Here is a 117,297-nt window from a genome sequence, read left to right as displayed (position 1 = left end):
AAATGACTGGAGAGGTTTTTTTTTAAAGGAGTAGTTTCAAACAACTTGAAAAGGCTTCCTAACCTGGGGCCTGCGAGATACCTTCAAATGCCATAATTTCAACTCAAGAGTGCCCTGCAGTCTCTTAATATGTGATGGAGTTTGGTTCAGATCTTCTCAGCGATAAACCCACAGCTCAAATGGCGAAGGAAGGGAGTGAAAGATTTCTTGAGCTAATGAAGAGGCAAGAGAAAACTCTATGCGTGCCCAAAGGAACTCTTATTGTATGAATGCTACTCCTAGCAGTCAAGCCGCCCTGCTATCGAACCGAGCGCTTCAGTTTAGTTTAATTCTCCCCCGTCTCTTCGCCACCTACTCCCTTCTTCCCGTCCACACCCCTTGGAAGCTCGGCCCTCCTTCTCTTCCTTACGCGCCCGAAGGGGCGGACCCGGTAGCTGCAGCACCTGGGCCAGGTGAGCGAGCTATAGAGCAGAGCGAGGGTGGGAGCCCGGTCGAAGAGCGGTAAGTCTTGGCGGAGTGGGTGGAAGCACGGCGGAGAAGCCCCGTTCGCTCTAGGCTCCTCTCTGCAATCCAAATAGCACCTCCACCCCTGAACTGCTGGGGCTTCGGCTCGCGGGAGCCTTTTCTCCCCGCCTGTTTTCACTCGCGCCCCTTTCCCGCCCACGTGTGCTCGCCTTACGCTCTTCTCCCCTCGCCGGCGGTCACGCTTTCGCCTTCCTAGCTGTGCCCCCTTGCCAAGTGCCTCGCTTTTCCCCCTCTCTCGTTCGTTTTGCGCCTGAGTAGCTTCTCTCGCCCTGAGTCTTCCGGAGACTGAAGTCGCGTCTCCCCAAAGTTCCTGCCACAAAGGCTTCCTATATTGCCCCTCTGCGTTTTGGGTTTGTTGGAAAATCCGAGAAGAGCGTTTTTTTCTAAAAGAGGCCTTTGCCTGGGGGCATTAAAGCGAGTTCTTGCTCGGAGTTCACTCTGGGCTTGTCCGACACTTGTCGATCGTTTACTTCTGCAAGTAAACAGCCTCGAATGTTTCACAGCAGCGGAGAGCGGGCACGGTTGTGGCCTGGCGCTGATACTAGCGCGTTTCCTCAGAAGTCACTTAGTGAATTCGGTTCAGAGGGCAGGGCAAGGCTGTAGAGAAGACCTTCCGTAGTCTTAACACTCAGGATGATTGCATTACATGGAAAGTTATTCCTTATCTGCAGTCAGATGTTATCCAAGTTTCCTGTTCAGCACTGTCTACCTGGGGTATTTGCTACACTGATTGGATTTGCATAACTTATAACCCCTTCTCCCAGCATCCCTTCCCATGCCAGAATTTGAATGGGAGAATATAAAAACCTTCTCTAATTTGCAAATTATCTACATATTGTGATTTAGCAGTGGATTAAACATCTTAAGTCACTTGTGTACATTGGGCATAGTGAAATGAAGAAGTATCTAAGGTGTATCTTCAGCCCTAGTACCCACCAGAGAAGTTGGAATACATAGGAGTATTGTGACACATTGGAGGCCATCTGCTTGGGCAAGACTGATCCAGTGTATTCATTAAAATTGCGGCGTAGAAGAGTCCCAATCTCAACCAAGTTGATGTACAATTATATTTAAGCAAACCTTAGTATGAAATGCGGGTTGAGTAAATACATGATGATGATGATGACGACTATGCCTTAAGTACACAAACCAGTTTTAAATATGAGATCAAATCTTTGGAACAGATCCTACACAGCAATACAAAAGCTGTAACCTTTTATATTTTGGGCATCTTTCTAGAATAGCATCACTACAGTTGGTAGTGTTTTACTAGTCTAGTTTGGATATCTGAAATTAAAAGCTGAAAGTAACATGTATGTAGAACTATTTTTTCAAAAAAATACATTATTATACGGCATATGTATATATGTGTGTGTATGTAATGCATAGAGGTGCAGACCACTATTGCCCAGATGAATTCATACATAACATTATATATCAACAAAGGCTTGTGGGTTTGTTGTTTTTGCTGTCCTTGTGAACAAGAAAAATTAGCTTGCAGTTGTCTTCTCTCACAAATCATCTACCTTAGTAGTATCCTAAGGTAGCTGATACCTTAACTGCAACTTCATGCCTGCTGCTTCAAGCATTGTCTCTCTATCAAGGAGAAAAGCAGTAGTAAGTCTATTGGTATTTTGTTGCCTCCGTCTATTTGTAAATATTTCCATTTTAATGTTTATATAATGCAGTTTAAAATGGTGCTAGAATGAGATTTGAGCCTGAGGACTAAGAATAGGAAATCTGAGTATGTTACATTACAGTTTGACCAATACTATTATATATCTATTGCTGTTTGAAAGTCTACCTGGGTAACTTTCAGTTCTTCTGTGAAGCGGTACTGTAAAGGCAGCACATTTTGTTACTAATATTGCTTGTTTTTTCTGGGATCAGTCATAGAAATGATATCAGAGCAATTGTGATGCAAGACGTGGGATTCGTACCTAGGTTTTCCTAATTTGGTTGTGCCTGTACTCGGCTGCAAAGTCAAGCGCCTGTCTTCTTTTGCACATTTGTCTGTTGTACTTCCTTTGTTCTTTTGAGGAAGTTTTCTTTTTAATTTAAAGGACAGAGCTAGGGACTAGTTTTCATTTCAAGATAAATGCACAATTACAAATTACGTTTCAATGGAATAATAGAAATTCTCTTTTAATATTAAAACTGTATAATAATTTTTACAGGAAGTGAAATATAGTCTCATATTAAATGAAGGGAATTATCAATGTTAACAGGAGTTCAACATTTATTTCAGTTCTGATTATCAGTACTCCTTAGTGTCCTCCATTAGGTTTCTCTAATGTTGCCTATATTTTTAAAAGATGGTTATTTCAGGTATTTGTTTCTTTTATCCAGTTCTTATTGCTTCACATGCTGAAATCTGTATATAAAACTGAGAATAACTATGTGTATGGCCATGACATGTTTGTTGACTGTGCCTAAACTTTTCCAGTTTTGCTTTAATAAAACAAGGCTATAGTCAGAAGCCGTGAATAGCTGGAAATGCATAGGTTTTATTTCCTTCACCCATATTTTCTTGCTCTCCCTAACTTGTTTCTTCCAGTTGGTGCCTTCGTCCCATCTACCCACGGTTATGTGCCTGTCTGCCAATTTATAATGTCATTCTTGACATAGGAATTGATCGTTCAAACCTCTACTGTGGCCTAGACTAAGCACACCTATATTCTAAAAGCTGACTTGTAAACCGTAGTTGTTGAATGATCCATAATGACTAAAATGAAGTACTCCATTGTGACTTAGCACAGTGTGAAAGCACAGCAATATAAGATGGCTGAATCACAAGAACAATATATGAAAGACTATTTCAAATGCCTGACTTCATTTAAACACAAACTCCCTCAGAAAAGAAGAAAAATATTATGAGAAACAGCAGTAATAAACTAGTTTTCTCTGAATGTTTTTTGACATAGGAAAAAGTATCTCTGGTCTATAACCTGGAGTGGTACATGTTGCTCGACTACATCATTGCACTGTCTTATGCTTATGGGAAGAAGACCACATCATTGATATACCTATGATTTCATAATATGCTATGGTGTCTTCAATATATCTTAATTATTGCAAACTGTCTTGCTGTGGATGGCAGCACTTAGCTGACCTTTCCTAATCTTGAAAAAGCTAAGCAGAGTCAGACAAGTTTAGTATTTGGCCAGAGACCACCAAGAAACTCCAGGTTAGACTGGGAAGTTAAAAAAAAACAAAACAAAAACCTCTCAGAAGAAGGCATACCACATCTTTACTGCTGCCAAAAAACTACATGGAGGTGTCATGGTCCATTAGAAGTCAGAGGAGACTTTACCTTAAGTTTCTGTGGAAACTAAATAAAGAAGCAAGCGGGCATGTGCAACGCAGTCATTGTGTGAAGAATTGTATGTCTAAATTATGGACTGAGGTACATGTTGTATTATTCTGCAGGGTTTTTGCTTTTAAAAGCAAAGGTTAAAAGTGTTTTGTGCAAATCCCACTCCTTTACTAGATAGCTGTACCCCATTGCTCACTTTTACACTATTTGGTTCTTAACCAAAATGCTCTCAACTTCCCCAGAAACTTCCAATAAACTCAACATATGTACAAATGCACTTGGATTGTTATTCATAGATTAAAAGAAATATTCATAGGAAGAAAACAAGACTGATGGGTCTTCCCACAAAAAAGAAAGAAAGGTTAATCGTGATTCAGAAACTTCAAATGCTTTCTATGCAGCTTTAAACAGGGCAAAACTCAGCCCCATCTCTCTTCAGCAATTTTGGCTGGTTTTTACATTCCTTATTTCAAAGTAAAGGGGAAAAGAAGTCCTTAATTTATGTTAGATTAGCTGTATGATTTGTTTTTTAGATTAAGTGCACAGAAGTATTGCTATATTATTATTGGCTTATGGAACAGCCATAGAGTAGCATTCTTCAACCTGACAAACTCCAGGTATATGTTGGACCAGAAATCCTAAGTAAGCATGGCTGTGTTGGCCCCTAATAACTGTTGTCCAACAGTTCTTTAGAACACTAAGGGAAAAGAATACTGGAAAAATATAGTAGCCGAAGCATTTCTATTTGCTATTTTGGTCATTTTATTTATATTGTAAGGTTCTGATAACAGGCATAGTAAAGCCTGTTTCTTAAAGCCTATTTCAAGGTCCAGGCCGTTTATAGCAGAAACTGTAAAAAATCTGCTTCTGGAAGGCAGATTCCAATTGAATATTAAGAAAATATTTGTAACAATAAGAACGGTTTGGCAGTGGAACTGATTACTCAGAGAAGTAGTGGACTCCTTTTCTCTAGAAGTAGTTAAACAGAATTTGGATAGCATTTGTAGCAATGCCTTAATTTGGATTCTTGCACAGAACAGGAAGTTGGATCTGACTGCCTAAGAGATCCCTTCCAACTTGGTGACTCTGATCTTTTGTTATATTAGACTAACAAAGACCTGCCAAAAGATGACTTCTGCCCAAAGTTATTGGAAGCCATTTGCAGCAGTGATACCCACAGATTTGGGTTAAATTGGAACAGGGAATAGACTTACAGAAAGAAATTGTGTGCATAAATATATAATCTTGCTCTGCCTGTAGATCACTAGATATGATCCACAACTATTCTGATTGGATGCATTTTTCCTTTGGCTTTCTGTGTATTTTATTTACACTCTGTGTAATTACCTTTTGCATTGTTTGGTATTGTAACAAGCTTTGTTCCCTGCTGCTTTCACCTTGTGATGCTTATGCCAATGTATATAAGTTATCAGATGATGTATAAGAACAAAAACAGTCCAATTTCAATATAGCATTTAATTTCCATGATGGCCAAACAAATGCCTTGGAAACCTACAAGTGGGATATGGAGTGCACTAGTACTCTCCTGCTTAAATTCCCCAACAGTTGATATTCAGAATTATACTGCCTTTGAATTCAAATGCTATATAGCTAGCATGATTACTAGCTCCTGATAGTCTGATGAAATGATCCATGAAAAAATATAATTCCTGTTGCAGCAAAAGCAAGTTTGGTATCCTTAATGTGACAATCTCTGGTTGTGTTCTTCGAGAAGGAAAAGAGAATACAGTACGTGCTTGTCTATGGATGCAGTGTTTTGTAGTTTCTTCTGTAGCTGTTTCTGCAGTCTGGTTATCTGCAATGTTTGAGGATTTGTATTTGTTGCCTCTGTAGGATTTATGATCATTTTTTTTTCATACCAATGGTTCTGCTGTCTTGGGACAATGGGAACATATTTGGAGGGTTCCAGATTGGAATAGGATGTTGCAAGATAGTGATCTCATATTAAACAAAAGAAAATGAAAGACTTTTATATCATTCTTTAATATAAATCAGCAAATACATAAACTGAATCTAATAGAGAGAGAGAGAGTGAGAGTATAATAATACATTTCAGTCCAAGAATGTCTTTGTTGGAAAATATGTCAAAGAAAAAAAAAGATGTATTATAAAACCATAATGCTGAAATCAGGAGTTCCCTTAACAAATGTATGACCTGAAAAATAGACAAGCAAGCTTTTTACAAAAAGGAAAACAAAATACATAATATGAGATTTCCAAGTAGATATGGTGTGGATATTGGCAAGGAAGCACTCAGTCCCAAAAGGAATTCTAGTTATGGAAGTCTAGTGTAACAACAACAAAGCAGCAACAAATATGTGCAGAGTGTGCCAAATTCACAAAAAAATAAATAGATTTTGTCAATCTTGCACTGTGTCTAATTTTTTAAAAAGGAAAAATAAAAATCATAAAACAGAAGATCTCATGTCCTTCATAAATGCATTCCAATAGCAGACAGGCTTATTTGTCTTTAATACTGTGCTGAATATACCATTGATGCTGTTACCACCAAATATTATGTGCTAAATTAGTCCAGTATCTGGTAAACCTGCATCAAATCACTCTCTAAACAATTAAAGCTTCCTTTACTATCAGTACTGTTGTGAAGAAGCCCTGTTCCTTAAAACTGTAACAATCTTACTCAGTGACAGCATTCACATATCCTAGGAAGTCACAACTGTCAAGCTTATGTTTCCTGCTAGAAGGAACAACTGAACAAGCTATTATGGTCTTTCCTTGTTTTGCTTACTATGAACCAAGATCTCTAGCTTATCTCTCCTAAATAACCAATGGATTGGAAGCCAAGAGCAAAGTATGGCTTCTGACTGATTTTTGGAACAAGAATAAGTTAGAATTTCAGATCTCAGATTCACTGTTACTGACCAGAAAAGCAGTTAAGAAGTGGGCACCAGCAAACTTTATGTAGAGAAAGTCAAGATTCTTTCAGGTAATTCCATACATCCCATTGGCTGCTGTTTCTAGATGGTCTGCTTTTTTCATCACATTCTAGATATCAGGCTACTAAATCTTTAATCTTGTAGATGTATCTGAATTACAACTCTTAGAAGCCCTAGCCAGTGCTCTGATATCTAGCAATGAGGATGTGCAACTTCTCAGCAAACACAGTCAGTTCTGTTGGTTAAAGTAAATTGTCCTAAGTTGCAGTGAAGAAACTTGGTACACTGATATATTTGGGGAAGGGGGGAGACTTTAATATGTATTCCAATGTTTAGATTTGATCTTAGAATCATAGTGTTGGAAGTTCCCCTTAAGGTGACCTAATCCAAATCTCTATTCAATGTAGGATCCGTTAGAGCAGTATTTCACCTCAACAACTTTAAGATGCTGGAATTCTGGAAGTTGAAGTCTACACATCTTGAGGTTGCTGAGGTTGAGAAGCACTGCACTAGAGCATCTATGACAGATGACCACTATCCTCTGTTTGAAGGAGAACTCAACATGCACCAGCCTGTTCCACTAGCTGACAGCTTGTTCAGTCAGGAAGTCCTCCCGATGACTAGCCTGAACCTTCTTTTTGTAGTTTTGTCGATTCTGATCCTGCTGTCTGGAGTCCAATGCAGCCGTTATGTGACCAGCTATTTGAAGACTGCTATCATATCCTTTAGTCATATTTTCTAAAGACTAAATATACTCAGATCCTTATACATATGGTTCCTCATACAGCATTGCTTCCAGATCCTTCACCACCTTGGTAGCCCTCTTCTGTTGTTGTTCTTGTTGTTCAGTCGTTAAGTTGTGTCCGACTCTTCGTGACCCCATAAACCATATTGCGCCAGGCCTTCCTGTCCTTCACTGCCTCCCTGAGTTTGCTCAATTTCATGCTCATTGCTTCAGTGATGCTATCTAACCATCTCATCCTCTGCCGTCCTCTTCTCCTTTTTGCCTTCAATCTTTCCCACCATCAGGGTCTTTTCCAAAGAGTCCTCTCTTCGCATTAGGTGACCAAAGTATCTGAGCTTGAGCTTCATTATCAGTCCTTCCAATAAGCAATCAGGCTTGATTTCCTTTAAGATTCCTCTTCTGAATTTGATTTAAATTATCATTGTCCTTTGTGGTGCCCAGAACTGGACCAAATACTCTAAAAGGGGTCTCACCAAGATGGAATAGAATTGAACAATTATCCCATGATTTGGACTCTATGCTTCTGTTAATGCATTGCAAGATATTAATTGGCTTTTTAGATGCTGCATCATACTGCTGACTCATGTTTAACCTTTGACTGACCCCCAGATCCATTTCACATGTACTACTACAAAGTATGGTCTCCTCTATAGCCTCTATTCATCTCTTACATTTTTCCTATCCAAATGCAGAACTTTGAATTTTTCCCTGTTAAATTCCATCTTACTTAGGTCAGCTTATGGCTCACGTTTGTCTAGATCTTTTTTTTAATCTCCTCTTTTTCATCTAAAATATTAGACAATCCTCACAGTTTTAGGTTTCCTCTGAACTCTCTAATCTAAGTCATACATGAAAATGTTGTACAACACACAACCTAGCCATGGAACATTCCACTCAGAACTCCCTTCCAGGCTGAAGTGGAGCCATTAATGAGTACATTCAGTCAGCTGTGTGTCTATCTAAATATAATATCATCTAGTCTACATTTTACCTTTTTATTAAAGAGAATATTGTAAGGTACTCTCTTGAATGTTTTGCTGAGGTCCAGGTATGTCTATGATATTCTCTTTCATCTACTGGTTACTGTTATTCACTTTGATCTATTAGTTATTCTTTCAAAGAAGGAAACAAGATTAGTTTGGCACAATTTGCTTGCAACAAACCTGTGCTGGTTCCTTTTAATTCTAGTCTAAGTGCTCACATACATACTTCTGTTCAAAGGCTTTGCCTAGTATATCTGTCATGGTGACCGGTCTGCAGTTTCCTAGTTCTTTTTCCTTTCCCTTTTTGAAGGTGAGGATGACATTTTCTCTCCTCCAGTCTTCTGAGACCAAACTACTCCTCCAAGAGTTCTCAAAGATTACTGAGAATGGTTCTGTGATCACCTCTTCTAGTTCCTTTGGTACCTTGGGATCTAGTGTATCTGGCTCTGGAAATGTAAATTTGTTTAAATTAGCTGAATTCTCTCTTAATCCTCTGTTTTTCCTAAACAGCAGTTCCCTTCTTTTCCCAGCGGAATAACCATGGTCAGCTGGGGTTCCTTTCTGAGAGAAGTTAGATGCAAAATATGATTTAAGAGATTCTGTCTTCTCACCAATCACCCATTGCTGTTTCACTGTTTTCTCCTTTTTAATAATAATTTTATTAAAAATTACAAATACAACAATACAAACTAATACAAATTTTAAAAATAAAAGAAAAAATAGGTGCAGAAGACAAAAAAGAAAAATAGAAAAGAAAGAAAAAAATAAGAATATTGTAAAGAAAAAAAAGAGAAATACATAAAGAAATGACTTCCCCTGCATCACAATAAGTATAAACAATTTTAGTAACTTACCATCTTCTCTTAAAATACAACAAAAAAATCTCCCAGGTCACTCTTTTGGTTTGTTATTTGTATATCTCTTTTAATTACTAAGACATCAGCTGGTTTCATTTGTATATTCAGCGTAGTATCTTTTTCCATATCATTCTTGTAGCCTGTCATTTTTAAATCCACTTTCAGATCATTCTCAATCTTGTCAGGTAAAACTTGTTCCTCTTCCATAACTTCTTTTAAACACAGTCTATCTATAGAGGCAGACACTCTTAAAATTAACTTCTGGATCCGTTGTTCAAAAACATCCTTCAATATGTCCAATGTTAAAATATTTTGCTTCATTCTGTATCTGTAAGTCAAATTTAAGTGTTCTTTTCCTTTAATTGTAATCTTTAATTCCTTCTAGTTCCCTCTAGTGTCCAGTTTTTAAAGTCTTATTATTTTCTTTTAAAAACAATTCAGACAAAAGCATTTTCCCATGGGAAGGATTCTTATAATTAATTCCAAAATCTTAGTTCAAATTTATCTGAATGCTTAGTCCATTTGTAACTTTCTAAAATCAAAATTTCAGTCACCCTTTTGCTCTTTATTGAAAAAAAATTAAGTCCTTAAACTTGTATTTAAAACTTCTTTTACTAACGATTGAAGGAAACTCATCTGGTGCTGAAAAACCTGTCGAACCAAAGGTTCCTAATAGCTGAAAAGCAGTTAACAAGCAATTCCAAAAGGGAAGAGTCACTTTGTGTGAGATGAGCAGCTATATAAATATTGATTGATTGATTGATTGATAAATAAATAAATAAATAAATAAAGTATGTGAACTCAGTGTCTTTTTAAAGGCACTGACTGCTGTTTCAGCAGATGGCTATACCTCATCTCCCAGAGCTCTAAACCTGCCAGGGACCACTGTCTTGTGGTCTCCTTGCGAGGATCAACTGTCTGGAGCACTTGTGGGTGATCTCAAGTCCTCTCCTTGTCTGGAGAGGAATTATGAAGAGCTGGTCTACTCACTGGCTTTTCATTCTGCCGTGGTTGTTGGCTCCGCTTTTCATGGAGCTGTCTTCAGTCTGCCATTTCTGGCCTAGAAGTCCACTATTTTCTCCTTACAATTACTGTCTTTAGCTTTCCTTTCATTTCTAAAATACCCAAATAACTCCTTTCTGTTATTTTTGGTATCTTTTACAAGCCTCAGTTCATTCTGAGCTTTACATTTTTTGACAAAGTTCCTATAGTTTTTGGAGATTATCTTGTATTCTTCGATTATGTTATATTTATTTATTTATCAAATTTGTATAGCCATCCATCTCACAAGTGTGACTCTGGGTGGCTCACAACAATTAAAAAAAAACAGTAATATAAACTATAAAACACCACCACATATAGCTATACTAAAACCACTATTAAAATGCAACAAAACATAAAACATAATCACAGACAGGTGAGTACAAACCATACATTCCATTTAATATAACCCATTGCCAAGGCTCACCACTGCTGCTGGATCCCCAGAAACGAAGACACAGCCAAGTCTTCAGGCCCTTCCTAAAAGCCAAAAGGGTGGGAGCCAATCTAGATTCTGGCAAATGATATTCAGAGGGTGGGAAATGTTCCCCTCTTTCCATTTCTTATACATGCCCCTTTACTTCATTGTAAAGTATACTGTGTATAACTTAATCTAGTTTGTACAGTTGTTTTACCTGTGTTGCAGTTGGTAGTTTCAGTATACTGAAAAAAGTTGAGTTGGTCTCTCTGTTTTGACCTTCAAAGAAATTAGGTCAGTCGATAGAACAGTTGGTTACAAGGGAATCAGAGCAACTTGATTGCAATCACAATTGGTTTCTATTGCTTTATTCTTTAGAAAATGAGAATTCCTGCAAACTCTTCATACTTTGTTTGCTGTGTGTATTTTATCCTTCTAGATAATGGCATCACATCCACGCAGAGTTCGTCTGAAACCCTGGCTAGTAGCTCAGGTAGACAGTGGTATGTATCCAGGTCTTGTTTGGCTTAACAGGGATGCAAAGAGATTTCAGATTCCTTGGAAGCATGCAACTCGACATAGTCCTCAGCATGAAGAGGAGAATACCATTTTTAAGGTAACTGAAAGACAGAGTTCTGCACTTGAGAGCTAGTATGCTATATGATAGAATGAGATTTGAGTTTGCTGTCTTGTAGCACCTTTGTTTTAATTAAGATCACTACTGTATTTCTCCCCACCAATACTGTACTGAATTTGAATTAGACTGCAGTTCTTGAGTCCAATAAATGGATCCCTTTCAAGTGATTTTAGTTATAACAACTGCTTTAAATTTGGACTTGATGGTCATTATGGTCAGGCATATATTGGCATATTGGATCATGAATGTAGTTGTTTTTTGAAGAACTGTGGTCCTGCAAAGTGAAGATATATTACCATAAAGGTGTGGTCAAATACGTATGTGATTTGTACTTGCTGTCCTGTGCCTTTCATCATGCCCTTCTAAAACTGATGCAGCAATCAAGCTTTCTTTCTGTTAAAAGTTATGTCATTTAAGCCACATTCTTCATGTCCTGACAACTAAGTATCCCATCCTAGCCCTATCTGCCCTTCAATATCATAGCATTTCATTAATCACAATAAATGCTTTATTAACATTTTAGAGGAAAGGGGCAGGAAAACATTGCCTAGCTGTTTTTTGCCTTACACAAATGCATATACTATATGTATACAATTTGAAGAGAAACCAGAGTATGCACATAGTATATAATATCTCAGAAGTCTCAGTTTTGGTTTTCTGAATAAAATGGTTGGTATGTTCAGAGATGCAACTTGATGTATAGGCATCTTGCATTGTTTTCATAAGCAGAATCACATTCTGAACCTGAAATCCTAGGAAGAGAAGCATGCATGTAGTACAAAGGGATAAACTTCACTATGGAGACAAATAAGGGGCAAGGCACAATATATTCAAATGGGGTTTCAAGTAATCAGTAGATCAAAATCCCTTCCAATCATTGCTTGCCTTATCTGTGTACTTTGTGCTACAGCAGAACTAATTTTCCTGGTGTGTTGTGGCTTTCCTTCTGAGAAGTTTCAGATTCAAGGCTTAATTATCTACTTGTCAACTCTTCACCTCTTATGTTTTGAGTTCTGTCACTTGCCACTAGAATTCTTTATCTTACGCAGCAATCCAATGCACACTTCCTTTGGAGCTAGCCTCACTGAACTCTGCTGGATTTTCTCCTCAACATTTTGCTGAGGATGATATTCACCTGGATTTTAAAAATTTTGTAGACTTGTTCTCATGAAGTAAATTTGTGCAATGTATGCTATTTGTATAATATGTATATTACTGTATAATATGGAAGGTTTTTCATGCAGCCATTTCTAATGACTTTATAAAGAGAAATAATCTGAGAATAAAGGCATTTGTTAATGGGTTTTTTGTTTGTTTGGTGTAGGGTTTTTTTTTTAATTCAAGAAGGTACATGTGTGAATTAATTTTATCTAGATAAGCTTGGAACTCAATCCCACATTAAAAAAGGAAATTGTAACACTGCATTGATTTGTTTTAACACAGTCAGGTGTCCTGTTAGAAGTAGTTTATCAAGAAAGAAAATCTCTAATGTTTTTAAGAGGTCTGTGTCTGTTAGAAAGGTGAAAGGCAGCAATTACCTATTGCAGAAAATATTTATTGCCTAGATATATGTTATAGATGAGAGTTTGTTTGGCAGTGCAATTCAACAGAAGCTGGCATAATGACAACACTTAACTGAGCATGATGTACTTTGCTCCAGGCGTGGGCTGTGGAAACAGGAAAGTATCAAGAAGGGGTTGATGATCCTGACCCCGCAAAATGGAAAGCCCAACTCCGGTGTGCTCTCAACAAAAGCCGTGAATTCAAGCTTATATACGATGGCACCAAAGAGGTGCCAATGAATCCAATTAAAATTTATGAAGTATGTGACATCCCACCATCCCTGACGCCAATCATTAATCCTGGTGAGACACAGAGAAACTCTTCTGTTTAAGGAAACATGTAGCTGATCCTTTTACCTTCAATTGTCTTGCTGTCAGTGAGATCTTCTGAGTTACTAATGTTTAAATGAATAACTATATTGAACAAGCATATCAATTTATCTTTCATGTTATTTAATTGTACTACTTAAGAATCTATTCTACATGCTTATGAATTTACAACACATATGGTACAGTCTAAATTGCTCAGCTTCCTTTTTTAAGCCAAAATCAAATAAAGACTTTGAAGTTCAGGTACATCCTGGCAAGGATCCAAAGTAAGACAGAAAAGGACAGGAGGTCTAGTTTTTCATGCATCTTTCATGTTTGTCTATGTGCTTCCTTTCTCTTCATTTTGAACTGAAGCAAGGGCACCATTAAGAAAACATTTTAAAATGCCCCTATCCCTGACAAAAATGCTTCACTGGGTGGCATTCATTAGGAATTTTGGTTGCACATTTCCTATTTGCTAGACAGGGCTTTGTCAGCACATGCTCGGAAGAAATGTTCTTGGGTTAGTTGTTGAATTTGGAGGGCCAATAGATATTGGAGGAAGCAAACTTTCTTCTCCACCATGTACTTTCTAGCACACTAGCTGTATAGTTCAGTGAGACAGATTATGGTATTCTCATTTAATTGCCCATGTTCTAGAACTGCTTTATGCCACCAGAACCTTCCAAACCCAAGCTGAGAAGCAAAAATGAATCTTGGATTTCACAGGATCTCCCAAGTTTGGAAACCAGAGTATTGAGCATAAGAATGGCAAAGAATGAATTATTCTGCAACACTCTCATGGGTCTCCTAAACAGAATTCTATTTTTTTCTGTTTTGTTAAAAAAAAAAAAATAGGGAGTTTCATAAGAAATTTCATTTCTAATTTTCCAATTCCTGCATTTTTCCAGGTTCTACTGGTTCAGTTCCATGGGATGAGAAGGATAATGACCTTGATGATGAAGATGAAGATGAATTAAATGAGTCTCAGCATGTAGCAATACAGGACAGCTTTCCATTTCTTAATATCAATGGTTAGTAGATGTATTCTGACCTATGGTTAATGAAAGTGAATTGAAATTTATGTTTTAAAACACTGTTTTCTTTTTGTTAATGTTGCACTAAGCAGCATTTTGACAAATGCTTTCTGAAAACTTTTTATCTTTAGATGCAACTAAATTAGCAAGCAACATGCTACAGAGATCAGTAAAGCATATACCTTACATTTAGCATAAACGGTGCATGCTGGTCTCCTGGTAAATATTCTTACCCTGCTTTTTGTGTGTGATATTTAATAATAAATGCAGGTAGCTATATATACTTATTGAGATACTTTCTGCGTTTCTGCAGACACTAAATCTGGAATTCAGATTCTTAATTATTGACTTGAGATCTTCATACATGTGTGACACAATCCTGCTTCTGTGTGCTTCATGTCTGTCTGATGTAAGACGAGTCAGGTTTTAAAACAAAGGGCACTCCCTTGCTCTTGAGAACGTATTTTAATTGGGTTCCTGAGGATTATGATGCTGACACTTTGGAATTAACGAAAGGGTGGAATAATTTATGGCAACAGTATCTGGACAATCACTAGATGGCAACAGATACTGCAAAATCTAACCGTTTGCTGCTATCTGCTGGTTGTCAAGATATTCTATAACCCTAGATAAGTGTATGCGTTCCACATTGCATCCAGCACTGCTATTTGAAACAGGATAAGAAGTCTAGGCCACAGTAGGATGTCTCCATGGTGGCATACTGTCCCTCCCACATACACCACTGTATACTCTATTAGAAGAAAGTAAATTCCCACAGCATAGCAGGAACAGACACACCTTCCTGGCAAGGCAATGTGAAACATCTTTAAAAGCCTTGGAATTCCCTGGAGCTAGGTTCAGGTTTTTCAGGTTTTAACTGCATCACTGTTACAGCAAATATCCCTGCCTTAATTTTCCAGGCTTAGAGCTTGTTTAAAATTATATTTTGACGATGCTATGTATTTAAAATGTTTTTCTAATCTACAAGTGACATTTTTATTTTATTTTTTCATACACTTTTCATCTAATGCTTTCTTTTCTCTTTTGATCTAACAAAAGGACTGCTTGCCTTTTGTCCCCATAAAGTTGCCATCTTTATGGCTTAGGAGGTGGTTTCCTTTGGTAAATTTGCAAAGGACGTGTCAAACTATCTTCTTTTTCCTATGTACTCTTCAGGAGACATTTTAAGTCAAGTTGAGAAATGGCTGAAGTGCAGGAATGATGTTGCAGAAAATGAAGGGTGCTGATTAATCCACTAATTACATGTGTAAAGTATCTCAAATATTTTGTAAACAAAATAAATGAAACATGAGCCTCACAGACTATTTTGTACTTCTAGAGGGGTTTATTGTCGCCTATAATATGTAGAATTCCATGTAGAGTTACTTCAGAATAAGAAAGCTATTCTTATTAAACAAAGGAGTGTTGTTCTATGTCTCAAAAATATATATCGCTACAATTTTTTTCATGCAGCAAATGTTTAAGAATTAGCCAGATCCATAGGAATCATTTCTGTTTTTTCCAGTGTTCTTGTTTCTGAGATTGCTACCATTTTAGAGAAAAATCCTAACCCAAGGATATTTCATTGATTCAGAATTTTACTCTCCAGTCCAGCCAACTTTGACACTTTTGTTTTATTAACTAACTGGAGAGAAAGGAAGGGGTGCTGATGTTCCCTGTGCAATTAAAGAAAATTTCTAGACACCCACAATCCATTTGTTAGAATTATGTGGACATCTCCATGAACTATGATTGCTCCTACCTTTTAACATGAAGCTGCACCATTTCCCTGATAGAATAGAAATTCTTTAAAGCTATGAAATATAATTTTGACTCTTTAAATGAAGGGGGGAAACCTTAATTCTGCTGAGGACACATTATACCAGGATAATTTTCTGGAGGGCACATGTTGGGGGTGGGGGCCAAAGCAAAAAATAGGTGGAGGCATCCTGAATCTGATACCCTCTTCTGTCTCCCCCAAGCTGCAGGAAAGGGACAAATGGCTTGTACCAGGAATTTAAATTGATTGTTTTGCATAGGGGATTTTAAATTATAGTTTCATGAAGCCTGGGGCTGCAAATAGTTTATCTTGATTTATTTATAATTTATTTATATCATTTATATAGCTATCCATCTCACACAAGTGTCTTTGGGCAGCTTACAAGATTAGAAACAAACAAACCCACCCTGAAAACATAACCCCCCAAGCATCCAAGAATAAACTATTAACTATTAACCACCCATAGTAGCAAAGCTCATCTCCACTCTGACCAAAATGCCTGGTCTGACCCAGCCAGACTTTGCGAAACAAGGTTGGGGGGATGCTGTTCTACAGGGCAGGTGCCACCACTGTAAAGGCACAACTTTGGGCTCCAAAAAGATGACAGCATTTAATAGAAGGAACCTGGAGCATGCCCTCTCTACTAGATCTGGTAGGGTGGGCAGAAACACTAGGAGAAAGGTAGTCTCACAAGTAACCTGGCCCTATGCCATAGAAGGCTTTATAGATAATGACCAGCACCTTGAATTGCACCTGGAAGCCTATCGGGAGCCAGTGCAGCTCGTGAAGCAGTGGGGTTACATGGGTGTAATAAGAAACTGCCTGTATAGCTACATTCTGGACCAGCTGCAGCTTCTGAGTGCTCTTCAAAGACAACCCTAGGTACAGTAATGCAAACAGGAGGTGACTAAGGCATGAGGCACCATGAGCAGTCCAGGAATAGGCACAACTGGTGCACAAGATGAACCTGTGCAAAATCTGCCTGGCCACACTTTCCACCTGCTGTTTGAGAAGGAGCAAAAGTCCGGGACGACTCCCAAACTGTGCACCAACTCTGTCTGAAGAAGTGTGCCCCCATGCAGAGTTAAAGATGGAAACACCAGAATCAGAGCCTTAAAACTCACAGCAACTCTGTTTTGCCAAGGTTGAGCCGAAGCCTGTTCTCCCCCATCCAAACCCTTACAGCTTCCAGGCGCTGGGAAAGGACCTTGGCAGCATCAAGTCATGGCCCAGGGAGGGGATGTACAACTTGGTATTATCAGCATACTGATGAATCCCCACCTCATGCTGACAGATGACCTTACCCAACAGGTTCATGTAGATGTTAAATAGGAGTGGAGAAAGGGTAGAGCCCTGAGGCATCCCACAAAGCAGCTCCATAGCTACGCTGATTGTGAAGATATTGTTGTGTTTAGCTCTAGAACTACCATCTTTCACCTGGCTGAGAATTCTGGGAATTATAGGCCAAAACTGTTGGATTGCATTAATATCCCTTATTAGGTCTTATTAGAAGAAAAGATTACAGGCTTTCAATTTAGATTATCAGGATGGATGAAAGGTGAGGTAAAATTCTAATAGTACAAAATTAAATACTGATTTACATAAGGCAGTCTAATGAAACCTCCTCTGATACGAAAATGATTGAATCTCTCTATAGACGTAACTTCTTAAAATGTTAGGAAGCATTGGGGATTACATAATTACGTTGCATTTATTTTGCTTAGATTCCCCAATGGCTCCCGCTAGTGTGGAGACCTGTAGCCCTGAAGCTGTGTGGCCAAAGAATGAACCTGAAGATATAGAGATGCCAATGCCTCCTGCACTGCCAGCTCTACAGCATGATATATATAGCTCTCCTGAACTCTGGATTAGCTCTCTTCCTAGTAAGTCTTTTTGGTGCAGGTGGCACTAGAATAAATAGATAAGAAATGATGCATTGAGTCTCTGCCTCTAATAAATAAGCTGCATATCTGAGAAACTTGCTGAACAAATACCAATGTTTTTCTGCAGTTATTATTCTTCACTTTGGTTTGTGCAAGGAACATTCTATGTTAAAAAATATATTTATTGGCATCAGCTGGTAAAAGAAACCTAGTTGAAAACTGTTGACTTTGGGTTAACAATGTTTGGGGTAGCTTGTCATTAATTAATTAATTAATTAATTAGGTAGCCATTGTGTATATCAAGTGATATGTTTGTTGCTACACTGTGTGCACAATTATTAGGCAAGTTGTATTTTTGAGGATGGATTTCATTATTGAACAACTACAGTGCTCTCGGTCAATCCAAAATGTTAATAAACTTCAAACCTGAATATTTAAGAAAGTAAAAGTGAGGTTTTGGCTTTCTTAGGAGCATATCTATGTGTGCACAATTATTGGGCAACTATTAGTGTGCAGAATTATTATGCAACTAAATGAAAAACAAAAATTCCCCCATCTCACTCGTTTATTTTCATCTGTTAAAGTGAGAATCATAAATAACTCAAAATTTACAAATAAACATTTATGACATTTCAGACAAAAAATCAGTGACCAATATAGCCACCCTTCTTTGCTATAACAGTCATAAGCCTTCCATTCATGGAGTCTGTCAGTTTCTTGATCTGTTGACAATCAACTTTTTGTGCAGCAGCAACCACAGCCTCCCAGACACTGTTCAGAGAGGTGTACTGTTTTCCTTCACCGTAAATCTCCCGTTTGAGAAGGGCCCACAAGTTCTCAATAGGGTTTAGGTCAGGTGAGGAAGGGGGCCATGTCATTATTCTTCCATCTTTGAGGCCTTTACTGGCTAGCCACGCAGTGGAGTACTTCGATGCATGCAATGGAGCATTGTCCTGCATAAACATCGTGGTCTTCATGAAAGATCCAGACTTTTTCCTGTACCGCTGCTTGAAGAAAGTGTCTTCTAAAAACTGGCAGTAGGTTTGGGAGTTGATTTTGAGTCCATCTTCAACCCAAAAAGGTCCAACTAGCTCATCTGTAATAATACCAGCCCATGCCAGTACCCCACCTCCACCTTGCTGGTGCCTGCGTTGAAGTGGAGCTCTGTGCCCGTTACTGATCCAGCCACGGGCCCATCCATCTGGTCTGTCAAGAATCACTCTCATCTCATCAGTCCATAAAACCTTTGAAAAATCTGTCTTCAGATTTTTCTTGGCCCAGTCTTGCCATTTCAACTTATGTGTCTTGTTCAGTGGTGGTCGAGTTTCAGCCTTCCTTACCTTGGCCATGTCTCTGAGCACTGAACACCTTGTACTTCTGGGCACTCCAGGTAGGTTGTAGTTCTGGAATATGACAGCCTTGGAGAATAATGGGTTCCTGGTAGCTTCGTGTTTGATTCTTCTCAAATCTTTGGCAGTTAATTTGTGTCTTTTTTTCTCAACACGTTTCTTGCGACCCTGTTGACTATTTGCAACAAAATGTTTGATGGTTCTGTGGTCACGCCCCAATATCTTAGCAATTTCAAGAGTGCTGCATCCCTCTGAAAGACTTTTTACAATTTTTGACTTTTCAGAGTCAGTTAAATCTCTTTTTTGGCCCATTTTGCCTGAGGAAAAGAAGCTGCCTAATAATTATGCACACCTTGATATAGGGTGTTGATCTCCTTAGGCCACACCCTCCCTCATTACACAAATACCCATCACCTGATATGCTTATATTCAATAAGCATTCAGGTTTATACAGCTTGGAGGTGGAAAATATGCATAAAAATGATGATATGGTCAAAATACTCACTTGCCTAATAATTGTGCACAGTGTATTGCTAAGTACTGGGTTCATGTAACAGCAAGTCTTTCTACAGTAACTTGTCATTATTTTACAATCAACCTGACTCCATGACTGGTCCGTTGGTTTCTCTGCAAATTATATCGCTGCTTTGCAAATAGTTGTAGTTCTGCCCTATTTTGTGTTGATTTTATTCAGCTAGATATGGTACACTGCAATTATAGCTTCTATTGCACTGCCTGATATATTAATAATATATTCTTCTTAATCAAGTGACAGATCTTGAAATCAAATTTGAGTATCGAGGCAAGGAGTTTGGACAGACAATGACTGTGAGCAACCCCCAAGGCTGCAGACTTTTCTATGGAGAATTGGGTCCTATGCCAGATCAAGAAGAACTCTTTGGTCCTATTAATTTGGAGCAAGTCAAGTTTCCAGGGCCTGAACCGATCACAAATGAAAAGCAAAAGCTCTTCACCAGTCGACTGCTTGATGTAATGGACAGAGGGCTAATACTAGAAGTCAGTGGCCATGCTATTTATGCTATCAGGCTTTGCCAGTGCAAAGTATATTGGTCTGGGCCATGTGCACCTTCCTCCACCACACCAAACTTAATTGAAAGACAGAAGAGAGTTAAGCTGTTTTGTTTAGAAACATTTCTAAGTGGTGAGTAGCTCTAGTGTCTTTGGATCACCATCACTGGATAACTAACGGTACTGTTTGTTTTAACTTTGTAATCTTTGTATATTTTGTCTTAGATCTTTAGCCTTTTTGGATTAATACCATACAGCTAGCTCAGCTAGGGCTGTATCCCTGTTAGCATTATAATGTAGATATAGCTATTGTTGTAGTTAGTACCTGCTGGATCTACAGTGTGTACCTTATGTTTTCTGTATACCAGAGAATGTGAATGGATTTGTATCCAATGTATTGTTGTACTCCATTGAAGCAAATGCTTCTACCTGTTTTCTTCTTTTTGGCCCAGATGGGTCTCTGATATCACTATTCATTCTGTACATCTTCATGTTGTTGAAAGTTGTGAGTGAAATGGTATGAGCAGTTACCTGCTCTATTATAGTTCATTATTGCATTGATCTGGTTTTAAAGGATAACTGAAAGCAAATGCCATTTGGATCAATTGATACAAGGGGAAGGAGAGGGTAGGAAAATTCTGGACAAACAAATATGGGTTTGAAATAATAGCGATTATTTGTGAAAAACTGTCATTTCTAAATGCATGTGTATCTTACTGGACATTATTCTTTGACCATAATAATGTAATTTATTATACATTGCTTCTCTCTTTCCATGTTCTTCCTCTAAATTTAGAGTTAATTGCCCATCAGAAAGGACAGATTGGTAAACAACCACCATACGAGATCTACTTTTGTTTTGGAGAAGAATGGCCAGATGGAAAATCAAAAGAGAGAAAGCTGATTGTTGTTCAGGTAAGAGAACAATGAGTTGCAAAAATATGCTACTAGTCCTTAGTATGAGAATGCAGTTGCATCTCTGATAGAATAGGTCTCCAGCTAGAATATATAAAATCTGTTTCATGGGTTCTTTTGAATATAAGCAGATAAAGTGTGTAGGGACCCAGAGCTGCAGGTCCTCCAGTCCACACCTTCCATCTCTTTATTTTCAGGTCTTGTACTGAGCAAGATCTTAAGGAGAGACTGTATTTTACCATGAATGTAATGACAGCCCCCTCTTAAACCTTCTTTAATACAAGTAAGTCTGAGAATAAAGGTCAGGATCCACCTTTCTTTTTCGTCTAGTACAGTGAGGCTACTGATGTTCTGAATTAAGGAAGGGTAATGGACTGAATGTGCATTACCAATAAAATGAGACTGAAATGGAAACACTGATTTTGGGAGACATATTTTTCCCATTTACTAGTGGTAGCAGTCTACTTGAAGAATCAGGTTTCTAGCTTGTGGTTTCTTTTGATCCATCAACATCATTACAGGCAGAGTAAAGACTCAGAACTCTTTATCTTTGATACCAGTTCTTACTCAGTTTGAGCAGAATTAGCCTTGTAACAAATTTTCCAACAATTCCTACAAAAGACTAACAATATGCTAAAAGTAATTAAAAGTGACAACAACCTACATAATCAGTGACTAGCTATTAACTAATTACCAAAAGAATAAGTCTATTTTTACCTGTCTACAAATGACGATCGGGGAAGGACTCTGTTGACACATTGTGCTAAGCCATAATGTGATTTGTTTTCTATATTGCAAAACATAGCTAAGAAAGTTATGTGAATCTGATGATTGTGGCTTATTCAACTGTGAATCTGGCCACAGAGTCTACCAGGGTAGAGAGCATTCTACAGCTCTAGAGTCCCATAGAAATGACTAGTGCAACTTTATTTCCATGAAAAACAGAAAGAGCTTTTTATTCCCTTTTAGCATCTATCTGATATTATTGCTACTGCTCTTGCTACTATGCAAAGCACCTTTGCCTTGCTGTGTTAGCACTGAATCTGTCTGAGCAGGCATGGCTTAAGCATGAAGCATAGTGTGGACTATGTGAATTGAAGACTTGGGTTTGCATTAATAAGTTAATGCAAATCAATCAGTGTATCCCAGTGTCCTGGAAACAGTTGTTTTGAAATAGCTAATGATATAGCATGTTGGTGCATCTGTTCCAGCTATGGCTACTCTCCATTGCTGCAGTGAAGCAAAGAGTTGCATTCTGTTTTACTGGTGACATAATCTAGAGTAGCTGATAATTGTTTGGTGGAGGACTATTTTTCTTTCTCCATTTCAGTGCTGGATAGGATGCTGATAGTTGCTGCAGTTTTTTTCTGTCTTTGTCCTAAAGGGTTTTCATGGCGTTCATCTCAAGGAAGCAAGCAATGTAAACTCTAAATGTATACTTCTAACTTTGTGAACCACTGAGGGTCCTTCCAGATTGTGGTGGTGTATAAATGTGATCAATCAACAATACGTTTCTTAATAGTCTTCTCCAGTTTGAACATTTGGCTTTTTCTAGGTTTCCAGATGAACCTCCAGGAATTGATCATTTTATCTAGATTACCATGGATTTTATTTTCAAACAGGTCATTCCAGTTGTAGCTCGGATGATCTATGAAATGTTCTCTGGTGACTTCACCCGTTCCTTTGACAGTGGCAGTGTACGACTACAGATCTCTATCCCTGATATCAAGGACAACATTGTTGCGCAGCTGAAGCAACTCTACCGTCTATTGCAGAATCAGCAAGAAGGCTGGCCAGTCCAGCCACCAAATATGCAAATGACCCCACCCCTCACAGCACAGTGATGACCAAGTCTTGGCTAACCAAATAACTGGATTCTTTAGTTGTAGATTGAAATTAATGGAAATAAGAACACTTTTAAATATCTCTTGAATATGTGACATTTAAATGAGGAATATTGATATGTAATATATTTACTTAATTAAAAGTATTTTAAATACTTTTGCAAAAGTTGATCTAGTTAAGTACATGTAGACAAGCATATTTCTCTAGAAATGTTTTTACTTTTATTAATGTAAATATATAAAGAGATTTAAATTTTGCCTTGCTTGCATGTAATGCTATAGTGTTCTTTTTTAAAAAATGAGTTTGTCTTTAAGAGGAATGCTTAAAAGCAGAGCCAATGACCATGGCAGAATGAAGAACCAGCAAGAAGACCAGCTAATCATAATTCCTTTCTGGACAAGGAGAGGACTTGAGATCACCCACAAGTGCTTCAGACAGTTTCTCCTTACAAGGAGACTGCAAGACAACAGCTAGAGCTCTGGGAGACGAGGGAATGCCATCTTTGCTCAAACTTGGTCAGCGCCTTTATGGACACTGTGTTCGCATACTTCCTTTTCTAATACTTTAGGAAATTGCTTGTTAACTGCTTTTCAGCTGTTAGGAACCTTTGGATCAACAAGTCTGAAAACACCGGGTGAGTCGTCTTCTTTCCTTAGCAAAAGAAGTTTGAAATACAAATTTAAGGACTTAACCCCCCTCCTTTTTTTTTTTTATGAACAGCAAAAGGGTGACTAGAATGTTGATTTTTGAGTTACAAACAGACTAAGGGTCCAGATGGATTTGAAATAAGATTTTGAAATTAATTACAAGAATCCTTCCTCTGGGAAAATGTTGATTTGAATTCTTTTAAAAAAAATGATAGGATGGGACTTTGAAGGTTGGAGACTAGAGGGAACTGGAAGGATCTAAAGATTACAATGAAAGGAGAAGAACACTTAAATTTGACTTACTAATATAGAATGGAACAAAATACTTTAACATTGGACATATTGAAGGGTGTTTGTGAACAAATTAACCCATAAGTTAATTTTAAGAGTGTCTGCCTCTATAGATAGACTATTTTTAAAAGATGTTATGGAAGAGGAACAAGTTTTATCAGACAAGACAGAGACTGATCTGAAAGTGGATTGAAAAATGATAGGCTACAAGAATGATTTGGAAAAAGATGCTACGCTGGATATATAAATGAAACAGATTAAGATTAAGAAACTGATGTCTTAATAATTAAAAGAGATATACAAATAACAAACCAAAAGAATGACCTGGATAACTTTCCTGTATTGGATTTACAAAAGAGACTTGCTAAAGTTTTGAAGAATTCTGTGAGAAGGGGCAAAGAAAAAATGAAAAGAAATCAAGTCCAGGGACATTATTTGAAAGGGTTAGAGATCAAGATTGTTAAAAGTAAAAGGAAGGAATATAAAGTTGGTTTATTTGATCAAGGTTAAAATAGATACGTTATCTCTGGTAACCCTTAATGGACTTTTGCTGACATCAGGACTGAAATGACGAAGCTTTAAGGATTTGTTTATATATGATATGAGAAGAAGAGGGTATTTGTTGTTGTTGTATTTTAAGAGAAGATGGTAAATTACTAAAATTGTTTATACTTGTGATGAAGGGGGAAATCATTTCTTTATATATTTCTTTCCTTTCCTATATTATTTTTTTCCTTGTCTATTTTTTTCTCTTTGTTTCCTTTTCTGCAGTTTCTATTTTTTCTTTTTATTCTTTTATTTTTTTAGTTTGTATTAGTTTTTGTCTTTTTAATTGTAATGTTTAATAAAATTAGTATAAAAACAGGAAGGCTTACTTCACTCCTGCTTTATTCTTAGAGTGTTTTTATAACAGAGTTTAAATGCTATTTCATGATATGATTTTTTAAATTTACTCCTGCTGCTGCTACATGTGAAGTATGTAACTACTACAAACTAAATTTGTTTCAAAATAGTGACTTGATAGCAGATTTTATTCTATCAAGTATTGTTTGTTGGTTTATTCTTTCTACAGAGATGAAAAATAGCATGAGTTTTAAGCTGAAAAGCATAGGGTTTTTTTTTTTTTTTAATTAAAATGACTTTAAAACCAGTTGAGAGAGATATCAAAGATTTATTAAGTTGGGTAAAATAGAAGCCCTTTTCATGTTTTTCTGTGTTGAATGCTGTAGCCCAATGTACAGGCTGTCTCTTGTGCCGTGTTAAAAAATTGTACAAATGCAGTTGCCAGAAGATACAAGAGAGTTCTCTGTGGGAAGTCTTTTTTTTTTTTTTTTTTTAAACCATGAATGTTGCCAAAATGTGAATCCATGAAATGAATATTGTTACAAAGCTAATTCAGTCACCTGTAAGTATGGCAATTTTAAAATGGTAATTTGTAGTTTTATTCTGGACAACTTATGATGGAAAATATGTTTTCATATAGCACATCACATTGTGTTATCTTAGCATCATATATCTCTATGTTTTTGATAGGTAGAAGTTACATATAACTGAATTGTACCTACTTTTCATTCCTATCAACTGGCATTCTATTTTCTACTAAGTGTTTGATTTGGAACTTCTTGATTTGAAAATCATTTGTGTATTAAAAATGTTTTCATAACTGCCTTTCCTACAATAAATGGAATAGTTGGAATAGAATTATGTTTAAATTTGTTGTCTTACTACATGGCCTTGTAAAAATGACCTACTTTTCACAAGAACATTACTTTAGTGACAGTTTATATGTATGTTTTCATGATACCTACTTCCAACTTCATAAAGATAGTTTGTGAATGCTGCGAGTGAAAACCAATTATAGAGAGATCAAGTGAACTACCATCATGAGCTTACCAGACCATTATCTTTCACCTGTCCTGTTCACTAAATAGTGTAGATATTAGGGCTAACAGCTCCAGGCTGTAAAGATCCAGACAACCATTAGATGGTAGACAAAAATTAAATAGTTTTTCTGTACTTGTTTCCTGCTATCTAGTGAGTTTCTGGATTTTTCCAACCCAGATCTAGTAGCTATAATAGTTGTGAAGCCAAATCTTCAAAATTCTCCTGTATAATTGCTTACTGCTGGACATATCATGTGCTGCTTTTAAGTGTGGCAGAATAATGGCTTAGATTTTCTCCTGCTAGCCTTTTTTTCCCTTGGAGAACCCTGTAGTTATATTAAGTGATAGATAAGAGAGCTAATGGTAGGTTATGAGAAACAAAATCTGATAAAACTGTTGCTAGCGGTTTAAATATGTGCATCTTACAAGTGACAGATGTGTAGTTGGGCTCAGATTTACACCCATGGCTGTATGGCACCCAGTTCTTTCCCCGGCCAGAGGTCAGTCAAATGTATACAAGGGCATCTGTTTGGGGCAGCAGTCTTTTCTCCCTAGATAATCTACCACCACTTTTGAGATGAGAGGGGATTTCACTTCTACGGAGTAAAACAGGAGAGCCCTTTATCTTTTATAAATTCATGTCTGAGGTTTTTATTTGTTATGGTTAGGCCTCACTCATATATGGTTCTTTAAGGGCCTAATAAAAACATGAATTGTAGGGAGGAAGTTAACATGATATAGGAGAAGGGTGTTTTTATGACAACAGAAGCCATGCTTTTTTCAGTGGCAGTTGTGAAGTTGGGAAACCTAGAACACCAAAAGAGCGGGGGGGGGGGATTTCTTTGAAATTAAGGATTTGGGGACAGTTACAAAGAGCACAGGTTGGAGAACCACTCCTAGATGACTAAAGACTGGCTCCCTGAAGCAATGATCAGCAAGCAGAAACTTCCATATTTGGACCATATAATGCAAAAAACAAAACAAAACAAACCATACTCAGCAAGGTTGAGGAAGCTAGAAGAATGGGAAGACAACAGGTAAGGTAGATAACTTGAAATTAAGAAATGCTTAGAATGGCCTTGAAAGAGCTGCAGGATATTACTGGGTTTGGTCAAGGCGGCAGACATGTTGTCCAAACAATAGCGCCTGTTTCACCCAGCAATATGGCATGAATAAGACCACTCCCAGCTTTGGCAAAAATCCCTAAATTCCCAATTCAGGACATGTATTAAAGAATCCAGCAGGGAGGAATCTGAAATGGTTAATTGCAGTTTAAAATATTCACTGAAAAGAAATCCAGCGTGGCATAAAGGTTAAGTTGTTGGACTAACTCTAGTCCACCTTCAACCACAGATGCTGGATGTTTTTCCCTGGTGGGCAAGTACTCCGCATTATTGTCATAGAACAGGGCTCAACAGTGAAGGCAGCTGATCCTGTACTCTCAATATCCTTTGGTTTCAAGAACTAGAGGAAAACACTGTGATATGCCTAGGAGCCCAAAGGCCACCACAACAGTGGATGGGAAACTCCACTGTTCATAAGTCACTAGTGTGGAACCAAATCACAAGACTTTCCTTTTTTGTTTCTTCTTTGTAATTTTTATTAAAGGTTTTCACATAAGTAAAAAATAGACATGAAATTCTATAGATTGAACTTAAGAAAGAGAAATAAAAGTAGAAAAGACATACAGAGAAGCAACTTCCGATTTTTTTTTTATAGCAGTTACAAATTCATTCTCCCTTCTGTCTTTAAAGTTACAACATGGTTCTCTTCTTCCCATATTCAACCCTTTTTAGTCAGCGAAACCATAAATCGCCAATTCAAGACTTTTCAAGCCTCAGAGCAGAGGGTGGGGAGCCAGGGAACGGTAGGAGGGACACAAGTGACAAGAAGAGGCAAAAGGATGATTGACAAAATGGCATGAGACTTTGAGTCGGGCGGGGTTTGCCTCACGATGCCACCGCGTGCGTGTCATCATCTTGACACAATCACAGTTGGCTGCGGACACCTATGCTACTGCGGCCCTTGTGGAGCCCGCGGCGGCTATTCCGGGGTAATGTTCAACTCAGCGCGATGCAGATGTTAGATCCAGTTGGGGACGAAATCTGCTGCTCCCTTCCCTCCCCCCAATCTCAGTGAGCTCGGCAAATCTTAGCAGGAAACGCTTGATCGCCAGCCTCGCTCTTTGCGCCCACCATCCGCTCCTGTCGTCTCTTTGTCTCTTTAAGGCCCGGCTGTTGGCGATGAGAGCCAGCCTTTTCCCTCCTGTTTCTAGCTCTACGTTTGTCGCCTTGGCTCAGGATATCGGAAGCGGAAATGTAGTTCACTCGTGATTGGAAGCGAATTGGCTTGTTTCGGCATGTGATCCCTTCATGAGGGAGAGAGGGGCGTTGGAAGCAGGTCGGCTTGCTAACGTCCCCTCGCGACGTCCCCTCAGTGCCTGCGGCTCTGACCTACAACCCATTCGGGTTGAAGTCAGAGCATCTGTTTGCAGAGCACAAATGCAAAACGTATTGCTGAACACAGCCAAGGAAGTAGGACATTACGAACAGGTTACGTTTGTGAGTTTGCTTTTTCCAGACTGTAAAACAAAACTGATCTTTAAGCAGACCGACCATTAAGAAATATGCATACAAGAACCATTATTTAGATGGCGGTCTGGGTCTTTGAATCTGGCTTTTACGTCCAGGGTGAGTGATAAGGAGAAGTGGAGGAAATCTAAGAGTTCTCTTCTACTCGTACGTTAAAAACAACGGAGCATCTTGTGGCACTTACTTCAAGACTCGGGGCTGGGTTCTGCTGCATGAGCTTTGCGGATCAGAGCCTGCTCTCAGTGGAAGGCCAGCACTGGAAACATGAAGTGGGGCCAGATGGCTAACAAATCCAGCGGATAGAGTCACTCACCGCGTCGGCATGCAGGAGACTCAACTGGAGTTAATGTGGTTGAGCAGCCGATCCTTTGCAAATGGTGAGGTGTACCACTCCTAAGCAAAGTGGGTCTTTTGTTCTTTAAATATATTTTATTAGCGGTTTTGCTTGGATCTTCTGATCCCATTTTGTATTAACAGTATCCCCACCACAGCCTCTCTTATTTCTGTACTGTGGGCTATGTCTCATGGAACACTCACTCTCTCTGTGCCTTGTGATTTGTATATTTTAATTTTTAATAATCTTTTAATTTTTAATGATTTTATCATTATATAAAGACACACACACACATATATATATCTTTCTTTATATACTTGTGGTTTTGATTGTTGTACACTGCCCAGAGTCACTTCTTGTGAGATGGGTGGCCACATAAATTGGATGGATGGATGACAAGTTAGGATAACAGTAAAATGATCTCTGGAAAGAGAGGAAGGCAAGAAAGAAAGAAAGCAACTTAAAGAAGTGTTTAAATCCATCACCTGTATACAGGCACTGGGTCTACTTTTGTTATTTCAGATTGCTTTTGGCTTTATCATGTACAGTGGGGCAAAAAAGTATTTAGTCAGCCACCAATTGTGCAAGTTCTCCCACTTAAAAAGATGAGAGAGGCCTGTAATTTTCATCATAGGTATACCTCAACTATGAGAGACAAAATGGGGAAAAAAATCCAGAAAATCACATTGTCTGATTTTTAAAGAATTTATTTGCAAATCATGGTGGAAAATAAGTATTTGGTCAATATCAAAAGTTCATCTCAATACTTTGTTGGCAATGACAGACATCAAACGTTTTCTGTAAGTCTTCACAAGGTTTTCACACACTGTTGCTGGTATTTTGGCCCATTCCTCCATGCAGATCTCCTCTAGAGCAGTGATGTTCTGGGGCTGTCGCTGGGCAACACAGACTTTCAACTCCCTCCAAAGGTTTTCCATGGGGTTGAGATCTGGAGACTGGCTAGGCCACTCCAGGACCTTGAAATGCTTCTTACGAAGCCACTCCTTCGTTGCCCGAACGGTGTGTTTGGGATCATTGTCATGCTGAAAGACCCTGCCACAATTCATCTTCAATGCCCTTGCTGATGGAAGGAGGTGTTCACTCAAAATCTCACGATACATGGCCCCATTCATTCTTTCCTTTACACGGATCAGTCGTCCTGGTCCCTTTGCAGAAAAACAGCCCCAAAGCATGATGTTTCCACCCCCATGCTTCACAGTAGGTATGGTGTTCTTTGGATGCAACTCAGCATTCTCTCTCCTCCAAACACGACAAGTTGAGTTTAGACCAAAATGTTCATCTGACCATATGACATTCTCCCAATCCTCTTCTGGATCATCCAAATGCTCTCTAGCAAACTTCAGACGGGCCTGGACATGTACTGGCTTAAGCAGGGGGACACATCTGGCACTGCAGGATTTGAGTCCCTGGCGGCATAGTGTGTTACTGATGGTAGCCTTTGTTACTTTGGTCCCAGCTCTCTGCAGGTCATTCACTAGGTCCCCCCGTGTGGTTCTGGGATTTTTGCTCACCGTTCTTGTGATCATTTTGACCCCACGGGGTGAGATCTTGCATGGAGCCCCAGATCGAGGGAGATTATCAGTGGTCTTGTATGTCTTCCATTTTCTAATTATTGCTCCCACAGTTGATTTCTTCACACCAAGCTGCTTGCCTATTGCAGATTCAGTCTTCCCAGCCTGGTGCAGGTCTACAATTTTGTTTCTGGTGTCCTTCGACAGCTCTTTGATCTTGGCCATAGTGGAGTTTGGAGTGTGACTGTTTGAGGTTGTGGACAGGTGTCTTTTATACTGATAACAAGGTCAAACAGGTGCCATTACTACAGGTAACGAGTGGAGGACAGAGGAGCCTCTTAAAGAAGTAGTTACAGATCTGTGAGAGCCAGACATCTTGCTTGTTTGTAGGTGACCAAATACTTATTTTCCACTATGATTTGCAAATACATTCTTTAAAAATCAGACAATGTGATTTTCTGGATTTTTTTTTCTCATTTTGTCTCTCATAGTTGAGGTATACCTATGATGAAAATTACAGGCCTCTCTCATCTTTTTAAGTGGGAGAACTTGCACAATTGGTGGCTGACTAAATATTTGTTTGCCCCACTGTATACTCATATAGCATTTGATTAATATGTGTGTTATGACTAGGTGAATGAACAATCAAAATAATTGTCTTCAATATAGACATGTGATCTAGAAGGTTTTCTATACAAGTAAGTAATCACTCTGCTTGGCAGTAATCAGGTGATAAGCATGCATGTGTAAATTGGCCCAAGAACATGCCTGGAACATTTTTTTGTACAATCTGTAAGCATTGCTTGTGTCAGGAAAGTTTAATTCCTACTCTGCTTCATCCCATTCTGCAATCTGTCACAGAATCCTTTATCATTTTTACGCTAGTCTATGACCGTAATAAAGATTTGATTTATCAGTTGACGTGTGTGTGTGTGCGCATGTAGAAAAGATTCTGTCTTATTTAAAAGATGCAGAATTGGTCTTGACAGAAAATAAGCTTTTTGGGCATTGGACTATCTTTTCTATCAGAGCCCTTTTTAACTAGTGAATTATCCCAATGCATTGATTCATTTAAAGCACACAAATTAAATATTCTAAATTATTTCAACCAAAGTTAATGTGAGCACATCATGACCTGTGTTAAAAATGATACTTCTGTTCACCAAAATATATCACATATCCTGGAGTTGAAGAATAGCATTTACTAAGAACTCTCCTTCTCTTCATTTTCAAATCTGGATGGAAGAACTTTATATTAAAAGTGCATGAAAAATAAAACTGAGAAATCAAAGAATGAAAGTTAAGTTAAATGTATACTAACCTAGTGGTAGCTTTAAAGAACAAGGAGCCAGCAAACTATCCAAAGTGCTTTTTCATGGCTGCTACTAGAATTTATTGATAATAATGCTGTTACAAGGGGCTGGACAGAAAATTATCATCATCCAAGTAATGGAATGGGACGTGAGATATGGAAGATATCCTAAAGTAAAAATGATGACTAAAGTTACTGATAACTAATTGGTAGGGTTTTGTTTTGTTTTTTTGTATTCTCAGTTATTTTTGACTACTATAATATATACACATTAGAATCACTTCTGACTTAGGAATCACTGATTTTATTCTGTATTTTTTGTCTAGCCTAAGCTTTTCAGAAACAGTTATTCCTCCTGCAAATGTGAGAAACCAGTGATCCTCTCAGTATTTCTGGAGTACAACTTTTCATGTAGTTCATGATAACAGAGGCTGGGAATTATTGATCAGCAACATCTGAATGGGCACAGATCCCTTACTCCTGATTTACTCTTTCCATCAAGAGCAAATAAATAAAATTGGACTTTTTTATAGTCTACATTTTAGCCAAATCAGTGGTACGCATAATGGTGTTACATAGTTAATAAATATTAACTGTATGAACTGTTATGCATAAGGTTTTTTTTAAAAAATTTTTTTTATCTGCACTCAGTCGTTACCAACTCTGCAGTGACTGCTTGGACGAGTCCTTGCCGTTTTCAAGGCAATTGTTTCAGAAGTGGTTTGCCAGAGCCTCCTTCCTAGGGCAGAGCCCAGCTGGCGAGCGCAGGAGGCAGGGTTTCTGTTGCTTCGCGCCCTTTTCCGCGCTTACCGGCAACTGCTCCCGACTCCTTTTTGCAAGGCGCCGCCAGCATTTTTCCTCCCACTGGAGTGAGAGTCCCCATTTATCTACTCACGTGAGTTTTCGAACTGTTGGGTTGACAGGAACTGGGGAGGGAACAGGAGCTCACCCTGTTAACGCGAAGGCTGGACTCGAACCGCTGAAGCATCGACCATTTCTGGCCGGCAACTTTCAGCATCATTAAGCCGCTGCGCCACCGCATCCCATGCATAAGGTTTGCCTAATACTATTTAGTTATATAGGAATATGTGAGAAAATTTATAACCTAAACAATGCAGACAAAGACCAACAGACCAATAATTGTCTTAGTGTAAGTTGAGAGGGAGAGCCAGTTTGGTGTAGAGGCTAGAAACTGGGAGGCCGTGAATTCTAGTCCCGCCTTGGGCAGCTGGGCAACCTTGGGCCAGTCATAGCCTCTCAGCCCTAGGAAGCAAGCAATGGCAAACCACATCCGAAATCTTGCCAAGAAAAGTGCAGGGACTTGTCCAGGAGTCAACAATAACTCGAAGGCACAAATAAATAAAAATAAATAAGTTGAGAGGAGAAAGCTGATAAAACAATCACTTAGCTGTCCGGACAGCATTCCAGCACCTAGTGTATTCTCCCCTCTCCAGTCCTTGAACAGAAAAGCAACTTCATTAACTCTTATATGCTGCATATTTACAATAACCAGCCTATTTTATTATTTTTGCTGTTGCAAGTCTAATCATTGGTTTACTGTGAAAATAATAAAAATAAAAGTCCTCTTAACTTCTCTAATTTGAGTGAAGTATCACCTGTACATGAGATATGAAGCTTACTGCCTGCTGCATTAGATTTATCCAGACTCCACTAAGGACTGAGTATTCATTCTCTTTTCTGAACTTGATACTTACAATTCTATGTCACATTCTTGTTTCAGGATGGATTACATATACATGAAACTTTCTGTTGCTCCTTTCCCTCATTAAATATCTTACATCATCTTTTTTATTATTTATTTCAGTTTAACTCACTGAATCATTTATAAAAATGAAACTGCATTTGATGCTTTTGTTACATCAGCATGAATTGATGTTTTATTATTTCCTAGGGCCTGGCTGAAGGAGCACATGTCTAAAGCCAGCGGACAATTAAATGATTCAGGAGTTCTTTCAGCTAATTTGGTCTTGGGCTATGAATGGCAGAGCAATTGGCACAACTACTCATTAAGGCAGCTCGACATCATCTTAGAACTGGGAAGAAGAAAGGATTATCATCTTCAACCTCCTTGAATGTAGCTGGGGAGGTACTGGCAGTAGCTGCTGGCTTGAAACCAGCTTTTCTGTATGATTACAATTCTGCTGGGACTTCTCAGATCCTGGACTATGTTCAACATCTTCAGACTATCCTTCAACTTAGATGTCAGCTACATGTTCTGAATATTGCCGAAAATGTTCTAATAATCAACTTGGGACTGATGTGTCTGTGTTTGGAGTCAATCCTGCTTAGCAATAATGTCACTTTCATTGATATTTCTGCTTCTAGACCATGTCCTACCTTTTGTAACCCAGAAAATGTGAGCCTCATAAAAAGCCATCTGTCAGAGATACTGAATCACATTAAAGCATTCACAGAAGATACATCCCAGACAATATCTTCAAGTGAAATCTTTTCAACTGAATGGAATCTCTGTACTCTATTTGGTGTATTGCTAGGCTATCCAGCATCCTATAATTTTCCTACTCAGAAGAGTTCTGATAATTGTCTTGCTCTAACTCCACTGAGGGTGTTTACTGTTCGAGCCACATTTTGTAAGATAAGCAGTGATTTCAGAGTTCAGTTTTATTCTTTCAGTATCCCAGAACTCTTGTATCCAGTCATGAAAATAAGCCTCAGTGCATGGTGTGAAAATCTCAAGGATGCTTTTAAAACTCAGAAAGACTTTGCTAATCTCTGTATTACAAGTGAGGTGGTTGCTCTAGCAGCAGTGGCCTTGTAAATGTGAATCCCAGTTTAGAGACAGATAACGGTTTTTCTCCACAGCATTCTACTGATTTGTTTTAAAAGAGCTTCAGAACAGCGGTAGTTTGGCAGCTTATCCAAGCAATTACGTCAGTCTTTTTAAAAAGTGTGCAGTTTTCCTTTCAGCAACTCTTGGGGCATCCCTTCATACTTAAATTTCCAAGAATCTATTTCAAGTTAGCCTTTTTTCCCCCAGATGATATTATTAACCAATCTATGATTCCAAATTCCAGCCAAAAAGAATTTAGTGGTTTTCGCAAGCTAGAATGGGCAGTGATTTCAGTTCCAGTATGGCAGTGTTGTCCAAACTTGGCCACTTTAAGATGAGTGGACTTCAACTCCCAGAATTCCCCAGCCAGCCATGCTGGCTGGGGAATTCTGGGAGTTGAAGTCCACTCATCTTAAAGTGGCCAAGTTTGGACAACACTGCAGTATGGTCAAGTAACACATACGTGTATTGAGGAACTGAAGGTTTTTGAAACTGCAAGAATGGCTACTGTGCCAGTGGATATAGAGGTCAATGATATATGGATATGCATACAAACCATTTTTATAGCTTTGTGTTTTAATAACAATACAAAAACTAAGCAATACACAAAGTCAAGCAGACAAATTCCTTCAGTGCAATATGCAGTCCCTAATTTTATAATAAATTTTAAAATTAAAATACTAACCATTTTGGATAATGTAGACTGCTACAGTGCAGTCAGTAGCATGCAAATAAGACAAGGTATGTTCAAGGTGTAAAGTTGCTTAAATAAGATACCAGAGCTGTTGCTATTATTACCATTATGATAGGAATCCAGTGATCACGATTTTTCTGAAAAAAAGATAAAATGTTTTGAGATAATAAATTGATTATAAATAAAATACACTGTATGTTTGAAAAAATAATTCCTCCTCCTGGTCATGTGGTAACACTGAATTTTTCCTGTGCTTTCACATTGTTATTTTATTCCTGAGAAACTTCTACCTCTATCTGATTAAAATATATGTATCAGCAGGAAAAAAAAATTGAGATTTTTTTTTTCTCTGCAATGGCAGGAAAAAAAAACTAGGGTTGATGCTGAAGATAGATAAATTTTTACTCTTAATGTTATTGTTATTGTTATTCCCATGTTATAATATTAATGTTAGTGTTTTGGTAAGAAGATTATCTTACAGGTTATATTTCGTAGGCATACTGCAGAGACGCAAGGTGAATCTTTTGTACATGGGGTCCAAAGAAAATGACAAATGCATAAAGAGACTTTATAGATGTCTAATTTAAAAATAACTAGATTATATATCCCAGGCTTCTTATAAAGTCCTGCCTGGCATACGGTCTCAAATAGTTAAAGTAACATCACTGTATCCTTACTTTTATTGCATAGATACACATATTTATCTTTGAAATGTCCAAGTTCAAATCCGTGAGCAGGGCACCAAAAGATTAGGAAGTTGGACTATGACAGTCTTCCCCATCCTAGAGCTGTTTGGGTAGGATAGGATTTCAACTTCTAGATTTGATAGCTAGTGAGGCTAAAGCAGTGACTTCATGGGAATTCGGGGCATTTGAATCCCAACTTCTGGAGGATGCCAAGCTGATTGGGGAAATCTATACGATATCTTTGATGATTAAGCTTACAATATTAGGTGGCATAAATGGAGCTTTATTTATTTATCATATTTGTATAGCAAATATAAATATGTATTTATCATATTTATTTATCATATTTGTATAGGTTCCAAGAGAATTGCTCTTACCAGGACCTGCTTGCTTTGAGAGTGCTTGAGTTCATCACGGCACTGCTGTAACTTGGCAAGGCAATTGCAGTACTCATCATTCAGGACCTCTAGTTCATGACGGAGGTCAGTGCACTGGGCAAGAAAAAAAAAACATGCTTAAGAAAATGGCTGTTTTCTATATTTTTTCTAAGAAGATTTATGGTAGGGGTGGACAACTTGAGCCCAAGTAGCCATCTGCCATTCCCCACTCCTATTTTTACAGACCCCAAAGTCCTAAGATCATGCTGCTGAAATCTTCAGTGTGTGCAACTCTGGCTGATTTAATAAAAAATGTTCCATTTTTGCTTCTTGGCACTACAGAATATAGTTCTGCTTTATTTTACAATTTAAAAAAAATTTAAAATGTGGGTCCAAACCATCTTGCCATACTGTGAATTAACTCCTGAATGTACCCCGGAATGCAGTTCCTGTCTGCAAAGCAGTACTGGCATACTGCAAAGTGAAAAAACTCTGATTCCTGCTGATTCTGCAGGAAGAAGCTTCTCCTTTGCCTCAGAGTTAGCTGCAATGTACTACATTAGAAAACTCTTAAGCTTATGGCATTTTGTTTGAGAGTTTCAATGGCATGCTCCTCACTGACTAGCTAGCATTTCACTGGGAAACCTTATGTATATTATAGAATTGTCCATATATTTTAGAATTGAGAGGGGCAACAAGCAGTGAAGTTAAGAAACATTGGGGATGATTTGAAAATGAAACAGATACTAGTGTGGAAGGCCTTAAGCAAGAAGTGGGAGACACAGATCCATGTAAGTGTCCAACCCTATTAGCAAAAGGAGCAGAGGGATCAGGGATGTTAAATCCTTTCTTAATTTTAGCTTAAACTCAGGAAGCTAGCTTGATGGGAGAACAGTGCTGGAGGAAAAGAATATGAGAAGAGTGAAGGGTCTCATCAATAATGTTTTCAACAGTACATTTTCAGCTTAACGTATACTCTCTGGCTACCCATGGTTCCTGATCTACTTTGAGAACAGTTGATTCATTACAATAAATTGCTTGGGATTTAACATGGAAAGCCACAAAGACTACAAGCTGTTGGACAGATAGTTGTACAATAAAAGACAGGATATTTACACACCCTCCTTGTCTACTTTGTAACTAATTAAGTGCCAAAACATAATGGGTGGAATATGGTGTTCACTGAAATTTTCTTTGGGTTGGGGGGGCAATTTATTCGATCTGTTCATCTAACTGAGAATGGATGAAAAGATGCAGAATAAATTTTTGGCGGAGCATTTCTCATGACATACATGGCTAATTTTCTTGCCCTTGTTCCTGATTGATGGGATAGATCTGGCTTTCGGTTCAAGTCTTTGTTTCACCAAATCACAGTACAACTTTTAGTTAGCAAAATTACTGAAACGTGCGATATGGGCTTGATTCTCACATTTGATTTGCGATCAGGGAAAACATTAGAACATCAGCTGTTTTGTTAACGTACTAAAACTGAGCTGATCTATCAGTGACTGGATGTGGGAAATCCAATATGGGATCTGATAAGTCCCTCTGTTCCATGTTCTATGTGTGCAATAGGATTAAGGGTAGGTCATCACAGTACAGTAGTGATTAGCCCTTTCATACACAACATGCTTATCAACTGAAAGTCAGTGAATCTGAATTTACTATCAGTGATAAGCAGTTGGACATATAGGGTAAGACAAATTTGAAATAATGCATGTAAGAGACCAAATGCAGATTAGCTTGATGAGATGGAAACTGATAATGCAAAGTGTTCTTAGCTACATTGTAAGGTATTTGCAAATAGCAGTCTCCTAATGAGATCTTCTAATCTTATTAGCTGCTTGAATCACCTCCTCACCTCTTTTTGCTTAGCTGCAACCTCGGATGTTCTTTTTTGCAGCTGTTCCTGCAGGCTGCTCTTTTTCCCTCCCTCCTGATCCTCTGAATGGACATTCTGCTTAGTTCTTACCCAACTGAGGACTTCACTGGGCATTGTGACAGCCTGCTCTATAAAAACAACCAGACCTTTATTAGAAACACATCCTTTCATATTAGTATTCCTATGATACTGCAAAATGATTGCCTTGCTCAATAAATGCATGAATTAAAATCTGTCCTTTATGGGACTACAGCAACCTATTACTCTCATAAAGGGACTAATGCAAATGGGCTACACCCTTTTCAAAAGTTGTGATGTGATTATGCAGGTACCATATTCTTAAGCTATAGGAAAGCATATTGGTAGATCAGGTAAGATATTCTTCCAATTTGCTGAGAAAGTTGACTGAGAATGAATGACCAAGAGAAAATGTGAATGGCTTGTAGTTTTAAATTATAAGTGAGCATAATAGGCAAGACCTTAGAATAATCCTCAATGTGTTACTCTCAAGGGTATTAGATAATAATTTCCATCATATCCAGATAGCATGAAAGGCATCATGTTGAAGAAAGTTCCTAGAGAATATGTTTACTTCTTGGTGCAGGTCTGGATGTTTTAATTTGAAATTTCCATTTTTGGGAAAACAAGAGTGGATTTGTAAGTGGTCAATTCTTCTATTAATCTGTATGTTCTTAAACCTTAGGATACATTGCAGTGCTCAGGATAAGCAACATAGTCTTAGGGAGAATCACAATAATGAACTTTCTAGTCATTTTCTAGAGAAAATGAGTTTAGGTTTGGAGGAATTATTCATTCATCTGGAAATCAAAGCTTACATGAAAAAAAAAGATGCTACAGGGCCCCTATACTGTAGAATGATTTATGTTGAATCAACTGATGGATTTTGTTTCTATCTCCATCTTCATGTTCTCAACAGTCACATTTGGATTCTGAAAGTAAGAGATCTGTGTAGCCAAACTGAAAGCAGAGGTTGGTTAAAAGTGGGAAAGGGACATTGCAGAGATCCCAGAAGTAATCAGTGGGACACCTTAACATCTGCTCAAGTTGAACAGGTGGAAAAATTAATAAAAGGAAAAAAATTAAGCAAACGGAGTACAAACCTTGCTGAAGAAAAATCAGCCTAGATTCTGCAAAAATAACTCCTGTATCACCTAGTTTGAGTTTTTGACAGGGTCAGCAGGAATGCTGATGGAGGTGACCCTGTCAATGTTACATACTTGGATTTTCAAAAAGCCACAGACAAAGTTCATCACTAAGAGCTTTTAGTAAACTTGTCCTTTTATGGATTGCTATCTGGGTAAAAGAAAGGAAGGAGTAGGAATAAATAGGCAATTTCTCAGAAGACAAAGGATGGAAGTAAGAAGTGAAGCTCCTCAAGCATCTGTGTGGCAACAGGTATTTTTTTTTACTTATTCATGAATGATTTTACTTTAAAAAAAATCTAAGTTCACAAATGATACCAAACTATTCAAGACATTGAAAACAAAAAGGCTTATGAAAAACTCCAGAATGCTTTCTTTAAACTGGGTGAATGATAAACCAAATGGCAAATGTGCTTCAGTTTAAATAAGTGTAAAGTGATACATATGGGGTCAAAAATATACAAAGATGTGTGTCTGAGCTCTCTATCTAAGAAAAAAAAAACTTGGTAAGATAACTCAGTGATGATATCAACTTGGTGTGTGAAAAAGGCATAGTTCATGTTAGTGATCATTAGGGAAGGGGTCCAGAATTAAATTGCCAACATTGCTATTTTCCTGTACAAATCTTTGATACATCACTGCTGGAATACCGTGAATAGTTCTGGTTGCTGCATTTGAAAAGTAATATTAATAGAGCAAAAAAAGTGCAGAAGAGGGCAAACAAAATAATCAGAAGTCTTGAATGTCCTCTCTATGAGAGATTGGTAGAAATACTGGGACTCTTATAGCTTAGAAAAAAAAGCAACTGATCAAGTGTATAAAAACATGGAAATAAATAGGGCAAAGTTTTTTTTTTTCCTTTTTTCCAAAACTCTAGGATCAATTGTCATCCAGTGAAGTTCATGAAAAGGAAGGAAGGAGATTTAGAGCAGACAAAAGAAAATATTTCTTCACCTAATGCAGTAACCTGCACAATTCATTTCAACAAGATAATGGTGATGGTCACTAATTTGGATGCCTTTTAAAGAGGATTGGATAAATTCATGGAAGATAGATGAATCAAAGCCTATCAGTCTTGAAGGTTCAATTCGAGCATGCCTCCAAATACCAATTGCAGAGGGGAAATGGCAGGAGAAGGATATGCCTCCAAGCACCAACAGCATTTGGATGGACATTGAAAAATGAAATGGCAATCTATGAGAAGCTTTGGCTTGAACCATAAAGCAATTCTTATGCTGGTTGTTTTCAATTTCAGGTTTATTTGAACAATTTGAATGAATACCATCACTTGATGTATCTCTATTCATTGTCTCTCTGTAGGTCATGTTGTAATTCCATAGTAGGACATTTGGCCAGATACTCCTGAGATTACTTTGAGCCCTTTCTATGGCTCTAGGAGAATGGTCAGTCTTGTGGATGGCTGGTTCCCTAGTCCTGCCTGACCAATATTATCTGGTCCCAGGCTACAACAATACCACCATCACTTGGATTTTATCATATTTAATAATTGTATTTTATGCTGTACTATTTATGTTTTTACTGGTTTTAACTGCTTGGTTGTGAACCACCCAGAATCCCTCCTTGTGGGGGAGTTGGGCAGTGATATAAATTTGATTTATAAAATAAATAAAATAAATAAAATATTAATTTAGCTTTATTGTTTGTATTAACACAATGGAAAAGTAAAGGGAAAAGTGATGTGAGAGTATTTATTTCTCTCCTATGGTAGTTCTTTACAACTGGAAACATGAGTAAAGGTCTTCATACTTTCTCTGACTGTACTTTCTCAAAGGATGATATAACCTATGAAATTATTTGGGCAATCACAGTTACAGTGGAAGACATTCACAAAACACCAACAATTTCACAGAAAGAGAGAACAGAGGAATTTAAATAAAACGGTAAGATTCTTACTGTTCTTATTTGTCCCCTATATGATTTCATCCCCAATCTTTCTTCAGCTTGGCCCTAGTCTCCTTGCATATTCCCAGTCAGATGGATTATGTCCAGTCCCAATCTTCCTTCTTCCTTTACCCACTATTTGGTCACTCTTGATATACCCTTTTCATTTCCTGGTGTGTGTGTGTGTGTGTGTGTGTGTGTAGAGAATTTAGACAAGAAAGGAAATAAATGTATAGCATTCTGTGTATATTAGGGTGCATAAACTGAGAAAGAAATGTTTACAGGCTCTGAATATATATGTGTGTGTGTGTGTGTGTGTGTATTCTGTGTCTTTTTTGTCTGAGGGCTGCACTTGGACTTTGAACAATATTCTAGGCCCTGTGCTCCAACAGAATGGGAACATAGACAAAAACTAAATTTGATTACATTGATTACATTCAGGTAACTGGATAACTTCCCATATATTTAAAATCTACCCATCAATGAAAAATAAAAATTTGTAGAAATTTTTGGAGGGACTCTATAGACCACACCCAAGTTTCTGCGGAGCTATCCATAGCCTTGAAGTTGCAGGTTTTAATATTTATATATTGCTAAGCCACCAAGAGAACTGTTCAGAGCCTGTAAACTTCTATTTCTCAGTTTATGCACCCTGATACACACACAATGCTATATAATAAGTTGTATTTCAATAGTATTACATTCAAAACATTGATGGTAGATGTATTAAATACAAAACTGGACATAATGTTCTGCTGCCCTCTTTATTCTCTTATCAGTTGCCTTTTCTGTAAATGCATCTTCTCAGTAATTCTTGCTGTGTTTTCATAGTTTAAAAGCAGTTTCTGCTGTCTTTTGCTGCATCTCATTTCTCAGTATGAGTCTATCAACATCCAAGGAATTATTTCTAACAGCTACTGATATTTATGGCCTCCAATAGGAGAACTGTTTATAGGATATGACATCATAGTAAAATGAGATATTCATGCCTATGGGATCTAAATCTGCCAGAATGGGATGAATAAATAGATCATACTTCTCTGAATGAGAGATGTTTACTCCTCTGAGGTATTATTTATCAATAGTTCCCAGCCAGGTAGTAGAAACAGTAAAGTGAATATAAATTTGATATTAAAAAAAGCCTTTATTGTCTATGAACTTGCTGCAATAGATATAATATGCCTAAAGAAGCTAAATTTTTGAACTGTTTAGGATACATATCTTGGAGCCATTTGCCACACAGTAAAGTTTCATACAGCTATAATATTGCATTGAATGTAACAGCTTGCAGTTCTTATGTTAGAGTACAAGTTCCTTCTACCTGAATGTCTTCAGAGGGTATCCAACCCTAACTACGATAAGCATAAAAAACAAATGACTTCCGGGTGATTCCTTCCCTCCATAATATATCCTTCTCAAGTTGGTTGTTTTCCAAACAAAGCCATTTGGCTGTACCAGTGTTTCTCAACCTCAGTAACTTTAAGATATGGAGACTTCAGCTCCCGGAACTCCCCAGCAAGCCAAATTAAAACACATGCAGGCTGGGGAATCCTGGGAGTTGAAGTCCACACATCTTAAAGTTGCTAAGGTTGAGAAACACTGGGCTGGACAGTAGCAACAAGAAGAAAACCTAGTTACTATCCTCACCTCAAATAATCCAACTGTAAATGCAACACTAATAGAAGTACGAAATGGACTCTCATACTAATTTGTTGTTTCACTGAACCATAACCTCTGCTAGGAAAGCATGCAAACAATCTTAGACAATGACATGGGATGCTATTCCTACTTTCTTTTCCAATAACAAAATACAGCAGAAGTAGGAATGGGGGAGGAAGTATCAGCACATATTTAAATGTAACCAGGGAGAGAAAATTAAGATTCCTTCCATGACTTAACTCTGCAGAGGGTGAAAATGAAATAAATGCAGGAGTTGTGGAGAAAGGAGTTGGAAAAATACTAGTTGATTCTGATATCACAAAGTAACTCCTTTCCAAGTAGGACAGAGCCCTGAGGGATATTTGGACTTGACTGATCCCAGAAATGGAAAGTTTTCCTGAGAAAAACCTGATTCTGTTCAAGTAGAGGGGAAAAAAAGTAATATAGAAGCCTTCATTGTGGGTTAAATATGATTTTGGAGTTGTGTCATGCTCAAGAATGCAAATTTGCAACTAATGAAGCACTCTGGTACCACTATAATCCACTTCTGTGTAAAGACTACATGCAATACTAGTATCTTTATCCAGCCTTGTGAAAACTTATTTTTAGAGTACAAGTTACAAAAACCTCAGATACTTTGGTTCAACTTTAAATAATCTTGTTCAGCCATTTATTCCCTGGATTATTTGTGCATTTTTTCTACTTATGGATAAACCAGAGTAGATTACATTGCAGAAGAGGTGTATTCAATAGTTGCTTTACCCTTCCCATAGTGGCTTCTGGGTCTATCATTAGATTCAATCCTTGATGTACAAATCAAACATCTGGGGTATTTTGGGAGGTATTGGGGAATGGGGTGGGGTGGGGGAATCCTTCCTCACTTTCATATGGAGCACCCTCCCAAAATCAATGGCTCCTGGCAATTTCCTGGCAATTTCTTACATTCCAAATCTGGTGGAAGAAAAGGGGCAAATTAGCAAAGTGCCCAAATTGTGCTGATAGTAATGTCATAAAACCTGGAACAGGCAAGGGTCTAGTTTATGTTGAATCAACCTTCGTGGATGCACATTTCCTAAGTGATGCTACTGCATCCTCATTCTTCTATCATATCTATTTATTTATTTGATTTATTTATTAGTCACATTTATATAGCTGCCTATCTCATACAAAGTGACTCTGGGCGGCGTACAACAATAAAATAAAACAGCAACTAGATACAAAAAACAATCGTTATAAAAAAGATAAAAAGTAATTATTAAAATAAAAATATTATCAAAAATTTTAAAATATACATCCCCCATGGAGAGAGCAGACTATCAATCATAGTGGAACCATCTAAGAATGTCTCCAGTTCCCAATTATATTACATTGTATTATTGTATACAATAATTATTATTGTATACAATTATATTGTATTGTCTTTGTGGTATTCAGTTCATAATCCTCTAGATTACTATTGCTGGTAGTGATTAAAACTATAGAAAATTAAATAAATCCAGACAGTAGATTGTCTTTTTTCAGCTTCAGTTTACATATGAACACAAACTGCCCATTTCTCCAAGCACTGGGAATTCCCCAAGCACTGCTACAAATGTAAATATATTGGAATGAAGAGTAGCAATTTCTGATCTGAGCAATCCCCTTTAATTTGGGGAGATGCATTGTTCAAAGATATAGCATGCATGTAATTTGCCTACAACAGGCGTGGCCCACCTTTTTCAGGTTGCAATCTATATTTTTCCTTTTGATTTAATTTCGAGGCTGGACTCTAAGAAGTGGGTAAAAGCTGGGTGAAAAGTGACAAGGTCAAAAAGTAATGAAAGAGAGGAATCATTTGCCATTCATTGCAAGCATATTCTAGTACAGGGTTTCTCACCCTTGGCAACTTTAAGACATGTGGACTTCAGCTCCCAGAATTCCCCAGCCAGCATGCTGACTAGGGAATTCTAGGAGTTGAAGTCTGCACGTCTTAAAGTTGCCAGGGTTGAGAAACTCTGTTCTAGTACATATGGCACGGGACCACCTCTACCTAAGGACATGTACCAGATCAGATAGGGTGGGCATGCTCCTAGCCCCCTCCATTAAATATTGCCATCTTATGGGACCTAGCAAGCGTGCCTTTTCCGTGGCAGCCTCTACCCTATGGAACTCCCTTCCCCCTGAAATTTGGCAGGCCCCCACCCTTTCAACCTTCCAAAAAGCACTCAAGACCTGGCTTTTCCCCAAGCACTTGTTGATGATGAACTTGTTTGGGCTGCATGGGAAAGTTTAGCTGTGGTGCCAGGTCTTTTGGTTTTAATATTTTTCATTGTAGATAGATGTTTAGTTTTTGGTTGTGAGCCGCCCAGAGTTTGGTACAAGATAAGTGGCTGTATAAATGTTTTCTTTCTTTCTTTCTTTCTTTCTTTCTTTCTTTCTTTCTTTCTTTCTTTCTTTCTTTCTTTCTTTCTTTCTTTCTTTCTTTCTTTCTTTCTTTCTTTCCTTCCTTCCTTACGTCCTTCCTTACTTCCTTCCTTCCTTCCTTCCTTCCTTCCTTCCTTCCTTCCTTCCTTCCTTCCTTCCTTCCTTCCTTCCTTCCTTCCATACAATATCAATTCTGGGTTGATATTATGTGTTGTGTTACTGCTCCTACTTCTATGAAGTATACTAATTATTATTGTAAAATTGACAAGAATATTATTATTGTTAGTACACCTATGGCAAATGCATTCATCTTGCTCTTGTTATAATATGCTAGCCAGTTTAGTTCATTTTAGGCCTCATTTAGGCCCTGCCAGGAATTTATTCCATATCCAAAAGCCTTGGGTGCTGCAGCCCTAATGTTCTCTCATTCCTTAATGAGTGTTCACAAAACATGCTTTTTCAATGACATAGGACATTTTTATCACACTTAGGAAACCATTACTACATTCAATGATATAGCTGGTGGCTCTACCCATCCCTCTCCAAATGCAGTAGTGGCAGAGGTTAATAGTTGTAAAGATGGGAGTATGCAGTAATTATATTCCCAAGTGTTGATATATTTGGAAGAAACAAAAATGATGGCTTGAGACTTAATTGACAATATCTCAAATAATAATATGCCTACCCTATGTTGGTAGACCTGCAATCTGATTGCCCACCACTTATACTGTACATTTTTACTTACTTTGAAGATGTTCAGCTGTTGCCTCCAATATCAGTTTTTGCCTTTCTTCAGCTTGCAGCTTGCCTGAAAATAATAAGGAATGTTAGATAATTTTCTGCAGTTTTTTTTCTCTTTTGCCTGAGCAGTAGGATTTGTTTTGTAAGTGGGAGATGGATTTAGGTCTAGCCTACAGAAATCCAAACTGCATAATGGTTTGAACATTGCAGCCTTTAATCTACAATGACTCTCTTTTTTCTAAATCCAAATGAGTCAGCATTGTTTATCACACTAAGCACAGCAGTACACTTTGTCATTTGCTTAGTATCTTTTGAGTACTCTGACAACTCAAGGATAAATAAGCCCTACATTTCATGAAAAATTAAGAACTTTAACTTATTATAGCAATCATATTGTTTATCTGAGAAAGTCAGAAGTTCAGGGAGATATGTGGCAAATGTTCCATTAGACTAAGCTATCACAGAATGCATGAGGAAATTGCTTGCCTGAAAGCATTTAAATTTCTGTTTGTACAAAGCTAGCACTTAAGGGTAAATCATTATAAAGGTATTTTGATTTGCAGGATCTTTCAAATAACCACTTTACAATATACATTTTAATTTTATTCAATTGTATCTCAATGACTGTATCTCAATCAGCTGCTATTATGCCAGAAACAGGCAGCTAGTTTTAAAATAAATGGGGGGGGGGGTATCCCAAACTCTACCAGACCCTCTCTTGCCCAAGGCCCTGGTGAACTGTGCAATTCTGTTTCAATTCTAGAACTTTGTAGTGTTCTATTGTATAAATTGCATCACCTGGTTTTAATTGTTAAAGTTTATCTAAATGGAAGCTTATGAGACTTCTACCTAAATTAAGTCTATCATAATCCAGCTTCTTGTTCATTTTGTTGATTCTTTACCTTCCACTTCACTGAGGTATTCCATTGTGAGTCTCTTTTCTTCTTGCAAATTATCAATTCTTGAATATAGACTCACACGTTCATCCTCCATGTCTTTTAGGGCTTGTTGAAGTTGAGAGTTCTGGGTGTCTGACCACTGCAGAGAAGAAACAATCACAGTAAGAAATACTTAAAGAAAAAAAACTTGAGATTCTTTTTATAAATCACTTTTGGCCATCATATCAAAGAGTATTCAACTTCTAAGCAGAAATAACATGACAGCTGTTACATTGATTGATAGTTTAGCATGTAAATGAGATGCCTTTCGTTTGAATACTGGAGTTCTACCTCTTTGAAAACAAGGTTTCTGGATGGCAGTACTGTATCTTCAGTGGCTAGATTTTTTCTTACTTGTCATTATTTGGATTCCACTTAATCTCTCCCATGTTGATTTTACACGTAAACACCATTTAAAATATCTGTTGTTTTTGGGGAAATGTAGCACTCAGATTACTTTTGTGGTTTATTTCAACACTTTTGCTTATTTGACTAGCGGGTATCTTTACAGTCTGGTTCCCCCGCTGTAAATCAAAATTAATTTCGGCAGTTCCTTGGTTAATACTAGTTTTATTTTAATTATGGATCTATATGTTCTCAAGCATACTGCATTTTCAATATGTATAGTTGTTGTGTTTATCTTAGTTATTAATGTTTGTTTACTGGCTTGGCTGTTAGGCTGCAAACTAATTTTATTGGATATAATGTTGTAATTACTGTGTTCTTCTGATCTGTACCATGCTTCTGTAAAGGTGCATCAATAACAACAACAGCAGCAGCAATTATGTCCCTTTGTGTTGGGATGATGAGCTACTGTCCTCAGCAGGCTGGTAACAATTCACCATAAATGCTTGCATGACCCATGCTCTCCTTCTCAATTCTGTCACTAAGAACTGCTCGCTTGACAGATGCTGCTGTGAAATGAAAACCTGGAATATAGCCTCACAAAGAGGTTACCTGCAGTTTATTCTCCAAGATATGCAGCTTGTTTTGGACTTCAGTGTGCTGGTCAGTTAGTTGGCTCCAATCTTTTTTTAAGGTGTTAAGTTGATCTTTCCAGAGGGTACAGTCATCCTCAGCAGCAGTTAGGGCTCTCTAAGAGAAACAGCATCACATCATTGGTAAAGTTGACTAACATGCTTTCTTGAGAGTCCTATAAAAACTAGAAGAAAGAGTACTTGTTTATTGTAAACATGGCAATTATCTCTTCTTAAGATCTGATAGGAGATCTGATTAGGCGAAAAACAGTATGCCACAGAAAATAATGCTCTTGAATGGCATATATATATTTTTTTCTGTATCTAGCCCATTTTCTTTTTCCCCATATCTGCATATTTGCAAACTGGTCATGAGATTTGTGGAAGTATCATTTTAGAGTGATCGACGTTAGCCAGTTTATTTGCTTTGAAAGATGTGTGCTGCAAAGAGCTGCATGTACTTGCTGTTTTTAAATGGATTTTCAACTAACTGGACAATCTCTGAAGCAACTGGGATCTTAATTTACACCCATTTCTCTGTGGCAAAGCAGAGGTTGCTATTTTCACTTAAAGAGATGCTGTACAAAACCGTGAAAAAACGTTTTAGCAGAATTTTTTTCTACTCTTCTATACTACATACCAACTATAGTACCATCAAGTAGAGAAATAAAGAACAAGAAATTGTAGGATCAAACTTTATTATATGTTATATATGTAATTAAAACATATTTATATTCACCAAGCATGGCCTCAGAAAATGTTTCTCACATGAATTTGGCTGTTAAAAATAGTTCCTCTGGAAGCTGGTATGGTACCTTCCTTCCCAGAACTTTAAGAGGTAGCAGCTTTGAGAGATAGAAGAGGAAGCAAATGGTTGTTGTTATGGTCCTTCCAGTCACTCTTGACTTCTGGTGACTTTATGAACAGGTCACCAGGGAGAACTAGAACTCAAAAGTTATTGGGAGTTAAATCTCCCATACTCCACGCCTGCCTGGTTGCTGTGACCACACATTTAACCATATCATTTAGTTGGCCCTCAGTCTGGGCTTCACCAGACAATTGCTTCAACATGAAACTTTGTAAGCTGACCCTGCAATCCAGTGTCAAATGGAGTATTCATCTCTCTTGCAATGATCTGGAGCAATGAATGAATGGAGAATGAAAGGGATAGCTGTACGGCAGATAGAAAGCAAATCTGCTATATTTATATGCGCCTTGATACAACTGAAAACAATAGATATGAAATAAAATGACATTATTAAAATCTTCCTAATGATCATCTAGAAGCTGCAGTCATTAAAAGCATTGCTGCAAGTTTTCTTTGTGCTTCAGTGCTCAACATAGAGAATCCCAGTTTTTTTTTTTTTTTTAAGATATACAATAAATGCAAAGGTGTCAGAACATGGCAGGTTATACATGTGGGTAACTGGTCTACAATTCTTGCAAAATTGGAAAATACTGACACACTGCTGAAAATTAATTCAAAGTATTAACCAATACTTCCACTGATTAACTACATTAGTTTTCTAAATAGCTTTCTTCTTTGTGAAGGGCTGTTCCCCGGAATCTGAGTCTGAAGAAGAGTAGCTGACTCAAGATCTGAGGCAGAGACTTTCTAATTTGTAGACATTTATATGCTTTATGTAGGTACATCATTTCCCACTCACATACACTTCTAGTTGTTCTTCAGAATCATTTCATTTCTCTGTATTCATCAAAATGTCCTTTTTACACTTTGGGTAGAAAATAACATACTTGAGACAAAACAGCATAGCCCTGCATACAATGGGTACAAATGCCTCCAGTTGGGGAATTTCTGCCCCAAGCAGAATGATCCACAGTGAATCAAGGAATTTCCTGACATCATTGAAGGTCTGAAAACCTCTCATGATATTTAGAGCTTCAGTAATATACAAGCACATTCGTATAGGTCTCAGGCTGATATCCTTGCCTACCTGGGCATTCTGAAGTTGCTTTTGTGCCTGCATTTTCTCCTCAAGCAGTTTCTGAAGAGATTCTTTTACTTTCTGCTCATAGTTCTGCTTTTGATCTTCCATCTCCAGGAGAATCCTTTTTAAGCCCCGTTTTGAATAACTCTAAACAGAGAGAGAGAGAGAGCTGAAGCAAAATTCTTCATCTTAAAATATTTGCTTGACTGTGGTTTATCTGATTGGTTTATCCAATAAACTTTATCTCATTGGGATATGTCAGTATGGGAGTAATGCAGGACTTAGTGTAGATCTAGCCCTTTATAAACCAAAAGATCCATAGTTCATCAAGCTAAGCTTCTTGTGCTAGAGAATTTTTGCAAGCAATAATGGTCTAAACTTATTTCTTAGAGAATGGAAAAGAAAACTGGCCAACTTAACATTGTGAAAGACACTAGCATTTTAAACACTCTTGGTTTAAGATTCCAGAGATGACCAACAGACCAAACTTTGAAATGTTATCCAGCCCACATTATATCCATTAAAATGGCAATCAGGTTATGGTTAATTATTTTCAAAGTGTTGTTTTTATTAAAAAAAAATTAAAAATGCCCTCTAGGAGTCAACTTCTGGTGACTGCATCCACAGAATTTTCTTAGCAGTGTCATACTTTTATTACATATATGGAAAAGAAACAACATGTTGATTTCATGTGAAATGTTTCTGTACTGCAATTTTATATGCACTCTAGCAAAACCAAAGTGACAAATCTTGAGGTGTTCTTTTGGCAATGACCACATAAATCTGAATATATGTGAGACACAACCATAAAAAATAGCAGAAGTACAGTACAACAGAAAAGTGCAAGAAAAAGAAAGATTTCATGATGCTCAGGAAACAAATTATTGCTCAAAGAACATCAAATATTATCATTCTTCAGACCTCTGAGGAAGAGTTATAATACAATGAGTGGTAAGCTATCTTCTATCTGGAGAACACAGCAGCTTCCCAAACAACGGAAGGTGACTGTTCTCCATGTAAATATTAAAATTATCTAAACTTTAAAACTTTCCCTTTTTGAGCCAAATATATTACCTGGGTACAGATTTGCAGTTGATTCTCCAGCACACCCAGCCTGCATTTGAGTTTGTCTTCATTAAACTGACCCTAATAGAATAAAAAAAAGTTAAAAATTGTAAATAATCAGTTTGCAAATAAGATTCTCCTGACTCTCAGATAGAAAGACAGATCCTGTGCCTTGCTTTATTCATATTTGAGAATATGTGTCAGATCCTTCAGAAATAAAATACATTTGAAATCAATAGGTTTCAGTAAAAGAAAATGAAGCATATCCATATCACTTACACTTAATAAAATGTAACAGCTATCCTAATTACTAAAAGGTAATTATGCTAATTATTTATTTTAAAATCCCAGAGAGTAATAGGCAGTGGGGGCAGCTGCAAACAGGCCGATCATCAGCCAGGGTTAACAGAGTTATATACATGAACATGCCTACCAGATATACACTTACAGACACTCATGATATTATTATTTTTTTAACATGTATTCCCGTTCACAAAAAATGATACTTCTTTCTGTGTAATATTCATCACAATCCACATCTTCATTAAGCCCAGTCTAAGTCTAGCTGCCTTGGTAACCTTTGCCAATCCAAAGAGTAGCTAATACTGCAACCCCATGTACATTTATAGTAAAGGTTATGGGACTGCTGAGTATAAGACACATAGGTTTTCTTTCTAAGTATCCAACGAATCTTATGCTGTACATAAACATTTAAATAGAATACAATGTTAGTTTTTATGGATGCAAAAAACTTAGTTGTGCAGCCAAATTCATAGGTCTGGAGTGGGGGCAGAAATGCCACTCCCCCCACACAAGATAGTCTAGTTAGAATACAACCCATCTTCAGTGAGAGAGCAGAATAGAAGCCTGCTAAATAGAAGCATGAGAAAGGCCTACATTGTGTATAGTTCATTGGAGAACGGAATTGCAGGGAAGGACTACACCAAGTTCTTCAAAAGTATGTAATTTCCTTGTTTCACCAGCTGGAGGGTGACATCATCATAAAAAGCGGGGGGGGGGCGGGTTGGTGTTTTTCTGGATTACTGGGAAACTGTGGAGTCCTTGGTGCTCTCTGAGGTTGGTTGTTTGCTTGCAGACATTTCATTATCTGACTAAGTAACATCATCAGTGCTAGTGAGTGTGGGGTTTGTTCCCTGATATATGGTAGCTTGCCCTGCCAGTGTTGGTGGGAGTGTGGTTTACCAAGGATAAAAGGTTTTGTTTGTTTGCTTGCTTGGTTAATTCATAAGCCTCAATTGGAGGTTAATCTGGAAGGTTTGGCAGGTGGAAGGAGGGACATTTTAAGGCTTCTGCTTCCATGTCTATCTTATTTTGTCAGGAGGGAACAAAACTGCCTATTTTGCTATAGAATTTTGGCAATTTTACTGGGGAGCTACATGGAGTCCCTAGGTTGCCCAGCCCTGCATTACCTAGTTTTGAACTTGATAGCCTGTTGTACGTGTTGAAATGCATGTTCCTCCTTTGCTTTGTCTTTAAATTGGTATTATAATTTAAAAGCAAAATGGTGCAAAGCAAAACAGGAGATTATCAATGGATAAGGACAAGAGTTTGACTGCAGATCTTCTCTTCTGCTTTTCTTGGGAACTGAATGCTTTAAAGCATTTCGAAGAGGCATTTATATTTCATCTAATTTGCCTCTCTTATTCCATTTATCAATGGCAAATCTGAAAGTTTCAGCTCTGTATTCATTTGGAAATCCCAAAAGCAGGTTGTTGCTTTAATGAATAGTAAACTGAAAGCATGGGCTACACTGGAAACTGTTATACAGAAAACAAATGAGAGAGTATACACCTAGCTGTTGCTAAGCAGAGGTTTAATTACCACTTCCTGTCAGTAAGGATGTTAAACTATTTTTTCCCTGCTTTTCTGGACCCTGACAGCAGTGTTTCAAAGAGGAAGTCTCAAACCACAATGGTATCATGCAGTAAATGTTGAGCAGTTCTGTTCTAAGAGAGCTCTCAGTGAGCTTAGTTTGGAAATTTGACTGAATTGCAATTTCTTTTCTGCATCAAGCATTTTAGGGTGCCACTTTGGCATCAGCTCTATTCATTGGAGAGCAAAATTCTGTTCTTTGAACAAGTGATCTTAACTATGATACTACAGATAATAATAATCTTAATATGACCATTTGGTACCTTCCAAGATCTTTCTGCTGCTTCTAGCAACATGGCTAAAAGCTCTTGTAAAATCACCATCTTCTGCTTCAATACTAGTTCTCGATGTAGTGCCTCCTAAAAAGAAGAAACCAAAGTCACAACATGTTTAAATGATATCTCAGGCATGCTCAGAACTCATTGTCCTAACCCTAGGACTAGCGAGGATTCCCTTATTCTACCATCAACTTGCTTTTTCAAAAGGAAACATTTGATTATAGCAATTTGACTGTTTCACAGAGAATCCAAGGCTTTTTCATCTACTAAGTCTGTTCTGAGGCTGACTGTATAAAGTCTAACTTACATGAGTCTGGTACTGATCTGCATTTGCCAATTATATCCTTTTAAATCTTAAAATTATACTTTTAAAACTATAAAATTATACGTCTTGTATCTTTTTCAGTCTTTCACTTCCTCCCTAATTTTATCACACCGATGCCGGAAATGCCACTTAATATGTTCTACAGTTCCCACTCTTGTTAGTGCAAGGTGAACTTCCCGCACAAAGATCTAATCAATATATCTGACGGGTAACTTCTGTTGAACACCAGCAGTTCTCCAGATTTATTTATTTATTTTGTGTTTGTTTTTTATGTAATTTATATGGCCACCCACCTTAAACATATTACTCTGGGCAGCTAACAGAGAATAAAAACAAGATTAAAATATCATAGAAAAACAGTATATAAATATAGGAGCTAAGATAAAAATAACAACACAGTCAACATAACCAGGATATGGCCTTAACAATATACCCTGGGCCCAAGGCTTGGCAACAAAATCTGGTTTTGTTACGGAAAACCAGTAGGGTTGGGACATGTCTAACCTCCAATGGATGATGTTCCAGGGGGCAGGGAGCACAACAGAAAAGGGTCTCCTTGGGGCACTTGCCAGATGACACTTCTAACAGATGGGACCTGGAGCATACCTCTACTGGTGGATCTCACAGGATGGGTAGATACAACTTGGGAGAGATGGTCCCACAAGTAACCTGGCCCCATGCCTTGAAGGGTTTTATAGATCACTACCAGCACCTTGAATTAAAAGCTTTAAAGCTTTTTCCCACCTTCTGCTCCTAGGGACTAGGGCTGTTATTGAATTGGATTATGTTATTAATTAATGGATAAAATTTCTGCAAATCTGCTTGATAATAAATACTTAAGTGTACTTATTGGTATTTCTTGAGCAATGCAAAGCACTTTCTTTATGTGCTTTTCATTATTTAAATTTATTGGAAGGCTCCTACATCTCCTTAAAGCTGCTGTTGAGGGCTGGGTCAGCTTTCCTAATAATGTGGAACATCAAATGAAGGGACACAATAGGTAATTAGAATTGGAGACACATGGTTAACCAACTTTCCATTCAGGGAAACAGAAAGACATCTAGGTACAAAACTGTACTCCTGAAAAATGAAGTTTATTTCCCTTTGTTCTTAGATGATGACTTAGCTTTACAACTGGTTTCTCTCTTGGGTAGTGAAAAAAGGGATTATTTATTTTTAAAATAATGTAACACAATTTATAAAACTTGCTATCTGATCATTAGTGCCTTTTTTAAATTGAATGGAAGATTTTAAATTGTTTCCTTTGATCACAGGTTCCATCTAGCATTCCTCAGATACCCAGAGCAAACTGACATCAGTTGGATTTTGTATCTCATACCTAAACCAAAATGGCAGATCAGGGAAATAGTGAAATCAGGTGGATCAAGCTGCATTTTGTGGAAATATACACATTCTTATTTTTTTCCATGTAGAAATGAATCCTGCACTCAAACTGTTTATTAAGGCATTAAATATGTGTGAAAGTTCATTAAGTGTTCATTAAGACCCTGAAGACAAAAGCTGTTAAAAAAAAAAAAAGCAAGCTGGAGTGTAGCATTCCAGCATTATTGTTTTCAAGTAAATACCTTGTTTTCAATTGCAGTCCTATTCTAAGAAAGTAAGGCTTCAAGTATAAAAAGTAATTTGAAAAGTATGTAACTTATGAAAAGATCCTTCTCCAAAGTTGTCTGAAGTTAATTTTAATTACTCACATTGAGGTAGTTAGAAAGTTGAATGATTTCCTGAAATACAAAGAAACGTATTTATAATCCTAATTGACTTTAACAAAGAAATTTTAACATTTGGCAAAGAAATGCAACCTGCACTGTCAGCCTTGAAATTACAAAACTCACAAAACTTCTAATATACTTCAAGATGGGCAATTTTTACTGCTATTCATCAAAATTCATTATTTAGCTACTGTCTTTTAAAAACATGTTTATGGTAAGAAAACAGTTGGAAACATTGGTAAATACAGAGTTATAAAGAAGTGAGGGTGTTCTTGTGCTCCCCTTCTTGTATGTTTAAATATAGCAACTGCATGATCAAAACCTGATTATTGAAAACCTGGTGAAACTTTATTAATGGCCATATTCAGAAAAGGAGCCATAGTTTGCTTATCTGAAACAACTCTACTCTAATAATTTGCCTGAAAGGCCCAGATTAAGGCCATTGTATGTGGGAAGGTTATCCATGCATTCAGAAATGAGAAAATACCAAATGCTAGTGATTCTCCCTGCCCAACCCCCCCCCCCGTATTTGCAAAGTAGCTCGTGTGGAACAGCTACATAGAGGTGGTCATGCATCTCAGATATGGCTTTAGAGTGGTAGGTTATCTATACAGCTGATTTATGATGATACATAGCAATTGTCAATTCAGAATGTCTTAAGGAAGGAGGAATCCTATCACCACTTCATGTTTTCCATACCTTATCTAAAATTGCTGTTCCACAACTAAAAACAAAAGAGAAAAGGATTATCAAGGAGATATGACACAGTTGCAATGTAATACTACTGTCAAGTAAGAAGTGAGGTAACAGATTATCCATACAGAATTGACCATATAAAAGTTTGAGACCTAAACAAAAACTGAAAAAGTCACCAAATCAAAAAGTTTTTAAAAATCCTAGAATAATCAAGGAATGCTAGGTAGGCTCTCCAATAGAGTTTTCCACTTGCCACTGTGAACCTTTTTGTGCCTGCTGAAATGTCACTGTGGTGTGCTACCGAAGGAAGGTCTTTATACTATCCATGAATTCATTACTGCACATGTGAAGATTTGCAATACACCTTTGCATCTGTGCAAGCAATAATTTGTATGCACTATGAAATGGAGTCTCTGTACTCTTGGTTACCACTTGGCTTTTTATGAACAGGAACCTGTGCAAATTTTTTCTACCATGGTCATTGGTTTGGTCCTGCTTGACCAAGATAACTGAGGCAGCTTATAAACACAGTGGTGAAAAACTCCAAAGATAACTTCACTGGTGGTGCATAACTGACCACTGTAAACATGGGAAACAGAACTATTGAATCCTGCAACAAGGGGTCTGGAAGGTCTCTTGTAATCATAGGCCAAATGTGAATTGTTGAAAGACAGAATGACATGATAACATTTTGATATGCTTGAAAATGCTTTCCCAGATGTTGTAGATCTGCTGCCTGCGCACAGAAGACTCCTGTGTCAGTGTGGCTTGTTATCATTACTGTATTTTATATAGCTTCAAGAGGATTTTATATGTGGATTATGAAGTTATAGAATGCTATTCTTTAAAGCAAGCAAGAAGCTTCTGGATTTTGGTAAGCTTGGATGGGTAACTGGGGAATCTTGAACCTAAAAAAAAAATCTAAAAATATGAGTCAAACTTTGATTATTTTCTGGGTTGAAAAATTCTGGTCATCTTTACTCAAAATACCCCATATTCATTGTAAAATGCTCAGTATCCTGTCTTAAAGATATCAGTTCCAAAGGGGAAAAAAGCCTGAATAATTTCTTTACTTACTCTGTTTGCTGACCTGAATTTTTCTTTTCAGTGCTCAGTTCTTTTGTGGTTTGTGTACCTACATAAATAAACTCCATTTCAATACTTGTAACAACTGACAGTGAAATACTGCTGCTTTTAGTTGTAAGAGATGCATTCATAAGACAACATATGTTTCTAAAAGTTATGTTCAGACATATAGTATATAATTAAATTTTAAAATATTTAAATCTGAGACAGTTTGCATTGTGGGGCATCAGTGATATTTGCATTAAAAATAGATTCTCAGATAATATACACTAACAGTTACCTATATTAAAAGTACTTGCATGCAAAATCTCCATACATTTGGGAAAGTTCTGAAGAAATATATATATATGGTTTTTTAAAATTAAAAATCTGAAAAAATAACAAAATAACCAAAATTAGACATGGACAGTAAAAAATAGTGAAGCTTATGTTGATATACACATTCTTGTGGATGACTGGCTAAATTTTAAGGCTGATTTTATAGAATGCCACTTACCTTTACAGATTTTGGTAACATTCAAAATGAGCATGCTCTGAGATAATTTGCCAGGTGGGAAAGTATTACTGGACTTGTGTTGTATAGATTTGGTAGGAAGCTGAGAGATAAAAACAGAACAATATTTTGATTCTGTTCCATGTGTTGACCTCAATCCTGAGAAAATAAGCCAATACCCCAATATCTAACACTCCCCAAATTTGTTGGGATTATTGAAGTATCTCTTTTTGAACAGGAACTCTAAATTGCTCCAATACCAATTTTTCTACCCTTGGAGGAGAGAAGAACAGTGTTTAGCTACTATAATTAATTTGCTAAATGGCAAATTATTTTGCCATTAGTAAAGAGAGAAGAAAATCAGCTTCTGAAGCTTCTTTTCTGCTACCTGACACTATTAATGTTTTAGAACAACTCTTTAACCACTTCCTAAAAAAATAAAAAAAAATGTCCAAAAATCTCATAAGATCATGAAATCTTGTGAGGTTTTGGCAACTTCATGCAAGATTTTGCAAACTGGGGGTAGATCCAAGAATGTATGACAATATTTGAAGACATTACTATACACACATGCACACACCATCATATATCCAAAGACTAAAACCATAGGTTGTTCATGGCTAATCTCCCAGGCCAGGTCAACAGAAGAAGTGAAAATGAGCTGCTAAATTCAACAGATAGATTTCCTAGCTAACCATTTTGGAATGGGCTAAAAGCTGTGTTTGCCCCATCATTAAATGTTACCTGGCTGTTAGACAAATAGCTCAGATAGGTCTGAAGTGGTATTCCCCCTAGATTGTCAGAACTGTTTACAGGACACAAGGATATTTTCTTGCCAGGAGGCAACATCATTTTTGTCCTTCCAAGCTCTTCAGTCATTAAATTCCTTCTTCGGAAGAATTCCTTTTGTCGGGGGCTCTGCACTGGTTCCTTTGCTTCTTTGCTTTGGCATTTGCTTGTGAGACGGCATGTGGTCCTGTTGTTTCTTCTGAGCAGGCTTTCGTGCTTCTCACGCCGGCGCTCATATTTTTCTTCATAACTCTCATGCTGGGGCCCTTGCTGGCCAGGAGATTTGGAAAATCCAGTGATCATCCTGACAGCACCTTCACTTCAGGGCACACTTTTCAAATATAGTGGAAACTCACTTTCCTGGAAAAACCAACAGAAAACAGTCAGGACCACCTAGGCTCTGAAGGTTTTTTTTTGTTTTTTGTTTTTTGGTATAAAACTATGCAGATAATATTTCTTTGCCACTGAGTGCCACTGTTGGGAGATACTGTATCAGGGCCCAATTTAAAGTGCTGCTGTTGACCTTTAAAGTCCTGAGGCTCAACAGTTGAGGAGCCAAATATTTGAAAGCACTTGCCTCTCTCTGTAAAACTGCTCATGTACTAAGATTTTCAAGGGATGTTTTTCACGGGCTTCCTTTTCCAGGAGAAGCTTGTTGAGAAGAAGCTAGGCCCAAGGCCTTTTCTTTTGTGAAGCTCCATCTCTAGAATGCTCATGGGACCTGGATTAGCATCCATTCTGCTACCATTTGGGCACAAGATTAACATTTGTTTGCCCAAGTGTGCAGTTTTGTTTTGAGCTTGCTTTGCTTTTCATAATCTGGATCTGTTTCATATTATAATATCACATTTATAACATAGTTTGATTCCTGCATTTTTGCTCATTTATTTACTATCCTGGTATTTTAGGATGAAAGGTGGCTTGAAACACTTCTAATAAATAGATAATATATCCAGCTTCAAAGGTACTGCTATAACAATATAGTCTGAATTCCTAGAAGATCAACCATTCCCAATAGCAGCTGTACAGAAGCTCTACTCCATCAATAAGCAGGGTCATTTCAGAAATTACAGATTTTACCATTCTCCTATTCAAGCTTTTGTTAGTTTAACAACTGGTGGAAAAATTCTAGTGGGATACTCCTATTTCTAAGAAAGATCATTCTTCAACTTAACTCTCTGTTTCCTTTTTTGCAGGTGTTTAGTTACCATGCTTGTTAAAAATATCTGTGCAGTTAAAATTAATTTACATCTGAAACAAAAAGGGCATAACATGTAATCCCTTGAATTACATGTTGAATAATCTTGTTTTCTTTAAATCCTGTTCACCTTTTGCTTACCCTTTAGTGCCACAGTCAGCATGCGTTGCATACTTATGGCTGAGATCAGAAAATGAACAAACAAATGAAAAAAAAAACTTGTTATCTCTTCAAGAATCGACTTCATGAGTGATATTTTCTGAGGACAAAACTTTCAGAAACAAATGTCCCAATGAATAGCTAAAATACAGCTTTTCCACTGGCCATCACTTTCCACTTACAGTACATTTATTTTTGGTGTCCTCTACTTTTCAAAGTCTACCAGATTAGAGATAATATCATATCACAGTATTCTACTTTTATATATACTTATGTTCACTTTGAAGAAAGCATACAGATCTGAACTCTAAAAACTGTTGCTAATGCCAGAAATCTGCTTTCCTTTCCTTTTTCTTTGTGTTTATACTACAGTCAAGTATCATGGGTAGACTGTGGCGCAAATAATTCAAAAGGACGAGGGCCTTTGTTCTGGTATTACCTCACTGCTCTGTATGTTTATAGGAAGAGCAGGTTTTTTAACCTCCTCCTCTCCTCCTTAAAATTCAAAACCATTTGAAAAAATACTCTCATCCATACTATTTCTATTCACCTCCACCTATTGGCCTGTAAGTTCCTCCTTGTCTTGAACTAAGCAGATAATCTTTGCAGAAATTCTAACAATGGTGATTGGAAAAACAAATAATATGAACAACCTGCACATTCACAAAAAATTGTTAGACATAAATTGGCCTTCCCTTGCGTTTTAATGAACAACAGCATTTAACTTAAACTGGAATAGGCATTTATTGAAGTAAGCTGTGTGCTAGATCTAATATATATGGCAACGTGGATTGGGCCCAAATGTGGGAACCAATATTAACTGGGATAACTCACTAGGAAAAACTCACTGGTTTCATTGGATCTACATTGACTGTAGCTTCACTTCCAAGCCCAGTTTGAGGGACCAGTTTTGATTAGCATCCTTTACAACTTGGAATTCAGACAGCATAAGAAGCACCTGCTCATAAATGAACCCACTCAATGTTAATATCTTCCACTGAGGCCCATTTAAGACTCTTAAAGCAAGTGTCAACCAAGGAAAATAAACATGGATATTAACTGAAATATCAGCTTTTTAAGCATCTCATTGATAGATTAAGTACCATCAAGTCGGTGTTGACTTTTAGCAACCATATAGATAGATTTTCTCCATGACAATCTGTCCCTAATATGGTCTTATAGGTCTTCCAATAGTGCTCCCATCATCACTGCAACTGAGTCTATCCACCTTGCTGCTGGTCATCCTCTCTTCTCTTTCCTTCCACCTTTTCCAGCATTAGAGCCTTCTCTAGAGAGCTAGGTCTTTGCATAATGTGTCTGAAGAACATCTCACTAAGATCCTTATATTTTCCAAGATATTTTTTTTAAAAATGCATCTTTAGAAATACTGGTATTTTTTTGGATTTTAAATGGCATTGAAAACCACCCTTTGGAAAATGTTTTGAAAGGGGAGTCCATTAATGCTGTAAACAAACAAACAAACACAGGGCTAAACTGGTATGACCCATAAGGGCAGCAGTGAAGTTAAAAGTAAATCTGTTACATTTCTCCTGCAAAGCCAAATGTATGCAACAGAGGAACAGAGTGACTTCACCTTCAACCATTTACACGGTTTCCAAATATGTTTGGCCACAACTCTTATCATCTCTAGAATAGAGACAGCCAAAGGAACAATAGCACAAGGCAACAAAATGGGAAGGAAGAAGATGAAACATAACAAATGTGCTTATGTGACATGTCAAGATGAAAAAGAAGGTATAGTCAGAAAACAGGAGTAAAGAACAATCAGTAACTGATGCAAGCCATCTACAGAATTCAAATATTAGATCCAATGGGTTCTGTATGATATGGACAGATTTTGCCTTCCAGCAAACATTTTTTTTAAAACATTAGGCTTCTAGATTTGACAGTGTGCAGGATGATTTCTTTGTCCTGCAAATGACTGCAAAGATGGATGTGGAGGGTAAGGGTTGATTATTTAGGTTATCTAGTCATAATTTAGTGCATATGAAAGAATGCATAATATATAACTGAAAGCAAATGATTAAATTCTCCATATGGGCACTAAACATGTTTGCTCTCTCAAACTGCTTTTAAAATTGAACAGTGTTTCAAAAGCAGCTGGTGATACAGAAGGGAATCCTCTCTTAACTGAAAAGTAAAATATTCCATGCAGCCAGTGAAATAACCTTTGTGTGAACTTAATTTGCTGTTTGGCTTTTAGATTAAGTTTTTGCCTAAAGCGCTGGGCAGCCAGAAGTTTAATGGGGCTGATTTGGATTGTCCTTTCTTTTACTTTGGACCCAATCTGGCTCACTAGCCTCTGAGTCAGCTATTTGTTAGAAAGGAATAAAAAATAGGATGCAGAACTAAATAATACGAATAATGTTGCATGCAGTTTGACCTTCATATTGAATAGATTACATTAAACGTCACAGAAGGCCACAGATGTTTTAAAAGTTTCTAAATATAGGCTTTAGCATGTTTTATTTTATTATTGCAGATTTCACTATATATCAAACAACTCTTCCTCCTCCTCCTCCTGAAGTCATTCACTTGCACAAGGCTGTAGTGTAGGTATTTGGTATTATAAAATCTGAATTCAGAAAACTATAATCTCATTTCCTCCAGTTGCAGTAGATGTCCATTAATATTTATGGCTACTACTGAAAAAATAAGCACAATATTGTACCTGTTAAAAAGCTGCATCAGGAGGGTGGTGACGGAACACCATGGATGGCTTTTCCAGGCAGCTTTTTAATAGACATCCTATGCCCAGCTAGGTAGGCATTGTCCTGGCCTCAGCCTTCAGGGCGGCTCTTCTGCAATTGCTCCCTTGAGTTCAGACCAAGTGGTTTGGGCTCTTGGCTGCTTCCTAGGCCCTTGCACAAAGTTCATTTCCGTTCCTCTATAGATCAATAGCCACAACTCATTTTGTTGTAATATTTCCAGTTAGGTTCCCCCCTCCCCCCACTCCCGTTGCTTGATGTTTCTCAATGTGGGAAGGAATCAATGTTGTGACACTATTTCACACTCTGAAACAGTACAGTCCATTCTACAAATTTGGGACTGTGTTACTGCTTTTACAGTACTGTATCTATAGAGTAGATAGAACTGAATTATTGCCCACTTTGAGTATAAATTCCCCTTTGAGTAAGAAGCAAGAACATCCTGCCAGTCCTGCAAGGCAGGAAAACCACTTACTTCTCAGGTCTCCTTTGTTACACATCACAGCAACCACCAAACTGAACAAGACCATTTACAATTTTGTACATCTGCATCCGGCCTACAGGCTAGAGGCTTGTCACCTCTAACTTGAGAGTAAGCAGCTTTGTTTTTATGATTAGTGCTTATTTTTAGACTCCTTTTTAACTGAAATATTTTTAAAGATAAAACAGCTTATGAGACCTATGTCCCAAAGGATTTCTCACTTGTGAACACATATCCCCTGGAAGAACTGTAAGACTAAATATGGTCTCCTATTGTCTTTCCTCACCCCGTGGTCCCTGTTTCCAGCAATTTTATTCTACAGTCCCCTTGCTTTGTTTAGATTATTTTATCATCTTCCACTTGAATTCCTCCCATATTTTTCACCACTTCTCTTATTTCTTTCCATCAATATGTGTGTGTGTGTGTCTATCATCTATCTATCTATCATCTACCAATCTCAGTTAAGAAGGGGGAAATAGATCAGTTGAGTTATTCTGTTTTGACTTGAAGGGCTTTTGGCTCTTATTTTATATCCCATGACGTGCATGGAATGGATCAACGCTAAAAGCACGAAGTGTAAATTCTACTGCTTCTCTGTTGCACCATTCCCTAATTTTGAGTTTGCTATTGGAATACCATATTAACTCTATATGCAGTTGGATATGGTATTTGAAAAAGAATGCATAGAGAAAGAAACATGATTTTGGCTCCCACAGTCTGCCAAAGGTCATGCTGAATACAGTTCCAAAAGAACAGGGGAATAGGCATGTGAGCAATAACAAATTCGACAAAACAACAGTGCGGTCACAGAACCATACTTCTGTTCAGCTCTAAAATTGCTGGAGAAACTAAATATTTAGCAGCACCTAAACACAGAACCCTCTGCTTCCCCCCCTCAACCCCCCTGCCCTTGTTAAATTATGACTTGTCATCTTTCAGAATAATCTTTAGAAGAATTAGAAGAATAATCTTCTTCATTTTGTAAGCTGTAGAAAAATTTGGTTACAATTCTTTATTTCACTTATAACCCATGTATCTAATTCCTTGCTATATCAAACAATATTTGTTTGGTACAGGAAGAAGCAACCTGCGACCCCAGGATATATTATTTTTTCTTTACTACACTAATATTTTTTTAAAAAGATATTTTAAATTTATTTTTAGGTGGCTCCTAAAAGCTCTTGTGTTTCCCACATTACTTTTTACCCGGGTTAAGTTTCCCAGTAATTGGATAAACAGTTAAATATACTATTCATATTCAGCTTCTGACCCACTAAAATAGCTTAGAACTATTATGGTTGTTAGACATGTGTCATCTTATTCCTGTAGGAATTCATTTCCTATTTCATGTTACTATGGAAGCAATTAGGGGCAGAAATTAGTATTTCATTCCTGAGTTTCAGGATTAGATTGTATTTGACTTATTAAATCCTCCCCACCCCTAGTCTTTGATGATTCCAGTGTTTTGGGTAAGTGGGATACACAGACAGAATATTCCCACCCAAGATGATCTCATCAGACCATGCTACTGAATCAGAAGGAATCTGATAGCACCTTTTCTGACTAAGAAAGTTAAATGTAAGAAAATTACAGAAAAGCTTATACCTCTTAATAAAACTTGTTAGTCAGAAAAGGTGCTATTAGAATCCTGTTATTTTGCCACCGTAGACTGACACATCATTCTTCCTACCATGCTACTGAATGAGATACCAAAAATGTAGATCACACTGGAAACTAGAAATCTAAAATGTATAGGTAGGAAATATTTTTATTAGACTTCCAAAATATGACAAAGGGGTGTACAAGCTTCTGAGTTCTTCAAAACTTTTCATTAGATCAGATGAGATCTATATTTTGGACTCAGTCTAAAGGTAGAAATTGAAGATTAAATGAATCACAGTAGCTGTTGCGGATAGCATTCTGGGATCTGAGAAGCCACAGAATTGTCGTAGATGGAAAGTATCATGGAATGCTTCTTTCAACAAGCCATATACCCTAAGCATTTTGTTCTTGTAGAAAAGAAAGATGGCCACCATATCACCTCTTGGTTTGTTTTTTTTTTTTTACTGTTTGAAAATACGGCTTTGCTTTAAAATTTATGTTAACATGGAGAAGTGTCTATAGTTTACCTACTGCATTTGTAGAAACAGAAATATGATTTGGCTGGTGGTCTTCCGGGCTGTGTGGCCGTGTTCTTGAAGTTTTGTTTCCTAACGTTTCGCCAGCACCTGTGACCGGCATCTTCAGAGTGCAGGAGCACAGACAGGAGCAGTTCTCTCTGTGCTCCTGCACTCTGCAGACTGCTCCTGTCTGTGCTCCTGCACTCTGAAGATGCCGGTCACAGGTGCTGGCGAAACGTTAGGAAACAAAACTTCAAGAACATGGCCACACAGCCCAGAAGACCCACACCAGCCATCGTATGCCGGCCGTGAAAGCCTTCGACAATACACAGAAATATGATTTGTCTGCTCAAAATTAATCTGTGTCAGAGTCTACAGTTGAGGCATATTTAAATATGAGTTTTGAAGTATTCTGCATTTTCATCTGTCTATCTGACATTTGAATGACTGGTACCCCCAGAAGTGAATCAACAGGCATTATTCCCACAGAGCACCCAGTAACAGTTTACCTTGTTCAGATGCCATGGCTTTCAGTGTCCTTATTGTGCAGTTAATTGAAAAGCCCTTCATTTAAGTTGTTCTGAACAATGAAGAGGAGATATATTACTCCGGTTACTTAACCCACTGACCTGGGCAAACTTTTGAGGTTTAATTATCAGATTATGGGGTTCCTTCCTTTCTACACCAAAATGTTTTTCTCTAATGAGCACAAATGTCCTTTATCTTTTCCTCCCAGGCATTGTTGCAATGGACTGCCACTCTGTTTTAGATCAAATGTGCTTGCTCTCTCTTCCTTTAGAATTAAAACAAGGAATGTTACCAACAAGGGTGGTCCTTACCTTTGCTTCTCGGTGGTAGGCCTGATCTGAGTTCATCAAGATCTGAAGCATTAGCTTAGTTATCCAGTGTTAACATGCTGTAACTGACAAGACTTCACTATTCCTTTTTCAAAGGACAGGAAATGCTCTGAGCTCAGTATGGGTATTTCATCCGCTTGGTTCCTCTCTGTCTCTGTCTCTTTTTTCTCTCTCTCTAATTTTGTCTTGCCCCAATAAGATAAGGAAGTCTAGCTTTCGATAGGCAGTTTTGTGGTATGGTCGTTTGACTTTCTTTTAGTAAACGGACCTATATTTCTTTCAACATTGGATAGGACTACCGCATCTGAGCTGCCAAAATCTAGACAACCATGAAAATAACCTTTCACTGCCATCTTCTGGCCATCCATATTTTTGCTGCCCACATCTCATAGTCCTGCCACTGGGATTCCAGCAACAATTCTTTACTGCAGTTATTAGCCTGGCACCTTGAGCTTGTTCTTGCTAGCAAGAGGCTGTGGCTGGCATCGTGGAACCATAGCAGCCTAATACCTTTGTGAATGAGAATACCCTAAGTTGATGGAAAGCAACATCAATCTGTCCTAATAGGATAATAAAATAATAATGTCCTAATAGGCTGTGATAGAAAAGCTGCGATATGTGTACTATAGTCCAGTGTAGTCAAATATGTATACTGTAGTACTGTAGTAGAGCCAGTTTGGTCTAATGGTTAAGGCACCAGGCTAGAAAGCAGGAGACTGAGTTCTAGTCCCGCCTTAGGCATGAAAGCCGGCTGGGTGACTTTGGGCCAGTCACTTTCTCTCAGCCCAACTCATCTCACAGGGTTGTTGTTGTGGGGAAAAATAGGAGGAGGAAGAAATATTAGGTATGTTTGCCACCTTGAGTTATTTTTAAAAATAATAAAGGTGGGATAAAAAAAATCTAAAAAACAACAACTTAGCTGTGGATTTTGGGTGTAATGGATCCAGGACATCTGGCAACCCCTAGATTGGAAAAGATTGCATTAAATATATCCCATCTAATGGAACATGTATGAAGTATATTCATGTGTTACACATGAAAATATGATCTCCACTGATCATCTGGTATGTTTTATTGGACTCCCAGCTTGGCAAGGGCCACAGGTAAAGAAGGTGTTTTAACCCTTCTGACACTCCTTTGCTATTGATGGCTGATCCTAAAAGGCAGAATCTATCCATCACTTTGATATCTTCATTGCCAATTCTTTTTCTTTGATATATGTTGTTTCAATTTTTATTAATTGCAAGCCAGCCAGAGACACCGTGGAGTCAAGCAACCTCAACATTTAATAAAAGGGATAGGAAAGCAAAATATGCTTTGTCTGGCTTCAAAATGGCATAACAATTACCTAAGACAGCCCATAAGTGGGCATTAATACAGTGAAAGAAAAATAGGACAAAGTATCTGTTTTTGTGAATATTATTTTACATAGTGTCCAAAATTATATGTTATTTTACAGTCCTTGTCATATTATTCTACAGTTAGTCCTTAAATGCTCAAAAACAAATTCATTACTACCCTAGAAATTTCAGCCGAATGTTTTCCAAAGCCACATTGTTTTGATTGTAAACATGCAAGTCAAGACAATGTTCATTATGCAAAGCAACGTTTATTCAGTAGATACCACTGTGTTACTTGTCGCTGTTCTTTTGGAGAAACATACACGACACAGGGATGAGATTAATGGAAACTGTCAAAAATATTATAGTTTTCTGATGAAATGGATACCACATGTTCAAGTTAAAAATGACAATAAAGGAGACAGGTTTGACAAACAAACAAGCAAGGGAAGAGGGAAAAAAAATCAATACTGAAAACTCTGAATGGTTTGTATTCTAAAATTCTGAAAATATTAACTATTTCTCTATATAACAATATTATGTCCTCAAAGGATCTTCCCAACTTATCCCCAAATTGAATTTCTGTTTATTGTGACTAGACCAAGAGGTAGCTTATAGATCTAATTCTGCAATTAGAAAGATATATCCAAATCCTGGTCAGACAGGAGAATTGACAAATAGAAATCATGTTCTCTATCAGGAAATTTCTTCAGGATAGAATTAATATTATTAGCCCAGGATTTCATGTAGAGAGACCAGGCTCAAAGATTCCACTGAGCTGTCCCAACAAGGACATATATGCTGTTGAAGGGAAACATTTTTTTAGCAGCCCAACAGAACAGGTGCTAAACAGAACAACAAAACAGGACAACAGAAGATAATATGTCCAGTCTAGCCAAAGTGAAGGCCCAGTGGCATTTCAGGATTGTGATAGGTGAGGGGTAGAAGGCTGGCCCATAACCATTTGAAAAGACCCCACATTGAAAATCAATGTTCCAAATATACTGTTTATGGATACTTCTAGCATTATTGAAACCTAATGGACACAGGCTCTTCAAAGGAAGTCTTTAGGATTTAATCTTGCTGATAATCTTTTTTAACTAGATTGACTTAAAATGATCTCTGAGAACCAGTGTGGCCAGACCTACTGGGGAAAAAGAGAATTTTAACCAAAGTTAAATAAGATGAAATGGAGCTCTAGCATCAATGGAGACTAAACTAAACTGAACTCTAAATGAAATGTAGAATTTTTTTTTTTTTTTTTTTGCATCTTGGGACTGCAAGATTCACTCTAATAAACTTAGACTGAATAGCTTGAAGGATGTCAAGGCTGTGCCTTCTAATTTGAGGGGTGGACTTCCTGCCCTTTAAAAAACACTGTAGACAATCCTTCTCCAATCTAATCTAATGCCATCCAGATACAATAGAACTGTAATTTCCCATAACTCTGCTAACCTGGGTGATTAACTAGGGATGTAATCTAATTTATATGTAATAGAACTTTGCATGAAAAGTTGGTCATTTGGAAGGAGAACTGAGAATTCACCAGAATTGTTCCATGGAACAATTGTTCCATGGTGGAACAAGAATTCTCTGAAATATTCGTTTTCTAATAATCATTTAGTTTCATTAAAAGATTGAAAAGTGTGGAATCAAGATGCATGAACTTTTGCATTTGACAATGGTTAGAAACAAAACAAATTTAAAAAAATTAAAATGTGAGGAAATCAAAATGAAAGCAAATATAATGGACAGCTCAAATGCAAATGGTTGTGTGATGATGAACCATGAGATGTGGATATTTTTTCATATTTACAATTAGGTTCCCTTGAAAAGTGAACTGCAAAGTATTTATTTATTAATCTTTTCTTTTATTCAGAACAGATTTAAGTTTCAAAAGTTACATTATACTTCAATGTCAACTCACTGATGTAGTTCAGATATGTATTTTAGTTGTGAATTTTATCACCAGCAGTGGTAAATATCGGATGCACAAAATACTTTTAAAAAAGAACTGTTAATACAAAGCTATCACTTTTACATAAACCTTTAAATGTAAAGGCATTAGAAGAAATAATTTGAGAATGTATTTTTATATATAAGTTTTAATTCTGGATCTTGTTATGTCCATTGCATAATATACAGCTTAAATACATTTGGAGGAAAATTCTTAGTTTTTCTTTTTTTAAAAAAAAAATTCAGAATATCATTTTACACAAACCTTATTCAGTTTTTAACAATATTTTCAATTGTGAGCAAAGATGTCTCCGAAATGGAAAAAGCAGCCTCGACCATAGCCTCCACCCCTTTTGCACATGCACGCACTGCATTGGGACAGCACTGTCTTTGTCATTCCAACCCCCTCTCCCCCATACAAAATTTCTCCCACAAAAACTATCCTGTGGAATGGGTTGGGTTGAGAGATAGTGACTACTTCAAGATCACCCAGTGAGTTTTTCATGGCTGAGGTAGACTTGACCCAGGGTGACCCTGGTCCTACTCTTATCTATTACTTAATAGAAATGTTTCCTGGGACTTTTGGAGGAAGAAATGGTGGACTGAAGATGATTTTGCGGAAAGTGAAGCTGACGCCGGTGCGAAGAACGAAAAGCCGGCAAGTAGACCAGCTATTCAAACCATTCCAGACAAGAGAGGACTTGAGATTGCCCACAAGTGCCCCAGACAGCTGCTTCTCACAAGGAGACTGGAAGATAGCAGTCTCCTGCAGGTTTAGAGCTCTGGGAGATGAGGGAATAGCCATCTTGCTCAAACCGCAGTCGGTGCCTTTACAAGGACACTGGGTTCGCTTACTTCCTTTATTAATCACTTATGGAAATTGCTTGTTAACTGCTTTTCAGCTATTAGAAACTTTGTATCAACAAGTTTGACAGCACTGGGTGAGTTTCCCTTCAATCTTTAGCAAAAGAAAGTTTTAACTATAAGTTTAAGGGGTTATTTTTTGTTTGTTTGTTTGTTTTAATAAACAGCAAAAGAGTGATTAAAACTTTGATTTTAGAAAGTTACAAATGGACTAAGGGTCCAGATAAATTTGAAATAAGATTTTGGAATTAATTATAAAGAATCCATCCCATAGGGATATGCTTTTTTGAATTTTTTAAAAAGCATAATAAGATAAGATTTTTTGAAAAAATGGACACTAGCGGGAACTAAATATTACAATTAAAGGAGAAGAACACATAAATTTGACTTACAATCACAGAATGGAGCAAAATATTCTAACATTGAACATATTGAAGGATATTTTTGAAAAAAATGACTCAGAAGTTAATATTAATAGTGTCAACTGAGACATCTGCCTCTATGGAGAGATTGTGTCTAAAAGATGTTATGGAAGAGGAACAAGTTTTACCTGACAAGACTGAGAATGAATTGAAAGCGGATATACAAATGACAGTCTACAAGAACAACATGGAAAAAGATGTTAACACTGGACATACGAAAAGGCTGACGTTTTAATAATTAAAAGGGATACACAAACAATAAACCAAGAGAGTGACCTGGGTAATTTTCCTACACTGAATTTACAAAAGAACCTTGTTAAAGTTTTGAAAAATCTTTTGAGAAGGGGCAAAGAAAAAAATGAAAAGAAATCAAGTTCTATGACATTATTTGAATGGACTAAAGATTAATATTGTTAGAAGTAAAAGGAAGAAAAATATAAAAATTGCTTATTTGATCAAGGTTAACATAGATATGTTGTTATTTCTGGTAACCCTTAATGGATTTTTGTTGACAACAGGACTGAAATGGCGATATTTTTTATAGATAAGAGATGGAATATGGGAAGAAGGGATCATTTGTTGTACTTTAAGAGGTGATGAGTTACTAAAATTGTTTATACTTGTGGTGGTGAAGGTGGGAAGTCACTTCTTTATATATTTCTTTTCTTTTCCTTTACTCTATTCTTACTTTACTTTCTTTTCTATTTCTATTTCTTTTTTTCTTTTTTTTCTTTTCTCCATCTTCTACTCTTTTTTTCTATTTTTATCTTTTGTAGTTTGTATTAGTTTTTACTACTGTAATTATAATCTTTTATAAAATTACTATAAAAATGTTTCCTAAACTAACTTTTTAAAATAATAATTTTAGAACTTTGAAAATTTTTAAAGCGTACTTTATGCCAAATCTGTAATTCCATATTTGTTTAAGTATCAAGTGCCTTTGATCAGGTTAAGCCAGAGGCTGTCTTGCACTTACTTGGTGGACTTCCTCTCTATGTCACAGATGAGAGAAATCTATATAAGGAATAGATTCAAAATTATAAAACTCAGCATTGTGTTACAACATTTTTCTCTCTAATTTCCTCTTTATGTCTTGTTTTGATCTAAATAATTGAATGGTGGGTAGGAGAAACAACTATCTGGATGCAGTTTAAGAGCATACATAACGTTTATCATTAACCTGAGTTTTTCTAGTACAGCATATACCCTTTTACCCAGTTTGTCCTGTTCCAGAATGTTGATAATATATTAACCGACAATCTGAAACCCCAAGATACAGACGTTTGCGACTGTATATAACAGTATAGTGAATCTTGGGGTGGTAGGATGCTATCAATTAACATGATTTAAGAGAGAGGAAAGAATGCTGTCTGAGGCATCACTTACATTAGTGTTTTTCAAATTTGGCAAATTTAAGATGTGTGGGTTTCAACTCCCACACATCTTAAAGCTGCCACGTTTGAAAACATTGACTTACATGAACAGAAAAGAAAAATGCAGAAGCAGCAAATGGACGGACTGGAGTTAATCTTGTTTTAGATTGTCCATGTTATAATTTTTCCGAATCAAATAATCAATGAACTCTGGAGCCCAGTCTCGCAAAACTGTAAAGATCTTTGTATCCATATATCTATAATAAACCTCCCGCTGACGCAGGGCACCCCCTTTAATGATTTCTAGTGCACATTCTTCTTTTGGTGCAGGTGGAGATGTGAATCTACCAGATACCGCTTTCATGGCACTTTCTATGAGTAGAAAAGAAATGTTAGTTAGAAAGTATTCCCTGCTGAGGAACGTGATAGCTAAAAATCATCTTGTAGTGAACTCTTAATTCTTACACTAACCCCCTATTTAGTAAGACATTCTCAAATAAATTGCAGCTTGAGTGAACATGTAAGAGATGATAATTTTGGTAACCTAAAACAAATGTATTTTTTTCACAGTGGGGTTCTTTGTTTCTTCCAAATAATGTTTAATGAATTTTGCAAGTGTGGGTTATATCTAATGTATCCTTCTACTAGTTCAAGGAAGCTAATGGAAAACCTGCAAACTAGCCCAAGCAACTGCAGTCCTATGAAGCTCTAATGAGTTGTGCAATAGTTAGTGCAAATATTACCTAAGTATTGGACATTCAAAGTTCAAAACAGGATTTCTAGAGTGCTAGAAATGGTGGAAGTAGAAAAATGCACTTTTTATTATTTTCTGCTAGCATAATTATGAGTTCAAGTGTGTGTGCGTGTGTGTGTGCATGTGTGAGAGAGAGAGAGAGAGAGGGAGAGGGAGAGGGAGAGAGAATAAAAGGTTAACTGTGGATTGGTAATGATTTCATACTACATATATTGCACACACTAAAATGTGTCCTGCAGTGAATTATACTGGTCCATTCTGAACAAACTTATGTCACCAAAAGAATTCACAATAAAAGATGTGATGCTTATAATTCAGTATCATCAGTTTTATGAAAAAATAATCTTAAAAATTGACCTTTTTTAGTACTCAGTTGCTGTACTTATCTAAAAGTTGTGATTACCTTCCCCTCTCTTGACTAGAGATAATGGGAATTGAGTCCACATAGAGCTCTACAGTATGACTAGCCCAACAATTACCATTCTTGACAATGCCACATCTGCTGGAGATTCATTATGTGGAAACTTAAGGGAGGGAATTCTCAATTCAGATGTTTCTTTTGTGGAATTCCCCATTAGTCTTATGAGCTTTGGCCATCAGCTCTAAGTACGGGTTAAACTTACATGTCATTCATTATTCAATACCCATATAGTATAGTTTTTATGTTTTAATTTTATAATCTTATATGTTTTTGTTAATATGTGTTGTTAGACACTGTTTAGGATTATTTTTAATGAAAACCAGAGAAGAAAGGAAGGAACCTGTCATGGATATCTGTTGAAATTGCTAAAACAGATTAATCCACAGCACATCCACTGCAGCTATGTAAATCCAAAAATCGAAAAGGAACATTTATGAAAGATGCATCTAAGGAAGAAAATTTTGGGAACACTTACATATACATATGTCTGGAAAGTTGTGAATAATAAATGAATGTAATTTTTGTTAATTAAAAAAAAAAACAATCTTAGAAGGTCCAAATGGACTGAAATAAATCCTTAGTACTGTAGATACCAACATGGATTTGTATTACATTTTCTTAAATATTGGATTTATACTGTACACTCTTCAGTTCAACATAGCTGAAAATCTCTGGCTAGAGAAAAACTGATTTATGATATCCAGAAAAAACAAAGGAGGATATTTTATATTTGGCTGATAAAACTTAATATTTTCGGTTAAAAATGATTCTTCATTATTAAAATGAAAACTTGCACATTCTTTTCCAAATCAATTTGCAGATTTTATTTATTAGGCCCTCCAATGTATTATCTATTTTTTTGTAAAGTGTCACCAGTCCTCATTTGAGAGCTAAGTGAACATTTAAAAAATAAACAAATATCTCATGGCTTTACAATCTATGATAGATTTGCCAATTTTGCGCTCTTCAGGATGGCTGGAGAATACTGGGAGTTCTAATGTCAATAGGTTGGTAGGGGACCAGTTTGTATTTTAAGGCTAATTCATAACTATTTTGAATTTTTAAAAATGTTAAGCAAATAATTTGCATAAGGTTGACATCTGGAGGATATTGAACCCAGCATCAATCTGACAAGGAAGTCCAGGTCCTAAAAATCAGATTTGGACAATGAGAATTGTACCTGTGTTGATGAGTCCAAGGATGCAGAGTGTGATGGAAACATTGGTGTTCTGCATGACAAATTCCTGCCTCAAAGAGCTGAAAAATCCATGTAGTGCAAACTTTGTTGCAGAATAAGTAACAGTGAATGGGAAGCCAATTTTGCCTAGAAATGTCACAATTAGACAAGATAAATTTTATTTATACTGCACCATGAAGTATAACTAATATTGCTTTAGAGATGTATGAAATACATTTTTTCTTCTCCCTGATTCTATTTATGTGCTCATTATTTGTTTATCAACCCCTTCCAAGTTATGTAAGCACTCAGAACCTTGGCACAATTTCAACTGTAAGAATTCTTTAAAAGATATCACATATGTTTCAATGTTTTCAAGATGAATTGATCCTGAAGCCTCTTTCAATTATACTACCAAATTTCAGTTGCAAAGTGGCCAAAGATTCTCTAGTATTCAGAGGTAGAGAAGACATGAAAACTATAACATCTGTTTATTATTTTTTTTTTAAGAGGGAAAAAGAAAAACTCTAATTTCAGCCCTGAAATGTCAAAAGAAAAAAACCTTGCGCACAGCAATGGGGCCTCCCCATTATACATCAGCAGCATCATTGTCTTCAATTTGGCCTTCCAGCCCCTCCCACAGAATAAATTAAATGCAGCTCTGGCCACCCAAACGTTACCCGGCTCATTTGTCTTTAAAGCAACTCCTCCTCTCTGAAATGTGGGAAGTGCCCATTATTAGAACATTTTGGCACGGAGAGAGGACCTTTCTTTGTCCAGTCCTTCCCTATATAAGTATTGGCTGATTGTTTTCCTTCTGCTTTTGTTTTCCTCATACTTTCAACCTTTCAAAAATAAATGTTTATTTCTTTTAATCACTGTATTTGATCATAAATGCTTCCAGATGAGATTGCCTGAAAATTATCTATGTATTAAAAAAAAAAGCATAACGTTTCAACATTTTAAAACAGAATATAACAAAAAAAAGAATCTTACAGAATATATATATATATAATGCACAAGTATGGAATTTACCTGACAGATTTGCAGCCTGAGACCCTGCTAGACCCCTAGGAGCCATATTCTTAAGTGTCCTTATTGGTTGGGAGTAAATAATACTGAACTCTGTCACAGTGTGGTGTGATTGTTTTGAACTGGAGATGTATTTTATTCATTCATTCATTCATTCATTCATTCATTCATTCATTCATTCATTCAGTTTATATAGCCGCCCATCTCAGTGACTCTGGGTGGTGAACAACAATAAAAACAGTCAACATTTAAAACAGTAGAAAAAAATTAAATATAAATGCAGCCAAGAGATCTTAAAAAACGGTCATTATCAGCATAACCACAAAACGGGGCCCTTCACACACTCAGGGCCCCAGGCCCGGGCATAAAGCCAGGTCTTCAAGGCCTTCCAAAAAGCCAAAAGGGTCAGGGCCATCCTAATCTCAGGAGGGAGGATATTCCAGAGGGCAGGCGCCACAGCAAAAAAAGCAAGTCTCCTGGTCCCCACCAGCCGACATTCCTTGGCTGACAGGACCCGGAGCGTGCCCAACCTGCCGGACCGGATTGGACAGGTAGAAACAACTGGGAAAAGACGGCCCCATTTTGCTTTGCAAGGGTGGCAATTGACACAGAGGAACTAGACAGTGGAGGCTTTTATGCTTTTTACTATATACAGTGAGGTTATTTATAGCAGGTATTTACAACAAGTATATACAACATAATCCTGGTGTTTATCCGGTATCAGGTTTCTTCCTAAGTCTCCCTCCCAGAGACTATCCCATTCTAATTCTCCTACTTCCTCCCCTTTTCACTCTGTCTCCCCCTCCCTCCCATTTCTGAGCTTATCAAGAGAGAATGAAAAGAAACGGCTGGGCTGGATTTACTGTAGTGTGCTGAACATGGCTTGACTTTCTCCTGGATCTGCTCAGCCAAACACCTACTGCTTCTCTGTTTGGAGAAAACCTCTCTCTTGGTCTTCTGCCCAGTCCTTCCCCAGACCCCAGGGGTTCATTAGTGACTGACAATCCCCTCTTCCCCATCTTGGGTCTTGCATGAAGATGCCACCTCTCTCTGGGTCTTCACTTCTCTTCTTCCAGGGAAGCCACCTGTGGGCCTTTTTTCTCCCTCTCAGACCAGGTACAGTCAATTGCTCTGCACACTCACATAACTCCACCCTTGAACTTTCCTTTCCAGCCACTGTTTTGCAGTCTTTTTCTCTCTTCCTTTTCTCCTCTCTTTCTCTCTCTCCAATTTTTAATCAGATTGGCAGCATGTCCCCCTGCAACTGAAGAGGTGGTGTCCCCCCAGAACTCTACTCCCCAGCAAGGCTGAACCAATGGGACAGCTGTCTCTGCTTCTCCCCACAACAGCCCTGGGTAGCAATCAGGTTAGCTTATCAGCCCTCATGACAGCACACCTGCCCTTCAAACCCAGAACCGAGCTTCTTCTTCTCCCCTTTTCTCACTTCATTTGCTGACTCACACCAGCACAACTGCAGTCATGCCAGGCCACTAAAACCCATATGCCACAAACTCATTCTGAGTAAACATGTGCAATATTAGGATGCAAATATTCCCACCAGTCCTTATCTATAGCAAGCAGAAATCTGACTTTACATCACAGGAACTGGAGAAGATTCAAGATTGGTCAGTGAGAACAAAGCTGGAAAATTCATGGCTTCATAATTTCCCCATGGTTCAAAATGTTTGAAGAAAGAGATAAGATCCCTGGATTGTGATCTGGTAATCCATGTGTTGCATAAAAAATGGATATTCTAATATCTTGATGCCTATCCTTGAGCATGAGAAAATGTATGAGGAATTAGAGTAGCTGGTTATCAGGCAATTGTAACACAATCATCTAAGATCCACTGAAGTTACAAAAGGAGAAGAGAACTCTTGAAGCAAGGGATGGAACAATATATAAACATTATAATGAACAATTTCAGAAGAGATCCTAGATCATGGCGTATACAAAGAAAAAAAAAATCAGCCAACATATAGTTACTTTTGGAGAACAACTACTTCTGATAGGAAGTCTGTCTTTTAGGTGCTTGGGACATGTCACAGATAAGAAACATATAAGGAATCAAGTGAATTGGAACTGCCATGATGTATTCTCCCCCTCTTGAATCAATTCAGAGCACTAAAAATGGAAACTAACTGGTGCCCTGGACCCTTCCTTCTCCTTTCCTCACTCATTTACTTTTCACCAAAAAAATAAAGAAATTCCACAACTGGCTAAAGCTACGCTCCAAAACAGACAGAAAACAATGGGAATGGCAGCAAGGTTCCTCTGTCACTTTAGAAATGAAAAGTCTCAACAGCTAAGAAGCTGGACAAGGTGAGAGTTCCCACAAGTGGCGAACTGACTGACCCACAGTTACAAGATATACTGTAAATCTATTTCCTCTGGAGTAGCAGCTGAACCAATTTACTTCAGAGATGGTCACTGGCAGCCTCGCAGCATCACGGGAGCCTGCAAGAGCACACTGATCTTGGACTGGCATAGCTCCTCTTATCTTTCCTATGCCATTGGTCATCCACAGTACATGGGCAACAAATTGGTCAATATAACTAGATAAGTGTGTATTTTTAAACATATGGATTATACGTTTAATTACATATAACATTACATTCAATTGTTTCTCCAGCATGGGGAAGAATAGAACAATTTTTTTAAAAAATTAAAGAGTGAATAATTTGAGTGAGAATTACTCAGATAACTGTCAGTTTGCATCCAAGTACAAAGAATATATATTTAAAATGGAATCCCAAACTAAACTCTATTCAATATGAACCGGAAATTCATGCTTCTATACTGGAAGACTATCTAAATGGAGAGGTTATATGTTGCTTTTTGCTTCCTAAAGCTCACTTTTGATTCCTTGCCCTAACCAAGCCCCAAACTCATATCTGGCTACAAGCCTACTTTCCTTGAGAGATACTTTTCTTAGACACATTGAACTGGGATGCAAAGGAAACATTTCCTTTTCCATTTCTGACTTTTATTTCTTTAGGTACATTAGAAAGCATGCCTTTCTTTGCTTTACATTATAGATCTCAAGTAGCTCTAGTATGAATTGTTTAAAAAGTTATTCCTTTTTAGAAGCCTTTGATGATTATCAAGCAATTCTCAATAAACTGGTATTATTCTGATTTGGCATACTAGACATAATTTTCAATTAGTAAGGCATTAACATTTCAAGATAGATATGTGTCAAAAACAGAGAGAAAAGACTAGAATGTATAATCTAGAAACCCTGAAGAACATGGGATAGCTGAATATGCATCTGCCAAAACTCACATACAATGTATTTTGCATACTGTAAAAAGTAATATTATACCAGAGTCTCTTTTGTGAAAAATATCTAACCCTTGTTGTTCTTCAAAGAATGAGCACCTGCAGAAGCTTCATGTGTTTCCCTAATACAAAATATCTCAACTGCAAAAATGCAGTAAAAGTTGTGATTTAACCATCATGTAGGATGATTATGTATATTAGAAAAGGGAGGTTGGGTATACATAAGCTGTAATCACTTAAGCTTGCAGTCATATGATTATAACAGTCAACATCACAAGTAATTCTGAAAACAAGAAAACCAATAATATTTGAAATGGCTTTAAGATTCTGAGGCCACTGTAAGTTAATGCTTACCTGCCATGGATGAAACAACTACTATGCTTCCTCCACTGTTCTTAAGCATGGGAAGAGCTGAAATTGTCATTGTTACATAGCTTAGGAAATTGATGTCCATAAGTTTTTGCACATGTCTGATGTCCCAGTCGAAATAATTGAAGTAGGACTTGCCAATATGATTCAGAATAAGCATATCTAGACTTCCTATAAAGGAAAGATAAAATAATTGGTCATGCTAGGTTGGTAGATGAAGGCACAAACCTCACTGTGATCAAATATAGCTTCTAATCTAAGAAATATTTTGACTGCAATATTGGGTATCTACATATTTTGAGATGGCCTTGACTTTATGTTGCCTTAGAGGATTTTAGTAGAAAGTCTTGGTTAATCCCTAATAGCATGCTGCAATTATATTACTTATTTGGTCATTCTAAACTCATTGTGACAATTATTTACAAAGCATTTCCTGTGTGTGTGTTGTAGAAAGCACAAAGAGGATTGTGAACATTCCCTAAAATAGTGTATAAACCACACAAATAGTTGAGAGATCCTATTAGAGTGGAAATAAATGAAGAAATGAATGATTCATTTGCAAGTTGATTACCCACATTAGAGCAAACCATTTTAGCCATCTGCTAATGATACTCTAGTATACCTGAAGGTCATTAGAGAAGGTAAAGTCTTTGAGTAGTAGAGGGGAAAGCATACATTTTCCTTCTAGGATGCTGTGAGGGATTTAGGATGAAAACAAATTGGGGGGATTGTTATCTCAGACTGTATCTTGAGCAAGGCCTTCTCAATGTCTATATCAGTTTCCTTGTGACATTAGTAAGAATAGCAGCAACCAATAATACTGTTAGTCCAGACATTTAAAACATTCCCATGGGAGCACAGGAAAGCATTTGTAGGTGCTAGATTCTTTGTTTTATTTCTGAGAAATAAATGGTCTCAAAGATTGTTATTGCACTAAATCTAGATTCTCTTTATTTGCAACAGATTGCTATTTCAGGATAATGATACTGTACTAGAATTAACTCCAGATGAGGCGTTAATCTGTGAATTCTGTATCCTTGAAAAAGGGCAAGCTCTGATTGGGGGCAAAGATAAGGAATAATAAATTAGCTTCAGAGTGCTTCTAGCTAGGAAGATCTATGGTTCAGTTCTGTCTGTCAGCCAAGATAGGAGTTACCACATCACAAAGGTTTCTATGAAATTGTAGTTTAGCAACTGAAGTTACTTGGGTTCATTTAGTGCTAGAAAGATTGAGAATCCTGTTTCAAGTTTTACTGAGAATCAAAAGCAAATGTTTACTAAATTTTAGTAGATAAGAACTAAATTGTATCCAATATTAGTACAATTTAATATTACTATAGTGAATGACACTCCACTATGATGGTGAGTCACATACTTCATTATGCATTTGAGTTTGGACTTCCAAAATGCCTTTGATAACGTACTTCAGTGAAGATTTTTGGGTAAGCTTAGCATAATGGGTACATTTTATGGATTGTTAATGATTGAAAGAATGGAGTTCCTCCAAGGATCTGAATTCAAAATTGTGCTATTTAATTTGTTCACATACAATCTGGATTAGGGATGTACACAAAGATGTACCTGATATCATGTCAAAGATACCATATTAGGCAATTCAGGAGGGTAAAAATCCAAACCGACTGAGAGGAATTCTGGAAAAAAATCTTTGAATTGCATGGTTGAACCACATTTTGTTGAAATTATAATCTTCCATTAATTTTACCCCAGGAAATATTGTTTCAGTACTTATTTGAGGATTCCCCCCCCCCGCCTCACCTTACAAAAAAATAGCTCTTCCAATCTCAATAAATAAAGCACAATTGACTGAATGTTTCTGAAACTGTTGCTCCTTCATTGTCCTCCAAGCTGTTTACTTTAGAAAAAGCTACAGTCCTGAGATGGCTGTCCTAAACAGATGGCTGCTAAACTCCAGCAAACTAGAAGGCAAAAAACATGCTGTAATGGAATTAATTTTTAAGAAAAAATATTCCATGCTCATCTCCTAAATAACCTTCCCTCCAGAAGATCCAAAGCCTCAGGAAATAACAAAATCTATAAAGGCTTGGGGTCAATTAAATTCTGGTAATAATCAGTCTATTTTATTTCCCACTGGTATGGTAAAGTGTACTTAGGAGATCAAATTTCAAAGGGACAAAGAAGTCTCCTACTGGAGAGGATACAAGCTATAGCCCAGATTAAATCTCCCACGTCTCGAAAACAATTGCGAGGATTCCTTGGAATGGCAGAGTTTTGTAGAATCTGGATTTCTAATTTTGGGTTAATTGTGAAAACATTATATGAGGTACATCCATTTCAACCTGGAGACTGGGTGTTGGTGAAAACCTGAACAACTGACCCCCTTGGTCTGAAGTGGAAGGGGCCATATCATATGCTCCTCACTACCCATACTTCAGTGAAGGTAGATGGACTAAAAGAATTGGATCCATCATTCTTGAGTAAAGAAGTCCCCTCCTGTGACTGAACAAACAGACTCCTGCGTCTCTTCAGGATCCAAGTGGGAAGCTGAACCTCTAGACAGACTGAGGGCTCTTTTCCGAAGGCAAAGCCCCAGATGAAGTGTGAATCAAGCACCTCACTTCGTGGGAAGAAGTGAAAGATCCAAATTCCAGGCCAGAGTTATAATTCAACCCTCCATCCTTGACTCAATCCATAGACTCTGATACAGCTACCATCCCCAAGTAAAGGAGAAGGGAGAACAGCTCCTTATCAGAACAGGATTCCTTAACACTTGAAATCATGAGTCAAATGTTTGCAATAATTCTTTGTATTGTGTGTCTTTATTTGGGGAGTTTCAGGTTCCTTTTGTAATTTCTGACAAGCCCATTATATTACAGAAGAGGATTTGTAAATGCCCTCCTCAATATTTCAGCCTCCCTCGAAATCTTTACAAAAGCCACCGCTGATGTCCTTAACAAGATACAAGAGGAGGTTAATTCAATTTCAAAAATAGCTATTCAAAATAGAATGGCTTTGGATTTTTTGTTGGAAAGCCAAGGTTGTGTGTGCTATTGTTAATAAAAGCTGTTGCATATGTGTAGATCACAGGAGTCAAGTGTCCACTGACATCAGATTAATCCTGCAACAGTTTCACTTTTTCTCTAATATTCTCAAACAGGGGACACGCTGCTGCACAGCATATGGGAAACACTAACTTCATGGTTACCAGACGTGGGATGGCTAGAAGGTGGTTTTTGTGGCTATTTTGTTCCTTTGCATCATTGCCTTAATAGTGTCCTGTTGCATTCATATCTGCCTTATATGAATTTTTGCAGCATTAATCTATTCCATAGCTGGAAAGGTCTTGAGAGAAAGAAAATGGGACAAATGAAAGAGCAATGGCTAAACCTGCATGAAATATAAGGCAACAGAATTGCTTATATCTGTAAGAACTTAGAAAGAAAGGCTAGAAAGTTTACAAGAGAGCCCAGCACTGACTTACAGTGTAGAACCGTGATAATTGCTTTGGGCCATAAGCTGAGTATAAGGAAAGCAATTAGTTGTGAAATTAGGTACAAGTGTGCCCGCCTTCCAGTTTTGGGGTGATATTAGACATAGATTAAGAGAGTGGCCCCCTTCATGGATCATTGCCTTGTCGTGGCAAAGGGGCTTGCTTAACTCAGTGAAGCCATGAGCTATACCGTGCAGGGCCACCCAAGATGGACAGGTCATGACAGACAGTCCTGACAAAATGTGGTTCACTGGAGAAGGAAATGGCAACCCACTCCAGTATCCTTGCCAAGAAAACCCCATGGACAATGTTAAAAGGCTAAAAGATATGACGCTGGAAGATGAGCCCCTCAGGTCGGAAGGTGTCCAATATGCTACTGGGGAAGAGCGGAGGGCATTTCCAAGTAGCTCCAGAAAGAGTGAAGTTGCTGGGCCAAAGCTGAAAGGACATTCAGCTGTGGATGTATCTGGAAGCAAAAAGAAGGTCCGATGCTGTAAAGAACAATATTGTATAGGTACCTGGAATGTAAGATCTATGAACCAAGGCAAGCTGGATGTGGTCAAACATGAGATGACAAGATTGAACATCGACATCTTGGGAATCAGCGAATTGAAATGGACGGAAATGGGTGAATTTAATTCAGGTGACCATTATATCTACTACTGTGGCCAAGAAACCCTTAGAAGAAATGGAGTTGCACTCATAGTCAATAAGAGAGTGGGAAAGGCAGTAATGGGGTACAACCTCAAAAACGACAGAATGATCTCAGTGCGTATCCAAGGCAAACCATTCAACATCATAGTAATCCAAGTCTATGCCCCAACCACTGATGCCGAAGAAGCTGAAGTTGACCGGTTCTATGAAGACCTACAACACCTTCTAGAACTAGCACCAAAAAAAGATGTCCTTTTCATCATAGGGGATTGGAATGCTAAAGTAGGAAGGCAAGGAGTAATCGGAATAACAGGCAAGTTTGGCCTTGGAGCACAAAATGAAGCAGGGCAAAGGCTAATAGAATTCTGTCAAGAGAACAAGCTGGTCATAGCAAACACTCTTTTCCAACAACACAAGAGACGACTCTACACATGGACATCACCACATAGTCAATACCGAAACCAGATTGATTATATACTTTGCAGCCAAAGATGGAGAGGCTCTATACAGACAGCAAAAACAAGACCAGGAGCTGACTGTGGCTCAGATCATGAGCTTCTTACTGCAAAATTTAGGCTTAAATTGAAGAACATAGGGAAAACCACTAGACCACTCAGGTATGACTTAGATCATATTCCTTGTGAGTACACAGTGAAGGTGATGAATAGATTTAGGGGATTAGATTTGGTAGACAGAGTGCCTGAAGAACTACGGATGGAGGTCCGTAACATTGTACAGGAGGCAGCAACTAAAACCATCCCAAAGAAAAAGAAATGCAAGAAAGCAAAATGGCTGTCTGATGAGGCTTTACAAATAGCTGTGGAAAGAAGGAATGCGAAAAGCAAGGGTGAAAGGGAAAGATATAAGCAACTGCATGCAGATTTCCAGAGAATAGCAAGAAGAGATAAGAAGGCCTTCTTAAATGAACAATGCAAAGAAATCGAGGAAAACAATAGAATGGGGAAGAGTAGAGATCTCTTCAAGGAAGTTGGAGATATCAAAGGAATGTTCAGTACAAAGATGGGCATGATAAAGGACAAAAAAGGCAGGGACCTAACAGAAGCAGAAGAGATTAAGAAGATGTGGCAAGAATACACAGAAGAACTATACAAGAAAGATCTTAATGTCCCCGATGTCCATGCTGGTGTGGTCACTGACCTTGAGCCAGACATCCTAGAGAGCAAAGTCAAGTGGGCCTTAGGAAGCATGACTAACAACAAAGCTAGTGGAGATGACAGTATTCCAGTTGAGTTATTTAAAATACTAAAAGATGATGCTGTTAAAGTGCTGCACTCAATATGCCAGCAAGTTTGGAAAATGCAACAGCGGCCACGGGTATTGGAAAAGGTTAGTTTATGTTCCAATTCCAAAGAAGGGCAATGCCAAAGAATGCTCAAACTATCGCACAATTGCACTCATTTCACATGCTAGCAAGGTTATGCTCAAAATCCTACAAGCTAGGCTTCAGCAATACATGAACCAAGAACTACCGGATGTACAAGCTGGGTTTCGAAGAGGCAGAGGAACTAGAGATCAAATTGCCAACATTCGCTGGATCATGGAGAAAGTACAAGAGTTCCAGAAAAACATCTACTTCTCCTTCATTGACTATGCAAAAGCCTTGATTGTGTGGATCACAACAAACTGGGGCAAATTCTTAAAGAGATGGAGGTACCAGACCACCTTACCTGTCTCCTGAGAAATCTGTATGTGGGCCAAGAAGGAACAGTTAGAACCGGTCACAGAACAACCGATTGGTTCAAAATAGGGAAAGGAGTACGAAAAGGCTGTATACTGTCACCCTGCTTATTTAACTTATATGCAGAGTACATCATGAGAAATGCCAGGCTGGGAGAATCACAAACTGGAATTAAGATTGCAGGGAGAAACATCAATAACCTCAGACATGTAGATGATACCACCCTAATGGCAGAAAGTGAAGAAGAACTAAAGAGCCTCTTGATGAGGGTGAAAGAGGAGAGTACAAAAGCTGGCTTGAAACTCAACATTAAAAAAACTAATGGCATCTTCCTGGCAATTAGAAGGGCTACAAATGGAAGTAACAGACTTCATTTATTTGGGCTCCAAGATCACCGCAGACAGAGACTGCAGCCATGAAATTAAAAGACGCTTGCTCCTTGGGAGGAAAGCTATGGCAAACCTAGATAGCATATTAAAAAGCAGAGATGTCACCTTGCCGACAAAGATCCGCATAGTCCAAGCTATGGTTTTTCCAGTAGTAATGTATGGGTGTGAGAACTGGACCATAAAGAAGGCTGAGCAGTGAAGAATTGATGCCTTTGAACTGTGGTGCTGGAGAAGACTCTTAAGAGTCCCCTGGACTGCTAGGAGGTCAAACCAGTCAATCTTAAAGGAAATCAATCCTGATTGCTCATTGGAAGGATTGATAATGAAGCTCAAGCTCAGATACTTCGGTCACCTAATGCGAAGAGAGGACTCTTTGGAAAAAACTGTGATGCTGGGAAAGATTGAAGGCAAAAGGAGAAGGGGACAGCAGAGGATGAGATGGTTAGATAGCATCACTGAAGCAATGAGCGTGAAACTGAGCAAACTCAGGGAGGCAGAAAAGGACAGGAAGGCCTGGCGCGATATGGTTCATGTGGTCACGAAGAGTTGCACATGACTTAATGACTGAACAACAAAAAGATAGTGGCCATTTGGGAAGAACATTTATTTCTCCCCAAATGACCAAAGGGGGGAATATGATGTCAGCAATATGGGACTTAATTGATAGAGTTGAAGTCAGGCCGGGGTCGTAAACTATTGGACTTACACCCCTCACCAAAGCATGTCAGCAATAAACTTTCAGGCTTGCATTTCTCACCGGAGCATGTAAACAATAAACTACCAGACTCGCATTCCACAACAGAGTGTGGCATCAATCTCAGTTTTAAGGTTGCAAATTGGCTGGAGTGGGAAGATTTAATTAGATATGGTAAATAGCGGTCAAGTCCGGGGAATCCGAAGGAGGAAAAGACAGAAGAAAAGAAGCAGATGTGAAACTAGATAAGACTCGAAGCAACATTGTAATGGACACTGGCACATATATTTTAAAAATGTGTAGTGATGGGATGTTAGTTGCTGAGTGTGCATGCTCAACAGTGTAACCAGTCATGAAGTTTCTGATAATGATGCTGTCTTTGAGAAGTATAAAAGGTTAATGTTTCCTATTGTTTGGGGCTCTCTTCTTGGGAAGGAGTCCTCAATTACTAAGGTGCCTTAATAAATGAGTAAATGAGTTTCTCGAGTCCAGTCTTTCATTGGGTCAAAGGACTGGGCTGAAACCACGGTTTTGTGGACAACAGTACCTTTAAGAGAAGTTTTTAAACATATGTAATTTTTTTATTTCTGGGGTGAGCAAAGTAAGATATTTTAGGAAAATAAAGCTCTCCACTGTTTTTCTCAAAATCTGATTTCCAAATACATTTAAGGGACACACATGATTAACTTACAGAATCCCCAAGACATGCAAATGCACTGTCCTAGGTGGCTTAAATAAAATTTTGCCAATCTAGTGATGCCTTTAGATCAGGGTTCCTCAACCTTGGCAACTTTAAGATGGGTGGACTTCAACTCCCAGAATTCCCTAGCCAGCAAGGAACCCTGCTTTAGATGATTGAGATTACAGCAACTGAGAAGATGAGGAAAAGGACACAAAGATCAAAGCAATTTTGAAAGACACCATCCTGCTTCTGAGATGGTGCTAGAAAACAGAACAGGGGTACATGAAGCCCACAAAACCCATGGGACAGGTATAATCAGGAGCAGAAGAACTGAAGCCATGCTTGTTTGTGACAATAAGTTCAGAGCTGCAGTCTAAAAACAACAGTGCTACATGCTGAGTAGTTGTGAAGGAATGTAGCTCTAACCCAGAGAATAAGGAAGGAAGGAATCAGCCATTAAAGATGGGGGAATGGGGACTTGCTGAAAAGATTACATGATCCTGGAATAGAGGAATGTGTGAGAAAGAAACTCAGAATAACCCTGCTTTGATTTTGTTTAGCATAAGATGGGACAGAGAAACTTGAACCAGCTTTCAAGATTCTGTTATTCTACCTTACTACAATAAAGAGTATTCCTGGAATCCTGGCTATGTCAGCATCTTCAGCTGGCCCACCTCAAAGTGCTGACCTCAGTCTTGAAAGTCTGTCCAAATTTACCTCACTCTTATGGTCACCATGAACATGAGTCTGTTTTACAACCTGGAACAGACTTAACTTCATCCCTTTATTGGACTGATACCTATATTTGGAATTTAGTCTTGTCAACTCCCATTCTTAGCTAGTATACCAATGTTTACCTAGCTGGACTATACCAGATTTTTGGAGGGGTGTGTGTGCTGAAAAGAGAAAGGCAAGGAGGATAGCTCAATCAATAGTTATTAATCATGATGGCTATATGGTGAATCTCTGAGCCACTAAATACAAATTACACAAAGCCACTGTCTTCACATTCTAATCCCTAGCTCTGGGCTTCTGGAAGCATCTAGCTGGTTGCTGTTGGAAATGAGATGCTAGACACACAGAAACCATCTCATGTTCTAATGAAGTCAACATACCCCATAATTCCTCTGCTTTCTTCACCACAGCCTGAGCAAATTTCATATCTTCCATACTGCCATTAATGTACCTGGCAGATGCTGCACCCAACTCTAAACACTGAGCAACCACCTGAAGCAAATAGAAGAGAAGATTACTGGATATTCCATGACCTTTTAACCCCTTTCCACCCAAACATGCTAAATCAAGTTTCTGTAGAGTATTGCAAAGAAGCAGCTGAATAATTCAGTTTACAAGGATATTTTGACAGCGCATTTTTATTGGATCAGTATTATCAGTGGGGAATTTCCACTGGAAAAACAGCCTCATTAACAATGTCAGCTGAAAGCATTTTCAGCTTTTTCATGTACAACACCTCCCCCCAGCAACCCCCCCCCCCGGTGATTGCTAACATTTATTAAAAAGAACATTTTAAATATTGGGTTTGCAGCACCTCCTTTGGTAGTCATGCTAGATTTATAATTCTAAAAAAAATTATTTGAAACCATGGACCATGTTACTGCAATAACCATATTCTGTAATAACCAAGACTTTTTTTTCCCTTAAATTCAGGAACCATGAAAAAAAAAATCTATATAAGACCAAAATTATGTGCAACAATTGCTGAATTGGTGGTTTATTGATCTTCGTTGCAAGGCTGGTATCCTAAAATAAGCTATGTTATTGGATAAATACGCTAAAGCCTGATTTGAACTTGGTGACTAATTTCAAAGTCTCAGCTGAAAATGTTCCAGTTCACTACTGACACAGGCTTCTTAGAAAGCACAGCAAAGCCTATGCATTTTCTGCCAGACATGGAGAAGGATGGGGATAGACTTCATCTGAAAGTCTGCTTGCACTGCTTTAGCGAAAGCCAATAGTCAACAGTAAGTTGAAAAAATCTGACCTTTTGCCTTTAGATGATCAGACTCTGTCTACAGCAGAGATTCTCACATGCTTATAATTATGACCACAAACATGCATGGTGGTTGCTATCCCTCCAGTGGTTTACTCTACAGAAGTGGTTTCCATTGTCTTCCAGGATATTTTTTTCTGATCTACAACCCCAGTATTTCTTGACATCCTCTCAATGAAGTATTAAATAGGACCAACCATGTTATTTCTCTCTCTCTCTCTCTCTCTCTCTCTCTCTCTCTCTCTCTCTCTCGATCAGCCAAGGTCATGCTAGGGAGAGACAATATGCTTCCCATTAAGTGATCTCCTCCTATTACTTCTGTCTCTACTATGCCTTTATTATCACACATATATCTTTGCCAGAAATATTTTATTTCTCAGTGCCATTACTTTTACCTGCTCTATTCAGTCATGTTTTTTAAAAAATCAGCCTTCTCCGAGTTCACATCCTCTCAATGGATTGACTGGGAATTATGGAAGTTCAAATCCAACAGACTGGGAATACACATGGGGGAAAAGTCTAGTCAAGATATATATGGAATGAGAATGTTTGCAAAGGGTTGAGAAGTTTTAAATGAATATCTGCTGCATCTTCAAAAACTAAGTCAGGTCCCTTCCTTGTGCCAAAATAAAGTGCCATCCACCTAATCTTGAGTCAGTGGAAGAGGATACCAGCATGAAATTTGCTGCCTCCATTGCCAATCACTATTCAGCCTCTATTGCCTCTGGTCTGGTTCACATTGTGCTGTCCTGACCATATACATGCAACAACTGATAAGCAAAGAGGCAGGATGTATCCTCTGAAGAGGCCTCCCTCTTCAGCATGTCACTAGCTGGAAGACAAACCCACACTGCAGTAAGAATGCCACCATAGGAATGGGATAGGTCTGACTGTTTGAGTCATCAAACACCTCTAGCCACCTTCCTGTGCCCCTCCTGCTATATCCCATTTTAATTTTAAATACAATTTAATGAAGTTAATAAACAAATGAATAAAATTATAAACAAGACAGATTTGACTCACGAAGGAATCTTAATCACAAGCAGTACTTTGGTTTACAATGTATCTTCCCATCCTTTCCTTTCTTTATAAGGTAATAAATGCCAACTTCCAGATTCCAAGGAAATGTCATGAGTCATAGTAAGAAAAATGTTGACAAGGCATGTTTGTGTCAAAAATGGGTATAAATGGGGACACAGGCTAACTCTCAACACACTCCAACTTAACTTGGTTGATGCCATAGCCTCCCTCTGTCCCTAGAGGGCAGTGACAAATATACATGCTGTGCTAATTATTGTGTGTGTGCACGTGTGTATAATCAGTTTATGATATTAAATCAAATATGTGATAACAGTTTTAGAGATAGCTTGGGCTTGTAGTTCTGAATTTAATCCATTCAAAGCTATTTGAGTATACCTTCAGGCATATTTTTGTAGCTATTCTGGTCAGTTTTTTTCTCCCAGATAGGCAGTTGAAAATAAAATACATTTTTCAGAAGATATCCACTACATTTTTACCAGATGTGTGGCTGGAGATGCAATCACACAGATACACATACTTACTTATGTGCATACATACTCATATGCTGCTGATAAATGAAGTATAAAATCTGTGATTTACTGTGAAGTATAAATTGTGATTTAAATCACAATTTAAAGATTTAATTCTCCCAAATCTTAATATTTTCCTTCCTTCTTTCCTTCTTTCCTTCTTTCCTTCTTTCCTTCCTTCCTTTTCTGCATGCACATGACTGTAGCTTCACCATTGGACCAGGCACACTGGAAGGCTGTCACCCCTGCTTTCCAATATCAAGGCAAGAGATCAACATGGTCTTTTACCCGGGGCTGAGAAAGAACTGCTCTACAGATCTTGCTCTGACTCTCCCTACCAGATCGAGCAGTTCTCTTTCTATTCACAGTGCCCCTGGGATTTGAAGGGGTAATACAGTCTGGCCCCAATGATCAGCCAAAGGGAAAAAATTGCTATTCAGTTAACAGTCACTTATAAATGGCAGCAGTTACCTTGTTTTCTTTCTGGCTTTGAAGAATTAATCTTTCTCTACTCTCTGTTTGAGGGAGGGTACTCTTTGTCTCTCTCTTATACCCTTTCAATGTATGAGAGGTTCTTTGGTAAGTATAGTTATAAAGAGGGATAAATGAATATTTAATATTTACTTGCTGGAGCTGGGCTTCTGTCCGTGCAGTAATCAGGAGATGGGAGCCCATCCGTGCTAGGTGATATGCTATCTGCTCTCCAATTCCAGTGCTTGCCCCAGTAACGATCACCCGCTTCCCTTTCAACATTTCTGGAGAACAAGATACAAGAATCGCAGTTTATAAAGCTGGCATTAAACAGCTTCCCGTTCCCCCAAATAAATGCCTGAAGGGCAAGAAACTTAAGAGGATAACTAGCAATTCCAGCCCTCAAATCAGTTGTTCATCGTAGCCGTCCAACTCACAAGAAAGCAGCAGGAACAAGAACTGCTAAAATTCCAAAGAGGCACAGAATAACACCAAAATAATTTTTTCCCCTCCCTCTCTTTTTCTTTCTCAGTATATAATTAGACATTAATTTTAACCCATTTTGTGCATTTCAGGTACAAACGTTTTTAAAACAATCATACAACTGAGCGTATTTTTCAGGGACTGTTCATAAACACAAAGCCTGTTTTGAACAGACAATATCAAAATCCTTCAGAAAATCCAAAACAAAAACAAAAATCCAAAAAGATTTCCCATCTTACCTGCTGGCTGGGGGAAAAATCTACTTGCCTGTGGCTTGATGGCTTGTAGAAGCTTCCTAGGCAAAGCCATCCATCACCAACAATACAAAAATGAAGGCAGGGTTCATTGTAGGCTATGAACCAGTTCGTGTGTTTCTAAAATCAAAGCGCCCTTCTTTTTTCCCCTCCCCTTCCTTTCAATTTAAAAATGCCTTTACTTCAAATAACTTACCAGGTTTAAATTCTTCCTTTCCTGAATAAAAATAGAAGGCCAAGACCATTCCTACCAAAGAAATCAGAATCTTTTGCAACAGACTCATCCCACTGTAGTCAGAAAATAATCAGGCATGAGAAGCAGGGGGGTGGGGGGGAGGAAAAAGAGCAAAAGAGCTGTACCAGACTGCAGGAAAAATGTTAATGCTGTAAGAACCTGCTAGTAGAGAGGCAGCAACGTCCCTAAAAATCCAGCCTTCTAACAATTTCAGGGCATTTATGCCAATGGTTCCATCCCTGCAAGCCTCCAATTTTAATTTTTTTTGTCAAGAGCTGATAAACGTCAACCTCAGTGACAGTGTCACTCTGGATTCTGGCTGTTGCTTTTCATATTTCCTGTCCTTTCTTTTGAAATAGAGAATTTTGCATAACATCCTGAAAGAGGTGTGTCTTTGCTGAAAAGCATCAAGTTTCACTTCGGAGACAACCCCAGGCTGCCTACTCCAGGTGGGCTCCTGCTTTGTCTTTCTTTCCTTTTTTAAATAATTGTTAGTAATTTCCAGATATAAACTCCACACAAAGCACGAGGCTCCCGTACAACCAGATTATGTCTTCTGCTCCCAAATCTTTGCAGAGTAATTGCAACACAGAAGTTGAGCATGATAATACATGAAAAAATATAGGGCAGTTAGCTGGAAATGATCTAACGTGATAAAAAATTAAGTGCACAAATTGTGTTGCTTTGAGAATTTAGTTCTCTTTTGAAATTCTATACAACCTTGCCAAGTTTTATGTCTCCTACATACTTAGCAACAAGTACCTAAAAATGCCATTTGCCTACTAAGTTCAGGATGTTCCATGTTCTTTCTAATACATGTTTTTTTCCTTAACTGATAAGGGCTTCAACTGCTAAACTGCTTCTCCTTATGGAAATTCTTAAGCCAGAGCTACATTAATATGCTATGGTATTCAGTTCTACAGAGTGATAGACAAATCTGTCAGAAACAGGGAGATCCACATTGGCAGTCATTGGATTCAAAATGGTGGAGCCAACCAGGCAACCCAAACCCGTCCCTTTTTAACATGAATCACATGTACTGTAGGCATGTAAAAAGGACTGGGGCTTTGATTGCCCAGCCATACCTGCCATTTCAAAGCCAGTGACCATCGGCACAGAAGCCCCTGATCAAAAATGCCAGAAATGAATGCAAACTCAGTCTTTTAGGGCCTTTCCCCATTGCCAAGTCAAAGTGCCAACGACCCTCACTTGAGCATATATTATGAACTATGATTACAACAATAAACTTCTTACTTACTTACTTATCCTCACTTGAGTTGGCAGAAAACTATACTAACATATTTGCTGACCTCATTCCCAGTCCTTATTGTGCCTCATCTGACTTCCCTTCAAGGAAATGGGTGACAAAGCTTATGGATTTTACACCTCTTGAGGCTGTCACTGGATGGTGTCAGAATATGGGGAAAGCACTGTTTTTACACCAGTTCAGTCAAGCACAACTTTAAATTGTTTCTGTCAAGGGCTGAGGATTAGATGAAAGTTACACCATGGAAACACAGCAGAAAGAAAGTGGTTGCCAAGGCATGTTGGTACTGTGGTTAGGTACAATTGGAGAGATGCCCGTAGTTAAGAGAGCTGGCTGGTTTGATTGTGAGCGACCCATTGAAGGGAAGAAAACATTATTTTATCATTTAAAGCTTAGTCAAGCTACAGAACCTGTTACAAGATGTAATGAATGGGGCAGGGTAGGAGAAAGAGAATATTCCAGAACTATATGCTGTAGTCTTGGTTGCCTTAAGAAAGAAAATATGTTTAATGTTGGATCTAACCCCAGCTTGCCTAAAGCACGAATGAAGCATGCAGGGCTTAGGAGCTTAGAGTATCATTGCCAAAGGGGTAGTTAGTATGGGCTATGTCAGTGTTTTTCAACCTTGGCCACTTTAAGATGTGTGGACTTCAATTCCCAGAATTCCCCAGCCAGCATGCTGGCTGGGGAATTCTGGGAGTTCAAGCCCACACATCTTAAAGTGGCCAAGGTTGAAAAACACTGGGCTAGTTCAAGGGAAGGCAACTCCTTCATGCTGCTTTTCCAGACTCTTTTTTGCAGACCCCTAAGACTCCCAAAGCCACGCCACCAAAATTCATTGTGAAACAGATAACACGGTGCTTAAAGTTTATACATTGAAACTATTTATTTATTTATTTATTTATTTATTTATTTATTTATTTATTTATACATTGAAACAATGCAATTTCTATTCCAAAATCACACAATCGATCAAAAAAGAGGACAGGTAAAAATTACACCTTGCCCCATCCAATGCTACCATTGCATAGGTGCTCCACCTACTGTGGCCCTATGGATCCGCCTGTTTATTTACCCCATTCCCATCCATCTATTTGCTTTCAAAAAGTCAGTTCCTATATCATATCACATGCAAACATGAAAGGGAGATACCTATTTACCAAAAGAGAAAAGGTTGGTTTTGATTGTCAAAAGTCAGACTCGTTTCCTTGCTGGAAGGGAAGTTTGCTGCTTGCACACCCTGTTACTATTTATGCTAATAGACAAAATAAAATAAAATCAAGCAAGCTAAATACTGTTGCAGGGAGCTGGTGCCTACTTTTCTAAATCTATGTGGTGTTAGCACTTGTGGACTGAGGTCTTCCAGAGGAAAGTATATACATGGATACTATTCAAGACACATATTGTATGCAGCAGACTAACTCCCTTCATAAATATGCCACATGTCCTAAGAAAGGGCATATTGCAGTTTTTAACTATGAAAAGGAACAAAATCGTTTCTAAGATCTCTGTACGTTAATGAAGACAACACCATTGTTCTATGGCAAATGTTTTCTTAAATTGCCCACTGCCTAGATTTAATTCTTCCTTGACAGCACCAAAGACTGGAGTATGTCTCATTACAAGTCATTGGGGCACAATTCCACAATGGCGCTAGACTAAGATGCACCCACAGAATCTCAAACACCTGGGTTTGGAGCAATAACACAGAATTAAAGTCAATTTTCTGTAGGAAAAATAGCATTGCCAGGAGCTCAAGGATATAAAGGTGCCTGGTGGAAAGGACATCTTTCCCACAGTCTATACTTCCCCTGTGGAATTCTGTCTGCCAAAATCTACTTAAACTATTTAAGAAAGGAGGAGCATATCTTCCTACATGAGGAGTAATGAACTGCTGAAAAGTTAATGCTGAAGAACTGTTCTCTGCACAGATTCCCAATGGCCATAAACAGAGAGATGCAGGTCTGTAGTCACTGGTAATAATTCCAAAACAAAGCTTGCAAATTTGAAATCACACATTAATTATTAAGTCATTCCTATGTTCAGTGCTGCCAATTATGGTTGTGTTGAATGCTCTCTAGCTGCTGTCCCTGGATCACTTTTGTGTGATTTGTGCCAAGTTCTGACAATAAAAATAAGCTAAAAATTAAACAATATTATTATCAAGCAATGAAAATTCCTAAATGTCTGGAAAGTCACAGCAGAAGAACTCATCATTTTTCTGCATGTATAAGGGATCCTTTGGCTAGGAGACTGATTATCCCATTGTAGGCATCTCATCCCCAGCCCAAATTTTGGGGGTCTTTGATGTTCTCTGAACGTGGTTGTTGTCTTGCAATCATTCATTATCAAGCTAGGTGACATCATCAGTTCTTGTGACATCTTCAAGAAAACAACTAAACTTACAGAACATCTAGAACCCAACAGTTCTACTCTGAGCTATAGATATTTTCTATTAATGAAACAATTTGCTTAACGACCAAGCCTATAGATTTTATCTGAGATTCTTGCTTTGGAGCTTTCATCTCCCCGCCCCCTCCCCAATTCAGTTTGAAACCCTCCTTATCATAGCTGACATGCTTTGGCAAAATACATTTTTATCCAGACCTTGTGAGATACAATTCACCCTTGCCAGCATGGTAACAGTCTGTCATCCAGGTAACAAATGCCATGGCCTCAGAAACCAAACTTCTCCCTTTGACATCATTGTATAGACAGTCATTCGCTTACAGTATGAGAGCTAAATCTGGGTAGGAAGCAACTAGCAATTCCTAGGCTAGGAAGAACTCGTACATAAACCTATCAGGGCCACCAAAAGTAAATAAGCAAAACCTCAAGTATCCATTAGCTTGGAAAGGTGTGAGGAGAAAGACCAGAGTTTAATCTCTGGAACAGAGACCTATATTAAAGCTTTTGGCTTCTTTGTGTTGTATAGGGCAAATCATCTCTGTGTATATAGGTTTATTCTTGTGTCTTCTAAAGAATAGAATCTATCTGAGTTGTGTCTGAGAGTCTTCAGCCAAGTAAGCTTCTTTCTGAATAAGGTATTAAATGTCTTGAGAACTGAGATTTACTGCCTAGCTCTATTGTGAGACGTGACATACAATGTTCTTTCCATTTCTGGTCCTCTTCCATGGACTGGAAAAATGTATGAAAATACTACAAGGAAGTCATGAGCTTTTTTCCTACAGTAGTTCTTCAAATTAGTGATAGTGGTTGTAGCTGTCCTTGGCAGTATCATTTGGCATTATATGGAATATCAGGAAGGGAAAATCATTAACAGATATTATAAATCTTGGAAATTGTTCTGTCACATCCCTGATCCTTATTCCAAGGAGACAACACATAAACCAGTGGGACTGGTTGGGACACAGTTACTTTAGCTTTTTGAAAAAGTGAGCCATGAACAGTCATTACTCTTCTCTTTCATTTTCAGGGTGTAGCTGCATCCTCTCTCTTCTTCAAGGATCCATTATATAGGCACAGGTAGTCCTCGAGTTACAAACCACTAATTCAACGACCATTCAAAGGTTTCACAGCACTGAATGAGGGGGACTTACAACCAGTCTGCAAAGTTGCAGCTATTGCAGTGCCTCTGTGGTCATGTGATTGCGATTCAGGTGCTTGGCAACTGGCTCATACTTACAATGGTTGCAGCATCTTGCAGTTATGTGATTGCCATTTGGACCTTCCCTACTGGTTTCCCACAAGCAAAGGCAATGGGGAAGTCGGCAGGAGGTCGCAAGTTGCTCTGGTAAGTCACTCCTGCTCCCACCACCTTTTCTCCTGAGGAGCCCCTGGATGGCAGGATGGGTGTGGGCCCTGGGCAGGCACCAATCTACCCGCACTTGCACCATGCTGCATCTCTGGTTTCATTATTACTTTCTTTGTTTTCAACTTTCAACCAGTGTTCTCTTTCCTGGTAGACTAAACAATTTGTATTCCTATGAAAATGTTTTGTTTACTTAATTTTCCAAAAATCTTAGCAAAAGTCCTAATATTCCAAATTTGTCTGGTCCCTTAATCTGTTTAAAACTTTCTTAAATTAAATTCTTATTCAGCTTTTTACCATTTTTAAAATATTCTTTAAACTGCTAGTTAACTTTTATTTTGGGATGAAGTTTTACTCACCAGATTTTTTTTCAAACTTGTTGTTTGGAAGACCTCTTTTAACTATAAAATAATTATAAATCCAAAGGTGGTTAGAAAATGGGTTAGTTGAACCCAGTGTCCTTAAAGGCTCTGCCGTGGTTGAGAGCTTGATAGCTTCCTGTCGCCTGGTGCTCAGAATTACAGGATGACTGCTATCCTGCTGTCTCGTCATGAGGAGCAGCTGTCCAGAGCACAAGTGGACAATCTCTCATCCTCTCCTTTATCTGGATAAGTTCTGCTGGACCGAGCTTGCCACCAGTATCATAATCTCTGCTCTTTTTGAGAAGTCTAGTTCTCCATTTTCCTTATCTGGAAGTCCAAAGCTGTTCTTGAATTCAGCACTGCAAAATATCTTCTCCGTTTCTGGTTTCTGGGTGGAACTCTCATCCAAAGGGCATTCTGTTTTACTTACAGAGGGCTGCTTCCTTTCTCAGGTTCTGTTGTAACGTCTGCTTTCACATTGCCAATTGCAGATATGGAGTCCTATCCATCCATCTTCTCACTTATTTCTAAGGTTAGTACCAGCACAAGGCTTTTACTTGTTCTTTGGTCTAGGTCTCAGATTACCCAAGCACAAAGGGAAATTTTGGTAAGGATTTCCACACAGTTTGTTCCCCTGACAAACTTCTGTTTGCTGTCCCTGTTCATTTGCTCAGTGACCTTGCTCCCTGAAATTTGGCTGTCATATTCCTCTCTCTTTTTTTTAATGCCTTCAAATCAGTGTTGACTCTTGGTGACTGCTTGGAAAAGTCCCTGCAGTTTCCTTGGCAAGGTTTTTCAGAAGTGGTTTGCCCTTGGCTGTTTCCTAAGGCTGAGAGAGAATGATTGACCCAGGATCACCCAGCTGGCTTTGTACCTAAGGTGGGACTAGAATTCCTAGTTCCTAGTCTCCCAGTTTCTAGCCTGGTGCTTTAACCACTAGGCCAAACTGGCTCCTCTTACTTAATATTCCTCTTAATATTCCTCTTCTTCTTAATATACCTCTTACAGTCTCTGTTACTTAGCAGGAAGCAGTCACTCAGTCACCCATAAGGGCATCGAACAAGTCTCCTTGCAATCAACAGCTCTTCAGATACTGATCTTTCCTGCCGGCAACCTCTCATAGCACAAAGCTTCTCTGGTCATTCTCTGTCTTTCCATGTCTCGCCTGTTGAACATGGGCCAAAGTAATGCTTGCTGTACTTGTTTACTCACTCTTTATGTTTTCAGTATAAGAAACCTATGTTTCACAGACTATATGCTGCCATGATGAAGCTATATGTGGACCTATTAGAATGCTTTATACAGACTTACAAAAAGCACCGTTTACAGCACAGTGTGAAACCAGTTTCCCAATTTGTGAAATATATTATTGTGCTTTCTGCATAGGTATTTCCAACATGGTGAGAAATGTTACAACTGAGGTAAGAAGCTCCTTAGAGGAGTCAGCAGAAGGGCATGCTAAAGCTGTAACATATGCAGAACAAATCTCTTTGTAATAATGGCATTCATCAATATAGTCAAGAAACACAAAAGTGGTGACATTGAATGGTCACCAATGATCTAACTGCCATATGTAGGGGCTTGCAGGTTTAAGAGTCAGAATGGGACTGCTTCAGCCTCAGTTAGCTCTTTCACATTATTTAGACATATTATTTCATTTGGGATTATTTTATTTATTTAATTTATAGGCTGCCCAACTCCCAAATACAATGTACAAATCTCATTAAAACATTCTAAAACAACAAAATGGCACACAGAAATGAAATCGTCTGGGGATTCAGTTCATTCTGACTCCTGTCAGGTTCAGCCTGGCTCAGTGTACGCCATTCAAGCTAGCCACAATTTCGCCTAGCTAAGTTCAAATGCGCCTGGTCAGCTTCCTTGCCTCAGGCGCAGATGATCGAAAGAAGAAGTGCTAACCGCAAGTAAACTGCCGACAGGTGGTGGCAATCAGCCCACGGCAGGATTCAATTACCTTGTAACAAGTGGGACTTCCCCTAGCTGCCACCTACAATAGAAACAAAGAGCTCCGCAGTTCAAGCCACGCTCAACTGCCCATCAAGCGAGTCAGCCTCATGGGACCTGCCTCATGAGCAAGACAGCCGGAAAACAAAGGACCGTGGCTGAACCTGCCATTGGACTGAGTGGGGAAGCCAGGGGGCGAGAGGCAGCCAGGGGCAGTCTACAGGCAGGACTTGCAAAGCACAGGAATGGGGAACCTATAAAATGCTATGTAATCTGTGCCAAGCCAATCATGGCTTTGTAACCACCTGCATTACACCTGAGTAAATTGCTTTCGTATGAGCCTGTGTCTCACAGAGTCTTTATTTGGTGATGAATGCGGCAACTCTTACAACTCCAAGGCCCAGAGAAAGTTTTAACCACCTTCCTAAAAGCTTGCAGGGTTGGGGCCAACTGGATGTCACAGGGAAGACTGTTCCCCAGGGGCTGCTACAGAAAAGGCACACTTCCTGGGTCCCATAAGATAGCATCATTTTGGTGAAGGGACCTGGAGCATGCCCTGTCTGTCAGAGCATGTGGATAGACAGATACCCTTGGGAGCAGACAGTCCCACAAACAATCTGGTCCTATACCATGCAAGCCTTTATAGGTGATAACTAGCAATGTGAATTGCACCCAAAAGCCTACTGGGAGCCAGCACAGCTTGTGGAATAGAGGTGTTACATGGGCAAAATGAGGGATCCCCATAACTAACTGCACCACTGCATCATTAATAACCCCTCCTCAATCAGAAAGAAGAGAACCTGCCCCCCTTGTTCTGCAGCTCTATATTCTGTCCCAGCCCCCAACAGGCTTCACTACCCCCCAAATGTTAAGTGTGTCCCACAGTGCCTTTGGGAATGAACTCGTGGAGAAAGCACAGTTTGAGGCTATTTTGGCTTTCAGATATGAAGCACTGAGGTGAGCTTTCAGGTGAGTTGAGCCCTGAAACAAACTGAAGCCAGTACCAAAGCAATTATATGATCTGATTGGTTAACTTAAGTAAGGACTCTAGGGCAGCAGCATCTACAGTGTGTGTATGTGCATGTATGCATGTGTCAAAAAAGGCAAGATGGTGGTTGCAACAATGGGACTGCCATCTTGCCTTTTCTGATATATACACCCCTGAGGAGGAGGTTGCCATGGTAGCATCATTTTGAACCAAATATAGTTGCTGGATGCAAGGTTGGTGGAAGCCATGGAGTCATTCAAATGTCATTTATAATAAAATTAAACTATTGAACATTTGCCTTTACACTATCTCAAAGGGACTTTGTTGTTTTTAAAGACAAGAACAACATTGAAACAGGAGGGTTGCTATGGAAATTCCTATCTATCTGTCTCATGATATGAATCTTTACTATGAACTTGTGCCGGGGGCCAATCTCTGGCACCTACGCAAAGCTTTCCCAGCCTTGTCTATTCCTTATCCTTTTTTATATTGAACACATCAAAAGAGTGGTCTGATGTGACAACAGCACATTTGCAATAACAATAGTCCTTGGTTTATGTCTAATTTTTAAGAGCATCTCATTCCTGTTGGCACCAGCCTCTTTTGCCTTAAATCATTCCTCCTTACTGAAAACAATGCTTCTGTTTTTATAAAGGATTAGCACCTTCCACTGTTGGTTCTTCTCTGCTTTGATAGGAATTGGGACTGGTGAGCTGGTTCAACCTTTAGAAAAGAAACATGATCTAATCTTTCGAGAATAGCATAGGAGGCTTACACTATGGATACATACTTGAATAATTACCTGAAAACTCAATATGAAAATGCACGTTCTTTCATGAAAATATTAGGAGTCAAGCCCAACATGGAGATTTTACTCTTTTTATCCCTTAAAAATAGAAGAGAGGGGATTTTGCAAATTAAAACACAGATCCTAAACTTTTCTGAGCTAGGAAGCCCATTAGGAATTTTATGCAAACAGTTGAGTATGTTTCCTTCTGCCTCTTTTATTTTTCCAGGCTCTGATCTTGCCTCCCCTTCTTAGCTTCCCCTTCTCCTTTTTTATGGACAGGTGGCAACACTTCAGAATTTGGTTGCAGCCCCATCTTATTTTTATTTGTAAGAATATTTATAGGGCCTGGAAACAAAGGGGATGCTGAAGCCTGACACTGTATTTATATGTCATAGTTAGGGGCTAAAAGGGAAAGGGTAGAAGAGATTTCCTGGATCAGGAAGGAAGCCAGTCATTAAGAAGTTAAGGAAACATAATTTCATTTAAAAAGCCAATTGTTTCATGCAAGGGCTAAAGATCTGCTTGAGTCCTACTGGTTCCTTGTATACCACATCTAACAACTCAAGACACCATGCTTTGCAACATGCCAATTTTCCATTTAAAATTAAGAGACTCTAATCTTTTGATTTTATAAAAAATCAAGGCAGGGAGCCTGGGGGGCTCCAAAAGAGGAGCCCAAAGGCATATGGGTGGACACAAACCCCAAGTTAATGGGCCTAATATTAAACCATAGTTTCCAACATTTCCAAGAGAAAAATAAAATCACAGAGATGCATTATTCCAAGTATACAATTACTCTCTGCATAGGTAGTGGTAAGGATTGAAGAGAAGAAGGAGAAGGAGAAGGAGAAGGAGAAGGAGAAGGAGAAGGAGAAGGAGAAGGAGAAGGAGAAGGAGATTTCAGTGGCATACTGTCTCCATATGCATGTTCTTAGAGCCATATTGAGAGCCAAGATGATATAGTGGTTTAGGTGCTGAACTAGAAACCAGGAGACCATGAGTTATAGTCCTCTCTTAGGCATGAAAGGCAGCTGGGTAACTTTGGGCCAGTCCCCCTTTTCAGCTCAACCCATCTCCCAGGGTTGTTGTTGTGGGGAAAATAGGAGGTGGGAACATCATGTACTCTACCTTGATTTGTACAAAATAAAAGTGGGATATAAATCCAATAATAGTAAAGGAGAAATCCTTAATCTGTGATGTGCAAGTTTCATTCATACATGGAGAAGCTTTGAAACCCTAAGAAATCCAGAGATCTAGTCTTGGTTCCTGCTACACTTGATTTCTTTAGGACAGAGATTGAAGGGCATTTGATTAGGATCAGAATGGAATCATAAAGCCCTGGCACAGAAAATAATGTAGCCTTCTAAGCCTATTGTGCCCTGAAATGTAAAAAGTTAAAAGTGTCTACTTTTCATAAAGCCCTGCATTTGACAAAGAAGCTGGCAGAGAATAAGCCAAATGATTCACAACTTGTTTCATTTATAAAACAAGTTTCACGAAGATGTCCAGTGATTTTTCAAGTTGCTATGAGGAAATAGCTTTGAAAATGATTGCTTTAGAACTAAACTGCACTTATTTACTTCTTTCCCTGCTCTACCCTGTGGGACTCATTTCCATAGCTAGTAACAGGATGCTAAAATATAAAATAATTACGGAATTGGAAGAGGTGATGTAAGGGGTGATGCTCAGTTCAAGAATCCAAAAAAATATCTCTAACAGATAGTTAGCCAGCCTCTGCTTCAACATATGCAGTGAGAGGAGCAATTGGTTTTACTTAAAGTGTTAAGTAGCTTATATTGTTAATAGGTTAAATTGTTAAGACAGATGTGTTGAGGTTCTGCCTTGGCATCTTTGAACATGAGCAGTTCAAATTTTATAGAGAAACCAATATTCTGGAATACTGTTTTATTGGTTGCTACCTGAATCTTTAAACAAAAGTACCAATAGTGTGACAGCACAGAAATCTGTCTAATTTTGCGATGCTGTAATTGTTTATGAAATGGAAAGCCTAAGACAGCAGTCCAGCGTATTCTGCATTTAATTTGCCTGCTGCAAGATTTCTGTCTGGCCTCAATGTAATTTCATCAGTAGCTACTGAAGGATTCAGGTATAGCTTCCTTCATTTTTTTTTCCACTAGGGAATGAGATTTGGCTGCACATGTACAGAGACCATACATGATTGAGCAAAGTTATTTCTCCACCTTACAAAAATAAAATATTGTGATCGACATTCTCTTGAGGCCATTGGCTGTTAAGATATTATTTTTCCTCATTAGCAAACTAATTTTATGATTGAAAACATGCCATTTACACTAAGCCAGCCTCCCCAATCTGATACCCTCCATGAATCTCCAGGATGGCCAACATACTGAGTGTTGTAATCCTAACACATTTGGAAGCCACCAAGTTAGGGCAGATTGCACTAAGGAATCCCATGATTAGCATTCCATTTGTTTCTTTTATCCTTCACAATTTCTATTTTAAGCCAGAGTGATTGGGAAGTATAGCAAAAAGTCAAACCTGGCTAGTGCATACATGTCAAATAACTGCTAAATTGAGGATGCCCTTAATTTAAGTGTGATAAAGTTTGTATCAGTTTTGAATTGTTATTAGATCATATGTGAAATTCATTCTGCACTCCAAAAATGCAATAGATTCCATATGGATCACTCACCTCACTTCTACCAGGTTCCAAAACAAGGACAATAATGACAGTGATATTAATAACAGCAGAAGCATCAACAGATAGTTGAATAAATGTCACCTGCCATAAAACGTTTCTGTCAATCTCACTGTGTACTGATATCTTATACGATCCCTTTTCTGACTCTTGCAAATCCAAGAGAGCTTCTTGGTTCAACACCTTCAGGTGGCTTCTGAAGGGCATCTGCTTCACACTGCTAGTATGGGGAGAGAAGCCATTGGTTGGGGTCATGCTGAAATTTTGCTGTAGTGCATAGGGTACAAAAGAGAAGGTAATCATGTTCATGCTTGTCTTATACATAGAGAAAGCCAATGTGGTATACTGGTTAAGGTTTTGGAGCAGAGAGATCCAGGTTCTAATCTACCCATTTCTACAGAAGATCACTGGATTACCCTGGATTAGTCATTTTCTCTCAACCCAACCTACCTCGCTGGATTGCTGGCAAAAAAAACCAAACAAAGAAACAAACAAACAAAAAAAAAACAGAAGGGGAGAGAGAGAGAGAGAGAGAGAGAGAGAGAGAGAGAGAGATGGATAGAGTCCCCCCTTCTCTCTCTCTCTCTTTAAATGATGTTAGTTAGTTTGCTATGTTAGTTTTTATTTTACTTTTAGAGTACATTGAATCATTAACACTATTCATGGGTTACTTTGTAAGTCACATCTATATAGTGTTAGAAGTAGGATTGCATTCTACTTCTAATGTCACACTTCTGTACCAGCTCTGTTTCCTGACTTTCCATGTTGGACATATTATTTGAATTGGAAATTTTGACTTAGTGTAGTTGGGCTTAACGTAAACCAAATACCTGACATATCAGGATCAGTGGTGCTCCAGTGTGGTAACAGTTGCTCATGAGTAGAATTACTCCAACTTCAGTACTCAGCATAGTCACTGTATGATAGTAGCCTAGACATGAATGATAAGTGAATAAAACAATTGAGTTAAAAAGATCTTGAAGATCATCTAACAATCCTTCTATTCAATTCTATAATGCAGGATGCAGCTATAGCAATGTGAGAATTCCCCTCTTTTCTCCCCCCCGCCCTTCTAGATTTTGACATGCTATCCAGTACTAGATTCAGCCCTTGGGGCTGGAAAGTTTGCCCAGTTATGTTGTAATGAATGAACAAATTCAAGAAAAATCTGAGTCTACACAGATTCCGTAATAATCTAGTGTCACTTAAAGATTAAACTGTATAAATGATACTCTTGTTGATTATCCCAGATTGGGAAGGTGATTTTGTTTTTTCAGTTACATATGCTTCTGAGACCATAGGCAATAAACTAATCCTCCCCTTAACTGCTATATACTATTGGGATGTTTATGTGAAATTTTCAGTTCACATCATTCTAGTCATTTAGCATTTAGAAAAAGCAAGCAGAGCTTTATGTTCTTTGGACAAGGTAGAATTCCATTATAGGGAATTGAATACACCTTTGTCTTATTATGAAATTGGATCACTGGGCAAATTATCCATGCTGTGTAAAATTGGATGGTTTCATGTATTTTGCTCCCTGTGGTTTTGATGAGAAGAAAGAGAAGATCATTTCATGAGTCTCTTTTGTTCTTGTCTTCTAGAGTTCTCAAAGGCACTGTTATTCACTTGTATTTATCTTAATGTTCTAACGTTTTAAATCCCACCAATCAGGATGAGAAAGCTAAATAGAATGTAGACACAATTAGTATAGGCACTCCTATATAGGAATATATAGTTCCAAATAGATGAAAAAAAAATCTGGTTAGTTCAGTGGAGTTGACTGGGTGAACATACAGGTGTGCAATTGTACTGTGTAATGGGTACCTATGCAGAAAATTATGCTTTGTTATACTTTCTTTGAAAAAATTGAGCAGGGATGCTGAAAGTTGAATTTAAAAACAAGAGATTTAAGACAATGATTTAAGACTAGGCTTGCAATGGATCTTGCAAGGTCTAATATTAATAGTCAAGAGGCACAGTGAAAAAAATGGGACTAAAATTAAATATAAAGAAAACTAAACTGATGACAACAGATACAACAACCTGCTTTAAAATTCACAAGGGAGACATTAAAGTGATAGATAGCTTCTGCCGTTTAGGATCAACCATAAGCAGCACAGGAACAAACAATCAAGAAATATGCTGCAGATCAGCACTTAGTAGAGCAGCCATGAAAGGCTTGGAAAAGATTTTCAAATGCCAGGATGCGTCTATACCTACAAAGATCAGAATAGTGCAAGCTATGATATTCACTGTGACACTCTACAGAAATGAAAGTTGGACTTTGAAGAAACAGGATACGAAGAGTATTGATGTTTTTGAACTTTGGTGTTGGGAGAAGACTCCTGAGAATACCATGGACAGCCAAGAAAACAAACACATGGATCATTTAACAAATCAATCCAGAGTTTTCACTTGAGGAACAAATGTCGAGGCTCAAATTATCCTACTTAGGACACATTATATGAAGATCTAGCTCTTAGAGAAGGCCCTAATGCTGGGAAAAGTGCAAAAGTGCATGACCACAGCATGGTGGATAGACTCAGTAACAGTGGTGATAGGTGCATCATTGGAAAACCTGAAGTTAGGAACAGATTATCATGGAAAAAAACTATGTGATTGCTAAGATTCAATATCAACTTGATGGCACATAATCAATAATCATTCAAGACTAGGATTTAAAAAAAAAAATCCAGTATTTTTCATCTTGCCCTACTTTACCTTTTATGGGACAGATGTTCAGTTATTTGAAGATACCATGTCTCTCTTTAAACTTATTTTCTTCATGTCTAGTTCTTTCAACCTTTGCCTAAGGAACTTGGCTTCCAAATTCTTCATCATGATCGTCATCCTCCTCTGAATATGGTTTCTAAAGCATTAAATAAAGTTGTTCTAATTTTGTTTCAGAATCACCATTTCTAAAAAAAAAATCAATATCTGAAGATCTATTAGTCCTCATATACAAGGTTCAGTTGGGAAGACAACAGGGGTGTCTATAGTGATAGTCACTGAATGTAAAATGATAGGCACAATTGGGTGAATGAAGGTCACCTTTTTTTACATGTGTTCAATGTGTTGCAATCAGGCTAAAAAAAGGTTGGAGCCTTGATCACACCTGTGATCTATCACTGTGGACACTCCTGAAAGATAAAGCTTTATTTTTAAACCATGTAGAGTCTATGAGGATTGAGGTAGTAGAAAAATTACATGGATGGATGGATGGATGGTGAGACAGACAGAAAAATAACTCAACAATAATTGATTTCTTCTCTCCTGTGATTACCATAAACATTGAATAAAATACAGGTGAAATCTGAAACATGCATCTTTAAGTTTTCCCCACCTATCACAATGTGAGTTTTATTTTATTTATTTATTTATATATCACATTTATATAGCTGTGCATCTCAGACAAAGCAACTCTGGGCAGCATACAACAACTGAGTTGAAGTGATTTAGTAATTTGTCAGTGAAATTAATGCTACAGTTAGTGATCTAATATCAAGTTACTCCTGCAAAAGTCTATTTTTGTACTGTACTTCAGTTAACTCACATTACCTGCCAAATGCTTTCCCGGTACTCAGAATCCTTTCCCAGGCAAGTATCAACTGCTGTTATTTGTGATCCTTCCTTTTTAAACTCTCTAGGGCGACATTTGGAACCTGAGACCCCAAGTCAGTAAACAAGATTATGCTTTTTTTGTAAACAGCCGTCCTGCCCTTGAGGTGGGTCTGGGAAGCTATCAGAATTCTGGATGTTTTCTCTGTTGATCAGCACAGCAGCTTTTCACAGGCTGAGGGCTGCACTTGGCCTTCGACTAGTGAGGGGAGTGGCGGTGGTAGCATATTCCCCATAGTGTAGGCCATATCTCCAAAGCATTTAAGGTGACTCATTTTCAAACATTTGTTTAATGATTCTCCCCTTCTGTCACATTAAGAATTAGAAATTGATGACCACTTCTAGAAGGGCTTTGAAGTTATATACAATATTTGAGGAACTGCATGTGGCCCTAGGATCTCAAATTGTGCACATCTGATTTAAAGGATTATTCAGACATGTTAATATAATATTAGGAAACATTCTTCGGATAAGGATTCTTATGTAACTAGTTATCCACGTGCATATGGGAGATATTGGGACACTTGCGGAAACCCCAAGTTTGGTAAAAGTACAATACAGCTTTAGACAAGTAAGAGAAAAGGGAATCTAAATAGCCAATGACAACAGAGTGTGATATTGAATATAATATGTTTAGGGGTGTGTTGTAGGGAAACTGGAAAACCAAGAATATAGGGCATGGAATGATGTATCATAGAAAAAGACATGGCTGGCTGATGAACTGAAAACCTGAATGCTGTGTGCTGCATTATTAATAAATGAGATAACTGGTTTACTTCTTTTTTCCAAGTATTTAATAGAACATTGGTATACCTACTAGATATTGTTTTAGAATTTAGAAAGTTAAGGGGTGATATGAATCTCTGAGATCCACAGGGCTGACAAAACAAAACAGCCTACTTCAGTTGGCAAACTTAGAATGCCAGTAGATTATACAAACGACTGTCAGAATTGTCTCACAGTGTACAGTCTGAAAGTTTGAAATTTTTGGAGTTTTAAGAGTTTTCTGTAGATCTTTGCTGCCATCTAGATATCACCTGGGCTTTTGCAAGCCAAATATGGTAGTCATCCAGGTGCAATCAGTTTTGTTGAAGGCATGGGTCAAGGAAGGGCCACAATGGGTAGGCCCCAAGGTGGCGGATTCCTCTGTCTTCACTATATTGATGCTTTTGCCCCTGCCCCTCCCCCACAGTTTTGATTCATCATATGGAGATACTGATTATGATGCTCTTACAACAAATCTTCTTGAATACAAGTATATTTTAAATGCTGGAAAATAGCTAACTAAACTCAGTCCTTGCTCTCAGTATTCTTGTAGAAAAACAGTGAAGCATTTATCCTAGGTAAAGTTTGTTCTTTATTTGTATGCTAGCTGCTAGGAAATTTAATTATTCTGGTTCTTGCCTACCTGAGGAAACAAGCACTGAAAATCTTGGTGGGAACAAAATGTTTTCTCAAATGGAGTTGCTGGCGTGTATCCCAGATTTCCTATGACATTGCAGGAGTCCGGAAGTCTGGCAGTTCAAACATAACATTCTTTACAAGGACAGATAGCTAGAATGAATATATATATATATTCATTCTAGCTATAAATACACACACACGTACACACGCACACACGCACACACGCACAAAAAGCATCCAGTGATCATAGCAAGAATACCATAGAACCCTTCCATCAAAACAACAGAAAACAAAAATAATTTTTTTGTATCATTGCTATCTTTTGGAAAATGGAAAGTCATGCATTATCTGCTTCAATTGATGGATTAATGTGGTGTTACGCACAGCCCACGTAGGCGCAGCTGGATTGTCAACCCCACTGCCACAGCACAGGATACAAAAGGAAGGCACCCCACATAGACAAACAAAGGAAAGTGGAGACAGCAGAGCCCGCAGCTGGATAGTGGGCGGAGCAAGAGGCTCAGAAAGAACCTTCCTGGTTTCTCTGGCTATAAAGGAGAAGGCGGGAGAACTGTACTGTCAGACTTGCAAGAATCTATTAATGTAGCTTTATAATAAAGTAGAATTAGCTTATCTGGTCGTGTTTTCTGTCTGGTCTGACTGGTAAGGCTGACATTGTGGGATGTTAAGTGATGGTTGTCTCTCCTGCTATCTTGAGTCCCCCCCCCCGTTTTGTGAGATGGGCAGCATATAAATTTGTTAAATAAACAAACAAACAAATAAATAAATAAATTGCCTTTTCTGGGATATTTTTGAACTTTCCAGTCTACTCTACAGTCTATTGTATTTTTATATAGCTTTAGATTTTATTATATTATTGTGCACATTCATTATTTTCTTTCACTGTTCCTTTCTGATTGTATTTTAATACATTGTACTCAATTGGATTTGAGGGCTGAAGAGTTTTGAGATTTCATTTATTCCCACTTCACCTCCCCCTATCCCACTCATGCCCTCCTAACGTTCCAGATATCTGTGCTATTGCCTTATGCTATGGAAACATGAATAGGAAGACAGGCTATTAATTTGGCTAATGGAGATAGAACTCAAGTAAATACCTTGTAGATCCTCTGAGAACAGTAAATGTACAAAGTATGGTGATTACGTGCTAAGCAGTGGTGATGTTTTCAATGGCTACCAATCAAAAGTCAATGAACAGCTGTTTTGTCTTTCAATTCATTTTCTGTGGTAAGAAAAATGAAGAAAGAATTGATTAGAAAACATGCAAATGTTACAAATGGAACATACGGGAAAATGAAGCAAAGTAACTGTGCAATAAAAACTTTGTCTGGAATCACCTCTAGTATAAAAATAGCTTTGTTCATCATCCATCACCAGCTATCAAAGGAAAATCTGGGAACTCAAAGTTTCTAGCCAACCAATTCTTATTTATTTCTTCTATCTTTCTCTTAGTTCTCCCCAGTAATCAGGCAAATCTCCAACCATTATAGTATCTATAATGCTTCTTACTTTGAGTGCAATGCAGATGGTAAACGAGACCCAAACAGCAGTAACAGTGATCAATGTGAATCCAGTTGTTCTCTTAGAGCTAGTATTGTTTAACCTCTTCTGTATATAGCCACCGTTTGGAGTTATGATAGAGAGTGCTGTGATTTGTAGCTAACAGCCAATGCTATCAATATTGCTTGTATAAGCTAGCTTCAGTTTGCTGCCAACGTTAATACCTCAGTTATACAGCACCCTCTCTCTGCTACCTCATTCCAGTATAGTGTCTATGTAACTGATGCAACAAGTCACTAGCACAATGGGACCATAGTATGAGGATGTCATCTGAGTAAAGCCAAATGATTTATTCTCCTCTAATGCATATTAAATTGCTCTAGGATAGTACCTCAGTTCAGACAGTTCCTGTTGCATCTAGCTTATTCCTGTCTGCCCTTATGGAAATAAAACACTACATAGTCAGAACCATACACAGCCTTCCCCAAAGTGGTATCATCCAGACATATTTGACTACTACTTCCATCATCCAGACAGTATGGTAAGTGGTGCTTGACATATTTGAAGTAATCCCTAATCCTGATTACCTTGACCACAGGAATCCAGTGGATATTATCATAGCTTAAGTTTAACAAGGCATCTGACATAGTTTCCCATGAAATTGTAGTAGAGAAGATGGAAAATATGGGCTGGGCTATATTAACATTCCTTGGATACAAAGCTGGTTCAACAACTGTGTCTAACAATTGTACACCAAAGGCTTTGCATCAAGCTGGAGGGAAGTGTTGAGTGGTCTATTGAAGAGCTCTGTTCTAAGCCCATATTCATAAATTATTGTGATGAGGGGTTAGAATATATGATTATCAGATTTGGAGATGGCACAAAGATTGGGGGATAGAAAGCAGTTTAGAAGGCAATATCAAGAGTTAGGAAGTTCCTGACAAGAAGGAATACTGGAAGTTTACTTTCCACAGGGGCAAATGCAAAGCCCTACATTGTATAGAGCTGGAAAAATCTAAATTCCTCAGCTTACTGATTATAAGGATGTAAATGTTCAAGGCTTTTCAACTTGGAGGTCTCAAACTTATTAGAATCTCTGCAAGGAAATAACGAACTTGCAAAGTTTGAACACCTACAAGCCAGTTTCTGACAATGAACTATGTTTAAAAACTACAGGGATGAAGGGAGATACGTGACAAAGATAAATTACTTACTGACAGTATTATATAGGTTACTAAGGTCAAAATAGGTGCAAGATGATCTAATGAATTTTGCAAAATTAAATTAATGGACAATTGGACATTTTGTTATTTTTAAGCAATGCATTAAAGCTTGAGAACTTACTCATCTCCCTCTATATCATTTTGGGATATTATATTATTCACCAACAAAATGAAACCAAGTCACATGGATGGAGGGGATTTAGAATCTACATGTTGCAGACCTAGCAAAATATGAACTTGCAAATGTTCCTATAGAAATCAGTAGGATTTAGAATTTTTTTCTGCATATGATCCTTAGTCACAAGAACTAGCTGAGTTTAATTTTGTTATAGATAAGATCAATAAGATTAAGAGGGAAATGCACATACTTTTAAAGATTGTATCTTAATTTCCCATCATCCTATTAAAGAACCTAAATCCCAAAATAGAAGCATAAAGTCCACCCTTTCTGAGGACTGATATGTGTTTATAGACATTTTATTAGTTATCAATTCCAGTAAAATCTAAGGATATTAAAAAACAAAAACAAAACTGCAGTAAACTCTAAGGATATTAAAAACAAAACCACACTGCTGTTAACTCTGGTTTTTAATATCCTTAGATTTTACTGGAGTTTTTCCTAATTCCTTTGCTTAGTGCTTTCAGTTGGAAACTGCTCTGCCCTTTTTCTGTGGTCCTTTCTCTTGTGGGCTGTTTCCGAATTTGGGGAGGAAGTCATGCCCTTTCTAAATGCCACATACCACTGATTTGGGAAGTACCATTTAAGAAGATTAAGCTTCCTTTCTGCAGAACAGGCATACTTTTTACTCTATATGGTACCTTTTCCATCTTCACTGTTGAATCAATTCCAGTGAAATCTAAGGATATTAAAAAACAAAAACAAAACTCCAGTAAAATCTAAGGATATTAAAAAACAAGACCACACTGCTGTAACTGAAAAATAATGACAGCTAACTCTGGCTGAAACAATGTTTGCTAATGTGGGAACAGTCTTCCTTAAGCTGAAACAAACTGCAGAGCAAAGCAAAAGCCGTGCAAATGAGTGTGCAAGTTAGTACAAAATATTATTTTATGTTAACTCCTAAGTGCAAACTCCTAGTCTCCAAAAAATCCTCTGCCAAGATTCCTAATTCCTTTGCTTAATGCTTTCAATTGGAAACTGACTGCTCTGCCCTCTTTCTGTGGTCCTTTCTCTTGTGGGCTGTTTCTGAATTTGGAGAGGAAGTCATGCCCTTTCTAAATGCCACATACCACTGATTTGGGAAGTACCATTTAAGAAGATTAAGCTTTCTTTCTGCAGAACAGGCATACTTTTTACTCTATATGGTACCTTTTCCATCTTCACTGTTGAATGTCTGACACTCCCATCTTTCTACATTTTCAAACAGATTACAAGTAAAGTGGCTGCTTGGATATCCTCTAATTTTTTTCCCCTATTTGGAAATTATCAACCAGATATTGGAATATAGTTTTTAATTCAGAAAGCTGACATCAGAATTTGATACTTACAGGTCCAAACTTTAACCCCAGAATATTTTTTCCTTTAGAAAATTGCCCTTGGCCTTTTGGTGAAATTATTTACAACAAAAAGTAATAAATCAAATGCCCATCATTTTAAGATTTTTTCCCCCCCCCCAAAGAGTAAGCCAGAACTATTTCATCTAGAACTTTAGTGCTCTTCAGAGAGCTCTCCCTTCCCACACAAGAGGTCCACACCAGCATCTGTTAGTGTCAGGTATAAAATGGTTTATTTAAAATGCAAAATATTTGTAAAACACATATATAGACATTGGTAAAAAATAAAGCCCACATAGGCATGTATAAGATGCAACAGAGTTTTGCATTTTCATACCAAAAGAACAGGTATGTAAGACTTTAAATGGCAGTGTTGTTCAACTGCTGCACAGCAGCAAAATAAAACTTTGTTTATACAGAGTCTTTTTGGACTGCAGTCTTTCATACAGAGCAGATGTTCTCTCACTTTTGGGAATCTGCCCCTTAAGATGGGACAAATGTCCTATGAGCTGCAGTTCACCATCTTCTCATTATTGCAAAGAACAGTCTTCCTATGAGGCATGTTGCCTGTTCACGGAATTCCTCAAAGCCAGCACCTGTTTGCCTTTTTCCTGTATCACATTCTCCTGTTTCTGAGGCACAATCGCCACCTCCTGCTCTCTTTTTGTCAGTGGCAGAACAGGCCTTTTCTTTTTCTCCTCCTCCTCTTCCTCCTCCTCTTCCTCCAGCCTCCCCTCAGAGGTGAAAGGGCTGCAGACAGTCTCCACCAGGCCAATAACCACCCCAAAGAATGCCAGCATGCTCCCCAGCATGTACAGCTTGACCATCTTCCCATTGGGCTTTTGGCTCAGCATCTCTTTCGCAAAGGGGATCAGCTCTTGCATTGTTTCCATGGTCTGGCTACTTGGAAACACCTAGATGGAGAAACATATGAGAAAAGTAGGTCAGTTACAGCTCAGATTGTGAAGACCACCCTACTCTGAAGGAACAGTTTTTCCCAACAGAGGCTCAGCAGCTTACAGAGCCTCATTATACAACTACAGCAGATGTACTTCTAATACAGACAGTCTAAGTATAATTCCCCTTGTGTGGCCAGGCAGATGTAATAGCATGAGTTCAAAATCATGAGGCTTTAAAAAAAAGAAAAGAAAAGAAAATAGCCCTTTTCTCCAATACAGCCCCACGAATCTCTCCCTTGAATTCAGGCAGCCTCTTCGCATAGAGGAGACCAGCCACAGCTCGGCTCTAAACCAACACCATAGCTTGGATAGTCAGAAGAAAAAAAAAAAATCCTCCGGCCTTACCTCTAAGAAATTGTCCGCCTCGCTCGGAGCAGCCGCTGAATTCGCAGCACCGCTTTCGACTCCGCGCAGAATCACTGACCCGAATTTCTCCACGCCAGTTGACTTGACAGTCGCCGGCCTCCCCGCTTTATAGTTCCACGCTTGCTCGAGGCCCCGCCCCTATCCGGGCCGACTCTCGGTTTCGTCCGTGCAGGCTGCTGGCCAATGGGACTGCCCATGCGCTGAGCACGCCGCGAGCCTCCAGCCATTGGCCAACGGCAGAGCCTCCTGGCCCGGTAAGGCTGGCAAAGGGCAGCGCAGCTGGAGGTGTTCGGCGCCAGCTCCCAGGAGAGGCAGTGGGGAAGGGCGTCCAAAGCACGCAGGCAACAGCAATAAATCACGCTCATCTATCATCCTGGAGAGAGTCACGTAGCATCTGTCCAGGCGGCCTCCGCCAGTTTGCAAAGGGAAGCAGTCTGCTGTTGAGCGACGTGCGCCAGGGCCCGTGTTGGGGTGACCTTCACTCTTCCCCTTAAAACCGCATTGCCTTAAACGGACATTGCGGAATTCAGAGGAGGCTTAATGGGTGACTCGTTACATTGTTTTGCTTTGTTAAACGATTTGAATTTTAACTCCCCCCCCCCAGATTTCGAGCAGTGAACTGCAAATGCAGGTTACAGCAAAGCGAGATTCCCTGATTTTCCAAAGGCAGGCCCCTGAATCGATGTTTTAAGATGGCTTTAAAAGAAGGTTAGACCCAATATGGTATAGAAAGTTACCAATGGCTGCTTGCTGACAAGGTGACACTCAAGGCAGTTTACCTCTAAATGCCAATTGCTGAGGAATGAGGTCAGGGAAACCCTGTGGCACTTAAATTCTGCTTGAAGGATTCTAGATGGTGTTTTTCAAACTTGGCAACTTTAAGATGTGCGGACTTCAAGTCCCAGAATTCCCTAGCCAGCATGCTTGCTGGGTAATTCTGGGAGTTGAAGTCCACACATCTTAAAGTTGCCAAGTTTGAAAAACACTGATCTAGATGCTGCTCTTATTCTCTTAATGGCAAGATGTGCCCATGTATAGGTGCTCAAAACACCCACATGGCTACCAGAGGGATACAGATTTTCCTGTGCTGTATTTCTGCTGCCTTCTCATGGTTGTCTGGAATTTTGCAGCCAAAGAGGGTAGCTCTGTTCTTTCACAGCGTTCTGGCCTACCATAATTTATTTTGGCAGCCTTTTGCCTTGAGAAGACAGCATTTCATCTAATTATATTACATACGTTGCCACAGAGAAAAGGGAAATATTACATATGAGGGCCATTTCGGTTTTACCCTCACAGTAGCCTTATGAAGTAAAGTTGAGTGACTCTGGCAAGTTTCCTTGGTGGCCTCACGGACCAACAACGCTATGAATCAGAGTTTTCCCCAACCAAATCAGACACACGGGTTTGCCACATTTGCTTCTTGATTCTATAGTCCACTTCTACTTGCGTTTGTGGATGTGTGCGTATACACACATTTCAGCTTTATCCCTCCTTTTCAAGGCACCCCTGTTCCATTTTTAACAATCTTATGAGTAGGTTAAGCAGAGAGGCAATGGTGGCCCAAATCACTGAGCTGTGTGGCTGAGGGGAATTTGAACATAAGCCTCCCCAGCTACTCTTCTATACCGACCGTTGAGGTTCTCCATGTTAAGAATCAATTACTTTGATTAAAGAAGCACATTTAGACTCCAAGCTGGTGAAAGTCGGCCACTCCTCCAGAGACCTTTCCAGTCCTTTCTTCTAGCACACAACTTGATTCATCCAGGTGAAAGGTGAGCATCCCCCTCTTCCCCCCCCTTTTTTTAATGCATGCGGGTTTAGAATGTTTTGGAGTCCCCTTTTTGTACACAGGGCACACGGGTCTGGGACTTTACTCCAGGGATCTGCATTCTATTTCTGTCGACTGAGCCACTATGCAGCCTTGCATAAGCCCTCTCACCTCTCACCCAGTGGCTGGGCAGTCTCTTTGGACAATAAGGGATTGTGACTATGTCTGCGCCTGTTGCAGAAATGGCCCTTGTTGCCACAAAACGATTTTACAGTTTGATTTGTATAACCGACGGTCTGAAAAGTTAGAACAACAACCAGTAGAACTTGGTTCAGGCTTTCAGAATTAATGGATGGAAGAGAGAAAGGGCAGCTGGAGTCAGGCAGATGGCCCTGTCCTCAGCGTCCTCATCTAGACATCCCCATCCAGTCCTTGGGTACAACTGCCCAAATCTGAGAAGGTGCAATAAGGTGTAGAAGCTTCCATGTTCAGAGTCTAGTGAAAGTGGCAGAAGGAATGCGTAGAGGTGGAACTCTAATGATCTTTTCCGGTAAGTTTTGATTTCAAATGACCGAAGGGGGTTGGTGAAGGGAAGAGATCCTGAAAAGTCTCAGGATGTATTGGTTTCTTAGGGCTAATCTGTAGAACTGCCTTGCCATAGCGTGAGTACAGGCCACTGACTATTTCTCAGCAGGAACTCATGATGCCACTCTCTTCCTGCTATGGATTCAAAGTAGTGTTTTCCTACTTATGTCTTGCAAATGGTGATGTCTGATTCGTTGCTGCGGTTCATTTCGTTGTAGGCAGACACGTCCATAGCAATTGGCTGTTGCCACTGGAATGCCCGCTCCCCTCTAGACATTGATCACTACCCTTCATCAGTGTTTCCCAAGCTTGGCAACTTTAAGATGTATTGACCAACTCCCAGAATTCTGGGAGTTGAAGTCCACACATCTTAAAGTTGCCAAACTTGAGAAACACTGCCCTTCATGGCTTTTTTTTTTTTTTTTACAAGTTCACCAGTGAGACAGTCAGAGGCTAGTTTCCCCCTCCCCTCTTTTTTTAAAATCACCAATGGAATGTGGAAACCCAGACTTTCCTTCTCTCCTTTTTAATCTTGTGAAATCGACAAGAGTTCTATCACTTTCTTTTTCAAATACAAGTAACAGCAAATGGCAATACTGTTGTGTGTTTTCACCTTTTCCACCAATGGGAAGGTGTTAAGTTATGAGGGGGAGTCAGTGGCAAGGAACTTATACAAAAGGTCCATCAATGGAAATCAGATGTCCTCAAACCAAAGGAAAGCAATTCATGATTCCTTTTCCAGGCATGAGTGGAAGGGGTAAAGAAGCAGGGGAATCACAGGACATTTTTGGGGCAAAAGACAGAAAACCAGGACATTATTGGGGCAAAAGTGGAGAAAGGGGTTGAAATCTGGAAAGGGACTTCTTAAACTGACTTCATTTCTAGTCAGGATACAAGCAGCTTTAGGCTGCCATGCAGAAAAGCCCTTAGTTTCTTTTAATAGTCCTCCATTTGAATTCAGATACAAAATAGTGTTTGGAGTGGGCAGAGCTAAATATTTGGCATCCCATAAGCCATATAATATAATGACATGTACATACAATTGCAAATTTACATCAGAATGAATTGAAATCTATAATTTTCTAACAGAATAATTGGGAAGGATTTTT

The 117,297-nt window shown here is 38.2% G+C and overlaps 5 protein-coding genes across 11 annotated transcripts; 2 read left to right on the top strand and 3 right to left on the bottom strand.

The window, feature by feature from the left end:
- Positions 1-387: 387 nt before the first annotated feature.
- Positions 388-25,418, top strand: IRF6 (interferon regulatory factor 6). 2 transcript variants are annotated; one of them, XM_088153699.1, is made up of 8 exons: positions 388-452; positions 11,243-11,419; positions 13,101-13,305; positions 14,223-14,345; positions 17,853-18,011; positions 20,130-20,522; positions 21,186-21,304; positions 22,927-25,418. In XM_088153699.1, the coding sequence occupies exons 2-8, from the start codon at positions 11,246-11,248 to the stop codon at positions 23,146-23,148; spliced, it is 1,395 nt and encodes a 464-aa protein (XP_088009825.1). In that variant the 5' UTR covers positions 388-452; positions 11,243-11,245; the 3' UTR covers positions 23,149-25,418. The 2 variants fall into 2 exon arrangements, with proteins under 2 accessions (XP_088009825.1, XP_007425582.1); XM_007425520.4 differs by having other exon boundaries at positions 403-501.
- Positions 25,419-28,298: 2,880 nt separating this feature from the next.
- CUNH1orf74 (chromosome unknown C1orf74 homolog) lies at positions 28,299-35,167 on the top strand. Of its 2 annotated transcripts, none has more exons than XM_088154599.1 (2): positions 28,299-28,963; positions 33,652-35,167. In XM_088154599.1, the coding sequence occupies exon 2, from the start codon at positions 33,739-33,741 to the stop codon at positions 34,537-34,539; it is 801 nt and encodes a 266-aa protein (XP_088010725.1). In that variant the 5' UTR covers positions 28,299-28,963; positions 33,652-33,738; the 3' UTR covers positions 34,540-35,167. The 2 variants fall into 2 exon arrangements, with proteins under 2 accessions (XP_088010725.1, XP_088010723.1); XM_088154597.1 differs by having other exon boundaries at positions 28,301-28,938.
- An 81-nt stretch (positions 35,168-35,248) lies between these two features.
- Positions 35,249-78,929, bottom strand: TRAF3IP3 (TRAF3 interacting protein 3). Of its 3 annotated transcripts, none has more exons than XM_088154596.1 (15): positions 78,797-78,929; positions 58,233-58,637; positions 57,492-57,591; positions 56,987-57,044; positions 55,913-55,937; positions 55,196-55,225; positions 53,144-53,239; positions 50,997-51,068; positions 49,929-50,069; positions 47,954-48,091; positions 46,961-47,096; positions 46,063-46,125; positions 38,170-38,318; positions 36,309-36,422; positions 35,249-35,382 (listed from the first exon to the last, which is right to left on the bottom strand). In XM_088154596.1, the coding sequence occupies exons 2-15, from the start codon at positions 58,578-58,580 to the stop codon at positions 35,299-35,301; spliced, it is 1,554 nt and encodes a 517-aa protein (XP_088010722.1). In that variant the 5' UTR covers positions 58,581-58,637; positions 78,797-78,929; the 3' UTR covers positions 35,249-35,298. The 3 variants fall into 3 exon arrangements, with proteins under 3 accessions (XP_088010722.1, XP_007438761.1, XP_025029273.1); XM_007438699.3 differs by lacking the exon at positions 78,797-78,929 and adding an exon at positions 65,804-65,986; XM_025173505.2 differs by lacking the exon at positions 78,797-78,929 and adding an exon at positions 65,474-65,539.
- Positions 67,411-97,354, bottom strand: HSD11B1 (hydroxysteroid 11-beta dehydrogenase 1). Of its 3 annotated transcripts, none has more exons than XM_025173507.2 (6): positions 96,801-97,354; positions 90,584-90,714; positions 87,514-87,625; positions 78,797-78,982; positions 74,132-74,275; positions 67,411-72,148 (listed from the first exon to the last, which is right to left on the bottom strand). In XM_025173507.2, the coding sequence occupies exons 1-6, from the start codon at positions 96,991-96,993 to the stop codon at positions 71,928-71,930; spliced, it is 987 nt and encodes a 328-aa protein (XP_025029275.2). In that variant the 5' UTR covers positions 96,994-97,354; the 3' UTR covers positions 67,411-71,927. The 3 variants fall into 3 exon arrangements, with proteins under 3 accessions (XP_025029275.2, XP_007438759.1, XP_025029276.1); XM_007438697.3 differs by lacking the exon at positions 96,801-97,354 and adding an exon at positions 91,364-91,729; XM_025173508.2 differs by lacking the exon at positions 96,801-97,354 and adding an exon at positions 91,153-91,273.
- Positions 97,355-112,718: 15,364 nt separating this feature from the next.
- On the bottom strand, positions 112,719-113,961 carry G0S2 (G0/G1 switch 2). Its single transcript, XM_007438698.3, has 2 exons — positions 113,815-113,961; positions 112,719-113,424 (listed from the first exon to the last, which is right to left on the bottom strand). The coding sequence occupies exon 2, from the start codon at positions 113,401-113,403 to the stop codon at positions 113,062-113,064; it is 342 nt and encodes a 113-aa protein (XP_007438760.1). The 5' UTR covers positions 113,404-113,424; positions 113,815-113,961; the 3' UTR covers positions 112,719-113,061.
- Positions 113,962-117,297: the final 3,336 nt, after the last annotated feature.

This window comes from Python bivittatus, unplaced genomic scaffold (assembly GCF_059951505.1).
Source record: "Python bivittatus isolate LINGU-HERP-01145 unplaced genomic scaffold, Pbiv_v1 ctg000700_np1212, whole genome shotgun sequence".
In the NCBI taxonomy this organism is placed as follows: Eukaryota; Metazoa; Chordata; class Lepidosauria; order Squamata; family Pythonidae; genus Python; species Python bivittatus.
The sequence above is the reverse complement of the archived record's forward strand: the minus strand, read 5'-3'. Positions and strand labels throughout refer to the sequence as shown.

Coding starts and splice junctions, on each gene's coding strand:
- IRF6 (XM_088153699.1), top strand. CDS start 11,246: ATGGCATCACATCCACGCAGAGTTCGTCTGAAACCCTGGCTAGTAGCT. Junction 13,306..14,222: donor GACGCCAATCATTAATCCTG/GTGAGACACAGA, acceptor GCATTTTTCCAG/GTTCTACTGGTTCAGTTCCA. Junction 14,346..17,852: donor TCCATTTCTTAATATCAATG/GTTAGTAGATGT, acceptor TATTTTGCTTAG/ATTCCCCAATGGCTCCCGCT.
- CUNH1orf74 (XM_088154599.1), top strand. CDS start 33,739: ATGGCAGAGCAATTGGCACAACTACTCATTAAGGCAGCTCGACATCAT.
- TRAF3IP3 (XM_088154596.1), bottom strand. CDS start 58,580: ATGATCACTGGATTTTCCAAATCTCCTGGCCAGCAAGGGCCCCAGCAT. Junction 55,226..55,912: donor GAACAGCAATTTTAGATAAG/GTATGGAAAACA, acceptor TTTGTATTTCAG/GAAATCATTCAACTTTCTAA. Junction 53,240..55,195: donor AACTTTCTAACTACCTCAAT/GTGAGTAATTAA, acceptor TCTTCTTTTTAG/GAGGCACTACATCGAGAACT.
- HSD11B1 (XM_025173507.2), bottom strand. CDS start 96,993: ATGACGAGACAGCAGGATAGCAGTCATCCTGTAATTCTGAGCACCAGG. Junction 74,276..78,796: donor AGTTGTTTCATCCATGGCAG/GTAAGCATTAAC, acceptor TGACATTTCTAG/GCAAAATTGGCTTCCCATTC. Junction 72,149..74,131: donor CCTTGGACTCATCAACACAG/GTACAATTCTCA, acceptor TTCTACTCATAG/AAAGTGCCATGAAAGCGGTA.
- G0S2 (XM_007438698.3), bottom strand. CDS start 113,403: ATGGAAACAATGCAAGAGCTGATCCCCTTTGCGAAAGAGATGCTGAGC.